This window comes from Neolamprologus brichardi, chromosome 2 (genome assembly GCF_056152115.1).
Source record: "Neolamprologus brichardi isolate AB-2024 chromosome 2, ASM5615211v1, whole genome shotgun sequence".
NCBI lineage: Eukaryota > Metazoa > Chordata > Actinopteri > Cichliformes > Cichlidae > Neolamprologus > Neolamprologus brichardi.
In genome coordinates this window covers 1,960,360-2,086,703 of record NC_142105.1, presented here as the reverse complement: position 1 = coordinate 2,086,703, position 126,344 = coordinate 1,960,360, and the positions used below count along the sequence as shown (strand labels likewise).

At 41.7% G+C, this 126,344-nt stretch overlaps 7 protein-coding genes, 2 non-coding genes and 1 pseudogene across 14 annotated transcripts; 4 read left to right on the top strand and 6 right to left on the bottom strand.

Annotated features, from left to right (window-relative positions):
* Nucleotides 1-19,965: 19,965 nt before the first annotated feature.
* mmp17b (matrix metallopeptidase 17b) lies at nt 19,966-31,107 on the bottom strand. The gene is made up of 12 exons (XM_006803683.3): nt 31,065-31,107; nt 27,682-27,876; nt 27,389-27,521; nt 27,136-27,289; nt 26,893-27,001; nt 26,640-26,817; nt 26,122-26,298; nt 22,932-23,025; nt 22,219-22,292; nt 21,969-22,118; nt 20,961-21,239; nt 19,966-20,841 (listed from the first exon to the last, which is right to left on the bottom strand). Exons 2-12 carry the CDS (start codon nt 27,808-27,810, stop codon nt 20,459-20,461), a joined length of 1,860 nt encoding a protein of 619 aa, XP_006803746.2. The 5' UTR covers nt 27,811-27,876; nt 31,065-31,107; the 3' UTR covers nt 19,966-20,458.
* A 4,220-nt stretch (nt 31,108-35,327) lies between these two features.
* trnaa-ugc (transfer RNA alanine (anticodon UGC)) lies at nt 35,328-35,399 on the bottom strand. Its single transcript has one exon. It is a non-coding gene; the product is annotated as a tRNA-Ala (tRNA).
* A 440-nt stretch (nt 35,400-35,839) lies between these two features.
* On the top strand, nt 35,840-65,300 carry zgc:154054 (Alpha-1,3-mannosyl-glycoprotein 4-beta-N-acetylglucosaminyltransferase B-like). The gene is made up of 15 exons (XM_087852078.1): nt 35,840-36,149; nt 38,724-38,897; nt 40,490-40,618; nt 40,730-40,863; nt 43,009-43,055; nt 44,046-44,159; nt 46,283-46,358; nt 46,843-46,957; nt 47,059-47,189; nt 47,575-47,682; nt 52,194-52,387; nt 55,969-56,047; nt 63,152-63,218; nt 64,022-64,134; nt 65,017-65,300. Exons 1-15 carry the CDS (start codon nt 36,059-36,061, stop codon nt 65,032-65,034), a joined length of 1,590 nt encoding a protein of 529 aa, XP_087708204.1. The 5' UTR covers nt 35,840-36,058; the 3' UTR covers nt 65,035-65,300.
* A 1,302-nt stretch (nt 65,301-66,602) lies between these two features.
* Nucleotides 66,603-70,572, bottom strand: LOC102795125 (short coiled-coil protein B-like). Of its 3 annotated transcripts, XR_004844057.2 has the most exons (5): nt 70,421-70,572; nt 69,808-69,876; nt 69,648-69,728; nt 68,039-68,798; nt 66,603-67,962 (listed from the first exon to the last, which is right to left on the bottom strand). XR_004844057.2 is itself a non-coding variant. In XM_006803681.2 (4 exons), the coding sequence occupies exons 2-4, from the start codon at nt 69,821-69,823 to the stop codon at nt 68,656-68,658; spliced, it is 240 nt and encodes a 79-aa protein (XP_006803744.1). In that variant the 5' UTR covers nt 69,824-69,876; nt 70,421-70,572; the 3' UTR covers nt 66,603-68,655. The 3 variants fall into 3 exon arrangements, 2 of the variants coding, with proteins under 2 accessions (XP_006803744.1, XP_006803745.1); XM_006803681.2 differs by having other exon boundaries at nt 66,603-68,798; XM_006803682.3 differs by lacking the exon at nt 70,421-70,572 and adding an exon at nt 69,977-70,391 and having other exon boundaries at nt 66,603-68,798.
* Nucleotides 70,573-71,072: 500 nt separating this feature from the next.
* mgst2 (microsomal glutathione S-transferase 2) lies at nt 71,073-76,273 on the bottom strand. The gene is made up of 5 exons (XM_087845956.1): nt 76,132-76,273; nt 72,780-72,844; nt 71,795-71,894; nt 71,343-71,495; nt 71,073-71,225 (listed from the first exon to the last, which is right to left on the bottom strand). The coding sequence occupies exons 2-5, from the start codon at nt 72,838-72,840 to the stop codon at nt 71,123-71,125; spliced, it is 417 nt and encodes a 138-aa protein (XP_087702082.1). The 5' UTR covers nt 72,841-72,844; nt 76,132-76,273; the 3' UTR covers nt 71,073-71,122.
* setd7 (SET domain containing 7, histone lysine methyltransferase) lies at nt 76,128-86,158 on the top strand. Its single transcript, XM_087845944.1, has 8 exons — nt 76,128-76,247; nt 78,454-78,583; nt 80,019-80,220; nt 80,322-80,511; nt 81,481-81,562; nt 81,658-81,775; nt 82,882-83,039; nt 85,216-86,158. The coding sequence occupies exons 1-8, from the start codon at nt 76,151-76,153 to the stop codon at nt 85,406-85,408; spliced, it is 1,170 nt and encodes a 389-aa protein (XP_087702070.1). The 5' UTR covers nt 76,128-76,150; the 3' UTR covers nt 85,409-86,158.
* Nucleotides 86,159-86,956: 798 nt separating this feature from the next.
* Nucleotides 86,957-92,905, top strand: zgc:113425 (uncharacterized). The gene is made up of 6 exons (XM_006803679.3): nt 86,957-87,594; nt 87,841-87,900; nt 88,705-88,836; nt 90,057-90,203; nt 91,732-91,786; nt 92,398-92,905. Exons 1-6 carry the CDS (start codon nt 87,430-87,432, stop codon nt 92,505-92,507), a joined length of 669 nt encoding a protein of 222 aa, XP_006803742.2. The 5' UTR covers nt 86,957-87,429; the 3' UTR covers nt 92,508-92,905.
* A 3,328-nt stretch (nt 92,906-96,233) lies between these two features.
* rab33ba (RAB33B, member RAS oncogene family a) lies at nt 96,234-112,205 on the bottom strand. Of its 3 annotated transcripts, XM_087845934.1 has the most exons (4): nt 111,956-112,205; nt 111,443-111,573; nt 101,608-101,911; nt 96,234-98,516 (listed from the first exon to the last, which is right to left on the bottom strand). In XM_087845934.1, the coding sequence occupies exons 3-4, from the start codon at nt 101,833-101,835 to the stop codon at nt 98,022-98,024; spliced, it is 723 nt and encodes a 240-aa protein (XP_087702060.1). In that variant the 5' UTR covers nt 101,836-101,911; nt 111,443-111,573; nt 111,956-112,205; the 3' UTR covers nt 96,234-98,021. The 3 variants fall into 3 exon arrangements, with proteins under 3 accessions (XP_087702060.1, XP_087702066.1, XP_006803741.1); XM_087845940.1 differs by lacking the exon at nt 111,956-112,205 and having other exon boundaries at nt 111,443-111,643; XM_006803678.3 differs by lacking the exons at nt 111,443-111,573; nt 111,956-112,205 and having other exon boundaries at nt 101,608-102,043.
* On the top strand, nt 103,565-109,952 carry LOC102793985 (uncharacterized; annotated as a pseudogene). The gene is made up of 10 exons (XR_015716614.1): nt 103,565-103,684; nt 105,056-105,710; nt 105,799-105,870; nt 105,964-106,153; nt 106,455-106,489; nt 106,593-106,670; nt 106,865-106,933; nt 107,034-108,110; nt 108,245-109,431; nt 109,558-109,952. The product of XR_015716614.1 is annotated as an uncharacterized LOC102793985 (transcript).
* On the bottom strand, nt 103,710-103,781 carry trnam-cau (transfer RNA methionine (anticodon CAU)). Its single transcript has one exon. It is a non-coding gene; the product is annotated as a tRNA-Met (tRNA).
* Nucleotides 112,206-126,344: the final 14,139 nt, after the last annotated feature.

Below are 126,344 nucleotides of genomic sequence, written 5' to 3'. Positions count from 1 at the left end.
GTTTTCTGTGGTCACAAAGCAACAGAGCTGAGCGCTGTTGCCACAACACAGTGGCGACAGGACTTTTTAAATGATGAATGCAGTTCATGAAGCAGCTTTCATGCCCAGTTGTGTCCTAACAAAGTATAAATCCAAAAGTAAGCACTTTTAAAGGATCTTTGTGCTCGTTTTCATTACATGTCTCCCTATCCTACATCTACATGCACCCCTTAAAACCTCTCATGATTGAAAATTAAGGCACTTGGTAATGATAATTACGACTTACCGATTGTGATACGGAGATGTTTAACTGCTGAGAAAACACAGTGAGAAAACAGAGATGAGCCATCATATTCTTGAATCAGTAAACCAGCATTTGTCCTTGTGCTGTTGTTCAGTACGAGGACAAATGCTGGGTCACATTTCAAGAGTTACAACTTGTTTTACTTTTTTCAACTGCTGACAAGAAGGAAAGTGGATGGGTGCACTTTATAAGGATGTGTTTCTGTGTGTGTGGAAGAAAAGAGATGAATTAGAAAGAAAGCATCCTCCAGTCAACAAAGCTGCACATGAATAGCTGAAATTAGTTCAGATGAGATAAGAGTGAAGCAAAGAGGAAGTGGTAAAGATGCAGAATAGAGCACGCACGATACAAAATGCATTTGTGAACGTTTTTGAACATTTTTTAGTGACAGTCAAAAAGCATTTATGATTTATGAATGCAAGCTGTGTTGTTAATCTCTTCCCTCCTGTTATAAAACAATCACAGTCACAGAATGGAAGCACGGGAAACAAAAACGCTAATGACCAGTGTTAGAACAGAATTTGTTGTGCACTGAAATACTTACTACTCATGGTTCAGTATCATTACTCATATGTTTTCTCACAAGTGCAAGAGCAGTGTAATTATATAAATATATAATGAATGAAAATAATGTAGGAAGCAGGAATACAGATAGACATTGTTCAGAAAGAAAGAAAGCAGAGGTCGCTAACGGCTAACAGGCTCATGAATTTGAACTCTAATCAATTAAAATGACAGAGAACAGAGAAAGTTGGTGAGAAAAGTCATAAGTTCAAGAAACACAAGGTGTCAAATGGGAAAAAATTGTAGGCTTACAGTTTTGCTGGACTCGTCAGAACACACCTGTCAAAAAGAGAAACAGAGTTGAAGGCACAGCAGTAACAACCTAAATGTCAAATAGATGCCGAGCAGCAACATCGGCTACTTTATCTGCCATCTAATCCGCACTTCACCCACACAAAGTCATCAGTTTTCTTGTAGCTTACATGAGAATGGTGCAGGTGAATCCCTGACAAGAGGCTTTTGATTCACCAATTCAAAGTTTTACCCCTGGCATACTGAAACCCTACGTTACACGTCTATATAACAACTTACAACCTAAAAGAAAAGAGAAACACTTTGGATAACAAAGTAAGTAATCAGATAAAGCAGACAGGATTAAGACACAATAACATCTGACTGCTTTTTAAAAGATGGTTTTGTGCATAATTATGTTGAATTTCTTTACAGTTTTAAGTACCACCACATAAAAAGAATCACAATACAATTTTTCACTCACTGGTCGGTCAGCTTACCTTCAGAGCCTCAAGCTCTTTGGTCGCATGTGCTGATAGTGCTGATCGTGCTGATCGTGCTGATCGTGCTGATGCACAATTATTGGTAGCAGGAGCTGAAAAGGATGAAATGACAAGAAGAGCCAGAAGCATTGGGAGCAGCATCCATGAAGAGGTGGAGGTAGAGGATCCAGTCATGATGGCAATAATAGATATAGACCTGAGAGCTTACGCTGAAATATGCTTTTAGATTTTCAGTCAATATTTTAATTCAAAATAATTGAATAATAGGCTGTATTTTCAATCTCAGATGAGGTCCCTGCAAAGGTTCTGTTAACTGTTTATACAGCTTTATCAGTTTTCTGAAACGTCCCAAGTCTCGTTGCATGAACCTTCCACTGAGTTTGTGGATAGGTGATAGCTTGCCACCTTTTTAATACACCGGGTCGACACATTTCCAAACTTTGGGGAATCCCTACTTGGTTGTCCATTAGGTTACGCTCCCACACAGGATGTCCTTAGTCAATAGGACCTTACATGGTGGCAAGACTGATACAGCATCTTTGTGCTCATGCTAGCCACAGATCAGTGAGATCTCACTACTTATGACTGTCGCGGCATTTCCTCACCTCTGTGAAGAGCTGGCCGTCACTGTACAGAGGAAAATAAGTCAAATACTTTCTCTTTTGTAGTTTGGTGGCTGTGCACTGAAATCAGGTTTTATCCAGCCAGCAGCTCTGAGACTTGGTGTAAACTTGGTGAAACATGTAACAATGTAGCACAATGGTAGAACTTGGAGAAAATTTCATTTGATTGTATTTATACAGCCCCAAATCACAGCAAGTTTGTCCTATTGTAATGATAATAATGTCGTTTATTGATCCCCATGGGGAAATGACTCTCTCTGCATTTGAACCTCTCAGTGAAGCAGTGGGCAGCCTCTAAGCAGGCACCGTAAAGCGCTTTGAGTGCTCAGAAGAGCAGAAAAGCGCTATAACAACCAGTCCATTTACCATTTAGCAGTATATGTATGTAAATGTCACTTTCCAGTGATTATTTTCATGTTGACTTGTAATAAAATATCTCTGCAGTTGTAACTTTGCATACATGTCCATTTCATCTTTTGGAGCATGAAAAGGACACAGTGGACTTTACAGTTCTGTGTAGCATAGCAGAGAAAACAAAAGACATGCAGAGATTCATGCTTTTGTCTAGTTGGCTAAGAATCTTACAAGAATAGTATTTTTGTGGGCTAAGTGAATAACCAGTTGTATTATTTTGTTGGCCATTATACGCACAATGCCAGTTACAAGCTACCAGTCTTGGCACAAGCAGCGAAAGCAGATATGAGGAGATGTGTGGAGATGAGAAATGAAATGAGAAGAAAAATGTTTTCTTGTGAACCTATAAACATACTGAAAAATTATGCAAGTAACTGACATTTGTTTGTTATAGAAATCTGCAACTTGCTGTTGTTTAGTAAGATAAAATGTGTCAGACAAAGTTGGATGAACAAATATTAATTTTCATGTAATTACTTGTGCTATTGGAAACTGTAAAGTTTGACCTTTTATTATGGAAATAAATGTTGGCATTTAATAAAAGTCAAATTCACCCAAGAAAAGCTTAATAATCTTTCATGTTGTGTTCGGGTCCAATTTGACTGATTTACAACTTAAAACACTCATAAATATTGTGTTTTAAATCTGATTGCCTCAAGGCCTTCTGACATCCTCCAGACCATGCACCTGAACATATAAAAGTGATGAGCACCTCTTTCAGTGAATTTTGAGTGTTTTAATCAACCTTGTTACACCTGTGGGAATCCACTCACTCACTCACTGACTGAACGACCCACTGACTGAATTTGGTGGCGAAAAATGTTTTTGTGCTAATTTAAGAGCAGTTAAATCACCCCGGTCCATCTTAACTACGAACACTAAAGTCAGGGGCAGGAGGTGAACACAACCGGAGGGGTAATCTGTGCTTCTCTTTTTACTGTTGTGAGAAAAGGGGGATGGAGAATACACTGTAGTGGAAGAACGGGTGAAACCGAAGACTCGGACTTAACATTCTCTTATTAATTGAAATTAAAATCAAGCCTTTCAGAACCTTAACTCTGTGTTTGATGTGACAGAAAGAGATTAAGGCAAACATCTCTAATTTGCATGTCTTCACCCAAGCCGTGCAAATGATCAGTTCTGAATTTTGATCAGATTCATTATGATTTTGGTAGAAGAACATTACATCAGGAACGGAAAACAAGCAGTACATGACCAAGTTTTCAGAGTTCACTAGAAGTGTTCAATACAAAGTGTATTTCACCCAGCTGCAGTGAAGGGTTGCTGCTGTGGTGAAGACAGATATTAGTAAAGTGTCAAGATTAGCTTTATGAACCATCCTTGCATTTTGAAACTAGACGCTCTGTTCAGCTTACCAGTCACATCAGCTTTTGAACATGTTAAAGTAGTTAAAATATGAAATAAACACAAGAGAATAAATGATTCTATTAAAATAAATACTAAATAAACATTGACGTTTTTGTAAAAACAAGTTTTGAGAAGTGATTTAAAAGCAGACAGCTTGCTAACTGCAGCTGCTCCATCCCTTTTGCATTGAGGCGGGCTGTGGGAACAGTTAGGAGAGGTGGGGTTAGGTCAAAGTAATAAATAAAAGTTTAAATGAGTTTGGTATTGTGGGATTATAATATTATTTTATGCCATGTTAGACCCCTAATTAAAGATTGTGAATTATTATGTAGTTTTAGTTTGCATTATTCTCCTGAATTAGAAGAAGGTGACAACTATTACATTTGTTAAACTGATTTGCATTACATTAGACTGCTGATTTATTGTGAATGAATGATATTGTTTTATGATGCATTATACTGCTGAGTTATAAGAAATACTGTTCGCAGAAAGTCATCGCCTTATTTGTCTGGTTAGAAGAGAACAGAGCATACTGCCCCATCTCAGCAGGAGCAGATAAACAGGGAGCCAAGGTCGTAGCTTAGGCGCTGTGTGAGAGAAAGAATGTGAATGTTTAGGCTTTTATGATTAGGTGGGGGCCACTAGAGGCTATAAGAGTTTGATCAAGGCTCCACCATTGAGAAATCTGATGCTGTCTGCTGTATGGTGTCCATCTCCCACACGTGTGTTCATTAAATCATCGTTTGACTCGACCCGGCCGGACCAGTGTTGTTATTTTGGTTTTCCTCTTGTATCCATCCCCAATATTTGAATCCGTAACAGTATCTTAAACTGATTTAAACTGGTTTGGTATCTGGTAGCCAGTGTAGTGTAGCAAGGGTAGGAGGGATATGCAGTCTTTGATAAAAGTTTTGAAAAGACTGGAGGGGAAATATTCCTCTTCCATACTGGTCGATTGCTTGTCATCTTTATTTTAGTCATTAGACACCATCTTGCTCAATTATTCCATTACATTCCCCTGGAATTACCAACCAAGACACTTTGCTAATGTTGTGGCAATGTGGGTGCAAACCTCACACAGAATTCCACCGATGAATTAAAATGATAACAACGTGGCTTTGTTTCCTCTGCAAAACTAATTTTGCTTTGAAGGTTTTCAAGCTGCCGTGTGAAAGAAAGAAGACAAAAAGTTAAAAGATCATTTTTTTAAAGCGGTATCGTGACAAACAAAACAAAATCTAGCACATTTTCGCACTAAAAGCCTAACATATTGTTAGTTCGTGACACAGACGAACTCAGCAGCGATTCTTAGAAAGTAAAACCACCTCGCCACATCTGAGAATTGCTGCTTTATCAGAGGGATACGAAATGGAAGAGTTCAGGAAGTTAGGGTGCACAGAGGTGCACGTCGCTTTAGTATCAAGCTAGTCTCCAGTATAAATGAATTAAACTTAATTTTATACCATAAATTTCCTTTTGAACTGATCTGTGTTGTGTAATTCATTTTGCTTTGCTAAATGACCTCATATGTCTTTGTTACAAAACAAAACTAATTACAAAAGAAGCAGAACACCTTTTCATCTTTCTTTCAACAACATGTTATAAAAACGGTTGTAAAGTAACGTTTGTGTATCTACAACATTTTGCAGTGTGATGTTGGCCCGCCCTTTGCAGCTATAACAGCTTCCACGAGGTTTAGCTGCGTGTTTATGGACCTTGCCGGCCTGACAGGTCTTTAACACGGCGGTATCACCTTACCCAGCTGTGCTAGCTAATTATAGGTCACTCTCCAACCTCTCTTTATTTTCAAAGATTCTTAAAATATCAGGTTTATTTGGTTTATTTACAGCAGGGGTCTCAAGCTTAAATGAGCTGTGGGCCACTGCTATCACTGTCGTCTCCTGTGAGGGACACTTTAGTGTTCAAGTAGCACAAAAAAAACAAGCAAACAAATTGTTTTGTTGTATTTTTAAAATATCAAATTTTGTATAACAAGACAATTTTTTCCTCTCACTCTTAACTAACTGAAGCCTTTCATTAAACTACCAGTTAAACACATCGGCACTCTTTTTCTGACCCGTGGCAGCACCTCTGCTATCATTTTGTTCCTATTTGTTGAAATTTAAAGCAGACACAAGTGTACACATTAGTTTTTGACTGCTCACACGTGTGTACTCTCTGCTGTACATATTAGATCATTTTGTGCTTTTTAAAAAACGTATTTGAACATTGCACTCAGCAACGAACAGAACAAGTAACTTCAAGGGTCAAACCGCGTTGTATTTATTCACGTCAATATATGGGGTCACGAGTATGGGTGGCGTGAGCCGCAAGTGGCCCCCGGGCCACGAGTTTGAGACCCCTGATTCAAATCATCACAGCGACAGTGATTTGGAAATCAGACTTTTAATATTAGGCTTCAAGCTCTCCTTTCTAATAAAGCATATAGTTATGCTTTTGTTTATCCTGAGTATGTATTCTGTTATGATTTACCGTTTGTTAGGTTTCTGTTCTGTGCCTGCCCTGGTCCCACTTCTGTGTCTGTCTGTGAATCTGTCTGTTTAGTTCAGTGTCTTGTCTGGTTCTCTGTGTCTGAATTTCCTGTTTTATTCTGAAAATCCCTGTCTCGTGTGAGTGTGTTCAGTTTATGCTTCCCCTGTCCTGTCAGCTCTCTGCCTCTCTCCCCAATTCGTATGTTCTCTGGTTTGTTATTTCGTCTTCCCAGTTTAGGTTTCTTTAGTTCCCTGTCATCCCTCACTGCCTGTTTGCCACTACACCATCCTGTAAAGAAACATCACTCGAATCATCAGTCATCGCCTGTATTTTGGGTCCTCCTTTCCTCCAACGCCACACGGCTCGCCTCGGCAGCCGTGACAAGTTAGGCCTGGATCAGGTGACCCTGTCACGCTGCACAGGCCTCGGCTGCTGGGGATTCCCATGATGCATTGAGCATTTCTTCTTCTCCTCATTAGTAAGGAGTTGTGAACAAATGCATTTACTGAGACTTTAAAGACAAACGTCAGCTCTCAGCTTTACTTATTGCTTTTGCAAAAGGAGTTGGGAAATTCAAATACAATTTCCATAACTGAACTTAATAAATAAATCACCCTGTCTAATGTTTCTTTAACTTTATGGATGTTTTCTTCTTTCGGGGCTTGATGAGCACTCAGGCCATATTTTTATACATTTACAGCAGTTGTTGTACTTGTAGATGTAACAATGAGTTTTGTTTCTGATTCACCAAAAGTCACGTTTTCTAATGTAAACATCTTTGCAAATCTTTAATTTGTGGAGCCTTTCATTCAGACCAAAGTTCACTCTAAATGTTCTGTAAGACCTTTTCATCTGAAGTTGCTGATATAAGTAAGGTCACCAAAAACACCAGGACACAAACTTGTCAAGGGGTCATCAAAATTATTCATCATGTTGTAGAAACGCGTTGTAAACAATCCTATGAGTGACTCACACCTCGTTTGTCAGCTCACTGAGGTTAACCACTCTGAAAGTGTTACTAAATAAACACAAAACGATGTGAAATGAGTAAGAGGCAGTCGGCATTCTCTGTTTAGAAATTTTGGGGAAAATACTTGTTTTACTTTTTGCCCAGATAGGATCAGACCTGTTCATCTCAGTAGGTGATGTCCATCAGAGGAGGTGGGGTTTGTGTTACTTCACCAGTAAGCTGAGCTACAGTGGAAGTGGCAAACACAATGCAGAGTTGCCCTTTCTGCTGTGATTAGGCAGCAGAAATACGAGTCCCTTACTCTGCAATTACTGCTGATGAAATTTCAGTATTTTGTTTCAATAACATTTGGCAAACTCAAGAAACGTATCATACACACACACACACACACACACACACACACACACACATATATATATATATATTTGGAGGATTTGTTGTGGTGGTGAAACGCTGTACCTTGATATAATACTTGACATCCTTTTCCGAACGCAAGGAGCCCAGGCTCCTGAGACCTTTAAACTTTATCACGTATTCTGACATCATCAACTTGGCCAGCAACTACCTACCATAGGCTTTAGTGACCGATTTCTACCATTTATACACCTTCAAAAACATTTTACCAGTTTAATGTTATGAAGATATCATTACATTTACTTCCACAGAATTTGAATATTGAATCTTATGACACAAAGTTACCCGGCGACAAGAGCAGGATGTGTACTGTTATCCGGTTGTTAAGTCTGACGTCACTAGCCGTGTCTGGGCCTAAACTCTGCTGCAGGTCCATATATCAAACGATCACTATGGCATTACTGAGAGTTGAAAAACTGTCTTAAGTCTTTCATCTTTAGTACTTCCAGGCTGGACTACTGCAATTCATTATTATCAGGATGTCCAAAAAACTCACTGAAAAGCCTTCAGCTAATCCAAAATGCTGCAGCAAGAGTCCTGACAGGGACTAGAAAGAGAGAGCAGATTTCTCCTGTATCTGCTTCCCTTCATTGGCTTCCTGTTAAATCCAGAATTGAATTCAAAATCCTGCTCCTCACATACAAGGTCCCATCAGGCCCCATCTTATCTTAATGACCTTGTAGTACCATATCACCCTATTAGAGCACTTCGCTCCCGCTCTGCAGGCCTACTTGTTGTTCCTAGAGTATTTAAAAGTAGAATGGGAGGGAGAGCCTTCAGCTTTCAGGCCCCTCTTCTGTGGAACCAGCTTCCAGTTTGGATTCGGGAGACAGACACTATCTCTACTTTCAAGATTAGGCTTCAAACTTTCCTTTTTGCTAAAGCATATAGTTAGGGCTGGACCAGGTGACCCTGAATCCTCCCTTAGTTATGCTGCAATAGACGTAGGCTGCCGGGGATTCCCATGATGCATTGAGTTTTTCCTTTCCAGTCACCTTTCTCACTCACTATGTGTTAACAGACCTCTCTGTATTGAATCATATCTGTTATTAACCTCTGTCTCTCTTCCACAGCATGTCTTTATCCTGTCTTCCTTCTCTCACCCCAACCGGTCGCAGCAGATGGCCCCGCCCCTCCCTGAACCTGGTTCTGCCGGAGGTTTCTTCCTGTTAAAAGGGAGTTTTTCCTTCCCACTGTCGCCAAAGTGCTTGCTCATAGGGGGTCATATGATTGTTGGGTTTTTCTCTGTATCTATGAGGCGCCTTGAGGCGACTTTTGTTGTGATTTGGCGCTATATAAATAACATTGAATTGAATTTAATTGAATTTAATAAAATGATCAGCGTTCTGCTCTACCAGGTGTAACAATTGAGTTTAACATCCAGGCCTCCATGAAAACTGAATTTATGACATTTAACGGAGTTAGAAGTTAGCAAGAAGTTAGCTCGCTAGCTTCTATCTAAATACAATATAGCATGTCCTGACTGCGGGGTTTTGGAAACAAATTCAAACGTACAGCTCTGTTATCACTTCCAACATAAATGAAGACAGAAAACTAAACAGCAGTGAAGTTTGTAGGGTTACTGAAGTTTGGCTAGCTGTAGCTAATGATGTGCTATGTGACCGCTAGCGACACAGCTATGTTAGCATAATATAAACAAGCTAACTTTTTTTCCACTCGATAAAAGTTAGCGTGAGTGTTCTCGGTGGTCAGGAACAAATGTAATCGCATGGCAGGATGCTGTAAAAGGACCAAACTTCAGCCAGGAGAACAACTGAGATAATCCATCCACAATACGAGGTTAGTCATTCATATACTGCTGCATGGGCTGGGCTGTAGTTACATCCTAAGGTTTTAAAAACTGAGCTTAAATAAATGATTAGCGGTAATAAAAGCCGAGGGAGGTCAACAGTGATCACTGACTGTTTTAGGAGCTTTTTGAGATTAAATAGAAGAAAATACAAAACATTAAACATGTTAACAACACAAAAGCCATATTAAACGCAGACTACTTTAGGCCCGGAAGTAGGATTCGTCACGTCATCACTTAACAACCGGATAGTTAACATTTAATGATCTTTTTGTCTTTTTACCATCACTTTAATTTTAAATTCTTACGAGGCATCTCTGATTCTTACATCCTATTTGGAAATTCAGACGTTTGGAATGTAAACAGATCACACCATGATAATTACGTGATCCTCTTTGAAAGCAACAGATAAAAATAATGTAGTAATATAGCAAAAAACAAAAACAAAACTCCGATGTACAAATCCTGGAATTACCTCACATTTGACTTAAGATAATGGAAATTAGTAACAATAATAATAAATTAAAAAAAAAAAACGTACTTAGATTTTTACACATCTGGCATCGAAAATGTGTTTTTGGTGTGTGTGTCATCAACATGTAATCCATTTTTTTCTGACTGCAGGACATTTTACTATTTGATGCAAACAAACACAACTTTCTAGGGAAACAACCTCTCACCATCTCTAAGTATGTTTGTGGTTTGGGGTTTCTTTGGTGCCTCGAGGTCTGGGGAACTTTGAAGCATGAAACTTTGAAGATAATCTGAGGCCAACTGTCCAAAGTGTCAAAGTGTCACACGTTAACCTTTTCCTCAAAAAAAACATTGAAAGCTAAAATGTATGTTTTGTGATTTTCACCTTTATCTGTGGCTGATGAAAGTAAAATAAATTTAAAAAATCAGCAAAAATGTGATGTAGCCGACTCACTAAACAGATATGGTTTATAACACATAAATATATCACATCGGTAGGATATGCATAACATAAAATGCTACAACAATAAATAATTTCTTAATTAAATATTTTTGTTTATAGCAAAGTGTAATATACAAATCTGTACTTGCCTCCTTGGGCTGTGTTTGAATTGTGTGAGCCGTTGTGGAGTGCTGTTTGGTTCATTTTCTTAAGCACACATCTGGTTGTGGTCCATCCACTCCACTGGGGCGCAAACTTGGGTTCATCAGGACCCTACACCACCAGGCAGAAAAAAAGGTAAAAGGGAGCATATAAAAACACAAAAAATAAAGAAAGCAAGAAGACATCAACCAAAACTGGTTGAGCCAAAGAAGAAAACTCCCCAACACAAGCTAAAGAACATCTGTCATGGTCCTCCGGTTTGCCTTGGGTAGCTGTCTTCACCCCCTCCCGCCAGGGCAGCGCCTTCTGCTGACTCATCATTCCTGATCATTCCAGCCTGTACTTAAGACCTGGGCGGCGTACTGTTCCTCCCTGGATCGTTGTACTTACCTCAGTTAGCGTAGTCTCTTCTTAGTGAATTCCCTTGTGTTTCCTGGTTTTCTTCAAACAGCTGTTTGTCCATCTCCTCGTACAGATCTCCCTGGATCCTTCTTGGCTGAGGATCTGCGTGGAGTAGATGGAGTGTGTTTTTGCCACAGACTGAACGAAGAACCTGGAGCCCCCTTCCCCAGATCACTGTATATGTATATATTTCACTTGGTGTTGATATTAAATCCCCCCTTCAACAGCACAGTTTGAGACATGGCTCACCCGGCGTGACAGCATCATATCTGAAAGGTTTGCTTTATTTCCTGTGTTTACCTTTACTAATAGCTCTATCTCTAATATCTCTCTCTGTGATAATAATGTCTGCTATAATGAGACACATTTCCTTATGAAATATCTCCATGCCTGCAGTAGTGGGCCTACTGTTGCTTTTAAACAAATGTTAAACTTCATGTATCTGACTGTTTTGAAGCAGTTAAGTTAAATTATATTGTACATCAAATTATGTGTGCACTGATTTCTGTTTTTATTTCAAAATGGAGAGGTGTAACAATTAAAATGTGCACGTTGCTTTTCAAAAGACAACAGTTGGAGAGGTATAGTGGCATTATATTAGACAGGTCAGTTTAATTCAGCAGTGAATGAACGAAATAATTCAACCATCTGTGGCTCCGTAGCAGAAAAGACCCCATCTGTTTTTCACATGTCAATTTCTTTGCCTTCTTGGTCACATCCTGTCTTTGTCATCTCTACTTTATGAACTCACTCCTCAGACTGCTGTCACTGTCAGAGAGAAACTCCTTATCCAAATCTTCCCCCATAGGCCTCTGGGATGTCTGTGCTTTCCCCTCTCCTCCTCTATTTCCCCAAACTCCAGGTAATGCTGCATCTTGCTTATTTGGCTGACGTCAAAAGAGTCAACAAAGTGCATATCCATGTATACTCACAGTGCTTACATATCAAAATTAAGTTCCTGGGAACCATCAGGTGAATGAAAGAAAGCTTCTTGTGAGGTCAGAGGTGCTCCCATCCTTACTGAGCTGCCAGAGCCAGACTGCACACTTCCTGCTTTCAGCTCATAGAACAACTTGAGTAGCACGTTTCCATTAAGCTGTTACCTGTAACGATCGATAGCGTCAATCTCATGTCTTCATGATGAGCCTCTGAGATTAAAGTAAACTTTTATTATTTATTTAAATTGTACAAATTACTGTGAATGATGTTAACCAAACTCAGGCTCTAATCATGCTTTGCTCCATATGGTTTCCACAGCCTGCTCTGTTCTCCCTGCCTCAGCTCTTTTCTTTCCTTGACTTCAGAAAACATTGTTAGGAAAAACTTAACTTGAAATGACACAACTGCAGAGCTGATCCAGTCTGGTTTTATAATGATGCAAAAACAGCATTGTACGACATGTGCTGGGTTGGCTGGCAGAGAGATATCTGCAAAGTTCCTGGACTTATTAGCAACTGGTAATAATCGTTGGTAAGGACTGGAAGATGGAGACTTGTGGAAGCAAAGTCACCAGTCAAGGATACGTGGTTAGAATCGTCTCCTATGGCAGTTGGAGACACGATAACTGGCGCCTGATATCAGTCACCACCAGTTTTAACTGTTTTTATTCTCATATAAAACTCTGTGAACTACTGGGAGAGGTTACTCTCTTCAGGGAAGTTGGTTGCAGCTGTGCCTGATTTCTGAACACAAGACATCCACATACGTGCTCATATTTAATCATCTAATGACTTAATAAACAACAATCACAAGTTAAGCCTTTTGGCTCGTCATCCCTCAAAGTACATCTGTTGTCACACTTTAATAATTATTTTGCTTTAACATCCATCCATTGGAGCCTGTCCAGCTTCCAGATTTATGAATGCATATAAACATCTAAGGTATTTGTATTTGATTTTAGTTTTTGAGGTATCAAAGCATGTCAGTAAATGATTTGTGAGTGACCCTTGATGTGACAGGTTTCCACAGTGGCCCTTAGTAATAGTTTGACTCACCTGCTTAAACATTTGAAGAGTTTTGGATAAGGTTGGTTTTTTTTTTTTTGTTTCATTTGCTTAGAAGTTGTGGTTTAAATGACACCTCATTAAATGTCATCATTCATTCTGGCAGTATAGAGTAGATTCACGATAACTAACCTACTTCCTTTCACTGAATTTCAATCTTCTCTCCATTTCTTTTTTGTTTCTCTGGAGGCCTGACTTGTTCCAAGATTTGAGCTTCCATGGAACATCGCAGAAAAACCTGTCAGTCAATTTGAAAAGTGAGAAAGGTCTTTATTTCTCAATTCTGAAATGTTGACTAATTTATTGGTGGAAAGGGCTCTGTGTGGCCTGACCAACGTGATGGTGGTGATAGGGAGAGAGAAGAGCCGCTGGGTTGTCTTATCTTGTTTGGTTTGAATGCAGAAGCACAAAGTTTTCCACCAGTCTGTTTATGAAAGTGAAAAATCACAATGTGTCTCTGAACAATCCACAGTTCAGTGAATTCTTTTCACAAGAACAATGTTTCTCAAAATGTTTGCACTTTTTTGAGGTTTCAGCTTTTTTTACTGCCTTCTTTGTGTCTCTCAGTAGTTGTACATACATTAATAACTGAACTCAAACATCCGAGGGCTGCAAGATGTTCCTAATGAAACGCTTTGATTTTAGTGATGTCACTGAGTTAAAGTATGTTCCAGGTTTAGATGCACATCATTTTCCACAATCTCATCAGAAACTACTCATGTTGAGTTGAATGAGAAGCAATGCAGCTTATCTTATTGCTGCTCTTTCTATGAGTGTAATGGGAAAGCCTCACAGCTGAACTTGCAGTAAAGACCGTTGATGAGATAGTATCTTAAGAGTCCCCTTTTCAGTGTGTAACTTATCCAGCTGGGGGAGTTCCAGTGTGGGATGTCACAGGGTTGACTCTAAAAATGAATATATATTCATTTATATATAAATTTAATTTTATATCTATCTATCTATAGATATGTAGATATAGCTATAGATAGATATGTGTGTGTGTGTGTGTGTGTGTGTGTGTGTGTGTGTGTGTGTGTGTGTGTGTGTGTGAGAACAGAATAAACTTCTGGAGAGTTACTTGGATGATTGAGCATGCGTCAAGACGGCAAACATTTAGTTTTGCTCACTCAGAAGAATCAAGTTATTCTCAGTACTGTTTACTCACAATGTTGTGCTAACTTAGTTATTTTAAGTTCATTTTTTAAACTTTACTCTTTGCATAATTTTCCCCTGGTTCTGTGGACAAATTAGATTTCCCAGTGTATGTATGCTCACCGCCCAAGTAGGGGTGGGCGATATAAACGATATACGATAGAAACGATATAAATTTGGCCAACGATAGAGATTTTGACTATATCGCTCTATCACGATAGTGCATGTTGATGATGTCATCAAGCTGCGCCTGTTTTGGTCGAAAGCATCGCAGCAGCTACAACCATTATCATCTGCAAATTATGCCGACAGTCATAGTAAAGACATGAAGCACTTTTGAAATATGGGGAAAGCCAAAAACTGCGCTTCCTCCACTTCCGTAACATTGATTCATTAATGTTGAATTCTCTCGCAGCTGCTCTATTCCCATGTTGTTGCAGTATATTAATAACTAACCTCGTATTGTGGATGAATGATTTCAGTTGTTCTCCTGACTGACGTTTGGCCCGTGTACAGCATCCTGCTATGCGATTACATTTGTCCCTGACCACCAGAATCCCTCACGTTAACTTTTATCGAGTGGAAAAAAGTTGGCGTTCATCCTCCAGCTTCACTGTGCTAATGTTATGCTAACATAGCTGTGTCGCTAGCAATCAGGTAGCACAACATTATATACCAGGTAGTCCAACTTCAGTAACCCTGCAAACGCCACTGCTGTTTAGTTTTCTGTCTTCATTTATGTTGGAAGTGGTAGCAGAGCTGTACGTTTGAATTAGTTTCAAAAGTCTCTGTCAGAACATGGTATGAAATGTTTAGGTGTAAACTAGCGAGCTAACTTCCTGTTAACTTCTAACTCCGTTAAATTTAATAAATTCTGTTTTCATGGATGTTAAACTTAATTGTTACACCCGATAAAGCAGCAACGCTGATGATTTTATTAAAGATGAAAGAATTTAGACCGTTTTTAACTCTTAGTGTTCGTTTGACTTTGGGACGAAGCTCCTCACCACGGCAGCCGTAACGCTCTGACAATCCATCAAGCAGTGCGGCTTACCAAAGTTGTACTAAAACATTTTTTAACAGATTTCTGCAGCCAAAATCGGTTCGAGGTCAGTAAGCACAACCAGAATTCATACATAAGACACACTCTCGATTTTTGAGAAAATTAAAGGATTTTAAGTGTGCCTTATAGTGCGGAAAATACGTTATACAGAAGAAAAGAATATATATCGTGATATATATCGTTACCGCACATGCTTCAAATTATATCACGATATGAATTTTAGGCCATATCGCCCAGCCCTACACCCAAGACTCTGTAGAGTCTTCAACAGCATCTTGAAGCACATGGCAAAGGCACACTTCATATAATTGAAGGGAATAAAATCTGCTGCCATCTTCATGATGAAGATGAAACAAAGACGTTTCAGGAAGATTATGACCCAAGCACAGCCAAGAAAACTCTTAAATGGTTTCAGAGAAATAAAAAATAAAGCTGCGCGAATGGCCCAGCCAATCACCTGACCTGAATCCAACTAAAAATCTATCAAAAGAACAAAAAAAAAAGTTTTTGCCCTCTCGCACCTGCAGGTGATTTGGGTCTTCTACCAGAGGCCTGGGGGTTTTAGGCTCCTGCAGTATCTTAGCTGTTCCTAGGACTGCGCTCTTCTGGACAGAGATCTCTGATGTTGTTCCTGGGATCTGCTGGAGCCACTCGCCTAGCTTGGGAGTCACCGCATCTAGTGCTCCGATTAAGTTGAAAGTTGAAAGCCTTTATTGTCATTATACATAGTATAACGAAATTAGAAACAGCTGCACACGTGTTTATAGCACATTATAAAAACTATACAATAATTTAACTATATACTTAATATAAATATAAATACACAGTACAGTACTGACAGAGACAGACAGGCAGAGAATTGATGATATTTCAGTGCAGATTGCTTTTTGTACAAGTTTGAGTTTAGTATGGTGATGGCTTTGGGGAAGAATCTGTCCATGAGTCTGTTTGTTGTGGCCCTATGGATCTATAGCGCCTGCCAGAGGGCAGTAGGTTGAAAAGATGGCAGCCGGGGTGGGTAGTGTCCTTTAAAATGTTTCTGGCCCTACTAAGACAACGGGAGTTGTAGACAGCAGACAAATGGTATATAGCCTGTATTTGTATAGCGCTTTACTTGGTCCTAAGGACCCCAAAGCGCTTTACACTATACACAATCATCCACACATTGGTGATGGCAGCTACATTGTAGCCACAGCCACCCTGGGGCGCACTGACACAGTGCACACTGACCTCTGACCACCACCAGTAGGCATCGGGTGAAGTGTCTTGCCCAAGGACTCAACGACCGAGACTGTTGGAGCCGATTACAAGGCGAACTCCCAAGTAAGCGGACCAAGTAAGGCGCTATACAGTCAGAAATATCAAGTTATTCTTTGTAACTTAATAAGTTGTCCTAACAGTCATCTTAAGTAAGCTTTACTTAGTTTTTTTGAGGCAACAAGTTTCCTTAATTTTTTTGAGTTCTGGGAACTAACAAGGCCGTACAGTGTACTCAAAATGAGTAAGTTGCCCTAACTTGGTCATCTTACGTAAACTTGATCCAATTTGTTTGAGTTCTGGGAACAAATTAGATTTTACAGTGTGGGGTCTGACCCCAGCCTCTATGGATCTTGTGCTCAGAGCTTGTTCCTGTGCTGCCATGATTAGTGCCTCTGTGCTGTCTTTCAGTCCAGCTTTGTCCAGCCACTGGTAGGATTTCTGGATATCAGCTACTTCCTCTACCTCCCAGTGGTACATACTATGCAGGGGCCTGTCCTTCCATGATGGTTCCTCCTCTTCCTCCTCTTTCTTGGGTTTCTGCTGCCTGAGGTATTAACTGAGCATGCGGTTGGTTGGGGCCATCTTCCTGATGTATTCGTGGATGTTCGTTGTCTCTTCCTGGACTGTGGTGCTGACACTCACCAGTCCCTCCTTCCTTCCACTTAGCGTACAGCCTCATTGTGCTGGACTTGGGGTGAAACCCTCCATGCATGGTAAGGAGCTTCCTGGTCTTGATGTCAGTGGCTTCTATCTCCTCCTTTGTCCAGCTTATTATCCCAGCAGGGGTGTGTTTCTTTGGAAAGGTATTTTATGTTCCCAAATGCCCCATCCATAGACATTCATAGACATCCATAGACACTGGAATGCTTGATTTAGACCTCTATGTAGTAGCTTACAATGTAACCTGAAACCCCTTTTAACTCGATGCCATAATCTTCCAACCCATTCAAGCATTACGGCACCAACATCAGGAAAAATGTTCATGAGAAAATAGAGAAGTACCAGGGGAAGCAGCAGTCCCAATGGTAAAGGAGCTGTAACCCACAAACTGGAAGAGTGGGTCCTGCAGATACCAGGTACAACATCAGAGGACTCTAACCTGTCCTACGATACAGTGGCGCTCTGTTAAGACAAGGAAGGCAAGAACTGACTGCCTAATCAAATCTAAAAATAGTCATAAACTAAAATGTACAACAGTAAAAATGATCTCTCACCTTTCATTTCAGCATCATAAAGCTCCTTGTCTGTTTGTATCTATCCTTTACATACCTGCCATCTTGTGGCTGCAGATGGCTATTGTCACTGGAAGCATTCAAAGAAACCTGATTGGTTCTTGCCATAATATGAATTCTAACAGTAAACAGGGCTGTCAGCTGTGTACCAACCTGACTTCTGCACTGATGGTCCCAAATCCCACGAAGAAGGCAAGAAATTCCAGAGATGAACCCTGACAAGGCAAACCTGTGGCGTGAAACCATTTCAGGTGACAAGGTCATGAAGCTCAGTGAGAAAAGTGCAAGGGTTTGCACTGTCAACAAAGCAAAGGGTGGCTCCTCTCAGGAATCTCAAATATGAAACACACTTAGAGTTACTGATCATTTTTCTACTATATTCCCCGTTTGTTGTGGATTATGGAGTTGAAGCAGCAGCTGCAGAATGCTTTGACAAAAGTTGACATATTTCAGTTCATTTCAAACCCTATTTACAGGAATATCATCATCAAACTTTTGACTGAGTTCAGAACAAGCAGGCAGTCTTTAAATAACAGAAGGGCTCATAAGCACATCGAACTAAGTAAAAAGCATGTGAAATACCAGCAGCAGGCCAGAACAACAACCTCTAACAACAAGAGACAGAGGAGGGAAGACGCAGTAAGAAATGCTTTTTCTAAGAGAATACTTCATCAAAAACGACATCATTAAAATGCATCGTTTATGTAAATGCTGTTAAGATGAATGGAAAATGGGTAAAAATAAATGGTCAGAAAATAGAGCTCAAACTATTTCTCTCGTGTGTTGTTATTGTCATGGCCCTGGGTCATGTGACCCAGTATTCTGAGTTTCTTGGTGTTTTGTTATTCTTTTTAGTCTCGTTTCATTTCGGTTTATCTAGTTACATTCTGCCATGTTTCATGTCCAAGTTTTCTTTGTTTGTCAAGTTCAAGTCATGTCTGGATCTCCTTATGTTTCCTGTTTTATTTTGAAAGAGTTTTGTGTTATGTTTAGTTTCACGTGTCCTGTCATTATGTTAATTGTCAGCTGTTTTCCCCATGTGATTCTACTTCCTTTGATCATTCCTTATGTGTATTTAGTCTGTGTGTTTCCACTCAGTCAATGTCAGATCGTCTGTTAACCTCACCACAGTTTTCATAGGTTTACTCCATTGTTTCTCTGTGTTTTCTAGTTTACTCAGTGTTCATAGTTTGTCTTAGTTTTTCACTGAGTGTCACAGCCTTTTTGTTAACACAGCGTTCATAGCCTCCTTAGTTTCCCTAGTTCCTTGTTTTTCTTCTGCAATCAGCCAATAAAGACTCGCTTTGTTTTTGAAACTACGCTTTGTCTCCACCGTGTCTGCATCTGGGTCTACCTCTTTCCTCACACCGGCGCACCTCGGCGTGACAGTTATGTGTTCAGAAGTGATTGTCTGTTCTTATTTAATTCACTTAATGTACTGAATTTACCTGCTTGCTGCATACATGCTACTACTGCACATCCACCTAATGTATATATTATATTATATAATGTCGTCGTCCCCCCCCCCCCCCCTTTTGCTCAAGTCAAGGAGCGTGTCAGGTTACATTTCATTGTGTGTTATAACTATGCATGTGACGAATAAAGAACCTTGAACCTGAAATATGTGGCAGGATAATGTTTTTAAGTTTGATAGCTGTCCTTAAGTGATGTCACCTGAGTCAGTGTCAGCTGCCCTTTGAGTTATTAAAAGTGCAAATTGGTTGGTGTACATTTACACTGCTCAAATCTGCTGCATGCTGAAGGCTACATCCATCACTGACTGCCCTGTTGGAGGTTGTGTTCAACTGCAGTAAACTTACTTTTTTTTTTTTTTTATCAAAGCCTAATTTCTTTTCCTTCTTCATAGATTTTTATCCTTATTTTTAAACAGTGTGTGCTTGCAGACTGTCACCTATGGGATGGCAATAAGAGAAATTAACCAGGAAGGTGAAATGATAAAACCACTACTTCACTTTTTGTCTGTATAAAGAGTTTAAAAGCTAAGGTGGATTTGGGGTGAACTATGCAGGTGAAACTGGTCAAACTGAAATTAAAATTTTATCAAAAATGATATTAAAAATGATCTCTTTAATTTTACCACTTAAATTTTCTAGTGTGGTGAGTGTCTGTGATGCCTGGGATAGATTAGTATTGCTGTAAAGTACGAATGTTAAAGAAAAGTAATACAGAGATCCATACATACATTTAAAACACTGATATCTGTAAATACAAACATGTCAAATTATCAGTCAGTTAATGTCTGCGTGATTATTATTATTAGTATTATTATTATTTATTATTATTGTTGTTGTTTTTGTTAATAATTGATTTTGGCAACTTCAGTCCTTCACAGATGGAACCAGTTTTCTGGTCATAACTCACAATATGACCGGATGACTGGTGGACAGGTAAATAAATATGCCTCCTGATTAAAATAGCACTCGTAATTAGCACCACTGCTACCTGAAACCAGCAGCACATTTCTAATCTCACACTCAGACAGGAGTACAGGGCGAGGATGCGAGTGCTTGTGGAAAGGTTGTACACACTCTATTTATTCTAGTAAAACCTCAGTTTTTCTTTCATTGTGCACCTTTAAACAGCTAACAGTGCCCACGTAACCTGCAGCAAGGCAGCTATCAAAAATGTCGTCCTGCCTCCCAGGGCTCCGTTTCGGCATCTGCATTTTGTCCAGATGTGTGAACCTCTGTCCAGCACCTCTTTGTGTTTAGTTCTGTCTCTGACCCGCTTTCTTTTTATCAGTTCTTCCTCCTCTCCCCGATATCTCCAACTCTCCCTGAGCTCCTCTCTTCCTCCAGGTGATGACAGTGAGAAGGAGAGGTCCTGCATCCCAGGTGAGGATGAGTCAGTGCAGCCCAGCCAGTCTGCAGCAGAGGATCGTGGGTATCCATCATGCAGTGATGAACCTGGAAACATGAACTTCCAGTAGGACTCTCCTTTAAAGAGATAGACAGAGCCTGGAGAGAAAGAAAAGAAACTTCACTGAATTTAGTCTGGTTCTAGTTAAATTAAGTCAACTTTCTCCGTTTATTTGATCCTTTAATAGAAAGATCTCACACATGAATCAGATGCTCACCATTAGTGTCTGTAGTGATTCCATTCACACCCTCTTTAAGTAGTTGTGTCCACGTGTCTCCTTGATTCTCTTGTTTGGCATCTCCAATTTTTCCCCACACAGCCCCCTCCTCCGGGTCCCAGACCAGGCCCCATCTCTCTAATGCTCCTGCTGCCTGCTCGTCATCATCATCGTTATCAGTGTCTGCTAAATCTAAGCTGACGCCCGTCCTGAGAGCAGACAGGGGCTGAGGGTAACCTTCTTGCAGAGAAAGGTCCTTGAAGAGCCAGAACTGGTGACCTGCAGCGAGACGTCACATGTAAGGTTAGTAAGTCAGTTTGATGATTCGCAGTGAAACACCATCGATTGTTTCTGTGACTGCTTTGATGTATTATTTTGTATTTACACTCTCATTTATTTTATCATTGCATGCATGTTCTAGGCAGTGGATGTCTGTTGCCAAAGAAATAAGAAGGAAAGAAAGGTTTAAAAACCTGAAGGCCAGATAAAGTTTAATAATTGGACACATCAGTTTTGATGTTGGAGAATTTGGTCCTTAACTATGCTAAAAGTATTTTGGTTATAGAAAATGTAATCTACAGTCAAACTGTAGGAGATGTTCAAAGATGCTATAGGACAGGTGCATGTAGGTCTTCTGAAAGTAGCAGGAAGTAAGTAATAATCTCATAAATCTCAACAAGTTCTGCTTTCTGAAGACATCACTATCTCTCAAACGTATCACTGCGTGCTTGAAAAGTAATCCAGGAATGGCTACAGGCAAATTTTATGAAAAAGACAATTTTGAAGAACACATTCAGTGTGCAAAATGTAAAGGCTAGAAGAGATATGAGCTAAAAAAGAAACCTCATGTCAATCAATTGTTACAGAAATAAAGAAATAAGGAATCTTCTTTGATTTTTTTAAACAGTTTTAGTAACAATTTTAGCCAGCTATGGTGCGTAATCTGCACTGACTGTTGTGGCCTTTTCACCGTTTTACCCCTCTCACAGGTAGGTTACTGTACTGTACCACTGATAAAGATGATAGCATGATCCGAGCGCCTCTCCAGCACAGCTTGAAGATGAAGCAGGTCAGGGGGCAGACCCCTCCACAACCTCCTTACTGAAGAACCGCGCCCCGACACCAAGCCTCCGCCATTGACCCTCCACATCATCTGACCTGAAGCAATGACCCAATGAAAATAATGAATTGTGGTATCCTGTTACTATAGATACATCTTCCATAGTTAAACAACATTTATAAAAATCTGTTTTCAGACCTTTGAAGAAGAAAGTCTCTCCTCGAATCTTTGCCACAGCATCAAAACTGGTGTTGCAGTGATCTATGGAGGGGCTGAAGGACAGAAGCACACAGGGATACTTGTTAAAGGAATGTCAGGCTTTCATCTGGTTAACAGTAGACAGCACAGCCATACTCTTTGTCCTCAGATGGTAACTAATGTCTGTCTGTTGCGACTGTTTCAGACGGAGCTTGCTAGCATTAGCTGTTAACTTAGCACTGTAAACATTTTCCTGTTTACAAAATCTATCTATTGTTTATCTAGCTTGTTTATGTAAATATCTTTGGTGGCTGAAATTAAATTTAAAATCTTAATACTGATATTAGATGATTTTGCAAAACTATGGAAGAAAAGAAGCACACAGCATATTTATGACAAAGAGTTTTTGTCTTCTTCTGTCCGTGTGAACGTCCCTTCCCCCGTTTGGCTTTTATGGGATCTAGACCGTCTACTGCTCTGCTCCTCGCCTCTGGAATTCCATCTCGCCAGACATTCAGACTCTCTCCATCTTCACATCCCATCTCAAAACACGCCCCTTTAAATTGGTTTAATTCCTCATCCTGTCACATGAATCCTCTGCTTTTGATTTTTTTATAGTCTTATCATTTTATTTATTCTTAAATGTATTATTATTAATAATGATAATATTAATATGATTGCTATTAACAGAAAAATCTCTCAGTAAATCATACCCATGCCTATGATGATGCTGATGATGATGGCCTCTGTGGTGCAACTCTGTGGTGATACGAGGAGCCTCCGTAGGCAGCAGCTTGTTCATTTGACCTAAATCAAAAATCACAACAATTTAAATTAACAAGCTATAAAAAAACCCCCCAAAATTCCCCCTCTGCCCCTGTGGAGAAGTACCAAGGGCTCAGAGAAGAGCCCTTGGTACTTCTTGAGCTTCTCGATTGTTGCTGTCATTCAGTATCGCTACGTCTATTACTACAGCCGTCTTCCTCTGCTTGTCTACCACTAGTGTCCCTGTTGGTTAGCCATCGCCATTTTAAACACACTGTGGTGCCAGACCCTCGTGTTCATCAGTTGAACAGTATTGTACTGCAGAAAGTAGTGTGTTGCTACAAAAATGGTGAGAAAATGGCAACTAACAATGGAAGAGAAATAATATCATAACACTTATAAATGTAGGTCTGTCCTACAGTGAGTACAGTTTCCTTCACATCAAACACACTCAGAAACAAACTGACAGGAAGAGGTCTGCAGACCCAAAGACACGACTGAATCAGAGGACATGTTTCTGAGAGTTAACAGCTTGTGCAATAGGCGGCTCACAGGACAACAGCTTCAAGCAGCTTAATAGTGGCTGTAGTGAGCAAGTCTCAGTTTCAGCTGTGAAGAGAAACTTCGAGCTGCAGGAAGAAAGCCATCAGTAAGATTTCAGGATAAGACAAAGACTACTGAGGACTGGAGGAAGGTATTATTATTTTGATGAATCAAAATTTGAACTCTTCGGTTCATCACACAGCTCTATGTACGCCGTCAAGTAGGTGAAAGGATGGTTCCACAGTGTGTGTCATCAACTGTCAAACATGGAGGAGGAAGTGTGATAGTCTGAGTGACAGGCTCCCTGAACCAAAACAGATACCATGCAGTACCCTGTGGTATGGACCTAGTTGGTCAGGGGCTCATCCTACAGCAAGATAATGACCCAAAACATAAGTCCAAGCTGTGCCAGAACTACCTCAGGAAAAAGAACAAGATGGTGATGGCCAGCACAGTCTCCAGACTTAAACCCCATTTAACTGGACACAAACGTAGATTCTCAATGGAAAAATTTAGCCAATGCAGAAATGCCTCAAATCTGCTTCTATCTAAAGGGCAGCAGCCAGTGATAGATATAAAAAGTCTTGCAGCACTATATGGGTCCATAGGAAAACGTCATTCTTGACCTCTGCAAACACTTCCCTGCTGAGTTAATGGTGATCCATTTTGGGTTATACTGACTGGTTCTTCAATGCTCCTTCTGCAGTTGGCTCCATGCACCACTAAAGTGGCCCACCTGACAGTCTAAGAACCACTGCAGGTTGGTGGGACACAGCCAGAGCTACTGTCACTTCCAGTGTGTCACACATGCTTGGTTAAGCCCAGCCTACTTCCCATTATTGTGTGATGATTACTCGTTTAGCTTCATTTTAGAAGGTTAGTACAACACAGTTCAATGTCCCAAACTATTGCCACAGTATTTGGTAACCAAGTATTTTACAGAAAGGCTTGTTTCCTCTCCAGCGTGCTTCATATTGTGAAATTATTCATTTATAAACTACGTGTCAGACGATAGTTTTGCATTTCACTTAAAACCACAGATACAATTTCATATCATATCTGTGGCAAAGATAAGTTTAACTTCTAGGAGCCACAGACCTTTGTATAAAATGTTGTGCCAATGAATAATATATTTTACATGTTCATTAGTTTAAGTACCAAACATTAAAAAATGGATCGTGGTTAGTAAATTTTCACAATGACAAATTGTTAAACCCAAGATGCAAATACAGTTAATGAACCTGGAACGACACTGAGTGGAAGGATGTATTTTTTGGAACATGTGGGCAGAAGCTTGAATATCCACAGACACAGCGGTTTGCCTGTCAAGCATTCATGACATTATGCAAAAGCAAAATGAACTGAGAAATTTAAGAATGGTTTCCGAGCAACAGCGCAGTCAGACATTTCCTCGTTTTTATATTTTACAATATGAGGCTTTCACGAGAGTCTTCACTGAATGTGGAGGCTAAAGCTGTGAAGAAACTAAATTCTGTCCTTCCTCAATCCGGTCGTTAAGTGATGACGTGACGAATCCTACTTCAGGGCCTAAAGTAGTCTGCGTTTATTATGGCTTTTGTGTTGTTAACATGTTTAATGTTTTGTATTTTCTTCTATTTAATCTCAAAAAGCTCCTAAAACAGTCAATGATCACTGTTGACCTCCCTCGGCTTTTATTACCGCTAATCATTCATTTAAGCTCAGTTTTTAAAACCTTAGGATGTAACTACAGCCCAGCCCATGCAGCAGTATATGAATGACTAACCTCGTATTGTGGATGGATTATCTCAGTTGTTCTCCTGGCTGAAGTTTGGTCCTTTTACAGCATCCTGCCATGCGATTACATTTGTTCCTGACCACCGAGAACACTCACGTTAACTTTTATCGAGTGGAAAAAAAGTTAGCATGTTTATATTATGCTAACATAGCTGTGTCGCTAGCGGTCACGTAGCACATCATTATATACCAGCTAGCCAAACTTCAGTAACCCTACAAACGTCACTGCTGTTTAGTTTTCTGTCTTCATTTATGTTGGAAGTGATAACAGAGCTGTACGTTTGAATTTGTTTCCAAAACCCCGCAGTCAGGACATGCTATATTGTATTTACATAGAAGCTAGCGAGCTAACTTCCTGCTAACTTCTAACTCCGTTAAATGTCATAAATTCTGTTTTCATGGATGCCTGGATGTTAAACTCAATTGTTACACCTGGTAGAGCAGAACGCTGATCATTTTATTAAAGATGAAAGACAGTTTTTCAACTCTCAGTAATGCCATAGTGATCGTTTGATATATGGACCTGCAGCGGAGTTTAGGCCCAGACACGGCTAATGACGTCAGACTTAACGACCGGATAAACACACCAGAGGTCAGACCAGGGAGCTATTTCACAGCTGTCTTCATTCATCCTTTAAACTGCACTTCAGTTTTTATCCTTTTACATCATTTTTAAAGTATTTTAAATTCTTGATATTGAAACTTTATATTATCCTATGTGTGCTAATACTGAAATTTTACATTCAGTCTAGTTTACACATCCTCACACATCAACTATAATCAATATTAATGATTAAATCATGGTGTGAGAAGCTTCACCATAGAGCTGAGTGATGTGCTCCAGGTCTTGGGGTCCCAGGCGGTAGTGGAGAGGGTCTCCAACAGGACCCAGGTAGTATGGCCTCATGACTGAGTGACGGGATGAGGAATGAGGAAGGCCCAGTGCGTGGCCAAACTCATGAACCAGCACTGTGAACAGGTCGGTACCCTCAGAGACTGGGAAGGACACAGAAGAGGAGGAACAGAAAACAAAATGATGACCTGATTAGAAGAAGAAGATAAACAAGTCATGGTTTACTGGTATAGTATGGCCATAGACTGTATGGAGGTAGCATTGTGGTCCAAAGCTCACTGGTTTTGACTCAGTGTTATTGTTTTGACCACTGCCATTTGGCAACTTTGGAGCAAGAAGGGACCATAATTTGACAGAAGTGTGGAGCACTGAGTTACCGCCTAGCACTGTCAAGCTTGGTCACCAAGCTGCATTAATCTACACCATGTGAAGACAAAAGACTAATAAAAGGTTAGACTTTTATGTTTTTGAAGTGTTGTTCTACCTGGCTGTCTGAATGCCCACTCTTCCTCCGCATCCAAATGAACTACTCCCGCCCGGGCTGGGTCTGAGGGGAAGAAAGCGTGGCCTACTGCTCCACCTGCCCCATCAAAGGGATAGTCATCACCATGGTAACCATGGAAGAAGTCTACCCGCAGGTCAGCTGCATCCGGACTGCCCACCTGGAAACAGAATGAATGAAACTCATCGACTGTGTGACTTTGGCTAGTTCTAGTCAAAAGTGGCATCTGACAAACCTCATGGAACTCCAGTGGCGTTGGCTCGGCCCACACTCTTAAAGCGTAGAAGATAAGTGAGCGAATTGTTTCCCGAGACAGATGAGAAGAGGAGGGATATGACTGCAACCTGACGAGGTAAGATAGACGCAAAGACCTCACCGAGTGGCAGATACTTCACCAAGCACAGCTTACTGACAATAGGAAGCCGTTGTGAATTACTACATCGAACTGATCACAGTCTCCTCGCAAATTTGATCCCACCTCCAGTTGATGTTCCCGCGCGTCCACATGGAGACAGCCCATCTTCTCCGCCTCCTCATATTTATTTTCTCTTGGTTGGCCGATAGTATGGATGATTCCTCCTGGTCTGGTAGTGAGCAGCGTGGCGTGTTCATCACCGCCATTGTCTCCTCATCTGGACACCAGAGAACAGACTTTATCCAATCACACAAAGAACACTAGATTTGAGAAGCAGCATAAACATCTTTTTACAGACACCATCTGTATTCCTCACCTACAACTCCGCTGTCTTTTAGGCCTGCAAACCTTTGCATGGCCCTCACAGCATTGGTGACACCTGTCCAAGCCTGCAGCTGACCGGTGGAAGGGTCTGAGGGTGGGAGGTAACCATACTTCATCAGCCAATCCTAAAAAAAGGGGGTAAATGATCTCTTTAACGGGGTGTTCTTCTTCCATTTCTATCCTGCAGTCCTGTATCTATATTATATATAAAGCTCACTACCAATGTAATATATGAGAGAGTTGGTAAAGATATTATTAATTTCCCATCAATAGTTGTATGGTTACCACAAGTTTGGAGCTCTCATCTTCAGTGGGTGTCACTGGTGCAGAGGATGGTGACAGAGTCACACTAGCAGCACAAGTTGTTTGCATCCAGCCACAGCTCAAGCAGAGGAAAGTCATATACATCTTCATCTTGATTACATGTTTTTGGAACAGAATATTCAGTGGAAAGCAGTATTTTCAGTGTGTGGAAATCCACTGCAAATGAAGCAAAGTTGTGTTAAAACATTAAAGACAACGATACAGACAGGGCAGCAAAAAACCCTAAAGCCCGACATTTAAAGAGTTTTCCTTAAGTTATCCAAAATAAACAAAGTATTTTAACATTTTGCACAGTGGTACAGAGGGTGCCTTGACACGGACACAAGGTCTGGTGCAGTGGTTAGTTCTGTCACCTCACAGCAGTCACAGAAGTTTGCATTCTTTGCCATTATTAAAATAGAAAAAACACTATATTCATTTGTGTCCTCTGTGAAGGACATGAACCTCTACATCAACCAGAATCTATGCGATCTGAGTCCTACTGTGGTCCTACTGGGCTTTTATTGATATAAATGGTAAATGGCCTGTATTTGTATAGCACTTTTACTAGTCCCGCCTAGGGACCCCAAAGCGCTCTATACATCCAGTCATCCACCCATTCACTCTCACATTCACACACTGGTGGAGGCAAGCTACAGTTGTAGCCACAGCTGCCCTGGGGCAGACTGACAGAAGCGAGGCTGCCATATCACGCCTTCGGCCCTTCTGGCCAACACCAGTAGGCGGTAGGTGAAGTGTCTTGCCCAAGGACACAACGACCGAGACTGTCCGAGCCGGGGCTCGAACCGGCAACCTTCCGATTACAAGGCGAACTCCCAACTCTTGAGCCACGATCGCCCCATGCCACATTTTTGGGGATTGGGCTAATAGAGTAATAACAGAGTTCTTTTCCAAATGAAAAGGCATTGGAGTTTCCACATTTCAGGTTAAGTGATATGATATACAGGGGTATAAAGCACCTTGAGGTGACTATTGTTGTGATTTGGCGCTATGTAAATAAAATTGAATTAAATTTAATATTATAATGAAACCTCAAATCGTTTCTTCAATATTAGATTGTTATCTTCAATTTAGTAGAATTTCAGAAATGTGCAGTAATGTTAACACTTTTGAAAGAGAACTTTTATTCAGTGTCCTTTGTAGTGGACAGAGGAATTACTAACTCTGATTTCACCCAGTTTGTATGCAGGGAGTCAGACGAATAGCTGTCCCGGGATGGTGAAAGGTCAGAGGACCCACTGGTATGTTCTTTGACAAAGTGACTGCACTCATCTTCCATTATGCATAAGAAGCAATGTGTACGCTAAGCCTTGGAAGTTTTTTCATTAGAGTTCAACTCTGAAACTCTGAAACTGGAATTGGGTAGAAAGACTTTTTAATGAGAAAACAGATCAACTACAAACCAGAGGGAGGAGCTCGTCTCTTAAAATTGAAAGCATCATTCAGCATATCTGTATATCTGACATGACCCGGTGTATAACTCAGCATTTGGCAGTCAATCAAAGTCACGAGTCATCTTTATGTCTCGGATGAGAAAGAAAGAATGTCCTCTGGCTGGTGATGCAACAAGGCTGCATTAATGAGCAGAGACCAACTAAAACCTTTTTCTGGGTCTCAGAAGGATACAAAGGTGAGTACATTACATTTGCATGAAATATAAGAGAATAATGCCTGTCCCAGTGTGCTTCACATCCACCACCATCATCATAGTCCCAAAGAGGACAGCTGCCTGCATGACTACTGCCCATGGCGCTCAATCATCATGAAGGTTATTCATGACGTCTCTGGATGCTGTGCAATTTGCACTCCAGTCTAACAGATCCACTAAAGAGTTATTGGTAATCTGACATGCCCGGTGTGCTGATGTGTCAACATCATTTTTTGGTCGATATAGTTACACAGGCTACAGACTGGATTGAAGGTCTGCTGTGCACTGGCCCTACAAGCACTGACAGCAGCCCATCCATTCATTTTTATCGGTGGCACTAGATTACCCAATCAAATCTCTTCATGCAACCAGCCCTTCCCAACCTTCCCTGTGTGGTGATGCACGTCCTGTGGCTACTTTTGCTGCTGCTAGAAAGTAAAGTGCAAAAACTGTCACAGAAGAACAGGAAGCACACTGTGACACTCCATGTCACAATAGCACGGACGCGTTAAAGCAGTGAGTCAAAGAAGCTGATGGGAAACGTAGTATATTCCCACAGGGTCGAGAAACCTACCAGATTCAATCACGAGATGGACGAGAATTACCATAAAATACAGAGGGGAGGGCATTGTGCCCTGCCGTATAGGACACTGCTAGATATGTGTGTGCCCATGTCAATCAGAAGATGCCTCCATTAATTAAGTTAGAGGGTGTACCATTTCAGTTAGAGCACTGGGGCAGAGAAGGAGGGCGGAAGGATGAATGGAGGACAAGGCAGCTTTAAAGTAATGAGATTAAAGCAGCCACAAGAGTAGAGGTCGAAGGTCAAAGGAGCCGACTGTCAGAAAGAACATTCTGAATTAAACAAGCTGGAATGAACATTAGAGGAACTGCTTTGGTGGCAAATCACGTTGCATCAAAGCAGTTGATCAGGAAAAGTTCATGCTCTAAAATGTAAGTGCATACATTTTTGTCTTAACCCCAAAGCTGACTTATTTTTGCATTTCACAGCGTTTGACTAGTTAAAGCTGCATTCAGGACTTTTTATGTTTCTTATTTGGTCTGTTGGGGGCAACAAATCAAGTTGTGTTAATAAAGGTGAAAAACGTGGTGTCATTTCAGCCTCTTGCAGGGACAAAGACACAGTAGCATTTATTTGGAGTTCTATGTCTGGTTGAGTCCAGCTATACAAATATCTGCCAACAAGCGCATATCAGGTCAGTTTTAACTTCTTATATTACTGGAAATTACGATTATAATTGCGATTTGGCTGTTTCTAATATTACTGTTTGATTTTAAGTAGTGACTTGGGTCACAGGGATCACAGGATTTCCCCCCCTCATTTTTACATTTAGGAAAAGGTTAGGAAGCATTTCAGAAGATACAGAATAATCAGTCTTATTTAGAGGCCTCATTTTTGTGGCTGATCAAAATCTTCTGATTAGACTTATCTGTAATCCTGACTGAAGTCAGGCTTTAAATGAAAAACAGAGTTTGAAGGAATTCGAGCAGTGGTATTGGCACAGCTATACAGTAATTCAGGCTGTGCACATGTAATATCGTCACCATCTGACAATGAAACCTAACATCTCACACCACCGACCACGACACATTCATTCATTACACTAACTCCAAATTTAGTCTGAAAGCTGAATCAAAGCAAGTTAAAGATGAGAAAAGTGCTTTTAACACTTACCTCCCTCCTGCTCTGCATTCTGCTTCTCCCTGCTCTCTCTTCATTTGCCACAATGGGAACAGATGGGTCCTTTCTATCCTCCTGCTCGTTTCCTCAGAGCCTGACTCCTAACCCCCACCCCCTACCCCACCCACTGCCACAGCAGCATGACAAATGGAGAGTTTCATCTTTGCAGAAATATCTTCCTTCCTTTATCCTGAGATTGTGCCTTGGTTTTTCCCAACTTGTTTTTCCTCCTATCAGTCAGTTATTTGCCCACAGTACACAATTTATGAACAAAGAATAAATACTCTGTGAGTGCAGAATGCAACATTTGACTCGTGCAGGATTAGTGATGCACAGTAAAGATGGATTTAGACACATGTTTGTGTGCCTTTGCATGTGTGCAACATCTGCATGTGTGCAACATCTGCATGTTTATGTGTATCTTCTCTCATGATGACATTTTTACACACAATCCTCTTAACATGAGGATTAAAACAAAACCAAGACAGACAGATTTGTGGCTCCCTCTCGTTCTGCTGCAGCTTTTTCCTTGTGTTTCTTCTTTGTGTTAATCCACTGAACTGGTGGAGGGGTGGTCTCATGTTGGCCTCTTTCTTTAAATGCAGCTGATATCCCACTGTTCATGTCAATGCAAAAAGCATGATCTGCACTAAGCCATGTTCTCCATATTCTTGTCAATGCTATTTCTTCCATTGGTGAGTCCCCTTCATATTAACCCTGCACCATCCTGCTGGGATCATGAAGCTCAATCTAATCTGGTCTTTCTCTGCTGAGAGAAAAAAGCTGCAACTAGAAACACACGTAGGACTAATGCAGTGTGTTTTCAGGAAACCTGATTCCTGTTATGTGTGTCTGTAGCAGAACAGGCAGATCCAGTGACGGACTGATGCTCAGGACTGACAGTTCTCTGCTCTTTGACTTCAATTTCTTAGACTGAAGTACATTTGTCACAGGTGTGCTGACACACAGGATGCATAGCCAGCAGTGATGGTGCATGTCATTCATGATGTTCATGAACATCATTAGTGGCCTATCCCTGTGAGTCTACAGCTGCCCTCACTGTAGGGGCCAAATGTTCAGGCCTAACTAGCATTAGTCAAATGCTCATTTCAGGCTCCTTTTGAACCGTCTCATGTAAACTGTTACACTTGCTTTATGCTTTCTGTTGCTTTCTGTGCTCACTTCACCGTAAAGTCAAGCAGTGTTTTCCATGGGAACCATTAAGTAATTTAAAAAGACAGCTGCTTACCCTTCATTCTAATTTGTGTTGTACAGTTATCTCATTCTTAACTTAATTTTTTATATTTTATTTTATTTTATTCCTTCCTGGTTAAATTGACCCTTTTTTATTTTCATATTTATTTATTTCCTATCTTATTCATAGCCTTTTCTTTTTTTCTTTAGGTCACGAGCAGTTGTCCAAGCATTTCACTGCATATCGTACTGTGTATGACTGTGTATGTGACAAATAAAAATTTGAATTTGAATTTGAATTTGAATTTGAATTTGCTGATGAATTACTGTAACAACTTCACAACAATTTTCATCTCTGTCTTCACCAGAACCTGTTGGTCTTCATGGGTCCTGGGTTATATGTGTGTGTTTATGTCATTTTTCTGGGTATTTAATTATAAAAATTATAGCAAAGACTGAGTGTATTGTCCCCCTGGTGTACAAGTACACTAAGAACATGACTCATGACCCAAGAGAACCAAGTCACTCCCTCATCTAACTCATCACTCTTCTGCACTTCCATGGGTTCAACTTCTGCTCGCATCCTCACACACCTATGTGATCTCACTAATGCTCAAGGATCGCAGCCATTAATGAGCACATTGAGCAATGTCAACTCGGACAGTATTCCTGGTCAAACACTGGCCAGTCAACCAGTTTTTGTGACTGAACGTTCCACCCAACAGTGAATCCGCTTTCAAAGACCTTTACCTCTCATTACTATAAAGATAGTAAAATGTTTTACTAATTATTTTTCCCTTTCTTTGTTGAACAAAATGTCCTTCTCTGCGTCTTTTATTGCAATACGATAAACTAGGCCGGTGTGCAGCGTGGAAACTTTTCGACCAATAAATTTGGTGTGATGCAAATTTTGTGTAAACTGCAAATAAGAGTGCAGTTGCATGTAAGACATGCTGAGGAATGCAGTTGTTTTTAGGATAGTACCACAGCAGAACAAGAAGACATTTAAACTGAAGTCAACACCGTCAGGAGAGGACAATAACTCACATTCCTAATGGATCCTGTCTCTGTTTTAAATTGTGGACAGCTTCTGGCTTTGAAAAGTTGCCTTGAACCTGCGTTCTTTTTAATTACCAGCAGGGGGTTAGCTACTGTGGCAGCCAAAAGAATTCTGCTTGTATAGACCTACAGGGGAAAACAACGCTAGGCTCCTTTATTCTATGATCTCAGATACTTTCCTGGAGGGCTCATGGCTTCAGTTGCTTGTTTCAAGGTTACTGAGTACATCATGAAGCTGATTTTGTAAAATATGGTCTCCTTTAGCTGCTACAGTATATGAGAGTGCACTGTCTGTGATATCCACTTCTAAAAAGCTAAGATCACAGTACAGCAACTGTTCTAGTCCTGGTTAGTTACAGCATATGGTACTCCAGCTTAAAACACTTTTGCAGTCAGAAACATTACCATATATATTTCCATACAGGGATAAACATGTGGATAATAACAAAAATAGTCAGATTTTAAACTTTTTATTCCTTGTGTGTTTTTGTTCACTGTTTAAGGGGTAAATGAAAACTGCTCCTCAGTCACCGTGACAACAGCCTATTTCCCGATAAATGCAGCTGCTGGGAGGTGTCAAAGGTCACTGTGGGGTAATGGGTGATGGATGACGGGTGGGGGGATCTTGGTAAATATGTGAATGGGGCTGTGTGTGGTTCATAGTGACAGAAATGGCCCTTTTTGGTGTGCATGGTGTCTCTGTTAACTTGTCTGAATGAGCCTTTCTGAAGCGCTGCACACATGGGATCGCTCTGAACACATCTGTGCTGCAGTGGGACTGATGTTCTAAAGGCCATGTGATTATTTTGAAGCTCAAGTTGTTAAAAGACAATATATTGTTTCAGTATCCATGATATTAACAGACATGAAGTCAGGGTGTCCGCAGCTGATTACCTTATGATGGAATATGCCATTAGCCTGAGGTCAGGCTACACTGTATGGCGCTAACAATGGCCAGCCGTACCGCTGGTCCTGATGGAGTTGACCTGGTGATCTGATGGTGGCAAACCCCAAACAGAGCTGTGGGTGGAGGAGAGGTCATGACCACAAAGAAGGCAGTGTGAAGAGTGATTACTAATGTAGATGTCAGAACTGAGATCATCAGACTTTATGAAACTCACAACAAAGTTAACTTGATATTTCATGTAAATCTTTCTTAAATTCATAACAGGATAAAATCATTACTTGGTTCAACAATGACACTGCTGTCGCACATGCTGTGTTGCCAGTCTTGAATGCATTTGGCTACGGATGCATTTTCTATTGCCCTGAGTGTTCTCTCTGTTCCAGTAAAGGTGATGATGGTGATGAAAACTACGGGAACCTTTTTCTGACAAATCATTTTGTTCTGAATTTCTTGCACAGGTGGATCTCATGATATGTAAAGTGGGCAGTGGTGTGGTTGTCCATACTGCTGACTCAGAGCAAGAAGATTTTGAAGAAGGTTTTGCTCCATTCTCCATGCCCTCTCTGTGCCGAGTGGTGCATGGATTCTCTCCAGGTAATCCGTCTTCCTCCAGCAGTCCAAAGACAGGCATGAGTTTGGTTAATCGGTGATCCCCCCACTTAGAATAAATGGATGGTAGGAAAGAAGTCTCAAAGGAATCGGATTGAGCAGGTAGGACACAATGACAAAAATATAATTGTTCTCTACAACCTAAAATCGTCTTTAAAATATGGGAAACGGGGATATGTCATCTAACGGAAACAGTCACTTCCTGCACTTTGTATTTTGTCTCAGACATCAATTAAAATATCTACTTTAAAATAAATAATTAACTTAATTTTACTTTGAAATCTTCCTGCTTTTGTTTTGAACATCATACTAACAGTGCTTTCAAACACAGAGTAACTAGTGCATTTGGCAAACTAGTCGCTCAACCATAAAACGAGATATATATTACTAATTGCTACTTTTTTAAAATTAGAAAATTTGACTCGGATACAGAATCCAACTGTCAATTTATGAATTTATTTAAAAAAAAAAAAAAAAAAAAAAGACGCTGGAGATGCCGGGGATTGAACCCGGGGCCTCATACATGCAAAGCATGCGCTCTACCACTGAGCTACATCCCCACACGAGCGGTGGCTGACACCGTAGCCTATATAAACATGGCACGTTTCGTACTGTTATATTCTCCACGTAAGCATAGATTGTCAGTGGTAACTTTCCGTACCGGTCACTTAAAAGGACTTACACAGGCTACCTTGAAGTACACGTTTCCTTAACCATACTGCGAACTACGAAACACGTGATACTAAAAATGTGCTGCCTACTAAAACTTGGGCTAAGGTTTATTCCTCATGCTAAACCTGAAATATTACATAAAGAGATAGTAAGACTTTCGATTGCTACTATTTATTTTATTGTTCTGGGGTTTCCTGTCATAGACCGGTTCGTCCGAGGCTGTGAACGCCATGACACGACCAGCAGGTGTCGCTGTTGGCCGTGCGTGCCTACAACACGTTAGATTGTGCTCTCCGAGAATTTCACAGCGTTTTGTCAGGAACTGTCATCATGCGACCGTGTAACAACGTTTTCAACATGCGGAAAAGCATAAAAGCGGACACGCGTAGATGCTTGGCTTTGACGTAGGCTAGAATCACAGTTGTGACCATTCACTAAGCGTTTCTTCTAACTTACCTGCATTTACCTGGTCCGCTCACATCCACCTGTTGTCCCATCGGCGGCAAGTAGGCACACAAAGACGGTGGGACTGTGAGTGAGGAATGAAATGAGGTTTTACCCCTATAAGTTAGCATGTCTCTTGGCGTTCGGGTGTTTTGTGTCGGTTACTTGGATTAAATCGATTCCCAGTGATGAAGGTGAGTGTACCTGCTTTTACTTTTCACATGCTGACTCAAACGGAAACTTTATACTCATCTGCTGTTTATTCTCATGGAAACAGAAAATACCGCAGGGTTAAAGTTCGCGTCACAGCGTCGCATGGGCAACTTTTACATATGGTATTTTTATGTTTTTATTTATTTTTACAAATTATTAGCATAACCTTCTCGATAGTCGGGCGACGGTCTCTCTGTATACAACACTATCTGTTTCACATGGAGTACAAACGTCTTATTGAAGAGGCTGTGGGAAATGTTGTTTCCTAAGAAAAAAATGAAAGTTATACCGGTTATAAAGTCTTTCCCTAACGTCATAACATCACCGTGTGAGTTTTAGTAGTAAGCCAACACACCCACCATACAGTTCTGATGTAGGTAAAAATGTATATCGGCCTGCTTTTTCACTCTGTTCTTCTTTATCAGCCTCATTCCGAGCTCTTGTATTTTATTGCGAATGACTTTGTTTATCTTTTAAGTACAAATACTTATTTTACCTGGTAAAGAGAAGGGAGTAAAGACCTAGCAAGCTGAAACACAGTTTTAATGAAACCAACAGTTTTATTGAAAATATAATATTGACATGATTAATAAGGCACTGCAGCTCAGACAACACACATCTTAACATAACAGCGAAAGCACAGGTATCTTCACAGCTGGGCTCCTCTCAGCTGCTGTCCTGGCTTATTGGGACGCTTGATGGAAATGAGCCATTGTCATTAGGCGTGTCCTTTTTCCTCCTTACCTTGACACAGTTTTATTAATAGTGGGATAGTAGTTTAAAACCGGAAGTTAATACTAGAACATTAATTTGGTATATTTTGAGTTATTTGAGGATTTTTTTTGACATATTGAAGCTGTGCAGGTAAATGTTCTATCATAAATACTCCAATAACTGTAGAAACCATCAAATCTGCTGCAATGCTGGTGAGCTCTCATACCAGAGCTTTCATCTTAATGCCAGAGCCACACCTGTGAAGTTGGGTAGCTGCATTTTACATTGTTGTGAAGGTATTGTGTTGACAAAACCCGCCCACAGAAAAGCAGACTTATATGGCTAGCTATAGAAAAGCTAAATGGAAAGGCACATACAGAGTGCTCTTCTAATCAATTTGAGCACCTGATGTGCTTTCTTACTACAAGCCTGCATTACAACAATGCCTAAACAAAGTCTTATATGAGATTTTTATCCGTGAAGTTGAGCTTTCGTAGGAATACTAATTAGGGATGGGTATCATCCCTAATTGCCTTGGTGGGTTGCGGAGTATGGGGGTGCCTGCAGGGGTCAGCGGGGGAGCTGGCCCCTTCCCTCCCCATCTCCAGCTGCCTCCCTCTTCCCGCTCCACCATAATCACCCACACATGCAGGGCCTTGGGGTAAAGGTGTGTCACCAGGGTGCAGGGGAGGCACCCCCACCCTCTACCTCTTCACCCACCCCCCGTCCCCTTCTGGTTGCCTGTGCCTCAATTTTATTCCACAACTTAGATATTCACATTACTCACACTCTCATAACACATACGTATAGGACCTTGGGGGCACAGCAAGCTATCAAATACGGTGCATTTCTTGGCTTTTTAAAAAAACGCTATGCGTCGGCAGGTGTTTCATCAGATACGAGGTGTTACCTCCTTTGACAGTATCACAGTATCACCTTAAAGCACTTGTTGCAGGCTGCTGAGTTTGCATCTTTTGCTGTGAAGTACAGCCAGACCTTTGATCGCTTCGCCTTGGTCATTTTAAATCTGTAGCTCTGCTCTAAAAGAGCGTACGTACCTGGGCCCGCCTACTACGCTTGCAATGGTAAAATGATTGGCTAGAATCCAAAGTGTGTGACATCTCAGGAAAAAAAGCACCGAAATGTGCGCTGCTTTTCGGTCTGGTTACTACCATTTATGTCAGAACCCAGCACCCATCCCTAATACTAATGTGACCCCAAGAGCCTCTACAGCTTAGGAAAACTCAAAGTCATTCATGCATTAAAAAAAAATTGATTGTTGAACGTGTAACATGTCCTTTCAAAAGTAATCAACTGTCATTTATAAAAGTGGCAGATAAAAGCACAAAGTGTGAACTGATTACATGAAAATGTTCCGTGAGTGAACGTTGATGTCGGAGAGTTGAAAGCAGTTGAACAAAGAGATTGGAGTGATTGAAAACAAGAATGTCTTCAAGTGCTGCAGACGGTGTCTGCACTACAAATAGAGCTTCCTGGTGTATAAACAGAGAGAGAAGCGTCTGTTAGAAACATGAACGTCATTGGGAAAACAAAAATATGGGAAGATGCTGAAATGCCAGCTCCCAAGCAAAGATGACAAAAGCTTACTGATTCCAACTTCTTTGAAGATTTGCATATTTATTTGTTTTCTGTGGTCATTCAGATAAAATAAGGAAAGTTGACTCAAGTTAGGCTTTCCACCATCTGAAGGGACATATCTGCTTAAGGTGGGCGGTTATTATGGAATGATGTGACTTTAAGTTAGAAATTAAGCCGATAAGCAGTCAGTTTGCTGACAACTAGTGTGTCTTAACACTTTAAACTTTGCTGTATGCATCCAGGTTCAACAGTGGTGCCTGACCTGCGGATCCTGTACAAGCGTCTGCTGCTGGCCGAGGAGCTGGGGGGGCAGGTTAGTCAGGATCTCAGCAGCCTCCTGGAACAGCTAAAGAACCTTTCCAAAACTGGCAACGACACCTATCTTTACTCTGTCCACAACTGGACAGGCTTCAAAGGTGGGTAGCAGAGAACCCAGCACTAGTTGTTTTTATGACTTTGAATAAAGGCAAATGTCTTTGGAAATGCACCATAAGAGCAAGATATTAGAAACAAAAAAGATAACTACGTGGATACACTAAACAGCATCAACAGACCTAAAGCTGAAAACACTGAACACAGTCCATGCTGGACAGCATGTACTGACCAATGCTATTCACCACTCACTGGGAAGCATTCTTTTATGTGTAAGGCAACACTGGACTCGACTTTAAACACAGATTTCTTAACTTTGTAATAAGAATGATAAAAAACAATAAAAAAGACAATCGTGGTGCTAAAGTTCTACAGCATCTTTGAACTTGCCAAGGCCTGTTCATTTCTTATTAGTGATCACGATTGACTCAAACTGGCAGTTCGTTCAACTGCACTGTTTGATGGCACTCATTGGACTGAATAGTAGGCCAAGTAACTCAGCGAAGATCTAAGGGGAAAAATTGTTGTTTGGAAGATCTGTTGGAGACATTTTTAAGCAACTGGAGATTCCAAGGTCGTGAATTCAAACAACTGTAAGTTGGTACAGATTATTCAGTTGGAAGAAGACCCAAAGTGTCACTCTCAGATGAGAGGAAATTGGTTCAGAACAACTCAGAGGCCAACGAGGCTCAAGCCTGCCAAACTGAAGTTAGTTTTATATTGCTGTGGACTGAGGGCGTGCCAACCAAGAAAAAAGGCCTCTGCTCTAAAACTGATCCCTTCAAGCTTGACTGGAATTTGCAGCTTGCGCTATCTGGCTGTAATGACAAAGGTATGTTTGGAGGAGTAAAGGTGAGGCTTTCAAACCTAAACACTGAAGCCAAATGTGAAGCATGGTGGTGACAGTTCCATGTTTTGGGGCTTTTTTGACACCAGTGGTAGTGGAACATTGCACAAAGTGGACGGAACAATGAAGGAGGACTAGCTCTAAATTCTTTAACGTAATATCAGATGAAGAGCTAGTTGATTGAAACTTGGACACAATTAAATGTTCAAACAGGACAAACACACAGCAAAGCTGCTTTTAGAACTGAAGCAGGCTAACATTATTCTTTCAGAGTGGCCTTTCCACAGCCCTGATCTCAACCCTATTGAAACTTTGTAAATGTTTCTTAAAATGCCAGTGTTCATGCAGTGGTGAATACTCAGTATTTCTAGGATTTCTCTGAATCTGGTTAATTCAATTGGTGTTTTTTGGCTTAATGAAGAAAAAAAAGTCACAACAGAGACCTCTAGCTGAAACTGTACTTTGTTTAAGCATTTCCACACAATCAAAACAAATGTGGACCTAAGTCATTTGACTTGTAAAACATAAGATCATCCAGGTTTCTCTCTGTGTAATGTATCACGGGCAGTTTATCCACAGAAGTTGCAGTTGATGGTTGACACAGGAGCACAGGTCTCAAATTTTGTCTGTCTGCCATAATTCATATTTATTTAGTTTCCTGTATGTATAGGAAACAAAATACATATGAAAGTTAATCATATATTTTTACCTGGCCTATTAGCATGTTGTGTGCTAACTGTGCTAACTATAACACCACATGCCTCTATCCCTTTTTCTTTGTGTTTACAGAAACAGAAAAGCAACCTACAGGCTTGAAAACATTCCTTCAGCCCAATATTTACATTTTCATGCCCCACCTCAGACACCATCCGGGCAGCCTTGTGCCTAATGTAGTGCTGGGACAGGGACGTCGTGGAGGTATGAAGCCCTCACATTTAATAAAAATGCACAGCCCTACTATTCAATGAATCTTGGTAGGATAATATATATATATGTATTTCTCTGGTTCTCTATCCTGTCATCTCTCAGTGTCCATGGTGCTCGGCATTCCCACTGTGAAGCGTGACAAGCAAAGTTACCTGGTCAACACGCTTAGCTCTCTGCTATTTAGCCTGACTTCATCACAGTGCCAGGATCTCCTCATCATCGTCTTTGTTGCTGAGGTTACACACACACACACACACACACACACACACACACACACAGTCAGTGCTCGTGCAAGCTAGCATCAGCCAAAACAGATATGAGACATGCATATAATTCTGTATAGTTCTGTATTATATGTATGTCATGGAACAGTATTATAAAACATACATAATGAATATTAGTAATATGCCAGACACTCATATAATGAAGCTACCGGTGCGTGTGGTGTAGTTAAATTCTAGCTGGCTAACTGCCCGTAAATTTGCTGTTACTCTACAAAACAAATGTAAGTTATTTATATCTTTGCTTTGGATCATTGGATCATTTCCTGCTAGACACAGTGTAGTTTATATTAAACACAAGTTACTAAGAAGAGTTATGTTAGCCAGTGAAGTAATTTGTCCTGCTATATAACTTTAATTTCTGCTGGGATGCAATTATGCTAAGGTCTGTGAAGGTTCTCAGTCATCCAGGTCATCGTAGTCAAAGGAGCTTGCAAAGAAAAGCGTCTGGACTTCTTTGAGTTGCTTGAAGACGTTTCACCTTCATCCTAGAAGCTTCTTCAGTTCTAAGGTCAAATGGTGGAGAGTCCCAGATTTAAACCTAGTGGGAGTTTCCCCCCACAGAGGGACAAAAGGACCCCCTGATGATCCTCTAATCGCCTGAGCCAAGGTGTGGAACTGGGTGTGGGTCCCAATCAGCCAGAGTTTCGGGTGAGTTCATTGTGAAACCTGGCCCCACCTTATCATGCGAAATCCTGAGGTCAGATGGCCCAGGATGTGAATGGGCGTTAAGGCGTCTGGGAAGGGATCTCAACAGAACAGAGGCGGTGGTTTACGACACCAACTGTCTGCCATCTATAATCCAGTTTTGAGATCCCTTCCCAGTGGGCGTTAAGGCGTCTGGGAAGGGATCTCAACAGAACAGAGGCGGTGGTTTACGACACCAACTGTCTGCCATCTATAATCCAGTTTTGAGATCCCTTCCCAGACGCCTTAACGCCCACTCACATCCTGGGCCATCTGACCTCAGGATTTCGCATGATAAGGTGGGGCCAGGTTTCACAATGAACTCACCTGAAACTCTGGCTGATTGGGACCCACACCCAGTTTCACACCTTGGCTCAGGCGATTAGAGGATCATCAGGGGGTCCTTTTGTCCCTCTGTGGGGGGACACTCCCACTAGGTTTATATCTGGGACTCTCCACCATTTGACCTTAGAACTGAAGAAGCTTCTCGGATGAGAGGTGAAACGTCTTCAAGTAACTTAAAGAAGTCCAGACGCTTTTCTTTGCAAGCTCCTTTGACAATTATGCTAAGGTATAGTTAGCCAGCTACATGTAACTTAGCTACGGTGCATTCATGTGGTGGTGGTTAATTTATAAAGTTAGCTGATAACTTTAAAAAACAACCACCAAATCTCAAGCACAGTGGTAAAAGTTTCACGTTGTGGGGATGTTGTTTTCCCCTCTCACTCAGATGGGCTTCATTGGATTAAAGTTGTGTTTTTTCCTTTCCAGCTTATGCTAGCTAATTTTAGCTTGCCTATAATAAATTCCTTGATATGCAGTGTAGCAGCTGGCTTGGCTTACCTAAGGCACATCCGTGTTTGTTCAATTGCATGTCATAAATTATAATAAATCATAAATAAATACCATAAATAAGTATTAAGGACCAGAATGACCTTTGCTTCCTTCTTTGCTCCCACATGCTGATTTGCGTATTGGGTGAGATGTGACACACAGCTGTTACACAGTGCCACTAAAGAACTTTTTCTGATGTCAGTCTGACTCACTGAGAGTGCTCTTGCATGTGGACTATAATGTGCTGTTTGCTAAACATCTGAGAGAAAGGACACATGAACACCTAACGACTTTCATACCTGCTCATCTTTGGGGTTTTCTTTTATTGTTTTTTTTTTTTTGTGAGTAACAAAAACTATAAACAGGAACACAACAAATCTTTATCAACCCCCAAAACTGAAACTGATAATATGTCTGGCCTTCAAAGGACTTACACAGTTATAGTCTCAGTCTGTAAGAGCACCAGCGTGTATTCATTGTTGCAAAAGCCTCGAGGAGCTCAAGTTTAATATTAACTCGGTCAAATATGCCCCCCCTCCCCATCACTGACCCAGTCCTGTCTCTCTCTCTGTCTTTCAGACAAACTTAGACTATGTGAACAGTGTAGCAGAGACCATCATGAAGAAGTAAGTGAGCTAGATTGCCTCCCATGGGGCAGTTTCTCTGTTATATCAGTGTTCACGTTAGACTTAAGTTTCATGCTCTTTATTGCTTGCAGCACCTTTCTTTCTGTAAGTGTATAAAAAATAAGATGTTTATTGTTACAGTAGGATTGTATTGCATGTGGGCATTCACCAATCTATCTTTCTTTAGTCAGCCATGGACTAACCATGGCTGATGGTCATATATGTGAGATTTACGTCTACTGGGGAAGTATTTCTCTTTATGTGCAACTTCAACATGGAAATGGTCTGTTTTATGTATCGCTTTACAAATAAAGGAAAACTTAGGCAGCTACATTTCCATTTCTCTTCTTTGAGATTCAACCACAGATTAAAAGAAATAAACCTGAGATAACAGGGGTCATCTGTAAGCATAAAACTACACATTGGATGTAATTTTATGCAAAGAGAACACAAGAAATGTCCAAATCTTAAATGACTGTCTCACTGGAGTGTATAAAACTTGTCTTCATACATTCATTCATTTTTTTGAACTCAATTAGATGTTCTGGTAAAATGGAACTGGAAACGCCTGATTACATTTCTGTTTACGCAAATGCTTCAGTGTAGTCTATGTGAACTGATGCTTTACATTAGCCTCTACTACCAAAAGCTGTCACAAAACAGGTTTTTAATGTTGTTGCTGCTCTTCCTCCCGGCAACGGGAAAGTGTGAAAGTTGGTTCCCAGCACATGTTTTCAGGAATTTGTTCTCTAATTAACCTAAACGCCTGTTGGTCAAATACAATGTTTGATCTGTGATTTAGGAAGAACTTTTCAGGACAGCTAGGTAAAGTGTGAGAATGAAACGCCCTACAGTTCACAAGACTTCTTACATATTTTGTTAGCATACACATAACTGTTTGATTAACCTCTAAATACTAACAAAGAATGTCTATTATTTCCTTTGTATCTTGATGTTGATCTCTGCAGTTAACTAGCTCACTCTTTGCAGTTTTCCCAAGGAGGTGCAGTCTGGATTGCTGGAGGTCATCTCTCCTTCACAGTATTACTACCCTGACTTCGCCAGCCTTAAGGAGACCTTTGGAGACTCCAAAGAAAGAGTCAAGTACGGTGCACATACAAAATCACATGATGCAGTCTCGAAATGCTACAAATGTTTTGTCAGTGATGGTAATTCTGAAGTGTTTTTTACCGTATTTTTCGGACCATAAGGCGCACCAGATTATACATTACAGAATCCTGCCATGCGATTGCATTTGTCCATAACCATCGGGAACCTTCGTATTAACATTTTTGTCTAGTGGGGAAAAAAAAGTTAGCGTTCATCCTCCAGCTTCACTGTGGCCCTTTCTCAATTCTCAAGTACGCGAGTACGTACTCGCGTTCTCGGCGGGTACGTACTCACCGAGAACGCACGGAAGTACGGACTCGCCGAGAACGCGAGCACTGACTCGCGATTTGTACAATTGGAACACCAGCGTACTTGATGATGTCACAGGTCCGGAGTTTTTACTGCCGTCCTTAATTTAACTGTGAGTAATATGTTATGAAGCTTAACTTTAATCACAGTCAAACCGGTTTACTCAGGAACAAATAAAAAGCCGAAATAAGCCAAACATTAACATTTAGAAGTGATCTAAGTGACTTATATATCATGTTTAACCTCACTAGTGAAATCTCTATTAATAAAAATAGTGTACATGTACATACGTGTACATACCTTAATAAAAACAAGCAGGTGAGATGTTAGAACGCTTTTATTTTTATTTTAGTGGACACTCAATACAATAGACAGCTACTGGGGTTTGTTTAACCTGAGTAGCGAAAAGACCGCGGGGGGGTTGAAAACGATCTGCCGTGAGTCGGCTGTTCTCGCCGGCTGTAATAATCCTCGACCTCGCTGTCTGCTATGGAGCTGGCGGGTCACAGACGTCTCCGAAAACGTCGGACCTCGTTTGGAAATATATGATATCTTGATAAACTGAGCAGATATTTGAAGTTTACACAGCTACATTCTCGCTTGAAAAGAACTTAAAAGTTTATTTTGTGACCCAGAAAGAGTAATATTTAAAAGTTTTTAGCCCCGCTCGTCCGCCATTGCCGCGTTTGAGTTTTGGACGAAATGCATTCTGGGATATTTAGCTGTACCAAGTCCACACAAGTCACCACCGATGCATGCTCGATAAAACGGGCGGAGCGAGAACACATCCGGGACTTTTTCGCGTTCTCGGCTTGATGCGTACTTCGAATTGGAACAGTACTTGGTCTCCGACTGATGACGTATCACGAGTACACAAGAACGCAAGTACGCACAAGTACGCATATTGAGAAAGGCCCAAAGTTTATGTTATGCTAGCATAGCTGTGTCGCTAACGAGCACGTAGCACAACATTATATACCAGCTAGCCGAACTTTAGTAATGCTACAAACGTCACTGCTGTTTAGTTTCATTTATGTTAGAAGTGATAGCAGAGCTGTACGTTTGAATTTTCTCACAAATCTCTCAGTCAGAACATGCTATATCATGTTTAGGTTAAAGCTAGCGAGCTAACTTCCTGCTAACTTCTAACTCCGTTAAATTTAATACATTCTGTTTTCATGGATGCCTGGATGTTAAACTTAATTGTTACAACTGGTAAAGCAGGATTGCTGATCATTTTATTAAAGATGAAAGAATTTAGACAGTTTTTAACTCTCAGTGATGCTGCAGTGTATGTTTGACTTTGGGACCTGAAACGGACGGAGTTTAAGACCCAGATTACTGCGCGAGGCTCCTGCCTACGGTAGCCGTAATGCTCAGACAATCCATCAGGCGGTGCGGCTTCGTAGCTTAGCAAAGTCGTGCTAAAACATTTTTTGACAGATTTTTGAGCGCTGTGTACCACATAAAATCGGTTCGAGGTCAGTAAGCACAACCAGTATTCATACATAAGATGCATCAGATTATAGGGCGCATTGTTGATTTTGGAGAATATTAAAGGATTTTTAAGAGCGCCTTATAGTGCAGAAAATAGAGTAGGTGCTGCTGCAGTGGCACAGGACACAAAACCAACATATACACCATATAACCTGATAAATAAATGATGAACAGTAGGTTCATCATTTAAAGAACAATAAACTTTGATTTATTGAATGCAGAGTGGTGTATAAACACACAGTGAGTACCAAAACCAAAAACGGGAGTGAATTTCTGCTCGGGTTATATTTGTGCTTCTTGTTTGTTTTTAGATGGCGAACAAAACAGAATCTGGACTTCAGCTTCCTCATGCTCTACGCTCAAGACAAAGGAACGTTTTATGTTCAGGTTAGGGTCAGACTTTAGTTATTATTTATTAAACACCTTATTTCTATTGTGCTTTGCATATCATGTTTCAGGAATTATTTTTAGCACCATTTATTTGTTTGTGATATCAGCCAGAGTAGCTTTGTATGTTATAATTCTTCCATATATCTTTCGGGGCACTGCAGATGAGCTCAGACTATAAATGCTTACAGAAGACCCAAAGATGGCATCACAGAAATGTGAAATCCAAAAGTCTGAAATGATGGCCTGTTGTAAACTCTTTCTCCTTTTCACCAGGAGTGGTCTGATTGGGCTGTAGCTGTGCTTATCTTTAAACTTTTTATAAATAGTGTCTTCTTCCTGACACGACTGTTTTTAACAAGCTAATCAGATCTAAAATGTGTGGTCGAATGCCTAAGTGCAGCACAGAGTCCTGTTACGTTTAGGATAACTAAGAAAAGGGATAAAGGAGCGAAATTATTATTTGTTGTCTGTTGATTTCCAGTTAGAGGATGATGTTGTTGCTAAGTCGGGCTACTATGACGAGATGAAGGCCTACGCCACAAACGAAGATTCAAAGCCATGGCTCTACCTTGAGTTCTCCCAGCTTGGATTTATAGGTGTGCTTTTGTGTAAAATACTGAAGTGATTTTTTGTGTGTGTGTGGATTTTTTCAGGTAATATTACACGAATGCATTTGTGTGTATGTGTGATTCTCCAGGCAAGTTGTTTCGGACCCGGGACCTCCCAATGATCGCCGAGTTCTTCCTCATGTTTCACAGAGACAAACCCATTGACTGGCTGCTGGATCACATTCTGTGGGTGAAGGTTTGCAACCCCGAGAAAGATGATGTAAGTCAGTTATATCAAGAGTCGAGAAATGTAAAGTATAGATTCATTTGTGTTTTGGGAAAGAGTCAGACCACTTCATTTTTTTTACACACTTTACTGTTTGTTACAGCCCTACAAATAAGAAAAAACACGTTGATGTTGTAGATTTTTGTTAAAATGGAGCATAAATCTCTAAATAAATCTGTGGTTAAATAGATCTATGACTCAGACTCTACATACTCTATGTAGATGACACCTCTTGTCTATACAAAGCATGGTATTTCCAGTACTGAGAAAGCATTGAACAGTACAGTTTTTCCTATTGCTTGTTTTTTTTTTTGTTGTTGTAGTAAAGAGCAGCTTTTACAGTGTGTTTCAAACTCACATGTTCTCATATTTTATATAGAAACACTGCACAAAGCAGAAGGCACTACTCAAGCAGAGGTACAAGCCTTCCCTCTTTCAGCATGTTGGTCTCCACTCTTCTCTGCCCGGGAAACTGCAGCATCTGAAGGTGAGAGTTCTGTTGGGGTTTGAATATATAATCTGAATGCGTATTTGCTGATTATATTGTTTTAATATAGGAGAGGCCTAACTCTGAGTACAGTCTGTGCCAAAAAGTACTGACAGGAATCTACATGCTTTTGCAGCCAGAAAGTGAAACTAAGCAGAGTCTTTGATCGAAACTTATAGTGGTGTGACGTAGAGAGCAAGCATATAAATACCTAGGCTTCCGTTTGTGCTTCAGACCTGGGGTTGTGTGTTTTGTGTTCAGGTCTGTAAAATAAAGATCATTTTTAAAGTAAAAGGGCCACTTTTGAGCTGTGTCTTTCTTGGCCGTAAAGAATACAAAAGAACCGGATTTAATAGTTCCTTTGACTCCCAGGAAACGTGTTTCATGGTGGATATAAAGGTTTATCTGTCAGAGCCATTGGAGAACATTGGGGATATTTGGTGAAAACAAGTGCATCCGCATGTATTCCTCATACCATCTGTGAAGCCACTGAGTCGACCATGAACTCTTCCCTATACCAAAGTCTATTCCAATTGAATCTAAGGCCAGATGTAAAGATAACACCTGGGCTAATTTGGGTAATTTTGGGCAACAGGACAACGGCACCAAGCACAGAAACAAACTGAATGGCTGAAAAAGAAAAGATTCAGGGTGTTGGAATAGCCCAGTCAAAGTCCAGCAGGAGTCTGATTTACTCTTTATGACACTTGTAACACAGTAAATGGAAAGTTGCTCTCCCAGTTTTTTTGCCGTCTTTGGACTCTATCAACCAGATGACCTCTTGTAAAATGCCAGTGAGTAAATAAAATGTGTTTGACCCTGTAAATGGCCATTTTCGTGCATGTACTTGAGCCCTGAGCTTTTCTGTTCAGTGGAGGTTGAGGTGAGAATGCAAATGTCTCGACCCAAACCAATTTGTGCAGATTAAATTCAGGCTTCGAGCACTACTCGGGCAGCACTCTCCTAAACCAATCAGGTCATTAGTGAGAACATGGCTGATGTTAATGTCCCCTGCTGAACATTTTCTACAGTTCATTTGTTAAAAAGAGCTTTGATAACGAGGTTCAAGGGTCACATGTGCAGGGGTTGCATATTACTAGAATCTGGTGGTAATGGTGTCAGGACACCTGAGTGGGAGTAAAAGAGAAGGTGCTTTTCTAGTCATCTTTTCTTCTGTTAAATTAGTAGGCCTTTATTGAAGACTCGTAAAATATTTTTCAGATTTAAATATTTAAAAGCTGTTTTACAAACATGAACCAGGAAATGTGTCAAACGTGACTTAAACAACAGAAGAAGGCTAAAGGTGAACGGGGTGGTAAAACATCTCTGAACTACCTGTAAAACTAGAGTTACATAAGAAAGCGTGACAGCTGAGCAATGAAAAGCATTCCTGTGAAACACTTCAGGGCTTTGGAGTGAGATGTCACGGGAGGGGGTGTGACCACCGAGGCGCCATTTTAGCAGGCCAAACAAAGGAGCGAAAGCATCAACAGTGGTTCGCACTTGCTGTGCTGTCGGTTGTAATGTTAGATCGCACGATTGGGAAGGGAATAAGCTGGAAAATGGGCTCTTTTTATCATTTCCCCACCTGGAAGCAACATGAGGCAGCTCGTGTATCGATGTTACCGAAAGAAGGCGTCTAGCCTGGATAGCAGCTGTGACACGAGCTGATATCCAGTCCTCTTCCATCTCCTGATATCTGTTGGTGCTCCAGACATTTTCATTCAGGTAAGATCTAAATAAGTTCATATTACTCTTTTTAGCCTAATAGTTTTATTTTCAATGCGCTCTGAGCTCATAGCAAATTAGAACAAACATCCTAATGAGTGATTTTGTACATATATATAATAGAACTCAACTTTATTGTCATTGCACATGTCACAAGTACAGGCAACGAAATGCAATTTGCATCGATCCAGAAGTGCTTTAGCCATGATATAGATATATTACAGAAACGGGTCTGTTATAGGTATGAGGGTACAAAATATGGGTCTATTATGGGTATGTTACAATGTAACTATAAGTATGTACAGGCTGTAGTGAGTGTACAGGCTATGTACAGGATATAAATATGAAAACTATACAGAAATATGAACTATGCAAGTTATAAACAGTTATAGAATTATAATTATTATATACGTTCTCTTTATAGAGTTGCTAATTGTTTGTCATTATTGCAGCAAACCAGTCTATGAAATGGATAAAACAAATCCTGACTGGGTTCCAGCGCTACACTACGAAATCCCTGCTTCAAACCACATGCTGCACACCACCATGCTACTCAGATGACTTCTTCCATGTGAGGGTGAAGAGGTGACCCTTCTGGATAAGATGGTGAAGGTTTGCTGCGTTTTGGTGCACATGTGTCCCAGTGTGGTAGTAAAACCAGGGAAATGCTCTTGTTAAATACTCTTAAAAGTCTTGTGCTGTTTGTGTAGTGATAAGTTTTCAAAAGAGACAGTAAATTACAGAATGCTCGTAGTGGGTGATATTATATAAATGCTGTCATGATTTTATGTGAACATTTTGTCATTTGTAAACTAAACAACATTGATACATTGTTACTGATGTGATGTTCTACAAAGTGCTTTTAATTAAAGGCAAACATTTATTTGTTTCTTTATTCAACTTTTGAACAGTGGGACTTCGTAAGTACATATTAACATTACAGTAAATGCTAATTATTTACATGGCAGTGTACTTCAGGCACAAATGTAGACCCCCTAAATAAAACATTATGGGTTCTTCAGAACAGAACTATGCTTGGAGAAATATTTTCCCATCAGTTGATCCAACTCCTCCACAGTAGCGGGTGGAATTTTTCTTTTCTGAGGACGGCTTCTTTTCCCTGTCACTACAGATGGTCTGTTTATGTTTTGATGGAGAGCCTTTTTTGGGCGGCTAAAGAAGAGAAGTCCATCTTATGGCCAACCTCTGGCTGTATCTTGGTCATATAAAACAGCGAAACCCAGTATGCAGGTTCATCTGTAACAGTCCTTGTGCCAAAGATCAACACTGTTGCTTCTACTTTAAACAGAAGAGCAGTGACGTGGGTGCAGGTCTCCGCGACTCCGGCCTTACAGGTGCAGTGGGTGGCTTCAACCTTCCCTGTGATGCTCACAGTGACCCATGGCTGCAATGCTGGTTCATTCAGTCTTTGAGAGTGCAGGACCTGAAACACACACAGACAAAGTTAATTTAAAGACAAGAACTATGAGCCAAGGACAACATAAATGTGTTTTATCTACTTTCAAATCCATTTATCATAAATGTAACAAATAAAGTGTTTGGAAAGTCAGCACATACATGTATTTTTTATCTTTTTATGTATCCATCTATAGAACGCTGCCTGTTCTTTTTCAGAAACCCGCCTGCAGAAATGAACCTAAAGTATGTAATGCAAGGATGTAATCACTATCAAGATGGAGAAAGCATAAAGTTCGACTTTAAGGGACAATTATGAATCACCTAATATGATAAAGAGATTCTGCAGGTCATTAATCGATGCATAAAACCAAAATTGAATGTATTTTTAGTTACACAGGACAAACACGGAAGCAAAGTGTATGACTAAATCCTTCAGGGCAATGTCACATCAATGCACTGAACTCACTGTTATCCCTCTAACAGCCTCCACATGTTCTCGCTGTAATTTCCCCTCATGAATGAATTTATGCTGCACTAATCTGAATGTTTGGGGGGAAATCAAACGCATTTTACTCGCATTACTCGAGCTGACTTACCTTTGTTTGAATGACGGCGTACTCACAACGTGGAGGCTTAAAAATAGCCAAATCTTGTACCCGGTCCTTGGTGGATGTGCACCTCCACAGAGATTTGTAATTGCGAAATTGGTTCGCCGTGTACGCGCTGACTCCACAGGCAAGGTAGGAAAATATATCAGGCTAAGTCGATAGCGGTTGGCCTAGTGTTTCTACTCCACTGCCGTTATTTCATACGGGTCCACATTTCCAGTGCACGCTATTTTTTGCAAGTACCGTCTCTTTGCATCCGGACGCAATCTGTCTCTATACCGTCCTTTTTATTTTGAGCTGCTTTTAAGTGTGCTTGTAGCAATCTTCCTTCCAACACACTGTGGTTGTTTTGATTAGTGGCCTGCTGAAATGGTGCCGCGCTCCCACAATGCATTGCGGCGTGACGTCAACTCCAGAGCCCTAAAGGATCAGCCATACAGTTTAACCTGAGCAGAAAAAATGTTGTTGATCTGCTGTTTGCTTAGCTGACAATAGAGTTCAAGACAAGAGAAAGTGTGAAAGAATGATGGTGTTTGTCATGGAGCAGATACATGACAGCACAGCCTGATGAGTGAGAACATTTAACATGAACACTGGCATATAATGTGAATGTGCAGCTTTAGCATTTTAACTGTATGTGTTTTGAATTGACTGCAAACCCAGAATCATTCATCTATGTTGTTAAGTGTTCTCGCCTGTGGATGTGCTGTGCTATGTGCAAAGATATTTTTCTCTTCTTTCTCTTATCCACTTCAGGACAAAGACTTTGGGAAGCAGACGCTGTACAAGGCTCACAATAATCCACCTGCAGAGGTGAGCAGCACTTTGAAACACTACCAGACGCACAGTTTGAAAAGTGCTTACGAAGGACGAGATTTCTTCTGGGCAATAACTCCCCTCCAGGGTGACTACATCCTCTTCAACTTCTCCCAGCCAGTCTACACTTCTGGGTTAGTTTGTTTAGTTATTTTCCATACATTCTGTAAATTTTGCAAATTAATGTTTTCTATTTAAAGAAAAGAAGAGGACAAAGACACAAATGCTGCTCAATCAAATTCATCCAGACGGATGATGGTGACCCAGTCTGCACATTAAAACTGATTTCATTCATACACACGCATGAAACAAGCAGCAGCTAGAGGATGATAAGGTACAGCACAAATGCTGCGGCAAGGCAGAGCTAGGATGTTGGGTCAGGGGGAAATGTCATTATCACCACCCTCAGAGATCGGGTACCAAGCCCTAAGAGCAACTGGTGCGTCGAAGGTGTTGAATGTGAGAGCAGCTGACCCGAAAGTGAAGGTCGTGGCTAAGCTGGAAAACAGGAAGTACCCTCTGAAAGTCTACTAGACATTAGAAACAATCCCTACTGTGACCATTACTGAAACTGACTGATCTACACCACAGCAACAGTGATCATCAGTGTTGGGAAGGTTACTTTTAAAATGTATTCCACTACAGATTACAGATTACAGATTACATGTCCCAAAATGTATTTTGTAACGTATTCAGAATACGTTACTCAATGAGAGTAACGTATTCTGAATACTTTGGATTACTTAATATATTATCATGCTTTTTACAACTACATGAATGTACTATTGCTGTGAATTATTACTTTTACTGAAGGTTACTCTCCATAACAATACCAACTAGATTTTTAAATCTGAATATATTTGCAGCGATCTCGTGTAGAAAATTATTCCGCACGTATATAAAACAGGTCAGCGGCTCCGAACCGTAGTAAAGGGACCTCTGGCTAAACGTCGGTTCGTGTCGGGCTCGTAGCTGAAAACTAGCTTTACTTTGTTGTCTGGGTCAACTTTGCTAGCAGAGACAGAGAGAGGCGTTGAAAGGCTGCTCCAACAGAACTTATTGTTTCAGAGGAAAACACGAACACGGTGTACAGTCGAGTCTTAATAGCTTACTTACAACTGGGCTCGTCAGGCACTCTTCTTGGCTGCAGTGGTTATTATTATATTTACATGCTTCCAGCTCCCGTTTTTGCTTTTCCTTTCTCTCCCTCCCTCGCTCACAGACACATAACGAGTATGGCAGTCCATTCTCCCTGCAGCACGGACTACACTGCCTATGAGGTTACATGCTTTAGGGCGATGCCTGTAACACTCTGCCTGTTGCCTTCATATTAAATCATTTTTGTGAATAATTTTTTAAAATATTTCTTCACGTCATTATGCTGCTGCAAGCAGTGGTGACATGGGCGGTGAGATTGAGACACAGACATTAGAGCCTCTTAATGCGTGTTTTGTTTGGGGCGTGGAAACCAAAACTAGAGAGGGCATAGCCAAACATATGAAACAGGAAAAGACTGCCGTGTAATCCCTTTATTACAGCAAAGTAACTGTATTCTGAATACCACCTTTTTAAACAGTAACTGTAACGGAATAAAGTTACTCATAGTTTGTATTTTAAATACGTAAAGGTGGTACATTTATTCCGTTACTCCCCAACACTGGTGATCATTCAGATGCTTGACTATAAGATGAACAACGGCTACAAGGAGCAGTACCCTCCATGGAAAACTGGAAATCAAGGCTGCATGGAGGGAGGTTAGCCAACTATCAGAATGGCAGAAAGGATTAATGAAGATTGTTGTACAACAAACTGCCGATACCTGAGGCCTTAGAGACAGTCAAACAAAGACTCAAAGCCTTGGCTAACTGCTTGAACAAGACCGAAGGATCCAGGAGAATAAACCAGCCCTGCTCCACTGAACTATCCAAGCTGTACTCTCAGTAGAAGGGAAGCAATGTGAGAACAACCCCATAGAGTCTGGAGACGGAGCAGTACTGGAAGAACATATAGGAGAAGGACACAACATATAACAACAATCCTTATTGACTAGTGGATCTAAGAATAGACCACAGCAACCTCCCTAAACAGGACCAACCATCACAATGGCAGAAATCCAAGAAAAAGTTTCCACTATAAAGAGTTGGACAGCAGCACACCTGACATGATTCACTCCTGCTGGCTAAAGAAGCTAACTGCACTCAGTGAATGTCTAGCAGCACAAAGGAACCAGCTGCTACTGGATGAGATGCACCCAAAATTGAGGCCGGACAGCCCTAACCCCCAAGAAACCCAAGAGCTAAGCAGAAGGAAGGTGGCCAGGGGCAAGTGAGTGTCAGAACCACTATCCAGGCTCAAACATTTCACCAGGAGTACATCAGGAAGATGGCCACAACCAACCAACCACGTGCTTGGTGAGAAACCAGAGAAAGAAGAGGAGCAAGGAGAAGAACCATAATGGACCAGGTAGAGGAAGTGGCTGACATCCAGAAATTCAACTAGTGGCTGGATTGAAAGACGGCACAGAGGCTGGGGTCTATCACACCAGGCAAGACCCCAGGTGCAGGCTGGTGCAAGATGCTAGCATACATGGAACGCCATAACCAAGTGGCTGCCATAGTATACCGAAACATCTGTATACTATCACCCCGTAGGGTGACTGAAAATGGCCGAGCTAAGACTCTGTGGAACATGTACAGACAAACGGTGATGGCTAACCAACCGGGCTTTCAAAACATGAGATTTAAAATGTGTAACTAACAGATATCAGGAAGAAGGAATATGGGTGGCTCAAGAAGTCCCAATGATTGAGAGAGGAGCGAGAGAAGAAGTGGAAGGTGAAAGCATTAGTAGTCCCCGTGGTAATTGGAGTACTCAGGGCAGTGACGCCCAAACTGGGCGAGTGGCTCCAGAAGAGCGCAGTCTTAAGTACATCAAAGATACTGCACAGGAAAAGATACTCAGATAGTAATCTGAGTATCTTTTTAAAAAAATGTTAGCACTCATATTCTCTACCAAATTTGATAAGAACTGATTATTTAATCGTTTGATGTATTTCCTAAGAATGTTTAAATCTCCTTGTGCTACTAAGTAAAGAGAAACTGGAGCATCAAAGTCAGTGTGTCACTCGTTTTGTGAAACCTGTGCTGTTATGGTCGAACAAAAAGCGATGATTGGTTGCAGCACGTCTTTCTGGAAAGTCAACATTCTCACTGTATGAGCTTCATGACTTTTCCTGTACATGTGCCAGACGCTGATCCTGTGCTGACAGGACCGTCTGGTAGTCACACAGCTGTTTGCTTGGTTCCAAAGAATGACTTCCCTCCATAATATGAACCAACTACAAAAATGCATCAAGACGAAAACTAGAAAAATGACAGTTTCTTTGCTCAATTTTAAATATTTTCCTCCTGTCAGGTGATACTGTAGCAGTTTAAAACATCTTTGCACAGGTTTCAGTTATTATTCAGAATCATTTCTGTATGTTAGAGCAGTAAAGTTTAAAGTGATGGGTTGAAGTTTGTTGGGGTTTTTATTTTTCATTGCACAAATGAACATGAACGCCAGTTTAAGGAAAATGTAATTTAGAAATGAAACTGATATGACATGTGATAATAATGCTGCGTGCAGTATTTGAGCCCAGCAGCATCTTTGTGTGTAGACGTTACCAGTTTGGTGTATTTATATTCCACCTGTGCTCTTTTCTTTAACAATGCAGGTACCTGTTTCGCAGCGGAAATATCGAGACCAATGGAGATAAATTCTTCAATACAACAGTGGAAGTACTGCCTAGCAGTGTGAGTAACGTGTGTGTGTGCGTGTGCTTTTTTTCTGGGCGTGTATTCTTTAGTTCTAATGTTGCGGTTGAGTAGGTCTTGGTTTTCATCTCGGGTGTTGATGAAAAGAGTAGCAAGGCAACAAGAAACATCTACCACAGCAAGCTATCTGCTATCAGCCTGCTGCCTCTATTTAGCCCTGTGTGTGTGTGTGTGTGTGTGTGTGTGTGTGTGTGTGTGTCAGTTGACATGTATGTCACGCTGAAGGGGAAAAGTGGTCAGGCCAGCGGTGGCCTTTGAGTAAAGTTAGACAGACATGGAATCCCTGTGTGGAAGATAAGAGGGAAACCTCATCGTTTAGTTTCAGGTCCAAAAGCTTTTCAGTTCACAATAACAACAAACAAACAAACAAAGGATTGGAACAAGATTTTGTTTTTATTTTTTATTATGAAATATCCAGTGCTAGATGTGGTTCCTTAAAGGCAGGACAGTTGATTCTGCTCACCCGCACACAGCAGTGTCAGTGGGAGAAACGCTTTGTCACAAGTGACTCAAGTCAAGTCATCTTTATTTATACATTTAAGAGACACCAAGTGTCGGCCAAAGTGCTGAACAGAGGGATAATATGATAAAAAGAATTAAAATAGATAAGATGAAAACGTTCAGTTTTAGCTGACTGCAGGTTTCTCCAACCTCACCAACAGTAAAATTACATAATGATGGAAACTATCACAACACGTTTTTCAGTCACGCACAGACAAACCCCACAGTAGCAACTGATCACAACCATAAAACAGCCGTTTCAAACAATAACGCTGCAGATGTCTCAGCAATACAAATATTAGGAAAATGGTGATGGACAGATTAGGAGGAATTTGAATAGGGCACTGATACTGATCAGGCCTCAGCACAGAGTGTACCTGGGGAAATTACACCAAAACATCTTAGTTTGCCTAAAATACACAGCATATGCAGCTGAGGCCTTTAAACTTCTCATAAGTGATCGTGATTGACTGCGAGGGGTAGTTACTTTTTGCCATTATTTATTTGAACAGAATGACATCACTAGTCCCCAGAGTCTGTCTGTTCCCAGACGAGCTAAATACAACTTTTGACTCAAACAGTAAAATGATTAAATGCGGACGATCCAATATTATGTTTCTCTTTTCTAAGTTAATAAATGATTTAATAATTGATCAAAATACAGATTTTTTTTTTGTTTTCCTTCAAAAACCTGGCTGCAGCTGGATGAATTTGTTTAAATGAATAACCCACCCAGAGTTCTGCTGAACTGCTATCTGGGTCCTCATAGCAAAGGCTGAGGACGAGTTTTTACTCAAACAATTATCACGAAAGCCAAATATTTTGACAGATTCATAATTCATTTGAAAGCCTCACTCTTGGCCGTGTACCCTCTAACACATAAAGAAGTTTGGTTTAGTTTCTGTCTGATTTCTTAGACTTTTTACCTGAATTGGTGCTCATAACATTCACATGGATGCGCCAAATGACGACCCCGACACTGCATTGTTACTCTTTGCTAAATATGAATGAACTGACTGTTTTGATCACACATGACATAGAAACTGACCAATAACCCAAATCTGTCTGGACAGTAACGTTTTACAATAATGGACTGCACAGTTTCAGTACACTCTTTATTTATTTATTCATTTTTTTATGAAAGTGCTTTAAGGCAAGTTTATTTATATAGCACAATTCAACAAGGTGATTCAAGGTGCTTTACAGAGACATGGTAATAAAATGTTATCTTCTTCAGTGGAAGAATATGCCTGAATAATGTAGAGCAGCTATGTAAATTTTATTCCCAGAAGTCAAATATCTCGTGTTACATCCTCACTGCATACGTTGCAGAAAACTGTGGCTCCTCTGAAAAAAGCTTGAAATCAGAGGTTTGATCGGCTGATATAAGACAGATAACTCGTAAACTGGAGAGGAAATGACATCACACTCATTTAAAAGAACTTTGTTTCGCACGGAAAGATAGTTTGCAGCTCTGTAAAAATCCTTCCACAGACTAGGTCATTTTACTACTGATGTAGTAAAATGAGATAACCCCAGGCTGACAGTCAGGGCTCTGCTGCACCACGTCTTCCTTTTTTACCTGTTTTACCTGAACTAATAATGAATTTCACCACAAATAAAATGTTCCAGTCACAAAGAAAAGAACATGTACATTTTATTGCATACGTATACATTTTATTTTTGCGGGTCATACCCAGATGTATTGAGCTATTAAGCTGGATGACACCAATTTAAAGCAGCGGTCCCCAACGACCAGGGCACCGGTCTGTGAGTCGTTTGGTACCGGGCCGGGAGAGTTGGGCTCAGGTGTGAAGTTTATGGTTAACTCTGTTAACTCTGTTTCCCGGGGTCTTTTCCCGTGGCGTAGCTGTGTGTCTTATTTTGAAAGAAATATTTACACGTTACCATAGTGACCAGGGAGCGTTAAGGGGCAGAGAGGAGGATGTTACTCTCAGTGTTGTCTGTGAATTTCAGGAGGGCGCTGCTAACAAAGTTACACGATTACACAGTGAATTCACATTTGCTATTATTGTATTTACAAAATATCTTTGTCCTGTCAAAGACAGCTTAAAGGTGAGAATATCGTCTGATATTAAACCGATACGTGGCGCAAAAAACATTGGACTGCTGATTCAAAGTCATGTCTTAAAGACATAAAAGGCTGGTTGACTTCTAATTTCTTACTTCTGATCTCAGACAAAACTGAGATTATGTTACTCGGCCTGAAAAATCTTAGTAACATTGTTTCTAACCAGGATGGCATTAGCTTGGCCTCCAGCAACACTGAGACAAATCTTGTCCTTCAGGATCCAAATGAAGCAAATATGTAGCGCTGCTTTCATCCACAGAGTATCTCTAAAGTTATATCCTGTCTCCGAGTGATGCCGATGCTTTGGGGCTGGACTGCTGTAGACCAGGAGGTTGTTCTAAAAGTTCCTGAAAAGCCTCCAGTTAATTCAAAATGCTGCAGTGGGAGCACAGAGAGAGTGTATTTCTCTAATACCATGATGTCTTACCAGTTTGGATTTGGGAGACAGACATTCTCTCTTCTTTTAAGATTAGATTCAAAACTTTTGGATAAACCTTATAGTTGGGGCTAAATCACATGACCCTGAGTGCAGTCGGGCATCCTGGCAGTCGTATGACATCAGAGACAGATGACACCTATGTGTGCAGTCTATTCTGATTGTATGGGTAGAGAGCTGTCGGGAATATCGTCGCGCAAACCTCAGCTTAAAACTGACTTAAACTCTGCAGAAGACTGCCTGCTCTTCCTCTGTCTTCTTGTGGTGACGTCTTCTTGGCACACCTGTCTTTGACATCCTCATTCGTATGGATCTTGACCTTCAGTTTGGAAACGGTACTAGTGCTTGTACTGAGTTTACACTTTCAAATGATGACATATAATCTAATGATTTCTCCCCTTATATTACTCGTTGACTCTGACTACATGTACTGATAGGACTTTGTAAAAACCTGTAAAAACGCCAAAGCAGTAAGGTAACCAAAAAGACAACATGATGGTCGTTACGTAAATTTACAAGTTCATAATTGTTCCATAAACATGGGCAGCATTACCAGTGTTGGGCAAGTTGCTTTGAAAAAGTAATTAATTATAGTTACTAGTTACTTCTTCAAAAAAAGTAACTGAGTTAGTGAGTTAGAAGATTCTAAAAGTAATTAATTACTTGAAAAGTCACTATTGCGTTAAAATAAAAGTTTAACCCTCTGGGCTCCAGGGTGTAATTGGCCATTTTTAACTACTTTTCTTCTCTTCAGCACAACCTCACGTGTCTGAATTCACAGTTATGTTTTCATTTTGACAAACTGTATTAAGACAATTGATCTAAAATCAGACAAAAAAAAATATAACTTTCTACTCGGATTTTATATTTTTTACTGTAACAACCACAAACATGTTTATTGAATCATATTTCATAACTTTACATGCAGATATAAATTGTCAATTTTAAAATTATATGCACAAGTTTTGCAAACAACAAAGTTATTTGCATCCATTTACCTTTTACCCTTTTTTTATAACCAATTTAAACTATTTACAGAACAATCAGCTGTTCTTCAATAAGATGCCACAAATTATTTGTGTCGCTCCAAATATTTCTGTCCACTATAAAGGAAACATCACAGCCTGATCCCTGCAGGTCTGACAGCAGCAGGTGTGTCACTGCTGTTTCTACCTGGAGACAGCAGTCGCCTCATTGTTCTGACACACAACACAAAACTATCCACAACACACTAACTACACAAGACAACACATGAACTACACACTCCAAACACGCTAAACGTCACAAATCTCTCACATCTCAAAACTCGCTCTCTCTCTCTCTCTCTCTCTCTCTCTCTCTCTTCCTAAACAACCAAACGTCATGTTGCCATATCAGTTTTGATTGGTCGACATGGTGCATTTTTCCACCAACACCAACGGGCTGTTTTTTGTTTAGTTTATTATTTTTTGCTCATAAGCAGACAGTGCTCGCTGCGCTGTCCTTAGACGTTAAATGTGACGAAACTATTGAGGAAAAACACGCCTACATATTGTTTATCATGACTCTGGTTTTACGTAGCCGATCAACACAATTTAAAACCTGGTATATGTCACCTTGTTGCTTTGTCATCTTGAAGTGGTCATGTGATTGGCTTACCACTACTTTATTACACTCATGCCATTGTTTTGCCCCCTGAGCTCCAAGTGTTTTGCCAGAAAGTGATCACCGTCCGCGGGAGCGCAGCTGTTAAAGCTGTTGTGCCCAGATTACTTACTTCCATGCAACTGATATAAGACGCAGTAAGCTGAACACAGCTTCAACTGTGTTGAAAAATTGTAGCGTGACCGCATTTTCTTATTAGTAACGGTAACGGCGTTGTAACAATAGAAATAGTAATTAGTTAGATTACTCATTACTGAAAAAAGTAACGCCGTTATTCCCATGACTGAGCATTACCTCACATTACACACTGACAGGTCCAGAGTGATCAAACTGGTTCAGGGAGCAGTGGTGTAATCAAAGTATTACTGTGGGTGTGACAGATGAGCTGGTGTGTCTGCGTTTCATCGTCGTTTTTTTCTCTGCCCCAGTGATTTAAAATTAACGTCCACACACTCACGCTCTGATGGTCGTATCTACGGTAACTCAGTGTTCAGTGTCCTGCTCAAGGCTACCACCAACCCTCAGCAGTAACCCTCTCTACCTCCTGAGCTGCCCCACATTACCTGGAAAAAAGGGAACCATCCAGTATACAGTGGGGCAAAAAAGATTTTAGTCAGCCACCGATTGTGCAAGTTCCCCCACTTAAAATGATGACAGAGGTCAGTAATTTGCACCAGAGGTACACTTCAACTGTGAGAGACAGAATGTGAAAAAAAAAATCCATGAATTCACATGGTAGGATTTGTAAAGAATTTATTCGTAAATCAGGGTGGAAAATAAGTATTTGGTCAATAACAAAAATACAACTCAATACTTTGTAACATAACCTTTGTTGGCAATAACAGAGGTCAAACGTTTACTATAGGTCTTTACCAGGTTTGCACACACAGTAGCTGGTATTTTGGCCCATTCCTCCATGCAGATCTTCTCAAGAGCAGTGATGTTTTGGGGCTGTCGCCGAGCAACACGGACTTTCAACTCCCGCCACAGATTTTCTATGGGGTTGAGGTCTGGAGACTGGCTAGGCCACTCCAGGACTTTCAAATGCTTCTTACGGAGCCACTCCTTTGTTGCCCGGGCGGTGTGTTTTGGATCATTGTCATGTTGGAAGACCCAGCCTCGTTTCATCTTCAAAGTTCTCACTGATGGAAGGAGGTTTTGGCTCAAAATCTCACGATACTTGGCCCCATTCATTCTGTCCTTAACACGGATCAGTCGTCCTGTCCCCTTGGCAGAAAAACAGCCCCATAGCATGATGTTTCCACCCCCATGCTTCACAGTAGGTATGGTGTTCTTGGGATGCAACTCAGTATTCTTCTTCCTCCAAACACGACGAGTTGAGTTTATACCAAAAAGTTCTACTTTGGTTTCATCTGACCACATGACATTCTCCCAATCCTCTGCTGTATCATCCATGTGCTCTCTGGCAAACTTCAGACGGGCCTGGACATGCACTGGCTTCAGCAGCGGAACACGTCTGGCACTGCGGGATTTGATTCCCTGCCGTTGTAGTGTGTTACTGATGGTGACCTTTGTTACTTTGGTCCCAGCTCTCTGCAGGTCATTCACCAGGTCCCCCCGTGTGGTTCTGGGATCTTTGCTCACCGTTCTCATGATCATTTTGACCCCACGGGATGAGATCTTGCGTGGAGCCCCAGATCGAGGGAGATTATCAGTGGTCTTGTATGTCTTCCATTTTCTGATGATTGCTCCCACAGTTGATTTTTTCACACCAAGCTGCTTGCCTATTGTAGATTCACTCTTCCCAGTCTGGTGCAGGTCTACAATTCTTTTCCTGGTGTCCTTCGAAAGCTCTTTGGTCTTGGCCATGGCGGAGTTTGGAGTCTGACTGGTTGAGGCTGTGGACAGGTGTCTTTTATACAGATGATGAGGTCAAACAGGTGCCATTCATACAGGTAACGAGTGGGGGACAGAAAAGCTTCTTACAGAAGACGTTACAGGTCTGTGAGAGCCAGGGATTTTCCTTGTTTGAGGTGACCAAATACTTATTTTCCACCCTGATTTACGAATAAATTCTTTACAAATCCTACCATGTGAATTCATGGATTTTTTTTTCACATTCTGTCTCTCACAGTTGAAGTGTACCTCTGGTGCAAATTACTGACCTCTGTCATCATTTTAAGTGGGGGAACTTGCACAATCGGTGGCTGACTAAATACTTTTTTGCCCCACTGTACATGCAGAAATACAGGAAGTTGTACATCGATGTAGCTGGTCTGAGGTCTGTTGTTTGTCTGTGGCACAGTTTTTAAAATATAATGAATCATGTTTGCTTCTGTGGGGAATACGTTACCCGCTGTCTCTGGAATACCATCATGCTGAACTCCAAATGATAGGCAAATGTCCGTTTTTGCCTTTTACACCTGAGATACTTGTTTTCTTCTTTCAGGTGCTGGCAAGACACAAACTGTCCATTCCTCATTACAGGGAGTCGGGCAATGGCTTCATCATTGTTGGTACGTACATAAAGCAAAGGAAGGGGCTTCCAGCGTGTACGAGCAACTCTCAAAAACACTCATTTATCGTACATTTAGCAGCAATCACACATTATTCATCAACCATCTGTGTTAACCCTCTCAGGCTCAAATTAAGTTTTAGTTGCCAACGCACAACCAAGTCCTGCAGTGGTACTTCTGAGTAAAACAAACTCATAAAATATGTGTGTGGGGTAATCAGGTTGTTAGTTTGTAACTGTTGCAAATCGGCAACGCCTGCCTGCAGAGGGTTAAAACTAATGAACAAGGAACAGCATGCCAACAGGTTCCTATTAAACGCTGTATGGCCGAGGATGAAGCAGCTACTTATTATTCCAAAAGGGAAATATTATTGTACATTTAGCCGCTGCTCAGGTTGCTCCACCTGATGTACCAGCAGCTGGTGCTTTGAACCTCTGCTGTGATGCCTGAGTGAAGCTTCCCTGTTATAGAGCAGCAGGTAATTGGCCAGTAGTTTGATGGCGTCACAGCCTTGCAGGGTCATAATCAGGACTGTTCTCTGTTAGCCAGTCACTTTGTGACGCTCTGGTTCTGGGAGAGAACTTCACCAAAACTCTGAGCAGCTGTTCTTAGTTTGTTCTTATTACCATCAAACATGTTCACAGCAAAGTATTTTGCATGTTTGAAAAAGCTTTTGCATTATATGGGAAAAGGAAGTTACTCTGTTACCTGTGCTTTCTATAAACCCCCCCCCCCCCCCCCCCCACACACACACACACACACACACACACACACACAACCAACCTACTGCTGTGTGTTTCCAGGTGAATTTGTGAATGGATTAGCTGAGGGAACGATTGAAGCAGCGCTGCAGCCGGTCTCTGCACTGCGCCTGGTGGTCCACTCCGACTCCGACGTCTGGGCTCTGCTGAGTGAGGTCTGACCCAAATACTTGTGTTATGTGTTTTTATGCACTTAAAAACAATTTCGTGTAAGAAAAAAAAAAGAAATGCACAAAACTAAAAGCGAGCAGCCATCAAACGAAAGTTCTTCCCTGTTCTTATGTCACATGATGTGATGAAATGTATGTGATCAAAGTGTCTTGTTGGATTTCTGTCGTTCAAGTTTCTGATTCTTAAGATGAACCTTTAAAACGGACTCAGCACCACTGTGGTCGGCTCACAGTAGTGCTGGTAGATTAGGCCTCATGCTCTGGATGCAACAGTTTCTCCCATCAGTATCCCAGCCACTTCACATACGGCTGCACCCCCACTCCCACAGAAGATCATCATGTCAGGAAACAGAGTTCAACTAGTACAAGAAAAGAGTCAATGTTGTGGTTTCAGACCACCTTCAGTTCCTGTTAAATCAAACAGGAATATTCATTAAAAACAGATCAGGTAGAAAACCAGGCGTGTTGTACAACCGGTCCGACCTCTCACTCTCTTCCTACGACAAGTATGAGGTCAGACGGGAAAGAACAGAAATAATAGAAAAAAATAAATATGACGAAACGCCCTTACTGAGCTCCGCTGTTACTTTCACACCTGGGCTTGTGGTGGCATGCCGACGTTCAGTCACACAGCAGCTAGTCTGACTGAAGTTATTCTGAGGTGCACCAAGTTGTTCCAACATACACCACATGCACGTGTGCAGGTTTCCCTGATATAACTCGGTCTGTGAAAATCTACAAAGCTCAGTTTTTATGTTACTTGTTAACCTAAACGCCAGGAAGAGGTAGGTGGTGGCGTCAGTGGACGCTGTGTGTGGTTTTCTTCAGCTATGGTTTGCTTAACACTTTTCTTTTTCTGTCTGTCAGATACTCATTAAAGTTTGAAGACCACAGACAAGAAGGAAACTCTCACTCAGATTAGTGCGCCACCTGCTGCACAAAGACTTTGTCGACATGGACGTCCAATAAAAGGCTCACATGTGCCTAAACTGCCTGTTATGTGAATAAGGATGGATGGAAGTGTCCAAATTGGCCACAGTGGTGGCTCATATTTGCTGCTTAAATTCACTCCGCTCAAACGTTTCACTGATGCAACACCAGAGCTATTCACTGAGTAAATTACTGCACTATTCTATTTTTGTTACAAATAAAGAATATCTGGTATCAAGTTGTCTTGTAAGGATTTCATTTCAGCTCTTTGTTTACATGAAAAAACGCAAAACAGGTTCTTCAAAGTCCAAATGATCCCCTGCAGCGTCAGCACTCTTTAGTTTGATGCTCAAAGTTGTCAAGTTTCATCTCATCATCTGATACAGCCCATTCCTATAGGCTGTCCAAGTATGGTGACACTCGATATTTTACTTGACGCAAAAAAAATCCAGCATTAAAGCATGCAGAGGATTCTGATGTAGTGTTTGTATCCACAGTCTGATGCTGTATGGATGCACAGAAGGTATACACACACTGTAGTTTCTTCTGACTCAATGATACTAAAGCATCGCTGATATAAATATAACCGAGCAAAAATATTTTTAAATTCACATCTGCAAAAATTAAATATTTTATTTTTTTGGTCTTGAGCAGCAGTTCTCCGAGCTTTCTGAGGGCCTTCCTTTGGATAGTGCCGTTTGATACTGGTCACTTTCACTCTAGTCCTTGTAACTGACCACTTCCAGAGAAATCTTTTATTTGTTAAGCCACTTAGCATAAATCTATGAACCAATCAAGCATGAGAAAGGCACCAAACTCGAGATGATCCAGTGTTGTTTAGACCAGCGGTCCCCAACCTTTTTTGCGCCATGGACCGATTTAATGTCAGACAACATTTTCACGGACCGGCCTGGTGTCGCAGATAAATACAACAAAATAAAATGATACGACCAAGACAAAAACTTTGGTATCTTGTAAATATAATAATAAATGCAAATTCACTGTAATTGTGTAACTTTATTAGTCCTCCTGAAATGCGCCAACAACACTGAGAGTAACATCTTCCTCTCTGCCCCTTAATGCTCTCTGGTCGCTATGGTAACGTGTAAATATTTCTTTCAAAATAAGACACACAGTCAAAAAGCAAATATAAGGCACATGAAAATATATCGAAAAGTTATGACACACAGGAAAAGACCCAGAGAATCAAAGTTAACCATAAAAACAACTCAACTCTTACAATGCAGATGTAACACTGTAGCAAAGATACGATTTTAAATTGCATCTTTGTCATCATTTGTACATATTCTTCTTCTTCTTCTCGTTATTATTATTAGTTGAATATACCAAAATTGTTTCTTTCCTTGTTTTTAGTTTGACCACCTTTCTGTGTGTTCTTATTCATACAGCAGCTGTTAAATGCATAATGGATGGTATCAGGTCCTGGTGAGCACCTTTGACTCCGTGAGCGGCAAATAAAACAAAGAGATTGTTAGCTCAAGAAATATCACTTAGAAACGTCATGAAAAGATCGTAACTTTATTTAACTAAGACTTGCCAAGTCAAACTGGCAATCGAACAAAATGTAAACAGTATGCAGCATGGTTAAAGAGAAGTTCATCGATCAGCGCACACAGGCTCAAATCAAAATGACACATCATGGTTTTAGCTGTGAACTCAAACAGAGCCACTAGTGTTGTTTAATCCCAACCTGAGCAGCACGAAAGAGGAAGTGACATCACGCTGAAATGACAAAGACCAGGAGTTTGGAACTAAAGTAGCCATTCAAAGATCTGCTGGAGCTGTAGCAACGGCAGCAACACTGACTCAGAATTAAAACAAGGTGTGTCAATCCCATCTTAGATCAAGCTCCTCACTAACAAGTATCGAGAGCAGAAGACAGAATTCAACATCTGTGGTGTGGAAGTTTTCTTTTTGTGTGTCTGTGTGCAGCGTTCAGGAGCAGTAACGTCACCGGTATTTTCAAAGCATCATCTGAACTGTGACAACTGGAATCCAGTTTCAGTTCTTCGGTGATGCCTTCCTGTGTCAGAAGATCTGCAGGAGGTGTAACACTAACCACACTGACTGGAAGCTAATCTATTATTCTTGTTTCCGCTGATTTACATCTGTGAGCACCGAATACATGAAACACAGAGACTTTTGTCACACTCACAGAATAGCCACATAAAATCAAACCATTATTTATTTAATGAAAACGTACATGCAGTACAGCTCACAAGACCTGTCTGCTGCCCCTCGGCAGGCTTCCTAAAGGTAGAAAGCTAACCACGAGTTCAGCTTGTTTGCTCGTACACAAAAGGCCAGTGTAAGATTGCACTTTTGTCTTTACTTTGTATGTGTGCAAAATGCCAAAAAACAAAGTCTGAATATATGAACATGGCACAAAAGCTGAGCTCTTACGTCTTCTGAAACTCAGCACTCATCGTTGCTTAAACAGGAAGCCCATCTTACACACTGATTGGGTCTGGTTTCTTTGTTTACATCAACAGATTACACAACAGGATTCTAGAAAGTCGAATTCCAGGTATCTCACCGGTTTCCTGTTTGTGTGCCACGAGTTTGCAAACATAACTGACTGACTGTGATGTCCACAGAGTTGGTGTTACAGTTAACCAGGTGACAGCTGCTCGAATCGTATCTCATCATTTAGATATTCCAGAAGAACAAACGGGATTGACAGTGTTGTGTAAAAGTGTTCCTGCAACTTCCTGAGGTCGTATTCTTTTACATATTTGTCACACTTACATGTTTCAGATCAAACAAACGTTCATATTAGACAAAGATAACCGGAGCAAATATAAAATGTAGTTTTTAAATGATTATTAGATTATTTAAGGGAAATAAACGATACAAACCTACCTTTCTGTCCCTACTTATGGTTATTACCCCCAAAGACCAAATAACTGGTTGTGCAAAAACTGCTGTCAGTGGCAACGAGTCTCTCACATCGCTCAATCGGATCAAGTCGGGATTACTTTTCCCACATATGTTGGTTTGCATATCTTTAACATGTGTAACAATCATTTAAAAACTGCATTTTACTCATTTCAAAGTCTAACTTTTGATGATCTGTAACAAATATGCAAAGAAAATAAGAAATTAGGAAAGTGCTAAACACCTTCTCACAGAACTGTACTTTATGAAATAGGACTCATTATGTGGGAAAAACATAGCGAAGCATGTTTTCCTTCTGTAGACTTGCACAGATTTCAGGCACTCGGATATCAGAAGAGGATTCAGGCCAGCTGTCCTTCCTGACAGAGAGCTGCAGTGTGTGTCAGCTCGTTAGCTTTAATATTAATGTGCAGCTCTGGATCAGGTCTCCCTTTCTTCTTTTTCTTCTGGACATTCTCTTTTAATGAATGCAACACTGGCCACTGCAGCCACATTACGAAAACAACAAATTCCCTTATTTGCACATGTTAGAGACAGAAACGGGTTTCAGGTTTCAGCAGTATTAAAGGGTCCGTGAGTCCAGTCCTCTGGTACGGTCTGGGCTCTGTTAGGGACGGTGGAGGGATGGATTTAGGTCAGGCCTCTCTGAAGGTCTCCTTACTTTCGTTTGCTCTTGGTGTCAGTGGTCTGAAAGACACTGGAAGCCGACATGAGGTTCTCAATGTACTGACCCAGGACCTGGTTCTCCGACTTCAGCTTCAGGTTCTCTTCCTTTACAGCATCGACTCGGGCCGACAGGTCTGAACACGTCAACAAAAACATCAGTCAACCATACAGGAATGTGGAAACTACAAGGGTGGTGAACGTATTCATTACAGTTTAAAACATCATCATTATCCTAGAATCCATTAAAAAAACATTTATAGCTCATTCATAGTTCAGCAAACACTTATGTTAGGTGCACCTATTCTGTTTCCTTTATTTCTGTCACACCTGATCTTTCCACTCTCCAAACACATAAAATAAATGTGTGTGTCTGTTCACACAACACATCTCAGTGTTGCACGTGCAACAGGGAAATTATATTTAACCATAATGAGAAGATTTGTATTGTAAGTAAGTAAGTAAGGCCACAATCGACCACTGACTTGGCGTGAAACACCAAGGACTTTGTCCACTCTGCAGAGACTGTAGGGTTGTGTTAAAGTCACTTTGCCCCACTGGTGTTCAAACACTGCATCCAGAACTCTCAGAATGAGTTTCTACTATCAGCCAGACGGTGCAGAGTTCAACGGGCCAAACTAAGCTGGTTTAAAAATGAGGCTAAACAGCTGCACTTCAGCTCAAATCCACTCTGAGTGATGTAGTGTTCCTGTGTGTTATCAATCTGTATCTGCTGGTACAGACACATTTATGAGTAACATTCACACAGAGAAATCAACATTCTGATGCTTCCCACTAAAAGCTCATCTACAGTGTGTAAAGTTAGGGGCAACTTTTAAAAGTGTAAATGCACAATTTCATCTACAAATCCCAGCGTGACATGAAGCTGCAACACGAGTCTAAGCCACAACAAACCTTACAGTTTATATTTAAAACATTAATTTTCCATTTTAGCAGGTAACAGCTGTGAGGCTGCACGTGCCTACCCTCTAAAGTGTGCTGAAGCTCCAACACCTGGTTGATGAGCCTGGTCTTCTCTTCCAGCTCAGCCTGGTTCTCCATGTCACCTGCAGCAGGCGAACGGAGCCGTCAGGCACAGGAAAGAGTGAACATGCACACTGTGGAGGTGTGTGTGTGTTGTCTCACCATCCTCTGAGCTCATGGTGAAGTACTCGTCTTCCCTTTTGGAATGCAGGGCTGCGACTCTCGGGGACACTGTAGGAACATTTGACAGTTAAATATCTGTAAGCTAGCTTATCCACGACCGTACAGCTTTTCACACGTATGTTACACAACATGATGAAATGCTGTTTACCAAAACTGCTCTGGGCAGCTGCCTCTGCTGTCACTTGGCAGTAAACGCTTACATTTTGTTGTCATGCGGTGCACACAATTCTTTTTAATCATCACTTTTGCCACACCTATAATAATAACAACACGTTTTAACAAGAGTTTATTATTGTCAGCACACCAGTGCAGCGCCGTGACTAAGAGACAGTACCTACAACCGCGTTAATAATGCTAACAGCTAAACCCTAAGACCGCTTGTTTGTCTGGTATCGGACCCTTCTAAAGGTCACGTGAACCACGGGTATTTTTAAAACTGGTCAAAGAGACCAGCTGGCCAAAGTAAACCAAACCGTGCTAAGAGTGTGGTGCTAACTAGCTGCTGCTATGCTAATAACCGTTAGCCGGATGCTATTTAAAATTAGCTGCCACACGCAGTTAGGTATAAGCTGTAAAATGAAAGGACCCATACCCAGCGACGTGAAAAACAAACGTTGCAGCGCTAAATATCGATAGGAAAATTAAAGACTAGCGTAATTTAGCATTGCTTGAATGTTCTCGGCAGTGCTAGGATTCATTGGATATTATCAGGCACTTGCACCTCACAGCCGCCAGGGGGCGCCGTACAACCCTGCAAACAACAGAACGACATCAGAATAGTTCATCCTTTTCCCCCCTTTTTTTCACTGTTTGCAGATATTTCATTGTACCACAGTTCTTGCCGGAAACAACACTTAAGGTGTTGCACACTTGAAGGTAAATCGCTTAAAGCCACTCCTTTTTTGAAGTTGGAAAATGCTGTTTTAGATAAGCTATGCAGGCCATGGTCACAGAGTTAAATTGAACAGATATTTATGCTATTATATGTCTTTGTTCCGAGATTATATTAATGAATCAAAACTAAGCTAAAAGTATAGAGAAAGAAAATAGTTAACTCGAAAAGTAAAACTGAAGAGTTAATCCTAAATACACACATAGTATAATAATAAGGAAAAATATACGGCACTGAATCAAACACTGAAACTAATTTAGAAACAACAACTGAACATGTAAACCTACTCTAAACTACAAAGAACTGAAAATATAAACATTGGAAAATAATTTTATAAAAACTTCTACCAAATACAAATAACTTTATTTGTTGCTTGGCACAGTTTGATGACATTTTTCAAAGTTAGATAAGAAAGTATTTGTATAGTATTCCACGCAGTACTCCAATCGACCCCAGCAGAGACAGAATGCCGAGGACAACCAAATTCAGAATAAAGCCAGGTAACCTGCAAACCAGAAAGTATTCAGTCAGCGTGCTGTAATAGGTCAAACATCAGATACTTTAAAGTCAGCGCTGCCACCATGTGCTTTTAAGTATTTGATATTTTAGTATCATGAAAGACCTTTTCTTGGGGGACGTGATATATCCACTGAAATACATCTGTCGAGCAAACATGTACACTAGCCCTCCTGCAGCTGCAATCACCTCACTGAAGAAGGTACCACAGGTCCACATCGACACCAGGAAGAGAGGGTAGAACTCCACACAGTTCTGACTGAGAACAAACACAGGTAATGTTAGGACATCTGTGGAGATCCACCTTGTCCCTACACTCACTGCAGATCAGCTCCTTCCGCCACACTGCTGCTCACTGATTGTCAGCTGTCTTCTTAACCTAGCTTCAGAAACTCCTTTGATAACTTCATGGTATGGTACCAGTAAACTGTTTCTCCATTCCTCAGGCATTCTCTCCCATATCACTCTGTAATCAGACTACTACTTTAAAGTAGTCTGTTTAAACTAGTTTTACCCTTCAGTTCATTTGACTATAGCATTACAATCAGGTCTTCTTACTGTGCACGGAAGGTCCTCTCAAATTCTGGAGGTCCAGTGACAACAGGAGGTACAATGTTGTAAGCCATCCTGGATCTTCCTACCCGCCGAGCCAGGTAGCCTGAGAGGAGACAGTGACAGAGGTTTCTTTACATTTTTCTTTGTACAATTCACAAGTATATTTCCTATTTTAGCCACCTAATTTTTTTTGCACAGTTTAATAAATTGTAGATTTTGTTTTCAAGGGATAAAATTGAACATTGGAACAAAATCCAAGCTATGAACTTCTCTCTGTAGACCTCCATGATAAAACTGACCAAGGTCCATGAAGTGTCAGTTGAACAGCAGGCACTTCTCAGCTCCTCTATCTCAAAGCAGATTCGTAGTTGTCCAAATGCTCTACAGAGTCTAGATTCTACCCAGAAGAATATTCTGAGCTTCATGGTGAGCCGTGGTGTTCGCATTATCATGTTTTTGACATTCTCCTCAGAATGAGTCCACATTAGAAAATGCATCAACAACAGCCATGATCAAGAATTCCGGTTAACACTGGCCTGGTGATAGTTAAACCTTTTTGGGCAAAGAAACGCTTGAAGCCACATTAAAGGCCCACAAGAATCAAAGTCTGAAAATACTATAAGAATACTATAAAACACGGCAACATATACTGCTCAACATATGTGCAAAAAGTGGAGATTGCTCAGTATAAATCAATAAACTAGTATAAAGTTAAATGCACACATTTAAAATAATAAGGATATTGTTTGCATTTACAATGTATGTGCTTTTCTGTGTGGGACACCATGTTCAAGCTGCTGACAAGAGGAAATCGCATCCTAGATGTGATCTGATGATCACTAAATGAGTGGAGTGCTAAGTGTAAAACTTGCCTAGTCTTGCTGTTGCACAGTACCTACACAGGAGTGGCAAACCACACCCACATTATTATTAAGTTGGGACAATACCTTGATATGCACAACATCCATTAAGCTGCTGTTTTACTTACCCATGTGCAGAACTGACAGCAGGGACACTGCAGCCAACAAAAGAGGGGAGTCCGCTTCCATCAGACTGTTAGGAAAAAACAGCCGTCCTCACAGTTTGCTCCTAAACACAAAGTCAGCTTTACATAACAAATAGGTGCTTCCTGGGGCAAATAGGTACTTCCTGGGGCAAAGGGACTTTAGCTCATCCCACAAGTTCTGCAAGTAAGCAAGTCCTGTGACTCTTGTGCAGCTAAAGATCTGCCATGAGTGGGCAGCGCTCTCTGTGAACTCTATCACTAACACTCCACAAGACAAACCTGGCTAAAACTTACCTAATAATAATACCTGCTGTTAATTTATCATCAGCATATCATACAGTCATATATGCACATGTATAAATGCATGCACAGAACTGAACAATTAAAGTGTGATGGTCCTTAATTACAGTGGCTCCAGCTTCATTTATCATGCCACTGCATACCACGCACTGTTATCAGTGTGAGTTTATTCTGCAGGCCTTATACTGTGGGGAGGGGGGGCATGAGCATAGTCCAGGGGTCGGCAACCTGCGGCTCCACGTGGTTCGAAAAACATTATACGTATTTAACTGAAGTGTATTTTATTTGTGTTAGTTCTTTTTTAACTTCTAGTTGTAAATTGGAAGATTATTGTGGTCTTGAAATATCAAAATAAAATTATATGTTATTATTTTTCATCGCTCAAAATAAGCGTCACACTCGCATAAACCATATCAGCCGAAATGCCCTGCGTTTATGGAGACTGTCAACCCCAGGCAGGCCAAGTATGGAGCTTCGGATCCACATTATGTGAGCAGCTGTTCTCCACCGTGAACTACGGTAAAAACAAACACCGCTCACGCCTCACAGACGGCAGCTTACAGTCCTGCGTAAAGATGAAGCGGCTTCGTACAGCCCCGATTTGCAGACGCTGTGCGCCATGGCAGACCCAACGATGTTTGCATGTACATGCTTTTTTCTTTATTGAGCACTTTTCACACATTGTTGCTGTCGCCACACAGCCAGCGGTAGTTTTCCAGCTCACAGCCCGACACAACAGCAGAGCGAGCACACACTTTAAGCCGGGGAGGCGTGATTGCGGATGCCGCTCAGGTGCCTCCGCCTCCCCTGTAGCGTGCAGACCACGCCCCGCCACACACGTCAACCACTTAATATAAACATTTATACAGATATTTTGCAAATTTTTATTTTTTATTTTTTTTTAGCAGTTGAGTGAATTTTTCCAATTACTTTTAAAATTCCGCTCAACGCTACAGTTTTTTTTCGGTATATGAATAATTTAAGTTCAGCTTTTTAATTCATTTTAAAGAGACCTTCAGCTGTCTTTCCTTTTTGTTATATTTTTTAAGAGTTCAAAATGTGTTCATTACATAAATAAAATTTAATTTTCTCTGTAGCACTTCATGGATTTCACAAGCAACACAATACAGGTGTTTATACAAAGCATAACAATAACAGTGTTATCTTCATTTTAGATGTCAAAACGTATTTGCGGCTCCCAGTGTTTTCTTTTCCGTGGAAACTGGGTCCAAATGGTAGACTTGTAGTCAAGACTGCCTAAACCAAGACCAGAGGGTATCGAGACCAAGACAGACCGAGTCAAGACCGAGACAAAAAAGTCTCACCCTCTCTGTTTTTCACATAATGATATTATCCTATATCCTCGCATGTGATTGGCCACAATATGGAGGGATTGGAGCATAGCTGAGCCACTGTGTGAGAGCTGAGCAGCGAGAGAAAATTAAGTGAGGAGCGGCTCTCGCTCAATGGCAGTCGACTCTTCTGATTCACTACAAAGTACTCTCTAAGCACGGCTCTTAGAGCTGATGCTTTTGCGCATGACACATTATTGAACGTTACGTTGTTACTGTTGACTCCAAATCTCCCGACCACTATGTCGATCTGAGACAGCAAGCCCGAGACAAAAGTCCGTCGAGACCAAGACCACGTAAAGTCTCGAGACATCCAACTCTACCAAATGGCTCTTTGGGTGTTGCTGACCCCTGGCATAGTCTGTATAAACTGCAATTGTATGTGAATGATACGACAAAATATAATGTATGTATTTAATGTTTGAGAAATGAATGATTGCATCTGTATGGAAGCTTTCACCACATATTTTTTGTTTTGAGATAGTGGTGATTGGTTGATTTTAGTGGATTTGTAGGTGAAAGAAAATTGATAATGAGAAGGTGTTGGGTAGGTATGGACATGAGAGTAAGAGGATGACATAAAGGAATGTTAATGAATCAGGAAGTATAAGGAGGAAGTAAGGGCAGCTAGGAAAAGGCTGTGGAAAAGTAGTGAGTCGTGATGATTTACATGTGGAGGTATAGAGATGTCTGAGAAAGAGGGCAGTGGACTTTTAAACCAGATTATTTAACACAGTTTTGGAAAGGACGCCTGAGGAACGAAGAAGAAGTGTTCTGGTCTTCAACAAGGATGCAGCTATAGGAAAATTAAGCGGATGAGCCATACAACGAAGCTAGAGAGGTGACGTCAGCGAGCAGTTGAGTGTTGAGTGTTCATGAAGACGTACAAAGAAGGCAGGTGTAACACTGAAGCTGCAAGGAGTAGATGTAGGGAATGAGGAATGGTTGAAATACCAGTAGTCAACCATGTAAAGAGGCATTTTATAGAGAGGTGATGAAGAGATTGTTACAGAAGGATAGGAGTAAGAGTGAATGGTGGGTTTACAAAATGGCAGTAGGACCTGTTATGATGTTTGGTTTGGAAGTGATGCCACTGACAAAAAGAGGTGGCAGAGCTGAAGGGCTTTTCCCCTGGGAGTGACCAGCATTGACAACATTAGAAGTGACCACATCAGAGGGACAGCTCAGGCGGACTGCTTTGGAGATGAAACTGAGCAAGTTTGCACATGGATGTTGACAATGAAGTCGCCCGGCACAAGGAGAAGAGGAAGACCACACAGGACGTTCATAGATGTAGTAATGGAGGACATGCTGGTGTGACAGAAAAGGTTAGGGTGAGATGACCTTTTCTTCTTCTTAGTGCAGAAAGAAGAAGAAAATGTGACTTTAGATAATGGTTATTTCGAAACACTGGTTTTTGTAGAAAACCTCACTTTGAGCAGCTAAGAAATGCCATTAAATGTTTACATAAATTCTTTATGTAAATGTTGGCTCTACTGGGGGAATCTAGTTGCACTGTCAGTTTATTTACTCTTATTAAAGTAAGCTCGTTGAGATTTCTTATTTTTAATAATAACCTACTAGTTTTGAACACGCTATATTTCCGTGCAAATTACTGCTCAGTGAAAATGCCCACGAAACGTGTGGCATGTGAAAAAACGTGTCGCCGGTTGTCATGTTACCGTCCCCAAACGACGCCACATGGGTGGCAGGAAAAGCAGTCGAAGCCGTGGGTCGGTCACAGCGGTCTCCTGCAGCATGGACAGCGACGATGAAAATGTAGAAGAGGTTGTAGAAGGTACGTGACCTCTGCCATTCGTGCCGTGCACGCGTGAACGACTGCATTTGCACTGCGGAGAAGGTATTCTCAGCACTTTGGCTGAGTGGTGTCGATTCTCTTTACACAAATCTTCATGAGTGGATCTGTCGGCGGGCCTGCGCGGTAGCTCGGAGCGCCAGGCCCTCTGTTTGACAAGGAGACCCGCCGGTCAGGCGCATGAGGGCGGCATGTGGGGTATTAGTGCTCCGCTGCCAGCGTGGCTGCTGTGTTTGGTCAGCAGGGCAGGAAGTGCAGAATGACACCAAATGTTACTTTTTGTTTTAGTGCTGCGCTCGTTACTGCGCGTCTTTGTTTTTAAACCAGCACCACCGTTACACGCGGGTTCTCCCTTGTTCAGAGGCTGGACTGAGATTTCACTGTGTCGGACTAAAGTAGTGCTGTCGCGTTAGGAGACCCGGGCTAAGAGAAACCCCGCTGTGGTGCACACAGCGCTGAAAGCTACGGAGCCGAAGCCCCCGTTAGCACACAGCCACACAGAGCTAATCACAGTGCCCTTTCAAAGCAAACCGACTGGACACGCTTTAAGAAGTCAGAAGGTTTAAAAGCCCAACACCGTCGTAAAGGCTTTCTACCCACCCCGACTAAATAACTGCCCCTCGTCTCAGTGGTTGAAACGGTTTAACCCGTTTCCCTGACTCAGCACTGCTTTGCACGTTGGAAGTCTGGCCTACTGAATTCTGCAAATACAACGGTATCGTGTTGCACCGCTGTTTGTCTGCCTCATTCTAGCTGTAACTTAGTTTCATTTGCTGTAATCTCAGTTATCTATACTGACTGTGAGTAACAATTATGTACACATATGCTGTCAACCAAACTCTCACATAAAAAATATTAAGAAATGTTATTGTTACTTGAGTACACGATGATTGGTGGTTGGTTAAAAGTGTGTCGAGTTATTATTGTTGAATTTATTTATTTATTTCCAGGGTGTGTAGCTCAGTCAGTGATGTCTGATTAGCACGTGCAAATGAAGCTTTTATTTCCACTCCAGGGACGCACTGATACTTCTTTTTGTAATAAAATAGATTTTAGTTGGTGTTTTGTCACCAGCATCGTTGTTTCATTTCCTGACTGCAGTAAAGTATTGTAACTGGTTCCGTGTGTCATTAACAACTAATTGGAACAGATTAAATTATTCTTCTGTTCGAGTTTTCTTTGAAAGGAACTTTAGTGCAATTAAACATAGAGAAACAACCGTGTTTGGTGTTTAATTGCATTAGAGCCTGACTGATTTATCAGCAGGCTGATATGTTTGCCGGATTATCGATGGCTGATAAGAACCTATAAATCCTTTAAATAACCTTTAAATAAAGAAGAGATGGGAGAAGCACTCAACAACTTTGAGTGTTGATGTTGCAGTTTGTCCAGCAGAGGGCGCTCTTCAACTTCATTGCTTTTTAATTTGCATTGTCACGATCTTATCACAAAACCTGTGATATTAGAAACCTGGGTTACTAAATCACCAGATATGAGTATCAGTCTTTAAAGAAACAAACCCTGTATCAGTTGGGGTTTAATTTCTATCTCCGTGTGTAACGACCAAGTGTTTCTGCTGAGCTATGTCAGCACCACTGAAGAAACACCTGATGTAACCTACACTGAACTTCTGGAACATCGAAGGATACTTTGTTTATTGTGAGGATTTTGAAAATAATGACCCATCTATGCTAAATAGACTTTAGGCATCCTTTGGTTCATACTTTACAAATCACAACTGATGTTTTGGTTGGATGTAACGGTTAAAGCAAGAGGTTAACAAGTAAGTTGTTGGAGTAGACCAAGAGAGAGTAAAAATAGAGATGTCACTGTTAGCAAAAGTGTCCAAAAACAAATTATTAGAGCTCTAGACTGACATGTCCTTTTAGCCTCTGTCATCAACCACGGGTCTGGTTGCTGCTCCATGAGGGACGTGGCTAAAATGTGACAATAGATACAGGAAGTGCTTTAGCCGTTTAAGAAAGGGGCTTGAGGACCTCAGCAGAAACCTTTACAGGCTTTATTTGTAGTACTCGTTTAAATCAGCTGAACATGCTTTGTTTAGTATTTTGTAGTAGATCCATGAAAACAAATGGATGGGCCTATCTGGGATCTATTTCAGATAACCTGATTTCATTAAAAACACATCCTCATCACACTGAAACATTGTTTCTGCATGAATTTTCAGGTCCATTGGATGAAGATGGTCAGCCCCATGGTTTCTGCACTGTGACCTACTCGTCCAGTGATCGCTTTGAAGGACATTTCACCCATGGAGAGAAAAATGGCAAGGGCAAGTTCTTCTTCTTTGATGGAAGGTACTGTAAACATAACAAACTAAGGACTTAAATAATCTGTTAGGATCACTGATGAGGACGTAAATCTGACATTACTTGAATTAAAAATATTTACTATATCTGACCGCTGTCACTGCCAGATATGAAAGATGTATGTTCTGCATTTATCTGACAAACGCCTCATTATTGTGGATATATTGGAAATAATAAAAGAAAATTAAGATTATGCTCGTGACAGCAGAGGACATGGCTTTGAGCAGCGGTCAGTTTCCTCCCAGGAGAAGAGTGTAACACTGCAGGAGCAGTCAGACTCAGGTATTGTGATAGTGTGCTGTGTGATAAGTGAACATCTGTGTTACTGCAGCTTTCCACCTTTCCAAAGCTACATATTTATTTGCCAATAGAAGGTTTTGAGACTTACTTATTAATATTGTGTTAATGCATGTGTGCTTTTCAGTAGAAAAACAGTAAAGTTCTTGAGCATTACAGTTACAAACATTACTGGATTACAGGCAGTGGCATCAGAAGTAAACAAGAAAACAGCTACTCTCCTCCTTCAAGTCCAAACATACAGTACAACACATGATTGAGCGATTATTATTATTATTATTATGGGACCATTGCAGATATACCAACACAGTCTGTTTGTGGGCAGAAAACCTGTGACCAAACCTGTCCAGTTTAATTATAAAACCATCACAGATGGAATTTCCTTTTAAAACTACCCCTAAAATAGTCTTGCAGTATACATCGTATAAACAGTAAAGAATACAGTTTACAATTTCTAACCTCAGAATCTGACTCTTGTATTTCTGTTAAGTAGACTCAGATCTTGTTTTCAAATATGTTGCCTGTTTTATCAAAAATGCTCTCTTTAATTACAGAATATATATTTTATAACTTTACTTTTATAACTTTACCGCAGATTTTTTTTTCCCATATTAGTTTTAATTGTAGAATATGATTTATTTTATGCCATACCACCACTACGTCTCTCAAAACAATACCACAGAAATTTGAAGAAGTTTTGTTTGTTCTTTTTTAATAAATGATATTATGTGACTGATATAATGGTAAATGGCCTGCATTTGTATAGCGCTTTTCTAGTCCCTAAGGACCCCAAAGCGCTTCACACTACATTCAGTCATCCACCCATTCACACACACATTCACACACTGGTGATGGCAGCTACATTGTAGCCACAGCTGCCCTGGGGCGCACTGACAGAGGCGAGGCTAATGATATTATATTATGTTGTACTTTTTAGAATGTCAGCACTGGTTTTGTTTTCAGGATTAACGTTTGTCCTGAATAAGAAGGAATAGTTAGACAAACCTCAGAAAGAAATACTGGAGACATAAATAACCTTCGTCTGGCCCTATTCACCTTGAAGGTTGAATTTAGACTTTAAATGTAAAAATCTTAATTACAGTTGTCCTTCTTTTCCCTCCCGCAGCACTTTAGAGGGGTTCTATGTAGATGATGCTCTGCAGGGCCAAGGAGTGTACACCTACGAAGATGGGGGCGTCCTCAATGGGACATATGTGGACGGAGAGCTTAATGGGCCTGCTCAGGAGTCCGATGGCGAGGGTCACCTGATGTTCAAGGGCCAGTACAAAGACAACAACCGCTGTGGGGAATGCTGGGTCTACTACCCTGTGAGTCAGCTTACTGTCTAACTTCTGCTTATACAGAACATAGCAGAAGTATTTCTAACCATGTGTATTGTGCATGTTGGCGTGTACTGTGGTGCGTCTAGGACAGAGGCTGTGTGTTTGGGGAGGTAAACGAGGACGGGGAAATGACTGGTGACTCTGTAGCGTATATCTACCCTGACGGCCGAACGGCTCTATATGGAAGCTTTGTGGACGGGGAGCTCATTGAGGCCCAACTTGCTGCTGTCATCTCCAACCAGACTGGGAGACCACGCTTCGAAATCAGCCCCAATAGTAAGGAGTGATGCGAATGTCCACTTAGGCTGAGTTGGTATTTGTTTGTCGAGACTTTTGTTCAGGAGTTGATGCATTTAATAAGAAATTGCACTTTTCCTAAAATTGATTATGTTGGATTTTCAAGATGCAAAAGGCTAAAGCATTAATAGATGTAAATAAATAATAATACATTTATTATCAAGAAACTGTGTTATGGTTTAATGCATGATGACATAGATTGTTTCAGTGCAATGTAATATACTGGAAACGTGATGATAGAAACCTCAATCATGTGCAGCAGTTTAATAGTTTGCCAGCTTGACAAATGGACCAGACTAAAACATCCCATTTCATAATTTGTACTTCCTGTGTGGAAGTCTCTCCTTTGCATTTTGCTGCACTCTAACTGGACAGCTTTACTTTCTGCTCCTACCAGGTTTAAGAAGATTAACATATAACCAAGTTCACGGTTCATGTATGCTAATATGAAAGTTTTCGGTTGAGCCAAATTGTGAAACTGTGTTAAAACCTACAAGAGCTGATCTTATGTTCTTGAAAGCTTCCCCTTAAAGTTCTAAAGGATTTATTAAAACTGCTTTAAGTTATACACTAACTGCTTCACATCATCACTAAGTGCTGCTCCTCTCTCAGCTGGTCAGTGTCCAGAAACACACAACAACTATTAATATTTAGGCCAGTTTCAAGAGCCAAAAGCCAGCAGGAGCCATGGATGCAACCGTTTAATAAGATGGCTAATGTGACTGAACAGTTCTGAGACATATGTAGAGGAATTACTGTCACTTTGGTATCATTCTAATTGAAGTTTATTTGTTTTTTTACATCTCACTCATTAACCAATGCCGCCTTGCATGTGCTGTCCACCACCCATGCTCGTGTCATTTCCTCTGGCCCTGGTTAATATGGTTCCACTTGTATTTCATGGAGAAAGGCCTGTGGTTAAAGAATCCCACTAATCTTCTTTTACAGGTCCTGTGTACTCGTATGACAAATCCACATCCACCTGTATCGCCACCCATACTCTGCTTCCAGATCCTTATGAGAGCCAAAGGTAGATACGTTTTATAGGAATCCTGACCAATCCCATTGTTCCTCTTGAGTTCGTGGTCAGTATTTCATTTTCTTACCCCTGCCTCTGTTTGTCAGAGTGTTTGTGGCAGACTCTACAATCAGAGGAGCAGGACAGGGACTTTTCGCCAAGACAGATGCTGAGGCCAACACTGTGATGGCTTTTTACAATGGAGTACGCATCACCCACTCTGAGGTATGAAACACAGACCACAAACAACGCACCAAGGTCATTAAGAGTCATCATGTAGCAATTTCAAATATCCAGTGGCCTTGAGGTTTCCATTGATGAAGAATGGACCCACTATCGTTGTGCCCCATATACCACACCATCACTTTTGTTGGTCCAACAGTCTTGGAGGGATCCATCCAATGTGGGTTAGTGTCAGACCAATAGCGGTGGTTTTGTTTGTTAACTTCACCATTCACATAAAAGTTTGCCTCATCACTGAACAAAATCTTCTGCGTGAACTGAGGGTCCTGTTCCAGTTTTTGTTTTGCCCATTCTGCAAATTCTGTGGCTGATCTGGGTCATCCTCGTTGAGATGCTGCAGTAGCTGGAGTTTGTAAGGGTGCCATTTGTGAGTAGCTAATATCCGCTGAATGGATGTTCGACTAATGCCACTCTCCAGTGACATGCGGCGAGTGCTACGCTGTGGGCTCTTGCTGAATGAAGCTAGGACAGCCACTGATGTTTCTTCATTAGTGACAGTTTTCATGCGTCCACATTTTGGCAAATCCAACACTGAACCAGTTTCACGAAACTTAGCAAGCAGTTTGCTGACTGTAGCATGGGAGATGGGTGGTCTCGTAGGGTGTCTTGCATTGAAATCTGCTGCAATGACCCGGTTACTGCATTCACCAGATATCAACACAATTTCGATCCGCTCCTCACGTGTTAATCTCCTCGACATGTCAATGGCTGTGAACAAAGAGAAACTTGTAAATAACTCATGAAAGAATAAAGTTACGTTGAAACCAAGCACACCATTGTTTTTCTTGTGACATTACCAATAAGTTTGATGTGTCACATGACCCTCTTCCTATTGAAAAAACAAAAGTTGTATCCAAGATGGCCGACTTCTAAATGGTCACCATGGTCACCACCCATCTTGAGGAGTTTGCCCCCTCACATATACTAATGTGCCACAAACAGGACTTTAATATCACCAACCATTCCCATGTTATTACGCTGTATCCATAGAAATGGCCCACCCTGTAGTTTTATCCCCATTAAATGCGCTTGTGTTTTCTTTGTGTTTTCTTTGTGTTTTCTTTGTGTTTTTATCCGTGACTCATCAGGTGGACAGCAGGGACTGGGCACTGAATGGAAACACAATTTCACTCGATGAGGATACCGTGATTGACGTCCCTCAGCCATTTGACCAGACGGACAGATACTGCGCGTCTCTGGGTCATAAAGCAAACCACTCTTTCATCCCCAACTGCAGATATGACCCGTGAGTATAAGCTGACAGCTTGACCAGCAAAGTCTGACATTTAAAAAAAAGAAGCCTGATGTGATTACAAATTGAACAGAAATAACCTCGCTTTCTATAGTCATGCACCACCAATGTTGTTACTGTTCCCAAAGACATCAAGCAATCTTTGATGAGTTATACAAAAGGGAATTATTCTTAATAGAAGTGTTTTTCCTCAGCTAGATCAGTGGTTCTCAAACTTTTTCATCATTCCCCACATGGCACGAAGAAATATTTTCACGCCCCATCGAAGCAAAACAGTGACAGAAAGCTGCAACTTTACTTAGATAACAAAGTCATTCACAATGAATCCTTCAGTAATTTGTGCTTTAAACAAACAACTTTCATTTCAAACAACTATTTGAGGCTTTTGTCACTCGACTGCTTCATTAGTCTGCAGCACTTCTTCAAAAAACCAACAAATAGAATGTGAACATTGCCAAACATGGAAAAATAAAGTTCAGTCTTAGTTTTATTAAAGAAAAGAAATCCAGAAACTTGTTCACAGAGATGAAAATATATAATTTAGTGAGAGTTTAATACTCTTCACTGTTAGTGGCTGCAGAGAGCCTGTTTCTGACTACATGGTCTGCGGCTGCAGGGGAGACGGGCACACCTGATCACGCCTATCACGCCAATCCCCAATCATGCCTCGCTGGCTTAAAACTGAATGAACTGGGTCCTGTTGTTGTTGATGTGTGTAGGCTGTAGCACAAAAGCTGCAGCCCAGTGTGTTAGTGGACAGCTGCAATAAGAAGTATACTGAAAATGTGAACACGTGGTCGGGTCTCTCGTGACCCAGTCCTGGTTTTCGGCACCGCTGTAAACGATGCACGACAGACCCGACCACGTGTTCACACTTTTCAGTGCACTTCTTATTGCGGCTGTCGACTTGGACACACGGCTGCAGCTTTCAGCGGATGTGCATATTATTAATCCTAATTAATTATTAATGTCTTTGTTCTGCCGTAAAAGTTAGTTCAGCACGACTTTTCTGCCAGGTAACTTGTGCCTCACCTGTCAGAACTGAGAACCGCAGAGACAGTTTGAACAGTTCAGTGGTCATGCTGTCTTAATAACACAGTGTCATATAGTGGGGCTGGAGCCGTTTTCAGCTGTCAGTAGGTGAACAGTGAGCCATAGCCTGGACACTGAACACCTGATTTCTCCTTCCAGTAACAGCAAGTTAAAGATCAAGAGAGAAATAAGTACATTTACCCCGCTTTAACCCCCTAACAGCAAGTGTCCCATTAACGTTGTTATGGAAAATATCACATCAGCACCAGCAGTGGATTTTTTGGGGGGCTAGTCAGTGTAAGGAGGTTAATGCTATATTCATATATACCTCTCGACAGAGGTTGCAGTTATTCTGTGTAGTTGGCCACACTTGTACAAAGATGAGCTGAGCTAAGAGCTCATTGAACTAGTGACATGTAGTGATTTGATTATTTTATTTTACTAAGCTTCAAATGACAAAAAGCTAACTTAGCATGTGAGCACTGTCAAGTTTTAAAGTTAAACCAGTAGTTGTTTTTATAAGCAAATATTAGCATTAGCAGCTTATATCTCATCTGTGTAGAGTAAACACTGAGTTCAGGGTCATCAATCAACCATCATTACTCTCATCATGCACACATTTATTTATTTACGTGTTCGTCTTTGTAAACCAGCAAGGTTTCTTTCCAGGAGCAGGTGCTTAGAGCATCGTTTGCCATCCCATTCAATAAAATAACCATTCATGTGGAAGCTCCATCTATTCTATCCTTGTGTTAGCCTGCGTTAGCCTGCCGCCCCATCTGAGAGTACAATGTAGAAGTCTCTAAAACACAAAGTTAGATGCTTTGAGAATAAATTCAGGCACCTGTTTACTTTAGTTAACTTGATAGCTTTAAACTATTTTAAACAACACTTTCAGTCACTGCCACTTAGGGCAGTGGCTGATTCTAATAGGACCATGTCCATGGTACATCCTGTCTCATATCACCTTTCCTACACCAAAAATGTTCCAAAGATTTGCCCCGAGACTCAGTAATATACGAAGCATCTAACTTGTGGTACCACGACAGACGTCACTGTAGCATATCTCACAATGAAATCACAAAGTTGTGTTTCTTGCCTGACTTTGTGCATGTGTGTTTATCCTGGGTTTGCACAGGTTTGTCCATCCTCGTTTTGGGCCAATCAAGTGCATCCGAACCTTGAGGGCTGTGCAAAAAGATGAGGAGCTAACGGTCGCCTACGGTTACGATCACCAGCCAACTGGAAACAATGGCCCAGAGGCTCCTGATTGGTACAAGCGAGAGCTAGAGGCGTTTGAGCAGAGAGGAGGGGCTCCTACTGGACAGTGAGATTGCAGATGAATACCTCTGGACAATGAAAACGTTCCCCTCTACCTGTGCTACTACCTTACAAGACTGCTGGAGCATTGTGGCAATTGATATTAGAGAAATATTTGCAAAGTTACCAAGTTTAGTATTCAAGTGGAATACTACTTGAGCAATTCAGGATGATTGGAGGCCTCTCTCAGGCCAAAGAAACACAAGAACTATGCAAGAAACCAAATGATATTAGAGGAGACACATCTGTGGCTGGAGGTGCTGCTCTGTCTGACATCCTCTTCATCACACACACCCTCATTCAAATCAAGATTTCTGTGCAATGATGACTTCCTTCAGTTTCCACTGTCTGAATCCTCACTGTATGTGTCTTCTAGCTGCTGTTTACCTAACAGAGCCCCCCTCCAAACACCACTATCTGGACCCCACAGTCTTTGTGTCGTCTGTTTCAAACTGTTCAGCCCACACTTCATTTGCACTAATTTACGTATCCCAATCTATACATTTCATAAAGTGTAACTTGACAGATCTGTTTACTTGCTGTACAGGATCAACATTGCAGTGGCTAATTTATTTCTAAGATCTGAAGTGGTTCAGTACTGAACTCCCTGAGCTTTGTAAAGGGAGTTTCTAATCCAAGAACCTCGGGAGAAAATAATGGAACGTCTGCCATTACTCACCTGTGAGCTTGTTTCACTTTTCTAACCAAACTATCTGTGTGCATATGCTCTCGGAAATAAAAGTACAAGGTAAGGAAACCCAGTCTGCATGCATCATCATCTTAAGACGTAAGAATGGAAAGTTTTGACTTTTTTTGTTTTAATTTTAATTGGTAGAATCTCCTGTAGCAGCAACGACCCCCATAACGTCGCTGCTGATTTATAAAACGATGAGGACAGACTATTGACGAGTTCTCATCCTCTCTTTACCCGTGTGCTCGTTATCCTGTGTCCTGATTTATCACATCAGCCAAAGCAGCGCAAATACAGCCACTAAAGAAAATACGTTTTCACAGTTCTGGTTTCAGATGTCCAGGAAGCTACTTGGTAAACATGAAAGTAAATCTTGGCTCCATACTTTTATTCCTTGACTCGAGCTTTGTGTGATTCACACTTTACTTGCGTACCTGTAATAAGAGCCGTGTGCCTGACATCATACAGATGCAAGAATAGAAAGACTGTTTGAATCCTAAAGGTTTGGTTCGTGTGGATTGGGTGTAGATATCACAAAGAAAATCATGATCAAGATCTTAAAGATAACTTGTAAACACACTCACGCTGTACAAGAACAGCTTCTTACTGCAGCAAAACAATGTCCTGTAAACTCGTCTTCTCCACAAAGCTACAACAACCATTGACCTGACAGAGATGAGAGATGGATTAAATGTTGTCTAAATCGGGAAAGTCTGGGGGCTCCATTGCAAGTTTTATTTCAGGGGAAAGCCTGGCTGCTTCTATGCAACGTGTCTTATCGATTTAATTCATTATCGTGGCTCAAAAATCCACACCGTTGAGAGGATCGCTGTTTTCAGAGTCCATCCATCGTTGTGCAGCTTAGGACACCGGGCTAACAGGTTAGAAGCGCCAATTGGGCTAAAACCACGAGAGTCTTTGGACTGAGGAGAGCACCGACACTCCACGCCGAAAGGACCGGGCTGGGTTTAAGGTCAGGAGCTTCCACAGTGTGAGTGTTAAACCTGCGGTGAGGGTGGGGCTTGGCTGCCCACGGTCCAGACTCTGGACTCGGAAATCCCTTCCTGCTCCACCTGCCGCCGGGCACAGGTTAATGGATAAACTTCCTACCTGCTGAACCGACATCGAGATCCGTCGACTGCCCGGAAGATTCACTTTACCCGATAAAAGTTGGACGAGAACAACAACGACACAGGTGTCGGTAACGGGACTCATGTTTCTGACACGAAAACCCAAGAAAACCGCTGCGAGCATCAAAGTAACTTCAGCTCCACGTTTCTTCTGACCACAGTTGGCACACGAAGCACTTCAGGGCGCTTTGCGTCGGGTTAGCACCCGGACATGGACCGATACAGGTACTTTATTTTTAACCAGAAGGGCGTGCTCGGCCTCGGTATCCTCCAGGTGGCTTGTGCTGGTCTCTGTGTGGTCTGTGGGCTCATGGACGCTGTTTTTCGCAAGGACACTCCGCTGAGTACCACCAGGACGCCGCTGTGGGGAGGACTGGTGAGACTAACGGGCATTCAGTATAACACACACCCGTACGGACACCTGACTGTCCGGGTATAAACGGGTTTCGTCACTTAGATCTCCCGCTAGGATCCTTGTTTTGTCATCACTTTTCTTCTAAGCACTGTTTTCACCAAAGCTTTAGTCTAGCGATCTCTCCGTGAGAAATACACGGAGGATTTCCGCGTGAACAGTCTGTTAAAGACTTTCTCCCTGCATTTTAAACTGTGTCACTTTCTTTAGATCATGGCCTCTCCAGGTGTGCTGGCGCTGTTTGCCTCCCAGAGGAAGAACCCAGTACTGGTCAGTGTGATGGTTGCCATTTATTCTTGACTGATAATGACGTCAGCATGAATGAAACAAACAAAAATAACAAGTAACACAACTAACAAGAAAATAAAAATAAAAAGATTCCGCAAAGTAGGAGGAGTAAATTGTTGTACTTTAGTTAAGGTATTGGTGCGTCTCTCACATTCACATTAAAGGCCAGCCAGGCACCTTTGCTGAACTCATCTGTTATTTGATGCCTGTGTTTGTCCCCCACACTGCACTGTGAGTAAGAACACTACAGCCAGTGAAACTTCACACAGTGTGTGATGGGTGTTACTTCAGCAGCCCTGTCACAATAAATAACCGTTTAAGGACCCCTGGTTCAAACTTGGATTTGGGCCGTTCCTCACCTGCCAACCTGCTAATGTTTACATATTAAATCTGCCACCAGCAGGTTCCTGTTCAGTCCATCAACAGGGCTTTGGACTAAAAATAAATTATTTGGATTATGATGGTCAAGGATGCGAGGTAGAGGCAGATGATCCAGTGTGGAAGAAGAAAGTTTATGATGGACTTAATTTATTTTCCTCTTCAGACAACATGTTCTCTAATCGAACTCTAACAAACAGATACCCCACCCTACACCTAACTCTGAACCAATACAAAACTCAGACAGCTCTTTGGAGCGCTGTAAGAACCAGCCAGACTGTATTCACTTTCTAAAAATGTCCTTTCTCCAATGGTTTGAAACTCAAACTTGGCTTCATTAAAAGGTAGTCGTACACACATATGCACAGAGTCCTCTTTCTTTGGCTGAACTTGTGTGTCTGTCCTCAGGTGAGTGTGATGGTGGTGGCCTCAGGCCTGTCTGTTTTGGCTGCAATCATCATATCAAGTTACTCCTGTCTGACCCTCACCTATGGGCAGGAGGATAAAGAGGTCTTCCATCACCACAACAGTCCTCAAGTGGTAACCAGCACACACACAATCACTGTTTTAATCAGCGACTTATTTCTTGACAAAGTCAGTTGTAGTAAATAAGACCTGGTTGCATTTCATCAAGAAGGAACACGTCCTGCTGTTGTGAATGACCAGCTCGAGGTGCTTTTACACCACGAGTTTCAGGAACTTTAACTTCTTAAGATCACCTGCAGGGGTAAAGTGGTTGAAACATTCAATCTCTGTCTGCTCCAGTCTGCATGCCAAATATCCTTTGGGAACATACTGACCCCAAGTTGCTCTCCAGTACATCCATCGGAGTGTGAATGTTAGATAAGAAGTGCTTGTGCAAATGGGTGAATGAGGCAAGTTGCTTTGAGTGCTCAGAGTAGAAAGTGTGTTATAGAAACAGGTCCATTTATTACGTTCCTTATCTGAGGTCTCCAATTATTTTAGATTTGACATTTTGACACTGCTCACCCGCATAACCTTTCTGAATGTCCTGACACATTAATGTTGTTCAGCAAACAAACGAATCAAATTCCAGTGTTTTGGGTTGTTGTTGTTGTTTTTCTGTTCCTCTGAGTGGGTTGATGATTTACATATTTACCAGCAGCTCATGTTAGCATGCCTTTAAGCTCACATCTCTGGTCTGTTAGTGTGATTTCCAATAATGACAGAGGCGTCCTATTGGAGAGGGAAACCTTGCTATGTGTTCTCCTGATATGATATTGACTCACATCAGCAGCACTTCTGGCCAGCTGTTTCACAGTAGTGCAGACACTAGGATGAAGCATTGATGTGTGAGCCCGTGTTGCTGCTAAGGGGCGTCAGTGCTGCCTGTGTCACATCCTGATGTTTTTTATATGCCCTCCTTTGTACGACTCTATATATGCAGACTTATCCACAGTTCATGAGTTGATTACACACAAACATGTCTTGTGGCTTTTTTTTTTGGGGTAGTTTGCTGAAATGTGTAACAAAAATGTCCAACACATGGAGGGATAAATGATAAGCGCTTTGGTTTCTGTGCTGGTGTTTCCACACAGCAGTGCTGTCACAGTGGCGTGCACCTCTACTTGTTTTATTATTTCAAAGTTCCTCCTCAGGAGAATATCAGATGTGTATGTATATATCAATAGCTTTGGCTCTAGTGGAAGATTATTTGAGATAATTTCACTCTGATCTCCCCACATTTCTTTATTACACACACACTTCATGGCTGTAACATTGTTCGTCTCCCCGCACAGACGTTTGTGCTTCATCGGATGGTGAAAGGTGCCAACGCCACCATCCTGCTAACCTGCGCCATCAGCCTGGTTTTCTCCTCTGTCATCGGCTACACGGGCTGTCGCAGCATCCCCTTGTGTGCCTGCTATGATGCCAGAACTGGACTGGTGAGGACAACAAAATCATAACATGTTTTCATCTCAAATTATTTATTTAGAATGAACAAAAAACACATAAAGGTCAAATTTACTCTAATGTGCTGTAATTGTAAGAAACAAGAACCCTGAAAGTCACGATTTCATTTGAAAACACTAAGATTAAAGCAACATGATAACCCTCACATTAAAATATGAGTAACAGTGTATTGCAGAGGAAGATGACTCTGGTTTTTAACTAAACGTGCAGAATGTTTTTATGTTGCAAACATACTTGGACAAAGAAACGGGTCAGGACTAAATGTGTTTGCCACACAGATTTAAACAAACAAAAAAAGAAGCTACTTATTGTTGTTTTCGTAGGATTGTCCACATTCACCAAGGAGCTGCTAACATTAGCCTAAAATATTAGTTACAGCTTGCTAGTACCAGCACAGCTCCGCATGTTTCCAGACTAGATGCTGCAGATTTTGGTCCATACTGTTGCAGCAGTTGCTATAGATTTGCCATTTGCACGTCCCTGATGCAAATCTCCCCCTCTGGCACATCCCTGTAATGGATTGAGGCGTGGTGACTGTGGAGGTGATTTGAGTGCAGCGAACTCAGTGTTACTGAGCTGTTTGAGATGAGCTTTGTGACGCTGTGCAGCCATCAGAAGATGAGCACACTGAAAGACGACATGGTCAGCTTCATTTATAACGAGTCTCCAAAAGTGGCTCCACCATTACAAGCGCCACCAGCATCCTGAGGAGCAGCTGAAAGCCAGGATGGAGCTACGTCTGAGCCTGCCATCTGAACGCTGCAGCAGAAATTGAGACCATCAGAGCACAGTTGATAACATTTTGGTGAGTCACTGTGACCTGATCGGCTCATAGGAGTAGCACCCAACGGCGTCTTCTGCTTTAGCCCGTTTGATTCAAAGTTCAACAAGGCTGTGCTTTCTGAGATTCTCTTCTCCACACCTTGGTCACGTTCACGTTGCATCAGTATCAGATTGAAATAGTCTGGCTCTGATCTCTGGCACTATACATTTACATCAAAAGGGCTTTGAACAGGCGTACCTAATGAAGCGGTCGGTGATCGTAAATGTTTACAGGAAAACGGCCCAGCTGTTTGAGCTGGTTTATTGATTGTACGATATCAGCAAGCGCTCTCTGATTAGTTTAACGTCTCATTACAAAGTGCTGTGAATTTCCCAACTGTGGGACTAATAAAGCCCATCTTATCTTACGTGTCTTATGATTATTTTCAAAGTGATGGTTCCAGGTGGAGTAAACAAGGCAATTAAGGCCAGATATGATTAAGGGTGGGCGTTGTGGTTGTCAGGTTGCTGCCATATAAGTCCAGTCTGTCTTCAGTTCTTAGTTGGGTCCACCCCTTGGTTCTCATGTCCAGTTTCATAAAACCAAGCTGGTGATGTCTTAAACAAAACTTTACTAACCAGTGTGACATAATCACAGTGGGGGTTCTCATGAGGCCACACCTGGATGTTCTGTTTTCACTTCACTTTGTTCACTTTGTGTCGTGTGTGTGTTTTCAGGAGAGCCTGGTTCCTCAGTGTGAGCCCGGGGACACTGAGATGTGCACTTTGCAGAGTAAGTTTTAAATGTGGATCCTGTGTTAGGAAATGTTCTCAATAATCAAGGTAAACCCAGCATATAAAATTTAATGTGGTGGATTTAGGTTAAGTGTGTGTTGGTGTTTTATCACCAAACAATGATAACAAAGAAAGAAATTTCAGACACTGCTCAGGAAATCTCACCATGAAGCCTCTGACAGAGAACGAGACAATCATGTAGGATGAAGCAGCAGGTTCAAAGGTCACGGGGCATCCACATTAGTGTGCTGCTCTGTCAGGTTTGTGTAGCAGTGTGCCTGATTGGTCTCTGGTGGTAAAAGGAAGTAGCATGAGCACTCTTCCTCTGAAACATATTCAATAATCTGTTTTCTTGTACTTGTCACATGAAGCATTGTGGGAGGGGCTTGAATCTAATCTGCAAAACAACAGCATCGTTTTTCTGATGCCAAACAACACAGGCTGAGCGGGCCACCACTATGATCCAGAGACTTCTAATAAACGTCCCACCCATTAACTAGTCGTGCCTTTATGCACCACAAACTCAGGGGACCGAAGTCTCACCCGTGTTTCTGTTTCTTGTTGTCCAACTCTCAGCAGTCCTGTAATGAAGTTCTCACATGTGTCCAGCAGGAGGAGACAACAGGCTGTTTAACTCTCCAGCTCAAACGACTCACAAAGACGATCCAGAAGAAGAGGAGGGTTCCTGCAACCTGCCCCCATACAGCAGACTGTCCTGACACGCATGCCTGTTGGGGACTTAATCCTCCTGCTTGCTTCCTTCTGACTGCAGGTTCATTATATTTAAAGCTAAAGTCTGTGGGTTTACTTCTGAGCACAGACAGAGGAGGAATTACATAATTCAAGTGAAGCTCAAGATGCGAAGTCTTGAAAAACGGGACTTTTTACAGATGTGTTGGAGAGACACGAACTGTTGCGCTGTGGCAGTTTCTTTTGGTTAATGGCCTCACAATCCTACTGTCAGACTCACTTAAACTTGCCAAAGCCTGAATACCTGTGTGTGCATCGTGTCAGTACTTTCATGTTTAATTCTTTTTACGCTGTGTGAATGACTTTTGCTCTGATTCAATATATTTAATACGTATGCATTAAATACAAATTCGACTGAACTGTTGGAGAGCTGAAACATTGTGGGTAGTTTATTGCACATAAAACCACAGGATCTCCCTTTTTCTCCACCAGTTTAATGGATTTAATTCATTTCTTTCGGCCCATTTACAGTAAGATTTACAGCAATCCTGTCTTGCATCTTTAACGAACAAAAGTAAACCAAAGGAAGTTACAGCAGAGCCCAGTGTGAAGGCGGACGTGGAATGAAAACAAAGGACACTTTGCGAACAGAAAAAAAGCAGCAGCCGAGCCCACAACAATTAAAACCCACGCAGTGCCCACCCCCCATTCCAGTCACATCACTGACAGGCTCCACAGATGCTTGGGCTGTGAACAGCAAGTCCTGAGAGAAAGTGGTGTTGTCATTTACTGTCTGTGTAGTAAGACGACGTAAGCAAAACCTGTAGGTGATCGGCAGAATAGCCACAGGACCAGCTGTGGTCAGACATGCACAAACTGACACGAAGCCACAAAATTACTCTATGGACACCAGCCGAGGGGCTGTCGCTGCTTGTGGACGGAAAGATGGCGTTTATTGTAGAAGGCTGCCAGACATGCTTAGTATTATATCACAAGCTTATGTGTAATCTAAGTAGCGGATGTAGACATTACTCCACATGTTAAGACACCTGAGCGACACACTATGAAGTAGGGAAATCCAAGGTCAGCGCAACGTCTGCAATAACAATTTGCCTGATAGTTACTTTCCCCTTTTTTGTAAAGAAAAAACTGTTTAAAAATTGAGAGTCCCGGGTATTTAACCCTTTGATGAACTGTCCTCCTGGAGGTGGTTCCAGAGTAGATTCATACCTCTAGGTCACGCTAGCCAAGGTGTCAATCCTTCATCAGGTGTCCCCCCTCCCCACCATCCTGTGAGTTGTTATGGTCACACAGACAAAGGTGTGAGTGAGGGCTTAATGACCTGGGAGGGGATCTGAAGAATGCATCGTGGGTGGATGATGGCTGGCGTCACCACCACCACATTGATACATACTTAACTTATTTGTTTTAATCATCTGATTGGCCAGCTATGCAGATTTGTACCCTACACTTAAAAAGAAGCAGGCAAACAAAAAGTTTTAACCAGTATTTCCCTTAAAGGTTCCCTTTTGACTGACTGCACATTCCTTATATGTCATTGCTCCTGAATTACAGACAAGATTAGGAATTGGAAAAGCAATAGCGCCATATTTTTGTGGGGCATCTTAGAACATTAGCATCAATCTAAAATGTTTCAAAAAGCCAAAGGTTTTTTCAAGATTTATCGATATCTTAATTATTAATTATTATAATCTTATTTTATATTCCTGACAACTTCTGCAATGCCATTTAACCACTTCTTAGCTAAACCACAATCTCAGTGTTCATCAGCAGGGTATTTACTCCCAGTTTTTATGTTATAGGAAAACTACAGATCTTGTTTCAGGAAGCAAATCCATTCAAAAACAAAAACCTGGAGAAAAGAGAGCGAACCAGTGCTAGCTCTTTTCAGACTGTTTCCTGTGCTACTCTATTGCAGTATACAAAGGTTCATTTGAAGGCCTAATAATAACAACTGCTGCACACAGACTGTACATACATAGAAGACACCTTACCAGTTCCTCCCACTGTTCAGAAGTGAAACAAAAACAGAGGAAATTAGCAAACTAGATTAGCAGCTAGATGGTAGCCATGATTTCCTGGATATTTTAGCTCCAATTATGAGGAGCTATATTAAGGCCTAACATGAAAAAGACTTGATCATTTCCTCACCTTTTATTGGCACAATTTTTCAGTAAAGCTGCAAAAGATTTGTTAACTGTCCGCTAATGCTAATGCTAATGCTACGTTTACAAACAATTTATGAGCAAAGATTTTGCTCAAAAACAAATTGGAGTTGTCTCGTAATTATGTGGATGTTTTTGTGCTTTCCTGGGACATTTATCAGGACATTAAGTACCAAGTATATCTACTGGTAGCTGTGGTTAGCAATGACTGTACATGCACTGAAAACACCTTAGCAGTAATATCGTTTTCTTTGAAACAGCTTCAGCTGTAAAAATAAAAGTGAGCTGAAACAGACGGGAATGGTTCACGAGGTGTGATGCCAGTAGCAGACATCACGGCATGAACTTGATGTTGAATCTTTTTGTTTGGCTGGAAAAGGTGTGATGAATTGGTCATAATGGACACATGATTTGCTCCAGTTTGTGCATGTAAATGGAGAGTCCTCTTCACACACTGAGGTTAATTATGGAGTTCCACAGGGTTCAGTGCTAGGACCAATTCTGTTTACATTATACATGCTTCCCCTAGGCAGCATCATTAGAAGACATAGCATACATTTTCACTGCTATGCAGATGACACCCAGCTCTATCTGTCCATGAAGCCAGATAACACACACCAATTAGTTAAACTGCAGGAATGTCTTAAAGACATAAAGACCTGGATGGCCACTAACTTTCTGCTTCTTAACTCAGATAAAACTGAGGTCATTGTACTCGGCGCTGAAAAGCTTAGAAATATGGTATCTAACCAGATTCTTACTCTGGATGGCATTACCTTGGCCTCCAGTAACACTGTGAGGAACCTTGGAGTCATTTTTGACCAGGATATGTCCTTCAACGCACATATTAAACAAATATGTAAGACTGCGTTCTTCCATTTGCGCAACATCTCTAAAATTAGAAATATCCTGTCTCAGAGTGACGCTGAAAAACTAGTTCATGCATTTATTACTTCCAGGCTGGACTACTGCAATTCATTATTATCAGGATGTCCAAAAAACTCACTGAAAAACCTTCAGTTAATCCAAAATGCTGCAGCAAGAGTACTGACAGGGACTAGAAAGAGAGAGCATATTTCTCCTGTTTTGGCTTCCCTTCATTGGCTTCCTGTTAAATCCAGAATTGAATTCAAAATCCTGCTCCTCACATACAAGGTCTTAAATAATCAGGCCCCATCTTATCTTAATGACCTTGTAGTACCATATCACCCTATTAGAGCACTTCGCTCCCGCTCTGCAGGCCTACTTGTTGTTCCTAGAGTATTTAAAAGTAGAATGGGAGGGAGAGCCTTCAGTTTTCAGGCCCCTCTTCTGTGGAACCAGCTTCCAGTTTGGATTCGGGAGACAGACACTATCTCTACTTTTAAGATTAGGCTTAAAACTTTCCTTTTTGCTAAGGCATATAGTTAGGGCTGGACCAGGTGACCCTGAATCCTCCCTTAGTTATGCTGCAATAGATGTAGGCTGCCGGGGGATTCCCATGATGCATTGAGTTTTTCCTTTCCAGTCACCTTTCTCACTCACTATGTGTTAATAGACCTCTCTGTATTGAATCGTATCTGTTATTAATCTCTGTCTCTCTTCCACAGCATGTCTTTATCCTGTCTTCCTTCTCTCACCCCAACCGGTCGCAGCAGATGGCCGCCCCTCCCTGAGCCTGGTTCTGCCGGAGGTTTCTTCCTGTTAAAAGGGAGTTTTTCCTTCCCACTGTCGCCAAAGTGCTGCTCATAGGGGGTCATATGATTGTTGGGTTTTTCTCTGTATCTATGAAGCGCCTTGAGGCGACTTTTGTTGTGATTTGGCGCTATATAAATAAAATTGAATTGAATTGAATTGAATTGAATTGATTGTTGTACATGCTCCCAGACCCTCCTGTGGTTTGAGGTTGTCCTAATAATTGACAAATAGCTAAAATTTGCCTTTAACTTTACGAAACCACTCTGTAAAACTGTCATTGAAGTAATCATACTTCTTTACTTTCCATCTACTCTTAATATTAAACAAACTTCAGGCCACAGACCAGGAATCCACGTATCCATTGTTCGGTGTTTGGTAATGTTCTCGTTTTTTTGCATTATTTGTTAAAGGCTTTACAGTCAGTCCTTCTTTAAACCCTCAACTGATGCAAATGCATCGGCATAATAATAAAGTTCATATAGTAGGAGGAAAAAGAAAGGTTGTCCATAACTCAATAAATCAGCCCAAAACTGAGTGGAAAAAACTCCACTTTTTCTATAAAAAGTCAATAATGTGGATATTGTTCCCTCCATGCATTTCATTCCAATTTAGTATTTCAGTGAACTCGTTATGACTAAGTTACACACAGAATATTAATATAAGTGGACTTCCATTGGCAATTTTTTAATGACTGGAGTAAAAGCAACAGGATTTAAAGGCACCCTGTGAAGTTTTCATCTCACAGTTGTAGCCGCTGTTTTTAACGGTCCGCACACTCTGCTAGCACGCGCCTGTTTCTGGTTCTTATAATTAACTTTAGCATTAATGGTGATAACAAGCTAAGAAAGCAAGCAGTTCAGCAAAAACACCCTCAGCTTCTGGAGGGCGACCAATCACAAGAAAGTGTATGAACAGAGGGGATACACTGGAAATTCAAAGTCCCAGGAATAAAGAATTAAATGTAGTGTTACTTGAGAAAAGTTAGTCTGATGGTGTCCCAGAATAGAAACATAGACCGTGGACTGGGAAGACCAGATCCCATGTGAAATATTCAGAATACTGCATCTGCACATTCACACTCAACATAAACAAAGAGTGAAAATACTATTTAGATGCAAACGTCACAGGGAGCCTTTGATGAGACAACTAAAACCAGCCACCTGCAGAGTGTTACACCCACGAGGGGGGCGGAGATAACATGACCAACACCTTTAAGATAATGCAGTCTACAAACATTATAATACCACAGTGACACCGCTCTTCTAACATACAGTCTAATTAAATAGCATGTAGTGCATTACTTTGTAAAGTGCTGTTATTTTGACCCTACATATCTGCCTCTGCTGAAGGAGTTAAACGAATAATTACTGATTTAATATCAGATTTTTGGCCCCAGTTTTCCAATCATTCATTGGCACAGTTCATTTCCGTGAACCCTGCCAATCCTAGACAGTCACATACTGCCTCAAATGGTTATAAGTCAGTTAAGCACAAGCAGTGAACTAATATATCCTCTACTGGAAACATTCATCTGTTGTTCTGATTGTGAAGACATTTTTTAAGAACAATTTTCTCTTTTTTGACTCCGTTCTTTGCTCTGCCCCGTCTGCCTCCAACCTCATCGGCCATCAGCCGCCTCGGGCCGAGCTCGTCTCCTTCTATCCTCTCCGTTAGCCTATCTCAGCAGCTGGTGCAGCCCCAGCTTCTGGTCCCGTCCCCCCCATCATCCCGCCCCCTGTTTAGGTTGATGGTTCCCCCTGCTGCCTCAGGGGGCTGGCTGAGCACCAGGGGCTTCTGAGACTTTAGCTTATGGGCGACTGTCATGAAAATAGCCTCGACATGGTCACTATTTCCATAGTTTCTGTCTCCTTGGCTGTTGGGATTCTTTGCAGATGTCTCAAACAGCGGCATGGAGTGGGCGTCTGCGAACTGTTGAGCCAAGTCCGTGTTTACTTGCACGGAGTCTTGGAGGTCACACTTGTTTCCGACTAAGATCCTGGGTACCTCTGTGCCCAGTGCGTGCTGCTTGCACTCTTCGATCCAAGCAGGGAGGCTGTGGAAGCTGGCAGCGTTGGTGATGTCATAGACAAAGACAACAGCGTGCACGTTGCGGTAGTAGTGCTGCACCATGGACTTCCTGAAACGCTCCTGGCCTGCAGTGTCCCACAGCTGGATCTGTACGAGACAATACAGAAGTGACTGCCAGAAGACAAGCAGTGATGTCATTTACTCACAAATTACGTTCATTATTATAATAAGATTATTATTATTTTATCGTTTTTCTAATCTTACTGACTGCTCCAAACTAGAACTGTGTTTATATCCATATTATTGTGTCACTAAGTTCTACTGTCAGCCACAAACCATTACAAACACAACACTGACACACTGTTTCTACATTGTCGCAGGTCTCATGATCTGTGCATCAGTATTAGAAATTAGGGAAGAGTCAGTTAGTCATTGTTAATGGGCAGATTATTCATATTTTAATAATGTACTGTACAATGCCAGTTAACTGAATTAGCTGCCAACTGGAGATACCACAGCAGCTGTTCTTATTGTATTACTTCCTATGATGACGTATGTGTCGCTGGCACTCCTGTAGTGCAGTGCCTGCAATTGTGCAGCCACAACAAATGAAGCCCTTTACGATTACATTTATGCAACACAGAAATCCAAATATCTGTGCAGATCATTGATGCAGCTAGTTCATTAACTGAAATACCTGGTCTAAATATGTTCAAAGTTCTTTCTCTTATAAGGTACATTGTTCTAAAGTGAGCGCAGTGGAACAGGCGAGGTTAAACATTGGCCACACAAACATACATTTGAGTGGATTTAGGAGCCATTAAAATCTTTGATAATCAAGTCATGTTTTAAATGTTGTAGGAATGTGTGGCACTTTGTAAATATTACTGAAAACAGATTTGTTTGTAAAGAGTGGCTAATGTTAGCAAAGCTAGCAACAGCAACCTTTCCTTCTTTACAGGCTCACAACTGTACAGACAAAATCAACATGGTGTGGACCAAACAGTTGAGGCAGTAGAGTAGAGTGCAGTAAAAAAATTAGAATCACAATTGACAGAACATTTTACTCAACTCGATTAACATTCTTTTATACATACACACCATACACAGAAAGAACAGACTGAGCGTGAGCTGACCGATTTGTGCAGCTGGCTCGATGTTTGAGTTTGTCTCTGTGATGCTTCCATGTTGCAGCCTGGACTCAGAGTAACGATGCACTCACACCTTTACCTCGGAAGTTGGAAGTGGGAGTGACTTTACTCCCAAACTGTGGTAAAGTCATAAAATCAAGCTAAATCCATAAGTAACAATACAATGCAACGCTTGTCTTCCTGCCTGGTCAGTGACTGTGTAATGCTTATCTATAGCCATTTTCCACTAGTACCTACTCCGGTCGGCTCGACTCTGTTGTTAGGCTTTTCCATTAGCTGGTACTACCTGGTACAAGATACCTTTTTAGTACCTTCTTGGTTGGGGTTCCATGCCAGCCAGGTGGTCTGAAAATGTGACGTCAACAGACTGCATACCAAATATTGGCTAGTCAGTGGCACCACTTCTAAAACCAGATCAAACTGAGGTTATTGTACTTGCTCCTAAAAATCGTAGAAATATGGTATCTAACCAGATTCTTATTCTGGATGGCATTACCTTGGCCTCCAGTAACGCTGTGAGGAACCTTGGAGTCATTTTTGACCAGGACATGTCCTTCAAACAAACTTCAAACAAATATGTAGGACTGCTTTCTTCCATGTGTGTAATATGTGCACCAATATCTCTAAAATCAGAAATATCCTGTCTCAGAGTGACGCTGAAAAACTAGTTCATGCATTTATTACTTCCAGGCTGGACGACTGTAATTCATTATGATCAGGAAGTCCTAAAAACTCCCTGAAAAGCCTTCAGTTAATCCAAAATGCTGCAGCAAGAGTACTGACAGGGACTAGAAAGAGAGAGCAGATTTCTCCTGTTTTGGCTTCCCTTCATTGGCTTCCTGTTAAATCCAGAATTGAATTCAAAATCCTGCTCCTCACATACAAGGTCTTAAATAATCAGGCCCCATCTTATCTTAATGACCTTATAGTAGAGTTGGATGTCTCGAGACTGGTCTTGGTCTCGAGAAAACTTTTACGTGGTCTTGGTCTTTTCTTGGACTCGCTGTCTCAGTCTTGCTGTCTCAGATCGACATAGTGGTCGGGAGATTTGGAGTCAACAGTATCCATGACACACAACGTAACGTTCAATAATGTGTCATGCGCAAAAGCATCAGCTCTAAGAGCCGTGCTTAGAGAGTACTTTGTAGTGAATCAGAAGAGTCGACTGCCATAAAGCGAAAGCCGGCTCCTCACTTAATTTTCTCTCGCTGCTCAGCTCTCACAGAGTGGCTCAGCTATGCTCCAATCCCTCCATATTGTGGCCAATCACATGCGAGGATATAGGATAATATCATTATGTGAAAAACAGAGAGGGTGAGAGACGTGACAGTCAAGTGGAGCGTGCGTCTGTCCTCTCAGTAAGTGTCGGTCTTGGTATTGGTCTTGGTTTAGGCGGTACCTTATAGTAACATATATCTTTTAAACCTGGCAACGAGGCTTTATAAAAAACAACAACGTGGCCCCCACGTGTGACAAATAGCCATAGACTAAGCAATAGGTATATCATTGCTCAACATCTTCCATTGTTGTGGTGTTCACAACAAATGACATCACAGGACTTTTGGCCAGTTCGTGGACATGTTGAGTTGAAAATTCCGACTTCAACTGGAAAACACTACATGATTTAAAGGAGACAGAATTTAGATAGAAAAGATGGGCAAGAGTACTTCAATTAGAGCTTCTGAATGTTGGTTTTCATTTAATATCGATTAAGTGCCCATAGCTGATGTCACGATGACTACGTCCATCGTTATATACAGTCTGCAATCACTTGCCTACAGATGAGAACTTGTAACAAGGATTAAATAGTGCTGTTTCAAAGTGACCATCCAAATGATCCTAATGACCTGCACATCAGGGTTGGTATCCAGTGAGGTTGAAGTAAAACATGTCCCAAGTACTACTGAAGACATTTGTTACATAGCTGCTGCAGTGGACCTGATCAGAGGCCCACTGATAAGACCTGCCACTAGCTGTCAATCACCATATAGCATACACCGTTTTGTGTTGTCTTTGAATCTTGCAGTCCAGCCAAGACACCCTGAGGAACTGGATGTGTAACAATGAAGCTCCTCTGCAGTACACACCTTGATATTTTCGCCGTCAATCTCGACCAGTCTCTCCCTGAAGTCCACCCCGATCGTGGCCTCGGTCTTCTCGGGGAACTTGCCGGCACAAAAGCGGTAAGTGAGACAGGTCTTCCCGACCCCGGAGTCCCCGATGACGATGATTTTGAAGATGCGGGTCCTCGGCGGTGGAAGACTGGAGCTCGTCAGGGAGCTGGAGAATTCAGCTGACGACCCGCTCTCCGCCATATCACAACGACGAGCTGGACGACTCTGGGCTCCACTAGCTGTCAGTTATCAGGCTCCGCTGCAGCTACTGCTCGGTCTGAACTCAGGCGGTTACAGGACGAGAAGAACAGCTGCTGCGTGAGCCATCTTTAGAAAATGTCAATGTATAGACTGATCTTTGTCTCTAAACGAGCGCATCCCTGTAAACACTCCTATCCGCATCCTACCTGGGAAGTAGTGATGGGTCGTTCGCGAACGAAATGGCTCTTAGAGCCGTCTCTTTGAAGTGAACGACGCGATCCGGCTCCTTATTGGGAGCCGTGAGGTTTTTTTTTTTTTCTTTCTCTCACCCTCTCTCTCGCCCTTTTTTCCACTAAACTCCGCACCCGCGGCCTGTACTTTGCGCTGGGCAGAGGGGGGAGGGGCGTTAGTTACACTCGCAGTAGCACAGGAACAGAGCCAGAGAGAAAGAGAGCGAGGGACAACAACGTCACATTAGAAAGGTATAGTAATCATCCACTATTTTCAGTTGCAGATGATAAAGGATTCAGAAATCATGCAGGCCCATATGACAGAGAATGTGCATCTTCTTTTTGTTTTAATATTTTAATTTATATTTAATTGTGTTGTGGTTTGCAGTGTTTTGTGTTGTATGTTCACATTAGGAAAAAGGAAAAAGCTGAAAATTTAAATAGTTAAAAGTCTAAAATGTAAATAGTTGTTCTTTGTATTATATGATTTAATTATTACATTTTCTGTGGAGTGAATAAATAAAGTATATTTATGGTGGCCCTTAGAGAAAAAGCACGTACAAACTCCAAAACACGTAAAAACTCAGAAGCACGTACAAACTCCAAAACACATACAAACTCCTAAGCACGTACAAACTCCAAAACACGTAAAAACTCAGAAGCACGTACAAACTCCAAAACACATAAAAACTCAGAAGCACGTACAAACTCCAAAACACATAAAAACTCAGAAGCACGTACAAACTCCAAAACACGTAAAAACTCAGAAGCACGTACAAACTCCAAAACACATAAAAACTCAGAAGCACGTACAAACTACAAAACACGTAAAAACTCAGAAGCACGTACAAACTCAGAATCATGTACAAAAGACAACAGAAGTGCTCCAGGATGCTCGGGCGCAGTGTTAAGCTTTTGTTACCTAGTGGCTACGCAAGCCAGGAAGTATCAACAACCAGATTTGGTGTGTGGTAGTAACAGGTAAATTAATTTTTTTTAAATTATTTGAATAAATATGAGTGCTTGTCTATAAATACACAAACAATACACACATGTTTTCAATTGTGTAATTTAAGTGATCTGGGTAGCTCTGTTTTGGAAGTTCAGTTAACGCTAGAAATGTGTTTTGGAGTTTGTATGTGCTTTTTGGAGTTTGTATATGCTTTAGAGTTTGTACATGCTTTGTCTCTAGGGGCCATATATAAACATATATAAATAAAACCACTTTTTTTACATTAGTAATTTCTTTCCTGCATAATTTTATATTATTGTTAATGATTAAATAATTAAAGCAACAAAACAACCTGAAGAGTCGGTTCGGAGCCGAAAGAGCCGGGTCTTTTTAGTGACCCGAGCCGAAAGAGCCGGATCTCTAAAAAAGAGCCGGAAATCCCATCACTACTGGGAAGACACGTTCAACGTAGTCCAAACAACGTAGCGTCTCGCGAGATTGTATTTTATGTGAGGTTCATGTCCAGTGAGAAATAATGTAAAAATGAACTTCATATAAGAAACCTCTAATCACTAAAAAAAGGACACTGAATTTAACCAATCATCCATGAGCTGTGTGGGAAATGGATAAAGATTGGGATCACCGAATTACGTCAGATATCTTGAAGGTACAAAAAGGGGGGAAAAAGCAGATAGCAGAGGATGGTTTCGATCCATCGACCTCTGGGTTATGGGCCCAGCACGCTTCCGCTGCGCCACTCTGCTGCAGCTGAAGAGTGTTGACTGTTACGTGTATTGGTTTTTAAAAAAGCATAAAAAAGGAATAGGTTTAATTTCCGAGTCCAAACTCCGCTTCAGGTCCCAAAATCAAACACACACTGCGGCATCTGAGAGTTAAAAACTGTCTAAATTCTTTAATTTTTAATAAAATGATCAATGTTGCTGATCATTTTATTTAATGACCATTCGAGCTCGAATGCACATTGGATGTGCTTTTGGCAGGCTGAAAGCGCGGCTTGGGGCATTGTGGACATTAATCTAAATGCCCCCCGCGCGATGCTTGGGATTGTTTAGCTAAACGGCCCTAAATCGTTTCCCATTCATTCTCTATGATAGCGCTAAACCACTACGGGTGTAATATATGTTTGGCCACTACGGTCTTCAGGCGCTGTTGCGAGTTTGAGATGCGGCGGCACTTTTAAAAAATCTCCTCTTTTACGTTTCGGGAGAGAAAACAAGTAACTCACCGCTCGCAACACATCCCAACGCTCCTCATTCATTGATCAAAGGTAAGAAACGTCGTTTGAAATAAGAATAAACCAACAGAATACATTTACAGGTGTATATTACAGGTAGTAGGCGTGTTGCGATTGCATTTACGAAGCATCCATCGCTTAGTTAAAGACGGTGGGAGTTTATCCGCTGTTGTAAAGTGGCACGGAAAATCATGAACGATCCTGCTCCTTAAATAAATTGCGTGTTTCATTGACGTGTTTTACTGTTAAATAAACTTTGTAGGTTTCTGACTGCTGTGACACTGACTTTACTATAATGTGGTACAATTAAATAACCGATAAGTGGCTTGTTACATGCTAAATGACTGAACCTGCTTAAAAAATGTATTGCTTTCATGTTGTAATGGGCAGTAATCGTATCAATGCGAAAGTCTGTCTTGATATCTCTCTAACATGAGCAATGCCCACTCGTTTATGAATAAACACGATAGCTTAAATAGATATGTTGATAATCTACCAGCAATTCTTATGTGCCATGACTACTAAGCAGTTATCACAAATTTTGCAGATAATCATTCAACCATGAAAGGTTTTTATTTACAGACAGAACAATTTGTTATACCTGTAGGAAAAAACAATTTTATCGCAAATGTTGTCAATGTTCTTTCAAATTGTGTTTCTTTATTGTTCTCCTGCATCCTGCTGTCTAAACCCAGCAGCAAGATTATAACCTGAAATGTCTTTGTCTCTGTTTGGAATCAATTTTGTTTAATATAATTGTTTATTTTTACACTGCATGTCAAGATGCACAAGAAAGTTGCACCATATCCAGGGAAAATCTCTGTGGCGTTCCGCAAGGGGCCACTTGGATACCTTCTCCAGGACTCGTCAAAAGAAGCTCGACGGATTAAAAATGACCCCAAGCTTCAGGACAAGTCTGCACCTGTGAGGGAGGACGTTGTACATCAGAATGCTCTGACTGTCACCTATCAGAGAGGAGACGATGCCTCCAACATGAAGGAAGTGCAGGGAGAGTACATCCTGCAGTTTGGAAAATATAAAGGGAAATCTTTCCGGTGGCTTCTGGAGAATGATGTCGGGTACACCATGTACCTGATCAAAGATCTCAGGAAGGAAGAGGATGCAGGGACCTCTTTAGAAGAAGGGCATGGCAAGGAGAGCTTGCATTCATTTGTATAGTATATCCTCAGCTTTGCAGAGATAAAAACTCTTCTGGACTACGAGGCCAGCAGAGTGAGTGTTGCTGCAGAAGCCTCTGAGGATGATCAGCTGGTTGGCTTTGGCTCATGAGCCAAGAGCACCTGGAAGGAGATTTGGGATGGCAGAGGTGACAGCTATGCAGACTTTATCATGAGGAAGAGCTGCAGTCAAGGAACACGGATGCATAAGCTGCAGCAGTCTGCGCCTGCTTCCACAAATGCTCCAACTAAACCCCTGGGTAAGTTGTTTTAATAATATTTTAATAACATTGTTGATGTGAAATATAAGTTCATTATATATTTATCTAATTGTTGCCTGCATCATAGGGATGGATGAGGATAAAGACCTGGAGGACGCAATGCTGAGCATCTCACCTGTAAAACTACACATGCAGAGCTGTAAGTACTGCGTTATTACTAAATGTCAGAAGCGATAATGGCTAAGTCTGTTTCTGTCTCATATGTCTCTGTCCTCTGTCTCTGTATAACTAGTCACTGTGCCAGCAGCAGCAGGGTCCACACCCAGAGGATCTTCAGGAGCAAACACAGGTTTTCAAATGAAAGGTTTCAGAACTGGAGTACAATTGTTTTACATGAATTGCTCTCCAAAGCTGAGCCTGAACTTGAACTTTTATATATTGTCTTGTTCTTGTTTTGTGTGTTCTGGCCACGTTCTGGCGATGTTCCTCTAATAGTATAGTTGTATGCTGGCATTATGCTAACTGTCCTAAGGACTATGAATTGATACCAACCACAAAGGGTGAGTATGTGTTCTTGTTCTCTATGAATGTGTTAAAAACAAGTAGCAGTAGTTACTAACACCTGAATGCATGTTGTTCACTGACTTATACCGCTCCTCCTGCTTTGATGATGATCTCTGTTGCATAGAAATAAATTACATTTGTTTTGCAATGAGAAACAGGAGAAGTAAGAGTATGAATGTGTGAGTTCCTACTAACAGCACTGTCCATACCACCGTCCAGTACAACTGCTGAACCTCAGGCATCATCAGCCGATGGTACAAAACAACTATAATGTTTTTCATATAATTAAATGTTCTGTTTATTGTGTCTAGAGTAAAAAAATGTTTCCATGACTCTTTTCGATTACTATACCTGTAGGTACAGCCTCAGGTGTGAAGAGGAAGTCACCTGTGCCCCTCCCACAGGAGCTGGCATTTCTACTAAAGGAGACCACAGGTCAGTGAAACAGAAAGGCCTGAGTCAAATCCTGGTCCCTCTCTATTTTAATTTACAGTTGATGTTCAGTTAAACATCTGCTTAAAGCATAGATCATTAATGATAGCATATTATTCACCCTCAGGTTACATTTTGTCATCTTGCTCATAATTTGCACAAATGAATTACAGAATGACTGCATTCATTTGTTTCAGGACCGAGTACAGATGCTGCTTCCACATCTGTGTGCAAAGTGCTGACTTTTGAAGACAGCAGTGAAGATGGTGAGCGTATACTGCATGTCTTTTATTTTTTTCTGTGTATTCCAACAGTAACGATATAAGAGTAACACTGTTTTGTCAAATATTTACGTTTCAATCCCAGCTCCTTCAGCTCAGCCAGCTGTTCCAGTTCCAGTGGCTGGTTATGAGTATGACCTCAGCAGCTGGAATTGTTCTCTGGATGAAGACTGAGCTTCAGGACCTTGGACTGTGGCCTGGGTCTCGACCAGTGCGTCACGCAGGGAATGCGATTTCACTCTGGCGTCTCCCTCCACAGCCTGAGCTCATAGATACAGTGGCTGACCTACCATCGCCAAATTTCTTCCAGCTCCACCCCTTCTTTATTTGGAAACCTGAGAGTGCTATCATGGTCAGGTTAAGAAACAATTATATCTTGCCATGTCTCCATTGTTGCTTTGGTTCACAAGTGGTCTCTGCTGGTGTGGGCAGGCCACGAGTAATTGTTGGCACCGGTGGTCAGTATTACATCCTGTCCTCACGACTGTGCTGCAGGGCTTGTCGCAGGAACTGGTTTGTTGACAATCCACGATGGCTGGAGAAACTGCCCAAAAGGTTTACCAACCTTCTCCCTGCTTTTCTTACATATAAAAAGGCCATCTGCAAGTCTGTTATGGATGAGCTCAGGAGGACTTGCAAATCTCCAGCAGACATGGCAAACCAATTAAATGAACTCATGCACCTCAAGTACGAGCGAGCTCACCTGGCGTACCTCCATGCCACAGAATCGGTCTGGGATTCTGAGGCAGGAGCTCATGGACAGAGGACCATTGGGCAGTTCCTGAGGAAGGAAAATAAGCCACAGGAGTTCAGGTCTTATGAAGACCCACATGCCTGGTGTGGCGTTTCTGTGTCCAGCCATTACCTGACTGACTGCCTACTCGACGAATTCCGACGTCAACATCCAGTCATATCCAAACTCCTCCAGGCACTTTTGGCTACATCTTCAGGTTTGACCACACCAGGAAGGTGGCACGAAAAGTCACGCTGGCATCTGGGGTCATGTCCAGTTATTCCATAATGAATGAAAACTGGCTGATTGTTTCGTGGGTCATGGTTCAGTCTGAGACAGAAAGGTCTCAGACTGAACCATGTACCAGGGAATGGCCAAGAGGTACAGTGATGCAGGAGTGGAAAAGGCCGGCTACCACTGGGTGGACAGGTAAAAACAGAAATCATCGTTGTCATTCAAACTGCTAATCTGTCTGGACAAACTGAGTTTTTCTTTTTAAGATGAATTTGATGCACACACATAATATTCCATATACTACATGTATTTGTATTTCTTATATTTAGGGATTGCTGTGCTCCATTTAAGATCCCAGACTGCATCCCTGGTGAAAATCTATCGTGGGATGCCTGGAAAACTACTCCTGCTGTTGTTGCTGCGGCCACATCTGGACCAGTGGCAAACAGCTGTGCCTCTCGAACCCACTACAATAAGAACATTATTGTAAAACTGGACCTGTTCCACTGCCTGAGGCGATTTTCGCGGGAGTGCACCTCTGAGCATCATCCTCTGTTCAGCACTTTCTGCCAGCTTCTCTCTGCTGCATTCTCAGTGGTTGATCAGGCGGACCTGAAGAGGCTGCAGGATGCTTATAAGTTCTGTGGCATCCATCCTGCTAATCCCACAAAGCAACACCTACAGGAGCACTGCAGGATGCAAATACCACAACCCACTGAGCTGCTGAACAGAGCGGAAAAGATCCTGAACCATTTTCACCTGGCCACAGATCCCAACAACGTCCCACTCTTCAAGCCATCCGTGCTGAAGGTGTGGCACATTCAGAGAGTCCACATTCTGCGTGGCTGTCTCAGTGACCCTGAACTCTCAGAGGGTGTAATGTTTAGGTACAGTGGGACTCTTCAGCTTAACCATGTCCCTGGTGAAGGTGCCAAGGTCCCCATCTGGATTCCTGCCCGAGGCACTTCACAGCAGGAGGGTTATCATTTCCACCAGGCCCAGTGGATTACCGGGACTCATGTATCCACTGAACTATTCCAAACCCAGGGCATGACAGGGGTAGCACGATGGAACTACCAAAGACTGGTGGACCTTAAGCAGCCAGGTGTCATTCTCCCTTCTGTTTTTGATCCAGCTCTAGTGGTGGAGTTGAATGCAGCCTCCAGAAGAGTGACTGATCAGGAGAAGTACCCTGCACTTCACCTCTCCGACAGAGACACTAGAGAGCGATTTGGGCTTGAACACAGAGAGCCAGGCTGCCGTCCAGTCCCTCTGAACTGGGACAAACACAAAACCCTGAGAAAAGATGAACCAGCTGCCCTTCAGTCCCCATCCTCTGTTCCAAAACCTGTGGCTGCCCAACTTCAGGTTCCAGCAGCGTGACCCTCTTCCAGCCTGGCACCGCTAGGTGTGGCATCCCCCACACCAGCACCACCTGTTACCCAACCTTTCTCTGGTGCACTTTTAAAGCAGGAGTTAGCATCAGAAGACACCCAGCAACCTACAACAGTCATGGGTAAGTTAACATAATGGTATTGTCAAACAATTCCGTGTAATTACTATTATTATTATTATCAATGTATACGTTATTATTATTAGTTCATTACATGATATATGAGTAACTATTACTATTGTTTCCCAGAAATCTCTGAAGCTCTACCTCTGCCGATGCGGGCCTCACCAAGGAGTGCTCTCACTGGACCTATAAAGACAGGTGGACAGGTTTTTGTGCTGGACCACACATGCTGGACACAACCCATGAAAGAGGCAATAGATGATGTAGGGAGACCGTGGCTCAGGGGGTTGGGAAGCGTATCTGTAACCGGAAGGTCACCGGTTTGATCCCCGGGCTCTCTGTCCTGGTCGTTGTGTCCGTAGGACACTTTACGCAAGACACTTTACCCTACTGCCTACTGGTGTTGGCCAGAGGGGCCGATGGCGCGATATGGCAGCCTCGCTTCTGTCAGTCTGCCCCAGGGCAGCTGTGGCTACACCCTTAGCTGCCTCCACCAGTGTGTGAATGTGCAAGTGAATGAATAGAGGCATTGTAAAGCGCTTTGGGTGCCTTGAAAAGCGCTATATAAATCCAATCCATTATTATTATGATCTGTTGCAAAAGTACCATGGGAAAAAGGACATCCTGAAGCTTGTGGATCAAGATTATGCAGACATGGTCCATCGCTCTGCTACAGATATCAACAGCCTGCTGCGTCCCACATCCAAGGTGCACATATCCTGGTATGTGAAGCACTAGGCTAAGCTTCTCAACACCAATTCATCTTTGAACATAAGCCCAGAAAAACTGCTGGAGACTCAGCAGCTGTGGCACTCTTTAACTGAAGGCAGTGAAACAACTAGTGTCCCTGTAGTCACCATAGACCTGCCGTGTTTAACCCACCTCCTCCTGCCCCGTCTACACCACTGACACAAGTCTCAATTGAGAAGATTGTGGAGGGCATCTTAGAAAGGCAACAGCAGCAGCAGCCACAGCAGCAGCCTGAGGGGAAAAAAGGCAGACAAAGACTTGTCTTGCCTGTGGACAGCCCAAGTCTCAATGTGAGACAGATGGATCCACCGTCCATTATTTTTACCAGAGAGGGCCTGTGCGCTATTTCTATTGTTCCCACAAGGTGCATCAAACTTATGCTGCTGAGGGAATCACTAACCCTAAAATGACCTTTGAGGAATTTGCCCAGACAGACTTTTTCCAAAGGGAACTGGATGCTACCAGGAAGAGGTCAGAGGAAAGGATGGAGAAAAAGAGGAAAAGGCCAGAAACCCAACAAACAGGCCGCCTCTGCAGGTTCTGCCACTGTCCTGAACATGCATCGGCGTAACTTTGTGCTGAACATTGGGGGGGTCAAGATCTCTGTCTAAATAAATAAATCTGGGTAAATTCCCAGATGATTAAACATGCAACAATTTTGTTGGTAATAACTGAAATGAGTAAAGAAAATCAACAGCCTATTTATGTAAGATAAGATAATTTTATTGAAGGGGTTATATTGGTTGGGTCTGATTATTTTGGGGGGGGGGGGGGGGGGGGCGCGCTGTAAATTACAAGGAAAACCTCTTACACTGAAGTCAAAGTCAAAGTGCTGTTTTGAACAGAAAAGATTTGAGCTGCATAACAGCTAATAGAAAACATTTAACATGCAAACAGTTGAGCATACAGATGCAGCCCCAAAAGCTCCCAACATAAGTTATTTATTGCCCAGCATAGGTAATGATGCAGATTATTTCAAATATCATCCTCCAAAAGTGCTTGTGTGAAGAAAAATTGCTCCCTGCTCCCTGCAAAGGTAGGGGTGGGTAGGGTGTGCAGTTATGGTACTGTTGGGTGGAAATGAGCCAGGTACAGCGTGTGGTGGTGGTGCACATGCATAGATGTGCCCACCATAGTGTGGTGGCAGGTTGAAAGGTTGTGGTGGTGGATGCATGACTTGTCTTAGCAGTAAAAATCCATCTGCAACTGAACTTGTCTCTCAAGAGTGACTTATAATTTACTGTGATGTTCAGAAGCTCACCTCTCAGATGTCTCCGTCATATCCAGAATTCTTTTCTTCATCTGTATGTCCACCTCTGCAACATTACGCAAATGTGTTTCAGTTGAAAGTCTTCTTTTAAGTCTGTCCTGTCTGTGGCCCTTGAGTTTTGCCTTGACAAAAGGTAGAATAAAATAATGAAAAACAAATTAACCACAATAAATGTTAAAAATAAATCAGTGGTGGAATACCAAGAATAATATTTACTTAAGTGCTACACTTAAATATTTTAGGTTAAGTGTTCTCTTTTCCTATACTTTTAACTCTACAACATTCTTGAGGTAGGGATTCAACACCAACACAGTTACACTGCAGATTCAGATGAATATAAATCTGTCATTATGATGACTTCGTATAGGTTAAGCTACACAGTAGTTAAAGAAATGAAGCCGAGCTGTATCATTACTAGGTCAAACCTAAAGGTGCTAAAGGCATCTATAATTGGGCTACTGAAATACAGTAGGGCATTCGTTTATACATGTATGGTAGGCTAACCTTATTTCCCCTGACAAGTCTCCCAGTCCACGTTTTCTTGTTTTTTTTGCTGTTTCATATTCCAGTGTGATATTGAGGAATAATTCCACCTCACTGTCTGTCACATGTACGACTCAGTTCTGCTTCTATAAGATGTCTTATCAGATTTTGTGCTTTTTTTTTTTTTTTACCAAAATGTGCTATTTGGCTATACTGCCTTAAGTAGGAAAGACTCAAATGCTTTTTAGTTCTCAAGTAAGAAGCCAAATTTTTATATTTGTTGTTATTGTTCTTCTTGGAATAAAGTTGGAAGTAAAAAAAAGTTCCGCCGTCTTTGTTTATGCTTTCCCGCCCTGGCTTCAAGACTTCTGATTGGCCAACATTTCTGCAAGGTTAGGATTATATCGCCACCTGCTGCTTTGGCGTGCTCCTTACAGCGTTTGCCTTTGTTTTTGTTTTTTGGGGGGGGGGGGGGGGGGGTTACACGTGGACGGATATATTTTTCTCAAAACTGCACGTGTGGACGGGATTTTTTTTAAAAAAAAAAAACGAAAACGGAAAATCTCTGTTTTCAAAAATACCAGTCTAAGTGTGGACGCAGCCTAAACAGTAGAGATGTTTGTAGCTTTACGTTAGCTGGACTGACCGGAAGCAGGGTCCATGCGTCACGACTAACCGGATATAGTTTTGAATCGGTTTAGTCCTGCATGTGTTGGCAAAAGGGAAGGCACGAGAAACGATCTCCTGGCCGCATAAGCAAAACTATTTAAATATCCGTGATATCCAGTGATCATGAACTCTGAGTACGAGGATAGCTCCGCGTTATCCCCCGTGGAATCTGGGGACGAGGAGGAAGAGGAGGTATCGGAGGCAGAAACAGAGCAGCTGGAGTCCAATTCCGACTCGGATGAAGATGAAAACGGAGGGAAAATTGATGAAACAGCAGCGGCTGAAGATGAAAACGGAGGGAAAATTGATGAAACAGCATGGACGTCAAAAAATGGAAAAATATCTTGGTCTCCCACAAACGCTGAGACGTTCCGCTACATCCCAGCAGCCACTGGTCTGATCCCGGGACCTACACGCTATGCCACTGCCCGAATCGTTGACCCCATATCCAGCTTCGCACTGTTTCTAACGGATGAGATCGTGATGCATATTGTGTCCATGACAAACCTGCATGGGAATCGCAAAATTCCCGACTGGCGAGATATAGACGCAGATGAGTTTCGGGCTTATGTGGGGCTGCTGGTTTTGTCCGGTGTTTTCAGGTCAAGACACGAATCAACGTTGAGCCTCTGGACTGAAAAATGGGGACGGAGCATTTTCCGGGCTACGATGTCCGAGAAGAGGTTTCAACACATCAGCAGAGCACTGCGGTTTGATGATAAGCTATCCCGCCCCCCACGCCGTGTTGATAAGATGGCTCCCTTCCGCAAAGTCTGGAACATGTGGACGCACCGCCTGGAGATGCTGTTCAGCCCAGACAGAGATCTCTGTGTGGATGAACAACTCGTCGCGTTCAAAGGCAGGTGCAGCTTCAGGCAGTACATGCCAAAAAAGCCGGCCAAATATGGTATCAAGATTTGGGCAGCCTGTGATGTCAAAACATCCTACGCCTGGAGACTGCAGGTGTACACGGGCAAAGCAGCTCCAGATCGTGTTGAAGTCAACCAGGGGATGAGGGTGGTCCTGGACATGACAGAGGGGCTCCAGGGACACGTCGTCACCTGTGATAATTTTTTCACTTCCTGTGCACTGGCAGATGAGCTACTCAAGAAGAAAATGACCCTGGTTGGCACAATTCGCCAAAACAAGCCTGAGCTTCCACCTCATTTGCTCCAGGCAAAAAAGAGAGAGCTCTTCTCCTCCATCTTCGCTTTTACAAACACCCACACACTTGTGTCTTACACCGCCCGACGGGGCAAGAATGTGCTGCTACTAAGCACAAAACACCGCCGTCCAGACGTGAGCAAAGAAGGGAAGAGAAAGCCTGTAATAATCGAAGATTACAACAAATGCAAAGGAGGTGTCGACAACCTTGACAAGGTAGGTGTCATTACAAACCAGTTACACATTTATTCATTCATTCTTGCTCATATATTATTGCCTAAAATATATGTAAGTTTTATGCTTTTTTTTTGCTAGGTTGTTGGCACCTACTCCTGCAGGAGGAAAACAAATTATTGGCCAATGGCCCTCTTCCACAATGTCCTTGATGTTTCACTTTACAATGCCTTCGTCCTGTGGACATCAATCGATTTCTCCTGGCAGAAGAAGAAAGGACACAGACGGAGGCTCTTCATTGCAGAAGTGGGAGAAATGCTGGTGAAACCACACATAGCAAAGAGAGGGCACCTTCCCCGCTCATCAGCCGCTGCAGCAATAGTCACAGGTATGACTGCAGTGGCTGCAGGCCCCTCTCCCATCATTAAATGTAAGGGCAGGAGGCAGTGCGAACTTTGCAAAGAAAAAAGGAGAAGAATTGTCAACGCCTGCTGCAAATGTGAGAAGTTTACATGCAAGGACCACAATGTGTCCATTTGTAACAACTGCGCCGCCTGAGCAAGACTCTCACACCCAGACACATACTACCTCTCTCTCTCTCTGTCTGTCTGTCTCTCTCCCCATCCCCAACAACATAAATGTTCATGTTTATCTTTCTAAAATAAATGTTTTTCTAGTTCAAACTGAGCTTGTATTTTTATTTACATTAGCAAGATAATAAACATTTAGTGTGGAAAAAGTGAAACACATCATATACCATTATAGGTTATGATTATTACATTTACTGTGCCCCTGCAAAAAAAATAATGATGAATCAAAATCTAGCTTGGTGCCAATCTAAAGGCCTAATTATAATAGCAATGAAATCTTTCTTGAAATGTATTTTATGGAAAATATTTTAGTTTTTTAAAAATAAAGGTTAAAAAATGCCAAACACGCTACGGAGAAGCAAGAGAGCCAGAAGAGTTAGTTGTCAATACCGGCCACCAGAAGCTGTTTTTGATACGGGCGGTTGCCCGGGGCGACATCGTGGTGAGGGACGGCATCACGAGTACCGGCAAAAAAATAAATAAAAAATGCTTGTACTCATGCTGCCCCAACGTCATGCCAGCGCATAGTGGGGATCGCACAGGCACCGATCGGTTTTCTATCGCCCATTTGCTGGGAGTAAGGGCGCCCTCCGTTTGCGAGGTGCGCCTGCTGCTTGCGGCACAGGGAGGAGAGGGCGGGGCGGCGGGGGAGTCTCTGACCGGCTGGAGCAGCGTCTAATAACCAACTCGCAAAATAAAAGAAAAAATAAAAACAAAACAGCAAACACGAAAACACCAGACATTATAATAAAGACTTATAATTTGCACCGATGTTTTTTTCGAAATTCTATACGCGAAAAGTGAGCGCGAGAGCCCTCGGTGCGCATGCTCACTGCTGAAGTCAAAGTAAACTTTATTGTCATCTCCGTTACATACAATATATATAAGAAGAGTAAGAAAATAAATATACACTTTAGGACTCGGGGTAAAGGGATCAATAACAATTTAAAATTTATATTTATTTGATGATTTTTAAAGTCTCACGCACAAGCCGTCGAAAGGGGAGGGAGACCTGCTGCTTCCAAGTAGAGCACATTTCATTCATAATGTTGTAAATCCGAGCCCATTATGTATTCATGATTTGAATCCTGGGTTGTGCGAAATCCCAGAAATAAACAAAGTGAATCTGTGAACTAAGGTGTAGGTCTGTTAGATCATGTTGTGGTGATCCTCGAGTTGGGGGATGGCTGTTTATACTGGAGTGCAAAATTAAAACCAAGATGGACAAGAAAAGTTGAAAGCCATCAGGTCCTGAGTTTAGAAAAAAGGGAAAAGAAGAGAAGGAGAAACGAGCAAAAGATGCAGGTAAGCAGATGTGAGATTGGATAATGGCAGGTCATCCTGAAACAATCAGAATCAGAATACTTTATTAATCCCTGAGGAAATTATGTGGGTTACAGCTGCTCCAAGAAGAAATGGTAAAAATAGTAACAGTAACAGACTAAACTCCAAAATACATTATGTTACAGATTTTAATATTAATTAGTCACATTCAGTTATTGATTTGTCCTGTTCTCATTGTATGACAAATTATGATGGCTGTTTGGTAGTCGTTTGCATACCATGCATACTCTCTCTCTCGTCATATGTGTGTGTGTGTGTGTGTTTCTCTGGTGAAATGGTGTGGTTCCGACAACAGTTTTGTGTTAATGTACAATCCTTAATATGTTTTGTGTGTGTGTGTGTGTGTGGTGGTGGTGGGGGGCTGGGAGGCCGTCCAATTGGGGTCTGGAATGTGGGGCCTCCCTGCTGCTGCTGCGGGGCAGTCTGCTTCTCTCCACCGCAGGGAAAAGGGTAACACCACCTGGGTCTGGGTGCAGTTTCCCCCTCCAGGGGCAGGGGTACCTAGACCCGGGGCTTAGAGTACGCTTGGGGAGTGTGACTGTGTGTACAGCGTCTCTCTATGTCTGTCTCCACGTTGGGTGAGTGTTGAGTAATTGCATATAATAGCATGAGGGTGGGAATGGATGTTTGTATCTGTGTGTGCCTGTTTGTCTGTGTCTATATGTCAGGTTGGGTATCAGACGCCACCTCTCTGGGGACATCTCAGGCCCTCCAAGGTATGGAGGCCTATCTCCCCCCACCACTCCCCCTGCCAGTGGCAGACGCCCTCAGACATCGGTGTGTTGGTGGTTCTTAGTTTCCGGGGATGGCCGTTCAGGTACGCACCGGCTCACTCCTAATGGCTGCTTGCCGGGGCGTGGAGCCTGGGGCCCCCTTTGGGGCCCGGTCCACTCAGGCACAGCTGGCTGCCGGCGGAGCTCACGGGCACGTCACTGCAACCTCCCCTGGCTTCTGCTCTGCAACTGCTGAGTGACCCCTCATCTGGGGCTCTCCTCAGCTCTTTCCGGGAGAGTGGCACGGCTGCCCCTCTGTTGGTCTTCCTTGGTCTCTTGTGCTCTGAGGGACTCTGGATGTCTGGAGCCTGAAACTCCTCCATACCTGCTTCATGCCCTGGAGCACGGGGCTATGGCTCCCCACACCCTCTACCAGATCGTCACAGGTGCTCACTGACACAAACTACACCTTTTTTGGCTGCTAACCCAAAGCACACTGTGCACTGTCGATCTTACGTGCTGCACAATAATATTCAATATTTAGTATTTACTGTTATATTCACATAGATCATCACGATAATGTTGTTTATTATATTGTTCTCTTTTTTTTTTGCTTGTTTTCTCTTTTTTCTTTCTCAACAGGTGATCCAGGTGATTGATATTTGTATTTTTTGTCTTTTTGTTTTGTTTGGTTTTGTTTTTTGCCTTTGTTCCTCTTCCCTGCTGTTTTTCTTTCCCTACCTCTCTTTCTTTCTCCCTTTTCTTTCCCCCAGTCATGTTTGTCCCGTGTGTAGCAAGTGAAAATAAAATAAACAATAAAGACAAAGGTCAAATAAATGGACCAATACGGTAAGGCCGAGATGATCCATTTGGTAAAGTAAATCCGTTGGGCATCTTTCTTGGCCTTTAGACAATAATTCTGATGGCAAAAGAACAAAAAGAAGAAAAAAAAGGAAAAAGTCGTGCCCTGTATAAACAAGTATTTGTAATGACTGTTACAGATTCAAATATTGGGGATGGATACAAGAGGAAAACCAAAATAACAACACTGGTCCGGCCGGGTCGAGTCAAACGATGATTTAATGAACACATGCGTGGGAGATGGACACCATACAGCAGATAGCATCAGATCTCAAAATGGTGGAGCCTTGATCAAACTCTTATAGCCTCTAGTGGCCCCCACCTCATCATAAAAGCCTAAACATTCACATTCTTTCTCACACAGCGCCTAAGCTACGACCTTGCCTCCCTGTTTATCTGCTCCTGCTGAGATGGGGCAGTATGCTCTGTTCTCTTCTAACCAGACAAATAAGGCGATGACTTTCTGCAAACAGTATTTCTTATAACTCAGCAGTATAATGCATCATAAAACAATATCATTCATTCACAATAAATCAACAGTCTAATGTAATGCAAATCAGTTTAACAAATGTAATAGTTATCACCTTTTTCTAATTCAGGAGAATAATGCAAACTACATAATAATTCACAATCTTTAATTAGGGGTCTAACATGGCATAAAATAATAATTATAATCCGACAATTCCCCTTGATGAGCTCTTTAGACTTAAAGAGCTCACTTACACCCTGCAATCCAGTGTTGCCGGGTTCATTTCTCCTTACTCCTGAGGCCCTTTGTCCCCCTGTTGGGTAAACTATATGCAAGATGACCTCTGTGTTTGCGCAGTTCAGATGCAAGAAAAACTTTTATTACAACAACAACAGTAGGTACAGATGACACTCCCATCACTCCCCAGTTCTCCCACAGCTTTATTTCGGTGCTACCATATACCCTTCAAACGTACTCAGACTAGAACCTCTGTCCGAGGAGCTTTTAACCTTTATTTTATTGTTGTAGGCACCAGTGTCTTCCAGTCGGGGGATCCTCTGCTCTTCTTCCTTCAACCTCAGGGGTTAGACAACCCTTCAGTCGTTGCACAGGTCAGGGGATTATTCTGCCCCGATTTCAAACAATGATCTGTGTATTCTGGGGTCACCACTGTGTTCCCCAGCAAAAGGAACAGAAAGGTGTTCTCCTTATGACCAAGAGCCTCTCGAACCTCGTTGGTGTGGTGTTCCTGGATTTCCGCCAACCCCTTCATGGTTATTGCTGTGTTTATGGGATCCATCCTTTTGAGGTGACTAGCTGGAGCCCAAAATGCCATGACACTTAAACCCAGTTGATGTTTCAGCAGTCACCGTGTCTGTCTCTGCTGCGAAGGATCCTCGTATATCTGTGACCTCGTCTGGTGTCTGTTCCTTTCTCTGTAAGAGACAGAAAACCAAAACACCTCTCTTCCTAGCTCTAACAATCTAATGTTGCTGTCTACTGATCTTTTGGTGGTTCAGAATTGGTTTAGAACATTCAGAATGTCCCAAGGACTTATCCTAATTTAGTGTATGTGTGTGTAAGCGTGTTTGCATGTAGCCCGCTGCACTGGCATTTCCTACACTTTATCAGTCCGGACTATCGCCGAACGAAGATTATGACCTTCAAAAGACCGAGTGCCAACTCATTATAAGCACATTTGCAAGGTGTGTATGAAAATGATTAAAACCACTCATTCTAATAAAAGACATCAAAAACAAATTAGCCATTTCTAATTCTAACATGTGTCAATTCAACGGAGCTAGAAAATTAAAAGAACAGGTTAGTGACCTCATATCTTAGAAAGTATCAGACTTTCTCCTACCCAGTGTCGTTGCTCCAGTCTTGTTATCCTGTGTTAGGGAATGAAATCAATTTAATTGTCAAGTTAGATCTATTCAACTCCTGGCTCCGCCCAGAGCCTGCGTCTTCACAATTCATTCAATTCAATTTTATTTATATAGCGCCAAATCACAACAAAAGTCGCCTCAAGTCTACAAACAAAACCTGTATTAATATGAACTTCACTTCAACATGAACTTGTTGACTACTTTTGACACCTGTAAATAGAAGATTAACATGAGGTTATAACAATCACTGTAATACAAATGTTAATGTAATATCAATAGCTTCAATAAATGTTCAATGCAATGCAATAACGCAATAATGCTGATGCTACAATAACAGTAAAACACCCCCTTTTTATCCCTTACTGACCACAGCAGGGGCATCTATGTTTTGATTCAACCATGAAGCTCACCTGATTCATCACTGAGCCCCACCGGCACTGGCATCTGACAGGGTGGCGCTGCATAGTCTTCCTTTAATGTCACTATTTTCAATCTGCTAATTAGAGTGTTTAAACATGGAGTAGACTACGTCCACAACAAGTCAATACAGCTATAAATGTGGCCAATTATCAATCTATTACCAATCAATAACAAACGACAGCTTTTATTTTATGCATGCTTTTAGTCAACCACTCACCCAGAGGATCTCCAACCCCAGAAAATCCCTTCTCCTCATTTAATGAGTCTGTCCTCCTTCCATGCCCTGGTAACTGGTCCATCCAGAGCTGTATCATTTTGGAATATACATACAACAAGCCAAACCACACCTTGGTCACACCAACCCTTTTCCGCCCTGAAGATGTCCAACGCCATCTTAGTCTGGACTGTCAAAGGTGACTTTAACGCTGATTGTTCCGACAATCCATTTATAACATTTCCTGGTCAGATTAGCCAATCCCTGCACACTGGAATAAACATAATCAACATGGTCAACATTTTTCCTGTGTGTTATTTCACCATCTTATTGATTCCAACGCTCCATCCTTATGTGGTTTGTTGCATTATGTTTATCTAGAACTCCACTCTGTCTCTAAATGTTTGAAGAGTTTTTCATGTTAGGGGTCAAGTTTTAAGAATTTGACCATACGTGAAATTAATGGTGTTATCACCCCCATCTGGGCTTACCTTTCCCACTTCTGATGATATTCCTCCCTATTCTTTGCAAGTACCCCCTTTTGGTGGCGAGAAACTGTTGGTGTGGTCAAGTGGGTGCTGTAAAAACAAAAGCTCAGGACAGAACAGTTATCAGTCACGTACTTCATACAAAATTAGCATATATTGAATTTCATATTGATCCTCTGAGTGTAATGGTACATTTTAATTTGAATTTATCAAAGCTAAACACAATAATTTTTCTTTATTTTGCTCTTGTTCTTGTGCAGCACCACATCTCAGCACATGCCCCTGTCGGTTCTATCCTACTTTTCTAAATTATTGACTATTTCAATGGAGAACCTAAATGACGTGGACCAGTGTTTGTTATTACACATCTCTATTTTGAATGTGAAAGTCTATCATTCCCCTGTTATTCATAGACATCAATAGAGGGTTTTTTTTGCTTTTTTTTTTTCTATAAAAGTTAATTGATTCTTTACAGTGGCCTGCTATGGTTAATAATAACATGTTCAGTCATGAATGAAATCAAAGCTTTTCTTCACTTTAGCATTTAACATTCCCAACAATATAATGTGATACATTAATCGAAACACAGCTAATAAAACACAATTTTCTTAATGCAAACATCAGTAACTCAAAATTAGCAACCAAAGGGTTAAGTCTGCAGTTCACACTCTCATGTGAAGCTACAGCCTCCCCCTCTGCTCTCTCTTATCCTTCTGCTCCTGCAAAAACAAAACAAAGCAAGACAAAACATCCACCCTTCTTTTACAGGCTGGGTGAATTGTTTGTGGGCATTTACTAATCCTAAAGTCGGTACCGTTTTTGTCTCAGTATCAAGTCAGTTAAAACTATTATTATTATATTACTATTACATTTTAAAGGAAAAACAGTTCCTTGTTTTTTGGACTGGATTGACTCGCTGCAATCCTTTTAGCCTCAGGACTTCTCATGTGATCAATGTCCCATATAAGTGAATTTCTCCCAAGCCCATTATAATTATGGAGAAAAATACTTTGCGACTGTTTTCAGTAAGAATGTTTTATAGCGCTTTAAGGTTCAATCTCTCAGGCCTGGATTAAAGAGCTGATTTCTTAAATCAGGAACTCACAAAATACCAAAATATCACCACCGGTGGATCACTCCTCTCAGATGTTCTTATTTCAGTGCACTGTAACAAAAGCAAAAACAAACGTAACCAATAAAATACTCATATAATAACAAATACTAGGGCCCGTTGGAAACATGTCCAAACATAAAACCATCTTTCTCTCTCTTAGAGAAAGAAAACAATCCAAACCTCACTGATAAAATCAACCTAGTGTTAAGCAAAACCCAAAATCAACCAAAACTTCACCAGAAAGTTTTCCTCCGTCCCGGGACAATATTGTGTAGGAATACTGGTACCGTAACTTGTTTTTGCACTGACAAAAAACATGTTGGACTTATTTGATTCAATAGTGGACACTGGTTGCACACAAATGTTTTGCTTTGGTAGAAACTTAAACAACTGAGTTAAATCAACACAACCTTTTCATATTCAGTAAACCTGTGTATTTTGAGTTCATAAAACACGATTAAAACATGTTCAGATGGAGTAAGTTGAGCTCCTGGAATATTTTAATCCTTCACAATTCTGTCATTTTATTTCAACACTATTCAATAACTTTTATCCAAATTCTACTTGGTCCCTTAAATACTACATGTTGTCTTCATATTGCCTACGGTTCATCCATCCATTCGCTTCCGCTTATCCTTTTCAGGGTCGCGGGGGGCGCTGGAGCCTATCCCAGCTGTCATAGGGCGAGAGGCGGGGTACACCCTGGACAGGTCGCCAGTCTGTCGCAGGGCCAACACACAGGGACAGACAACCATTCGCACTCACATTCACTCGCACATTCACACCTAGTGACAATTTGGATTATCCAATTAACCTATCCCCACAAGCTGCATGTCTTTGGACGGTGGGAGGAAGCCGGAGTACCCGGAGGGAACCCACGCAAACATGGGGAGAACATGCAAACTCCACACAGAAAGACCCCGGCCTGATGGTGGAATTGAACTCAGGACCTTCTTGTTGTGCGGCAACAGTGCTAACCACCGTGCCTACGGTTCAACAAAGTCTAAATTCTGGTTACCATAAAAATTAAATGGGTCTACAACAACTACCATCCTCCTATCTTTATCCTGATTGCAGGAGGGCTGGGAAATAACCCTGAAGTGATAGGTTACAAGGCAGGGTGCACCCCGAACAGGTCACCAGTCTATCACCTAGAAACAAACAACCATTTACACTTACATTCACAGATAATTTAGAATCATCAATTAACCTAGCTCTAACAGCTGCATGACTTTTCACTGTGGCAGGAAACCAGAATACCCAGAGAGAAACCACTGCAAACTAACCAGACTGTGGACTTGCACCCAGGACCTTCTTACTGTGGAGCAACAGCACTCACCAGCATGCCAACAATGTAGGAAATACAGGGAAGCTATGATTTCCTGTTGAATTTTGTACAGATCTTTAAAGCCTGAGGCAATTGTGTTAAATACACGTGGGATGCTTACGTAAATCCAAGGGCTGGCCCCCTTTTCTTTCTTTCTTTTTTTTTTTAGTGTGTTCCTCCTTCAATTAAATCTCAATCACAAAAATGTGGCGCTCCGAAATAAGGCTCACACCGTTAATTCATCATTTTCACTCTGTACCACTGCTCCTTATCAGGCTGTGTGAAGCACAGTAAACAATTCAGTCGAGACCTTGAGCCATAAACAGACATCACTCACAGACATTGTTTTCATAACCCAACTGCTTTAGACCCTGTCCCCTAAATCTACACAAATGCCCTCTGGGTGACATGAAATGCATTTAACCAATAAACAATCAATGGCTTCTTGTTGTTGTAACAGATTCTGTATTTGGACGTTTGTGTGCAGCATTTTGCGTATCAGCATAGCATTTGTTAGTAAAGCATTCTTCATTGCATCAGCGTGTGTGTGTGTATCACTCTTCATTGCACAAACATGTGTATGTGTGTGTGTGTGTGTGGATCACTTCTCAGTGAATTGAATCAGCATTTCGATTTGTGTGCGTGTGTGTGTGTCATTTCTCAGTCAATCAACGAGTGGATATGTGTTCATATGTATGTTTCTCTTGATTCTGAGTCAGTGTATGTAGATGTGTGTGTTTTTGTGTGTTTGTGTGTGTGTTTGTGTTCATCACTTTCCTGTTCTGGTGTTCTGGGTAAACCAGGGCCTGAAGCGTGCCCTGGGGTCCTGCCCTCCCCCTTTTCAGTCCGTTTGGGTCCATTGGTGCTGCTGCCCAAAGTTCTGTCCATACTGGTTCTGGCCCCAATTGAGGCAGTCCTTTTCTCCAGTGTCCTGCATATTCTCCTTGTCCAGCTCCTCCTTAACTTGACCCTTTTTGCTTCTGCATCTCCTTCAGGGTTTGCTCCTGCTGTTGGAGCTTCTCGTCAGGTTTGGCAACCTCCTGCTCCAGCAAGTTCCGGCCTGATTTCAAGTCCTGTATCTGGGACTCGAAGCCTGACAGATGGGTTCGATTAGCAGCCAGCTCCTCCTGAGCCATGCTCAGTTTCTGCTCTGATGCCTTGAGCTCTTACTGAGGGCAGAAACCTCAGAGTCTTTTCCGTACACGTCAGATTGAAGTTTATTGATGTTTTCCTTGCTTTACTCCACGGCCTTCTGCAGCCCTGCTGTCCGGCTCTTCTCAGAGGTCAGCTCCTGACCGAGCCCCGACACCTGTGCCTTCAGCTTATGTTCTTCTGGTGCTTTTGTCCAATTTGAGGTGCCTCCTGACCTCAGTTACTCCTCATGTCTCTGGCACGCCCTTTTTGCTGCCCGATCATCCGTGTTGGTCTGTCACTGTCCTGCACCGTTTTAATGCAGAGTTGTTAAGGTCAGCATTCTTTTGCTCGGCCTCACTTTTCATCCGGGCTTAATAGGCGTCTTGTCACAGCTCTGTCAGCTGAAGCCGTCTGGAAATCTCCCCCGTGTAGTGAAACGGGCCTTGGATTTAACGTTCTCCATCTCCGCTGCATGAGATCGCTTTCCTGCAGCACTGTTGACATTCTCAGGCTGTTGTTGTGGGTCCAGCTGCTGTAGCATTTGGTCAGGGTCACATCAAAGATGGTAGAGGGGAGAGCCAAGATGGTAGAGGGGAGAGCAGGAGTCCAGGTCAGCCTCGGCTTTCCGGGCCGACAAAGCAGCCTGTAATTAAGCATAAACAGAAAAAACAAAAACAAAACAAAAACAGACGAAATGAAAATGACTTGTATTTATATAGCACTTTACTAGTCCCTATGGTCCCCAAAGCACTTTACATATCCAGTCATCCACCCATTCACACACTGGTGATGGCAGCTACATTGTAGCCACAGCCACCCTGGGGCGCACTGACAGAGGCGAGGCTGCCGGACACTGGCGCCACCGGGCCCTCTGACCACTACCAGTAGGCAACGGGTGAAGTGTCTTGCCCAAGGACACAACGACTGAGACTGTCCAAGCCGGGGCTCGAACCGGCAACCTTCCAATTACAAGGCGAACTCCCAACTCTTGAGCCACGATCGCCCACAGGAAAATGATGTTGTTTTGGCTGTGTTATTCAGAGAGGGGCCAGGCCTTCAGCCTTCTCCCCCCCCCCCTTTTTTGTTTTTTCTCACTATATAATCAACTCATAACCCACCAAGTTGACAGGACAACACAGGTACATGTTAAAATTCTTAAGATCATGTTTAATAATTCAAAAAGGAATTTTATTTCATTCAGTAATCACTTGTATTAATCAAGCAAAAGAAAACGTGTCACAATTTGACTCTTTTAACCACTAAATTTGTTGTTTCATCACTGGTTGGTCATACCAGTGTCTTTCTTTTTGAAGTCAAAATGTTGTCCTGCAACCCAGAGAGTTTATTTGTTAGTAGTGGATAAACTTTATCATTTAACAACCGGTGTATGTTAAGTTTCGCTGCTTTAACCTTGCTGGAAAATTTTCACGTGTTCATGAATGTAAGCTGTTTCTTCATTGCGTGTGTGTGCATTTGTAGGTGGGTTATTTTAACTTTTTCTCAAACAAGGCATTTCTCTAATTGTGTGTGTTTTTAATTTTGTTTCCCAAATTTTGATTTCCCACCTTAAATAACAGCATTCCATGTCTTCAGCCAGGAATTAGAGCTTGCTTGTGAGATTCAGGGACACATGGTGCCAAAAACAATTCAGTGAAAAACTTGCCTGAAAATTTCCAGTGATGGTAACCGATAACTGGAGGAGAAGATGTCCTTTAAGCTTCTTTTTCGGGTGGGGACAAAGTGAGAGGTCAAGCTGTAAAATTTTGAGCCAGAGCTTGGCCTGTCTGTCGTCCCAATTTTGTTAATCTATCCTTTTGCTGCTGTACTCAGGTTTCCAGGTTGAGAGAAATCCACCTGTATTAAGAGACTAAAACATTCATTTACTATTTTTCTTAAAACATCCATTTGGTTCATCTACCTAGATTTTACTCTCTCTCTTGGTGCATAGTTCACACAGTCAGGCAGTTGCCTTTTATGGGTATGCAAATTTCCGGTCAGTCACCCCCAGCAGCTGCAACGCCGTCTCTCCTATATCAAAACCCAGCCAAACATCAAACATTCACCGTAGTCATTCAAAACTTTATTTGTAATATTATAATCAGCAAAATCAGCGTTTTAATTACAGGCATGTATCATTGTTTGCAAATCATAATTATAAAACTCAATAACATGCTAAACAGGAAGTCCTCTGTGGGCTTCACAGCAGCCACCTCATTTGCATGTTCACACACTGTCTAAAAATAGCTCGCAGCGCTGCAGCGCGCTGTCGTCACACACAGCCTCGTTTCACACTCAACTCTCTATCTTATATTTACAAAGACGTCTTATATTTACAATCACT

Bases quoted from the DNA above. Each gene is read 5' to 3' on its own strand.
- zgc:154054 (XM_087852078.1), top strand. From the start codon at position 36,059: ATGAGGTTTTACCCCTATAAGTTAGCATGTCTCTTGGCGTTCGGGTGT. The intron at 36,150-38,723 runs GTGAGTGTACCT...GTATGCATCCAG, and splicing joins ATCGATTCCCAGTGATGAAG to GTTCAACAGTGGTGCCTGAC. The intron at 44,160-46,282 runs GTACGGTGCACA...GTTTGTTTTTAG, and splicing joins GACTCCAAAGAAAGAGTCAA to ATGGCGAACAAAACAGAATC.
- LOC102795125 (XM_006803681.2), bottom strand. The intron at 68,799-69,647 runs GTAGGCACGTGC...TGACGTGTTCAG, and splicing joins GCTTCAGCACACTTTAGAGG to ACCTGTCGGCCCGAGTCGAT.
- zgc:113425 (XM_006803679.3), top strand. From the start codon at position 87,430: ATGGACCGATACAGGTACTTTATTTTTAACCAGAAGGGCGTGCTCGGC. The intron at 87,901-88,704 runs GTCAGTGTGATG...GTCTGTCCTCAG, and splicing joins AGAGGAAGAACCCAGTACTG to GTGAGTGTGATGGTGGTGGC. The intron at 91,787-92,397 runs GTAAGTTTTAAA...ACATGTGTCCAG, and splicing joins TGAGATGTGCACTTTGCAGA to CAGGAGGAGACAACAGGCTG.
- mgst2 (XM_087845956.1), bottom strand. From the start codon at position 72,840: ATGGAAGCGGACTCCCCTCTTTTGTTGGCTGCAGTGTCCCTGCTGTCA. The intron at 71,496-71,794 runs GTAAGAAGACCT...GTTTGTTCTCAG, and splicing joins GAGAGGACCTTCCGTGCACA to TCAGAACTGTGTGGAGTTCT. The intron at 71,226-71,342 runs GTCTTTCATGAT...TCTGGTTTGCAG, and splicing joins ATCACGTCCCCCAAGAAAAG to GTTACCTGGCTTTATTCTGA.
- rab33ba (XM_087845934.1), bottom strand. From the start codon at position 101,835: ATGGCGGAGAGCGGGTCGTCAGCTGAATTCTCCAGCTCCCTGACGAGC. The intron at 98,517-101,607 runs GTGTGTACTGCA...TGTCTCGTACAG, and splicing joins TTGACGGCGAAAATATCAAG to ATCCAGCTGTGGGACACTGC.
- mmp17b (XM_006803683.3), bottom strand. From the start codon at position 27,810: ATGAAGATGTATATGACTTTCCTCTGCTTGAGCTGTGGCTGGATGCAA. The intron at 27,522-27,681 runs GTAACCATACAA...CCCTTTTTTTAG, and splicing joins ATGAGAGCTCCAAACTTGTG to GATTGGCTGATGAAGTATGG. The intron at 22,293-22,931 runs GTATGATTTACT...TCTGTCCTTCAG, and splicing joins CAGCATCATCATAGGCATGG to CCCCTCCATAGATCACTGCA.
- setd7 (XM_087845944.1), top strand. From the start codon at position 76,151: ATGGGTGGCAGGAAAAGCAGTCGAAGCCGTGGGTCGGTCACAGCGGTC. The intron at 80,512-81,480 runs GTAAGGAGTGAT...CTTCTTTTACAG, and splicing joins CTTCGAAATCAGCCCCAATA to GTCCTGTGTACTCGTATGAC. The intron at 83,040-85,215 runs GTGAGTATAAGC...GGGTTTGCACAG, and splicing joins CCCAACTGCAGATATGACCC to GTTTGTCCATCCTCGTTTTG.